Source organism: Sturnus vulgaris, chromosome 29 (assembly GCF_052056855.1).
Source record: "Sturnus vulgaris isolate bStuVul1 chromosome 29, bStuVul1.hap1, whole genome shotgun sequence".
Taxonomy (NCBI): domain Eukaryota; kingdom Metazoa; phylum Chordata; class Aves; order Passeriformes; family Sturnidae; genus Sturnus; species Sturnus vulgaris.
The window spans coordinates 1,839,177-1,942,149 of record NC_142271.1 but is presented as its reverse complement, the minus strand read 5'-3'; the positions used below and the strand labels follow the sequence as shown (position 1 = coordinate 1,942,149).

Sequence of the window (102,973 nt, the reverse complement as noted above, 5' to 3'; positions counted from 1 at the left end):
CCCTGGAAGTGTTCAAGGCCAAGGTTGGACAGGGCTTGGAGCAGCGTGGGACATTGGAAGGTGTCCCTGGCATGGCAGGGGTGGAATGAGATGGGTTTGAAGGTCTCTTCCAACCCAAACTATTCCATACTAAATACAAATATCCCAAATATCTGAAAGCTGGCTGACAGCCCAGCTCAGCCCCGCTCTGCTCAGGGCTGCTCCTGGGCTCCTGTGGCAGGGGGAACTGGTGTGGCCAGAGATGTGGTGTCCTCTGAGCCCAGGGCTGGCTCTGGGGTCCCCGTGTGTCACAGGGCTCAGGACCAGCCCTGAGCGTCCTCACACTGAAGGGGCAGGTATGGATTCACACCTGAGGGAGGGGGAGCTGAATGTGGGGCCTGGCCACTCCTCCTGCCTCCCTCCTGTGTGGTGCCAGCCAAGGAAAATCCTCTGAAATACCAGATAATAAAAGAGATATGAAATACTTCTTTTAAATGATGGAATGTAGTGGGTTTAGATTCGATTTTAGGGCCAAATCCTTCCTAAAAAGGAGGAAGGGGTGGTGAGGCCCTGGCCCAGGGTGCCCAGAGCAGCTGTGGCTGCCCCTGGATCCCTGGGAGTGTCCAAGGCCAGGCTGGACAGGGCTTGGAGCACCTGGGACAGTGGAAGGTGTCCCTGCCATGGCAGGGGTGGAACAGGATGAGCTTTAAGGTCCCTTCAACCCCAACCACTCTGTGATTCCCTGACTCTAATTTCTGAAGATGGGGATTTTTATTCCCTCCAGGCACTGTCTCCATGGGAAGATGCCCTGAGCTTGGAGAGCTGGGGAAGGGGAGCTGCAGATCCCAGGGGCTGCAGCAAACTCTGCACACCCAGATAACCCAAAAGAAGATGGGTGATCTGATTTGGGGGTCTTAAGCAAAGGAAATCAAGGGTCTTTATGATGGAGGGGCTGAATCAGCCATTCAGCTCCCTGCTCCTGCACATCTCATGGGCAGCAGAGGTAACCCAACTGGAGATAGGGAAGGCTGGCTCAATGGCACCTTGAGGTGTCATAAACCCTCCCCTGTGGATTTAAAATCTCCCTTTGGTTCACCACACATCACCCAGGCGTGTTGTTGGTTGGTAAACTGAGGCATGGACATATTCCCAGATTTTCGGAGCTAAAACCAGATGAGACAAAGCTGGATTTGGGCTCTGCCATGAACATTTTCAGGACCAAAAATTCAGGTTATGGCCCAGGCTGTCACCCTGCAGCGACCAGCACAGGAGATGCCACGGGCAGATGCAGGAAGGTTACAGCTGCATTTGGCTGGGGCTGATTCAGGGAGATTCAGGCTCAGAAAAAAATAAACCAGACCCTCTGCCCGGTACTTTTCCGACACCAGCCTGAGCAGCAGGAGCAGTGTGGATGAAAGCAGAGCATGAGTAATGTCTCTCCTGGAAGAGCAGTGCCCCGGAGAGCCGGCGAGGGGCTGATAGCACGGTCCAAGGCAGACGCATTTCCATAAACGCTGGAGCAGCAGCCTATAAATAACTGCGTGAATTTTCCGCTGCTCTCATGTGACCCCGATCCCCGCGATTTCCGCCGCCATCTGTCACCATGGAAATGGCATCAGCAGCCATTCATTCATAGGACTGGGCCAGGGGAGGGGTCCGGCCTGGGGGAGGCTTTCTAAAAGATGGGAGTTATGATTTCGGGAGGAAAAAAAAATGGGGAGGGGGTTTGGAGGGAGCAAGGATGGGGCGAGTGAGGATGAGGTGGGTGAGGATGGGCAGGGGGAGGATGAGGTGGGTGAGGATGGACAGGGGGAGGATGGGATGGGTGAGGATGGGGCGGTGCCTCCCAGGGGGATGCCGCAGAGCTGCAGCCAGGCAGAGCTGTGGGGAGGGAGGGACGGACAGACAGACAAACCAGGATAGACAGAAACCAGGGTTGAATGGACACCTTCGAGGAGCACAGCTATGAATGAATCTCTCCCCAGGCATTTCGGAGCATCAGGAGGGAGCTGCTCTTCCCATCTCATCTACTCCCAGCCCCCTCCTGTGCCTCTGGGAGGAGAGGCAGCCTTGATAATGCACCTTAGTGAAACAGCTCCCAAAGCAGCTTTCCCCCCCAAAACCGAGCAGGAACAGGGTGGGGATTAACAGGACAGTGAGTGCAGAGCACCGGAACGCTCTGAAGATGATTTTCCACCTAAGCTGTCAAGCCGACCTACATTCAAGTGATAATAATTGCAGGGGATAAAGCCCTCTGGTTTCTAAATACGTATTTGACTGCAAAGCCAGGGCCTGTCGTGCTTCATTCCGGGCCAGCACTGCAAACAAGGAAGGAAAGGAGCAGACCCGGGGAAAGGAGAGCCCAGCCTGACTCAGAGCACAGGAATTTCTGGCTCTTACAGAGCATTTTCCACCCAAGAATCCGAATCCCAGCTCCCTCTGCCAGGATGTTTCTCTCATCCCATGAGGCAAAGAGATGTCCCCAAGACTGGGAGAGGCTGCAGCATGGCCGGGATGCCAAGCAGGGCATTCCCCTTTGATTTGCCTTCCCCATCACAGAGGATCCCTTCCTCAGGGATAACTTGAGCCTGTGACCACCAGACCCGGTGGCACTTCTCAGTGCTCCCAAACCTCTTGAGCCACTCAAAAGTAGGATGGATGACAATAGCACAGGGCAGCGTGTCCCCAGAAAAGGGGTTGAAGTCAGACAGCCCCAGCTGGAAACATCAGGAATCACAGAGAAAATGGCCTTTAAAAGCAGCATCTCCCTTTATCAGGGATTCTGATTAACCCAGCCCAGTGCCCCTCCATGCACTCACCTGTTGGCTGTTTGTCTCCAGCGCTGGAAGGAGCAGGGCTCATCTATTTTTGGCCTAGAGATCACGTCTGAAAGACAAAAGGGCAGTAGGGAGGAGGCAGCAAGCCATGTCTGAGCACAAGAAAACCACACTGCTTCCCTCAGCCCCGGGGGACAGGCATGCAGGGAATAAAGGGGACTCTGCACAATAGAGGGAAAAATAATAAACCCCAGCCCAGGCAGAGGAATGAGAACCATGTCCCACAGCCCCTGGGAAGGGCTCCAAGCAGTGGGACATGCTTTAAAGAGCTGCTGCTCCACAGTTCTGGTCTTCATTTTCTTCACATGCCAAGCTGCTGGCAGGGCAGACGCGACACAGGCGACGTTGAGCAATGGGGCGAGTTCAGGAGCACAGGGCTGGCTGGCACCACTCCAGCTCAGCCTGTCACAGCATTTCCAGGTGGTTTTGGTGGCCTGGATGCATTTTTGGAAGGGATTTGGGTGATAACAGAGAATGTTTTTAAGGTTTTTCCCATAGCTTGGACGATATTGTTCCCCACACCCGACCCCTGCCCCTCACTGTCTGCAAGGCCCGTCTGAGCCAACCCCACCTCCCTGCAGGGTTTCCAGTGGGATAGATCCCCAAATCCCTTTCTCACAGCTGGATCCAGCCCTCTCCACTCCACACAGAGGCCTGAGCTGGGATCTGGGATGTCCTCAGTGCCTGGATCCACTCTGGGGAGCTGCGTGGTCCTTGGACATTTTGTCCTTGGAAATGAAAATAAAACCCTTTCAAAGGCTGCTCAGCCTCACATCTCCTTGCACAGGCACTGCCAGCTGTGCTGCTTATTCGTGGATAAGTAAAGAGACATCTCAGCCTGACCTGGGCCAGTCTCTCTGAGTGGGACTTGTGTCCCTCCCCAAGGTCTGGAGGGAGTTCACAGCCCTGCAGGGAGGGAGTTTGCTCTGGTTTTTTCTGCTGCTGCCCGAACCAGCACTTGGCTTGTTCCTACAGTGCTCACCCTGACTGTGCAAAGCTGCCTGGTGGGCTCAACAGGGCTCCAAGTGCCAAAACCAGAGGATTTTCACCCCAGCCTGCATCTTGTGTGTGGAAAAAGCCAATCCTGTGCTCCTGAGCCAAGCCTTCCAAGCTGCTCATCATCCCTGTCCCTCTGGGGAGGTGACCCTCAGCAACTTGGCACCCAGCACAATTTTCTACCCAGCTAACGAGAAGCAGCCAAACACCATCCAGCCAGTCTCCAGCAGTAGCTGCTTCCAACAGAAGTCACCCAAAAATCGCTGCAGGGCCGTGCAGCCACAGCCCTGCTGCTGGGAGCAGATGGGAACCAGGCTGGCCACCTGCTGTCCCCAGCCCTCCCTGCTGTCCCCAGCCGGGCAGAGCAGCTCCCTGGTCATGGCAAAGGGCTGGGAAGCAGCTTCAGCTGGAGGCTGGATCCCCAAGGCTCCCCTGGGACCCAGAGCCCAGCTCCTGTTTCAGAGCTGCCATGTGATTTTGCCCTGGGTATATTTTAAGCGCTGCATTTGACGTCACACCTTCTTCCCCAGGATGCTGCTTTCTATAAGTTTCCAGGCAAAACCGTTCCCAAATCTCCTTTTCAGCTTCCCCCCACCAGGCACGGAGCAAGCCTGGCCTGAATTTCCCCCATTCCCTGCAGCATTGCCTCCCCACAGCCGGGTCAGCCCTCAGCAGCTGAACAGAGCTGAGGAGCAGGGAGGTGAAATTAAAGATCCCCTTTGAGAGAACAAGGGAAAGGTGGGGAAAACCACAGGCTGGGAGATGCCCAGCTCACCCAGCAATCAGACTGGGGCAGGATTGGTCCATCCACACAGGGTGGGTGTGGGGAACAAGGCAACAGGGATGGATCCACTCAGGATGGGGGGGTTCCTCCTGTTCCCTTCTTCTTTTTGGAGCTTGGCACATCCTTTCTGTGTCCCAACAGACCACCTTGAAAGGCTCCATCAAACCAGACCCTGTCCTGTCTGTTCCACCCCAGCTGCACTCCTGGATCAAATGCAGTGCTGCATCCTGCCCCAAACCAGCATCAAGCCTCCAAACCCCTCACGTCCCGGGCTGGAGCCCCTGCAGCCACCTGAGGCAAAGGACCTGGCCAGGGACAGAGCAGCACGGCCTCTGTGCTGGTCCTGGCAGCTGAGCAGGGCTTGGCAGAGCTGCAGCACAGCTCACACTGAGCTTGGAGCTCACACAGCTCATCCCAGAAACACCCACCTGCTCCAGAGACCTTCACCTGGAGATGGAAAAATACCCAACATGGTCCAGAGACCTTCACCCGAGCTCCCAGCACCTCTGATCCAGCGGCTGGGGCTGAGCCACGGCTGATGGAGAGAGCAGAGGGCAATGATCCAACCCGTTTTTTCCTGCTCCTGGGAATTCTCACCTGCGGCTCTGTCTCAGCACATCCCTCTGGATCTCTGAGCCGACACCAGGCACACAAACGCTCTTTGTCCTTCCCCGGATGTCCCCAAAGCCAGGAGATGCTGTAGGAATGCCCACTGACTCCCACATGGCACAAACTCACTCTTCAGTGCCCTGAGAGCACCCCTAGTCCGAAATAAACCCAAAACATCTGGCCGAGGGACTGTTTCCTTACCTTGAGCCCTGGGCACAGCCCAGGTTTTCCTGTTTGGCCCCTGTGGCTGTCACCCAGCCTGTTTCCACAGGCTGTCCTGTAATAGAATGATAGAATGTCTCAGCCTGTGATCCAGCCACTCGAGCTGTACAGGCACAAGGAGAAAACCCAGGAGGGCTCAGGGCTGCGAGAGGTCACTGGGAGGACTAAAGCGGCTGATTTAAAAAAAAAAAAAAAAAAAAACATGGCAGCATTTCGGCTGGAAACGATCATCCACGTGAAGACAGGCGGGTTGGGATGAGCTGCCCTGCCCTCCCCTCCCTCCTTGGTGCCCCTCAACCCTCCAAGGCCCTCAACGAGTTTTAAGGACAGAAAAAGCTCCAAGGAATGTGAAACGCTGCTGGAGAGAAGAGCCTGGATGCCACCAGTGCTCACCCTCCCCGCTGTGCTCCCATCCAGCGGGAAGAGACAGCTCCCCACTAGGGCTGGCACCAGCCAAGGCATCTCCCCTCGTTAGCCCCGGGGCTGATTCTTGTCTCGCATCCAGCACACAGCCCCACTAGAGCAGGACCAGCAGAAGGAACCAGGCTCGGGAGAGCTTTGAGGAGCGTTCGTGCCTGAGCAGCATCGCCTGGGACGAGCTCTGTGTCCCCGTGTCCCTCACCCTCACTTGAGCATCCTGCACCGAGGCAGCTCGGCAAGATGTCACGACAGGGGGACTTTTCAGGCCAGGGAAGATTTCCTGCAGCTTTGCAAGGAGCTGAGAGAGGAGGGTTTTGATCCTTAAGGCTCCTTCCTCAGGCGGGGGCGGCAGCAGGAGGTGGCTCGGCGGAGGGGAGATGTGCCGGGAAGAGCAGGGCCGGCTGTGGTTTAGGGTCTGGTTTGTACCTGCTCCATCCTCCCTTGTTTCTGGTCTCTCCTCCTTTCTCCCACTTCCCAGAGCTTCCTGAGCTGGCTCCGAGTTTCCTCTGCCGTGCCCCATCCCTTCCCCTGGGGCTCCGGCACCGCCCGGAGCCAAGGGAGGCTGGAGCCAGCACTGACAGCAAGCGACACTTGACAGGATCAGGGAAGGATTTACTCAGGGCCTCAGCAAACAGGGCTTTACTCCCTATCCAAGAGCCTTTCGAGCTTCAGGATCCCCGCTGGGACCACCCTCCCACCCCTCCCGTCCCCCAAAGGCATCCCCCAGCACGATCACCTCAAACCCGGCCATTCAGGGACCTCCCGGGGCATCTTCCAGTGGAAACCCCCACCCAGATCAGCCTTTAGTGGGAAACCATCCAAGCAGCATCCGCCTGTGGGTCCCCATCCGTTCCCCGTCGGCGCAGGGAGCCGCTGCCAGGACAGCAGCACGCTCCATTGTCCGGGTCGGGATCAGCGCTGCCACCCGCCAGGAGCTCCGGGCATCCAACAAAACTGGCACCGCCAAAGAGAGCCCGGAGGAGGCGAAGAGACAAACAAGTGGAGAAATCAACCCCCCGAAAAAACAATGCAGCTTTCTGAGGCCGGGATCGTCCCCGCTGCAGGGTTCGACCTCGGCTCAGTGACGCGGCCACCGCGGCTGAGAAAGGGACCGCGGAGGAATGCGGCCACGGGGGACCCCCGGGCACAGGGGGGGCACCGGGGGGGCACCGGGGAGGTTCGTGTTTGGGACAGGGGATTGCAAAGCCCGGGGCCTTTTCAGGGACCTGGGGCTCCCTTTTGGCTGCGCCGGCTGGAAATCGAACCCCTGGGGCTGAGCCCAATCCAGGATCTGGGCAGGCAGGCTGTGAGGCAAGGGAAGAGTTTGGGGATGAAGGAACGGAGATAAATCGTTCAATCAGGCTGATTTTATGGATGTTTTAACCTTCCCTTCTCTTTGGTACCTAGAATTTACAGCTCCTTCAAAAGATGCTCAAAGCTGGAGCCAAGGACACAAAACACGTGGCAGAATCTCCGCCGCTGGGAGGGGAAGGTGGGGGGAAGCTGCGGGTCCCGGCCTCCTCCGTGCCTCAGTTTCCCCTCGTACGGAGCTGTGTCCTCATCTCAATTCCTCAGCAGCTGAAGCTTTGGCTTTGAACCGTGCGGAAATAGGGGCTGGGGGTGCAGGAGAATGTGGGGGTCCTGCTTGGCTGGGAAGTCCTGGCGGGGATAAATCAGCAAAATAGAAGAATAAGAGAAATCGGGAGAGAGAATGAGGAGAGAAAGAGCGAGGAGGCGGCGGGGAGACAGACGGCACCGACCATCTGCTGCGGGTGCTTTTAATTGCTCGGGCTCGCTTCGGCTTCGCTGCCTCGGCTCTTCTGCAGGAGCTGCCGCTGAGGGGAACTGATCCAGCACCAGCCTGGGCCTCGGGGAACACTCGGGAATGGGGCAGGACGAGCCCCGATGGCAGAGCCGCGTTTTGCGGGGCTGAGCCTGCCAGGGATGGCTCCCACACCAAACCACCCCCGGGGCAGGGGAACCTCCGGCAGAGCCAGCCTGGAGCAGGGGAAGGAAAAGCTGCTCGGAGCAGCTGCAGAGGCTTCACATAACCAGGCAGATTTTTAAGGATGCCTCAATTCGAGCACTTGACGTTCACCTGGGGCTGCTGAGCTATAAATACCCCTCTGCTCCCCCCAGCAGCTTCTCCTGCTCCATCGGCATCCCCAACACCTCCCTTGTGTTCCCCATTGCTGCCCTCACGTCTGTCACCCCCCAAAACCCTCACCCAGGGTCCCCATTCCTGCAGCTTTGCTTTCCCCACACCCCAAAATCACCTTTGCCAATGGGCAGGAGCAGGAATGAAAATCAAAATATAAAATAAAAATTGGGGCATCCCTCCTGAGTGTGAGATCTCCCACTGAACCAGCACCCCCCTCCCACCAGGCTGCGCCTCTCTGGGTGGGTCTGGGGGTCCCCACATCCCAAGGGCTGCAACCCACGAGGTTTATGTGTCAGTTCTACCATAACAAAAACAATAACAACAAGCCGCTGTTCTCTCCACAGCCCTTTTATCCCTTGTTAGGGCTGGGGAGAGCCTTAGCTGTTAATTATTCCTTCACCACGCATGCAAAAAGCCCTGGGCTCCTCAGCATGGAGCATCCACTCTCCCAGGGGCTGGTGCTGGTTTACAGCTGAGCACCGCCTGTCCTTCGGGGAGAACTGAGACTCCCCAAGCCTCTCCAACCCTTCCTGGGCTGGGCTGGAGCTGCCAGTCACCATCAGGCATCCCATTAACCAGAGCCTGTTAATTGTTGTTCACAGCAGAGACAGTCCCGGGAGGAAAATGCAGAGACAATGCTGCACCCACGTGTCTCCAAACACTCCAGGAAAACCCGCTCCTGGCACCCATGGGGGATTGCAGGGTGAATCCATGGGGATTCCAGTGCTCCACATTGGGAATACTGAGCTGTCTGTGTAGCCCCATCACAGGGGTCATATTATATCCTGGGATTCAGAGGGGAAAGGGAGCCGCTCGCCCCTCGTCAGAGGTGTGAGGTGGCAGGAGGGATCCGGCTGGGGTGCCCAGGGGCTCGGACAAGCAGCAGAGCCGCACATCCCTCACCGCGGTGTTTGCAAACAATCAGCGCTGCCAGCAGAGCAAATGTGCCGTGATTGGGGTTTAAATTGCCTCCCTGGGAAAGTCTGATGCTGAAATCCAGAGCTGCAGCGCTGGGTGTGAGGAGCTGGTTGGTCTCTGATAGTGCTCAGTCTCTTGTTAACCCCAGGGGGGAAAGTTGTCCCAGTAAAACCGAAAGATGGGGATGGACCTGTGGGCATCAGTGGAGGTGAGAGTGCAAAGGCAGTGAAGAGGATGTGGATGTGAATGCGTGTCCTGTGTTTGGGGTGAGCCAGCCCGTTGGACCAAAACAAAAACCAGCCTGAAGGATTCCCGGGCAAAACTGGGAAAATCCATCCAGACAGATCACTGACCCAGCAGCTCAAACCATCAGCTGAGAGCACAACAGGAAAAAGCTGCGGGTGAAAGGAGTCGGATCCTTAATCTTGGATCAAATACTGCTCCCAGCCCTCCCCTCCCTATCTCATCCTTCTCCTTTTCCCAGCACCCCTGGCAGGTTTATCCCTCGTGGATCATGGGGAGCAGGGTCAGGCTGGGGACATCGCTCCACAAACACACGAGCTCATGGGAGCTCTGACCCGGCTCGGCAAGGAGGGATCCGGACACGGTGGGGCTGGAAACAGGGCGGTATTCCCGAGGGAGAGAGCACTGCCGGGATAAAACCCCAGCGTCAGGAAATAAAGCGCTGAAAGGGGGGGGAAAGGGTGATGGGAAAAGCAGAGGGCACCTCCTGATGGACCTCAGGGCTGGGGAGGGATCTCGGGAAGAGCCAGCCTGGGACACCGATCCAGCCCCGCTTCCCAACTCATTTCCCCACGTAATTGCCTCTCCGAATTACACAATTAGCATATGCAAAGGTAATTACAGATCGGAGACGCATCAGTATCATCCTCACGCGACTGCGGTGATTTCCGTGGAAAACTGAGAAGTGAAACAGCGCAAAGAAAAAAAAAAAAGTCACCTCCAAAAACCAGGGAGCGGGGCAGCACTCCAGCCTCACACACACCTTCGCCCTAACAGCCGCTGTGGGCGCATTACCAGGATAAATCAGGGATTCAGGCAGCCTCCGAGCAATCTGGGATTGTGGTGGATGAGTTATGTTAATGCACACGAGTCCTCTGCCCTGCTCCTTCCTTTTCCTCCAGCGCAGGGCTGGGATTTGTGGCCTTTTCCTGCTTTATAATCGCCCGGAGGGAGGCATTAATGGGCAGCTGGAAGGAGAAATTGCAAGGCTGGGCAGCTGCTCGCAGTTTAGGATTGCAACGTGTTAATTATGTTAAAGGCATTAAATAATTTTACTGTGTGGATGAGGGAGGAAGGAGGGGGGGATGCTCTGGATGTCCGAGCTGCTGGAGGAAATCGGATACTTGCAGCCAAAGCTGCACAGACACCTCGTTCCCATCAGTTCCTTTGGAATAAAAAACCCACAGTTTTTAAGATTTAACAGCGCGGTTTGAAGATGTTTAGGTTGTGTTTGGACACTCAGAGCTGGGACCGCGCTCTGTCCCTGCACGGAAGGAATCAACAGCGGTGGAGAAATCCCTTTTCCTACAGACAGACCCTTCCACCCTGATCCTGATGGTTCCGATCAGCCCCGGGAGCTGCAGGGAGAACGCGGCGGGGCCGGCGCCCACCTGGGGCCGGTGCCCCCGCCCTGTCCCGGTCCCATTGTCACTAGATGGCACTGGAGCATCTCGGTGAGGCTCGGGGGGCGTCCGCAGCCCCGGGAGACCCTCGGAGCCTGTCCCACCCCCACCCCGCAGCCATCCCACCCAGGGCTGATCCGGAGCGATCCCAGATGCGATCCCAGCACAGCCGAGCTCCGAGCATCGCCGTTGCCCTGGAGACGTTTTCTGGCTGAGACTTTATTTGGGTGGAAAACCGAAGCTCTTGGCTGCTTAGCCAGGATTTCTCCTGCAGCGGGCTCGGCTCTGGACTCACGTGCCCTGCCCACGGCTGGGCTCTGCGGGCAAGATGCGGATCCCAAATCCCCCTCTCCATCCCGGGGCTGCAAACAACCCTCCAGAGCCTGTGCAGACCCCAGCCGTCCCCGCGGAATGGGGACAGACCCCAGGTTCTCCAAGCTAGGAAGGGAAGAGGCAAGACAAACCCTGCAGTTCCCCTGGGATAAAACCCAGCCCTTTAACCCAGGGCAGTTAAAGTGCCCCGTGCAGAGCAGTGGATTCCAGCACTCCCAAACAGGGAATTCCCCAAGAAAATCAGTTTAATTCAATCGCTGCAGTGGCTGGCACAGGGATGAACCAATCTAGAAACCAGTTCCATTAAATTACTGCAATTTCTGGGCGTGGATCAGCTCTGGATTTCCAGGGCACTGTCCAGAGCAGAGTGGATTTTCAGAGACGTCTGGTTTTCCTGCCTCAGGACCTTCCCCTTGCCCTCCAGGACCAGTAGTCCTGGAGCTGAATCAATTCCTGCTTGGGAAAGGGGCAGCAAAACCTGGAGATGGTTTCACCCCGATGTGGTCAGGTCTGGGATGTGCAGCTGCAGGCTGAAACTCTTGGTCAGAATCCTCCTTTTGGGAATACCAGAAAATGGAGAAATCCACTCCAAATTCAAGACTAGCTGGGACGACAAAGTCCCCAGGGCCAGCAGAGCAGGGAGATGACACAGCACAGGCAGAGCACACCCAGGCTGAGAAAACAGGGCCATAAATAAACCTGAATTACCACGGTCCTTCCTGGGCTGAGAGAATTGCTGCAGAGCTGCTGGGATAAGAAATATCCCCTCCAAGTCCAGTCAAACCAGTATCCCACCAGTCCCTCCATCAGGAAAAACCCACAGCACCCACCACCTGCCCAGTGGGTGCCCCCAGACCAGCTTGGGAGAGAGATTTTGGGATTTACTTCCTCCTTTTAGACACAGCCAGGACAGACCCCAGAGGAAGGGAGAAGAGAGATGGGAACAGTTCTGACTCACACCTCCCCTGACAGGCAGGGTCCACGGGTCCCTGGGATTCAGCAACCACAGCAAAGCCTAAAAAAAAGATGGCATTAATTCAAAATGAGCACCCGGTGATTTTGGGGGTGATGGTGCACCTGGAAGCTTTTAACTCATGGAATCCAGCACTGCCAGCACAAATCAGGGGGATGAAGCCCAGGACAATCCCAGTGAGTGGCACTAAGACCCCATTCATCCTCCAAAGGGATTTTTTTACAATGGGAAGGAGGGAAAGCAGCGAGATCTGCTCATTCTCAGCTGGATTTCCACAGTCCCTTGTGTTCCCTGACACCGGGGCATCGGATTTCCATGGCTGAGGATCAGCCTCTTATCACCGGGGTCTGCAGGAAATTGGGGCTGATGGGAGGCGCTGGGAGCCAGGCTGGGGTTGGGAGGTTGGATCAGCAGCTGCCAGGGCAGCCACAGAGCCCAGGTCCCTCTGAGGTCACCTGCCCGGGTAGAACATACTGGGGTGCACTCCAGGGGGGAATTTTGGGGGTTACCCCAGAGATTGCTTGTTTGGGGAGGGCACAGCACTCACCTCCTACCTTCTGCCATCACCACACAGGTCCTGGGATAGGAACATTGAATGGGGTAGTGGGGAGAACACGAGACTCTGCTGGGCTCTGGAACCAAGGCAGAGAGAAATCCTCATCCTCATCCTCTTCTACAGGCTGCTATGACAGGACACAGAAGGAAAGATGTTTGTGAGAGCATCCAAGAAAGGAGCCCCAAACGTCACAGCCCCATGTCCTGTTACCCCCACGCTCTGTTCTGAGCTCAGAACCAAGCAGGAGGAGCAGCAATTTTCCAGGAGCCAGGGAGTTTCCAGGACCCCTTCTACTGGGGTCTGCCCAGCTCCCCCAGACAGAGCCACTCCCCACCGGCTCTGTCTGCTCCATATTTATTCAAACAACAAACGGGGGCTCTTCCTCCAGGTGCCCTCCAGCCTTCCTTTGGTCCCTTTGGAAAAAAGCCCCATCCCAAAGGCAACAGTTTGGGGAGGAGCGAAGAGCCAGGCTTTGGGATGGGGCCCCCAGGGGAACAGGGGGAGCCCCATCAAGGTGGGGGTGTCCCAGCAGGAAGCAAAGGGAGTGGGATGATGGAGATGATGGATCTCACACGGCTCCTGCACCTGGAGCCAGGTGAATTTTTCTTCCTGTAGTGAATGCTCTCTCTCCCACCCGAGGAGGGCAAATCCCCCTTTTGGGGCTGGATAAAACCCTCACTCCTTCCTCGGAAAAACCTGAGCAGCTGCTGTGGCCTTGCCCAGAAATGGTTGTTTTGATGGGGAAAAGTGAATTGATGAATGCAGGGAATCGGCTGGGCTGGGAGGGAGCCCTGCTGGAATCAGAGGATGGAGCCCAGCCTGGAAGTGCTCACAGCCTCCACAGGGTCAGGGAATTCTGGTGTAGAGCCTCCTCTGAATGACAGGAGTTAACAAAATTACTGCGAGCTGGAGGGACACAGAGCCATCTTTGCACCTTCCTGCCCGGGAAATCATTCCCGGGGGATGCTCCAAAATCCCCTCCTGAGCATCCAGTCCCAGTGCCCTGCTCCTGCTGCTCAGACGGGCAGTGCTGGAGGGATGCAGAGCAAAACAAAGATCCTGCAGCAACTTCCTCGCTCCTGCTGCCAATTAACCTTCCCCGTGCAGCTTTCTCCCCTTCCCAGTCCCCAGGCGTGGCTGGGGCTGGGCTGCAGGATGGGAAAACCCTGCCCAGCCCCTCGGGGACGTTCTGCTGCCCTGACAGCCGTGACTCCGCGCCGGGAAACCTCTCTGAGCTCGTGCCCGGGGCGAGGTTATTGGATTTAGTCCCCCCCCATGAGCTGAAGGGAAGGGGCAGCGGGAGCGGCGCCTGGGACCCATTAAAGCCCATCCCAGCAGCCACACGTGGCCCCGGGAGCAGGGGGGGCTCTGTTTCCTCTTCCCCAAGCAATGTCCCCCCAAAAAGAGGGCCAGGAGAAAACCCCAGGAGCAGGGGAGGATGGGGGGCCAGGCAGAGATGCTGTTGGGAGGGAAGGAGGGTTGGTTGTTGATGTTGGTCAGATCCTGCTCATGGCGTAATTCCATGTGCTGGGATCTCTGTTTCCTCAATTAGCAGCATCAGACCCAAATATCGTGCTCCCTAAAGGCTAAAATTTAGTGTTTGTGCTCTGAGAACCTCTGCCCCGATGAAAACACCTCTTACAGAGCCTCCCCCACCCCGCAGGATCCCCCAAGACCCCAAACCCAGAGTTCTGTGTCCCTCCCAAGTGCCCAGCACCAGGGGTTCCATCCCCAGCTCCCTCCACCACGTGGGTCCTGGTTCCTCCAGCTTTTGGTTTCTGCACAGCCGAGCTGGGGTGGGGAACACCCAATGAAGACGCTCAGAAGGAGCAGCAACAAAAGAGAAAATCACAAATTACCACTTTTCACCCAGAATGGCCCATTCTGCCCTTTTGCCATGAGGAATGTGGTGCTCAGACCACAGTGTCATTTTTTCCCAGACCCACCTCTCTAAAACACTCATTTTCCCCCAAATTACCTGAGTTGAGTTTCCAATAGGCTTCACATCCTGGAATCTGGGTCCTCTGAGCCATCCCTCCAGGAGCATCCTCTGCCAGGCCAGGGGTGGCTGCTGAGCCCTCACCCCCGGATCCAGAAGCTTTTCACCCTGGTTCCATGCAGGAAGGGCTGGTCCTGCCTCTTTCTTCCCCAATAACTCTGGGCACCGAGGTTTAATGGGAAAATGCTGTGGGCTGTTTGGGCAGCAGGAGGAAGGCAAGTCTTGCTCCAATTTGGCAGAGGTCGCCTCCACTGATTGCTCTGAGCTTTCCCCCCTGCTGCTCCCGAGGCTTTGAACCAGCTCAGATCCCATTAATGGGGTTAAGCAACAGCAGGGGAAACAGAGGCAGTAACAGAGGCAATATAGGGAACCTGCTGGCGTTTAGGGCCTGATCCTGTGGGATTCAGGTTTTCCATCACCTGCCACAGCCCCGTGGAGTTGTTCTTGATAAACACCCTGGGAAAGATCAAATCATGGAAACCAAGTGAGATGAGTTTGGGGAAAGCTTCAGGGCACAGGGGCTCACACACAGCCCACGTCCACAGCAAGTGAGGGACGTGGTTTTAGGAGTTTCAATCCACTTAGCAGGAGCCAAACATCCACTGGGGTACAGGAACACTGCCCAGTCCCCTCAGAGCAGAGCACAACCCCTCTGCAGAGCCACCACATCTCCTGCTGTTGTGTTTCTACCAATTAGCTTGCTCAAAGCAATTAAAGAGCTCCAACACCTCCAGCCATCACCTTCCCATCCCAGCATGACCCTGAGGGTGTGAGCAGGGAATGTCCTGGAGCTGGATTGCACTGGTTTGGGATGGGAAAGAAAGTGAGGATGGAGCTTTGCTTCCATAGGCACATTATGCTGAAATTACAGAATCACAGAGTGGTTTGGGTTGGAAGGGACATTAAAAATCACATGGCTCCACCCCCATGCCTTGGACAGGGACACCAAGGATCTGTCTGTCCCCAGCCCGGGGCAGGCAGGGGTAAAGGCCTCAGCATCTCCGAGGTCTCTGGCTCTCTGAGAAGAGCAAAGGAGGTGCCAAGTGTCCCAAAAACCTTTGTACCCCATCCGTGGGTGTCCAGGGGTGAGCACAGCAGCCCAAAGGGAAGGAGAAATTTGAAAGAAAAGGGAAGGAAGCACAAGACCAACACTCCAGCACCTCTCACACATCACACGTGCTGGCCCCACTCCTCAGCAGGGTTAAACCCACCCCATGCTCCTCGGGGGGCCCTTTTTGGGTGCTTTAGAGTTTTTTGGGGGTGAAATTCCTTAAAAGTTCAGCAGCACAGGGGTTTTGTTTCCTATCAAGGAGCCTTTGAGAGCGGAACAGCTTGGGCTCCTCGCAGGGGGATTTGTGGTTGAAAGGTCAAAGCTGTTTCTGGTTCCCCTTATCAGCCTTGGCCGAGCACGAAGGAAGCAAAGGAAACCTTGGGGTCAGGTCAGGGAGGTCACGGCAGGGACAGAGCCCAGGGGCACCGGGGATGGGAGACGAGGCAGAAGGTGTGGAGAAAGCCAGGATCAGGAATTCTGACTCTGTCCCCACAGCCAGGCCAGGGAGGGGAAGGTGTCCCCACAGACCCGTCTGCTGTGGGGCTGGTGGGACACAGAGGTTTGGGGACACCATGGCCCAATGTGGATTTGGCCACTGCAGTCACAGGGTTGTCCCCAGGAGTGGCCACTCAGCTCCCTGGAGCTGTTCCCTGTCCCTCCCAGCACTGCTGGGTTGGGTTTGGCTCATCCATTGACACAGATGAGGGTCCCTGCTGGCTTTGGGGGCTCCTCCAGGATTCTGCAGGAGCACGGAGCTGGCTGGGCACAGCTCCCCCCTGAGAAGGCAGAAGCTGTGTCCAAGGCCTCCTGAGCTTGAGGGACAAGGTCTCCACACAGTGTCTGTCCCATGGGACCACCGTGGCCTTAAACCCAAACAACTCAGAGCAGAAGCATCCCCCAACTCAGCAAAGCTGAAATGCTTCTGGGCTCAGCTCTTGCCCAACCCTGTCTTGTTCAGAGCCTTCATTCCCCTCTTTCCATCCATCCATCCATCCATCCATCCATCCATCCATCCATCATCCATCCATCATCCATCATCCATCCATCCATCCATCCATCCATCCATCCATCATCCATCCATCATCCATCCATCATCCATCCATCCATCATCCATCCATCCATCATCCATCATCCATCATCCATCCATCCATCCATCCATCATCCATCCATCCATCCATCCATCCATCATCCATCATCCATCATCCATCATCCATCATCCATCCATCCATCCATCATCCATCCATCATCCATCCATCATCCATCATCCATCATCCATCCATCCATCCATCATCCATCCATCCATCCATCATCCATCATCCATCCATCCATCCATCCATCATCCATCATCCATCATCCATCATCCATCCATCATCCATCCATCCATCCATCCATCATCCATCCATCATCCATCCATCATCCATCCATCATCCATCATCCATCATCCATCATCCATCCATCCATCCATCCATCCATCCATCCATCCATCATCCATCATCCATCCATCCATCCATCCATCATCCATCCATCATCCATCCATCATCCATCATCCATCATCCATCATCCATCATCTATCCATCCATCATCCATCCATCATCCATCATCCATCCATCCATCATCCATTCATCATCCATCCATCATCCATCATCCATCCATCATCCATCATCCATCCATCATCCATCATCCATCCATCATCCATCCATCCCTCCACCCATCCAGTGCTCTGAGTTTTTGGACACTTCCATCTCCCCTTTCCCCTGACCCACCTTGGCAGAGCTGTCCCATCCCAGCTGGGATCTGGGGCAGGTGAGAGCAGGCAGTGGGAAGGGAGAACCCCGGGCAGCCCATCTGGTTTTTGCACGGCTGCCGTGGTGCTCTCGGCGCTGTCACCTCTCATTCATCCTGACAGGCACAGACATCACCACCAGCCTGATCCCTTGAAGTCCTGACGTGGACAATCCTGTTATGGGAAAACAAGAGCTCCTGCTGATGTGCCTGTGGGGAAAGCAGAGAGCTCTGCAAAGCTGGGAGGAGTGGGAAGCACATGGGAAGGGGCGAAACATTCCCTGGGATGTTTGAAGGGGTTCCTTGGGGTCACCCTCCCCTTCCCTGCTTTCTCCAGGTGTAAAGCCAGCCAAACATTCCCAATCCAAGGGAGAACTGAGGGGGTATTTGTAACCCATAACACCCGTGCCACAGCCACGTGCCTCAGTTTCCCGGTGAAAAAGGAGCGTTCTGTCCCGTGGTGCTGGCTCCATGATGGGGCCGTGAGGATAAGGACACATCCAGCACCCTCCACCCATTATCCTGGAATGATGGAAAATCCCCGTGTGCTCCATTCCACGTCTGCCTGGAAGCAAGAGCAGTGGGAAAACGCAGCTCTGCCCCTGCAGAGCCCCGGGACGGCTCCTTCCCCCGCCACCAGCCACCAAAAAAATCCCGATTACTTTCAGGTGTCGGCCGGTTAATAAAATCAATCTTCCCTCTAGGAAAAAGGAGGTGTGCAGGGGGGAATTTTTTTTCCAAAGGCTAAACACAAACCAGAAGGCAGCAGACTCCAGAGCGCTGGCTCCACTGTCCTTTCGGGACACACTTGGACACACTCGGCTTTATTTCTTCCCTCTTGTTTCACCCCAAGGAAAAAATCTTTTTCATTTTTAGGAGCTGCTCTGAATTTATCCCCGGAATCCCAAGGTGATGCCATCCCACCAGCTCGGCCCCGGGGAGTTCCTCACATTGCTGTTTGTTACAGACTTTCCGGAGAAAACTTTTTCTTTCCGTGCAATAAATTTTCCACTTACATTTTTAAGGGAAGAAAATGTTTTCCGGTGCTTTTGCTGCCTCTCTGTCAGGAATGATTACTCCCAGATTTATTGGGATTTGCAAAGGAGGCAGCGATACCTGGGATCTTCGAAACTCGCCGGGATAATGATGCAGGCAGAGCTTGCCAGCCTCAGATCTGATTTATGGAGCAAGATTTCATCCGTCCCGGTGCGTATAATTTACTGGGATCTGGAAGTGGCTCATTAGGGAATGGGATGAATAAATCCATCAATCCCCCGGGGAGGGGAAGGGCTTTGTCCAGCGCTGCCTGCAGATCTCAGGGGAAATTGGGGTTTTCCTTGGTGGCAGCTGGATTGGGAGCGGGGCCCTCGCCGGAGCGATTCGGGATTCCTGGAACAGCACAAGGGAAAAGGAACCCTCGGGGTGGGGGAACCCTCCTGGAATATCCCCAGGCAGGGTGAGGGTCCTGATCCCCTTGGGTGGGAATCAGGGGGTGCTGAAGCCCGGCTCCAAGGATCCCAACCCAGCAGGGAAGGCTGGAGCCAGGAATGTTTGCTCCTACAAAGCTGAATCCTGGAAGGGCTCGGGTTTATTCCCGATCCCCCCCGGGACCACAGGCTTGTTTCACTCCTTTTGCACTGCACAGCCAGGAGACAAATTTCCCCCAGCCCCCCCCAGATCATCACTTCTCCTTTGCTTTTTTTTCCCCCCAATTTCCACCATTTCCCATTTTCCAGCCATTTTCCAGATAAAACTCCAACTCTGCCCAGGGTGATCGCACGGAAACACAGAATAATGGAGCCCAGAGCAAGCCCAGCCCTGCACTAATGATGGGAATCAATTAATTTATTCCCCTCAGGGAATCAATTCCCCCCCACTCCCTGGGAATTAATTCCCCCAAGCCAGGCTGTTGTACATCCTTTAGGAAGGATAAATCCACATAACTCCCAGATTGCTCTGATTTACACCCATTTCTCCAGGAGCTGGATCCTGCTCCTGGTTCTGTAGATCTTAAACCCAAACTGATCCCACTTAATTTAATGCCAGTATTTGAGACTTACAACTCTTAACAGGTTAAAATAAAAAACTCAAAAGGATTCAAATGCTACCACTTCACAGCAAAGCAAATATTGCAATAAATTCCCTTCAATCATAGATGGAATAAATTCCCTTTAATCCCTAGCTCTTTCCCTGATTTTCCAAGCACTATCAGGTTTTTAGGAGTCAAAAGAACAATTTTGCTCCCAGTTCCAGAGATTTTACTGGGATTAATGGCATAAACACTCTTTCAGCCCAGCACCTCTCCTGAATCCCACCCACTGCCGGCTCGGCTCGCTGCCGCTTCCAGCCTTCACTTCCACCCTTTTTTTATATATAATAGATATTTTTGGAGCAGCTGGAAGGAAAACAAGCCTGAACTTGCCATCCTGAAACACTTCCCAAAGCAGCCTGGAAATTCCCCACAGGGCTGAAGCACAAATCTTTCCTTATTAAAGCAAAAATCCAGCACAGCACCGGGACGGCGATGGGAGAAGGGATCGCGGAGTCCCCTCTGCCTGCCGGGGAAAAATTGACTTTATGGGCCCAAATTACCCGGGGGTGGAATTCTCCGACTGCCAGGAGGGAGATGGATCCTCTTTTAAAGCAGCCCAAGGGATTTAAACTGATTTATTCCTCGAAAGGCAACTATATTAATTTATAAAAATTCGGAATTTTATCCAGCAGCGGTTAAAAAAAACCCCAAAATTAAAAAAAAAAAAAAAAAAAAAAAAGTTGTTTTGATACTGGTTTGAATCGGGCTAAAATAATGTTAATTTTTATTACCTTTTCTTTTATTTCCTCCTAATCTTTCTGCTTGAAATGCAAAGGAAAACTCCTTGAAATGCAGCAGAAAACGAAAGCGCCGAGCTCGGCGTTCCCGACGGGGTGAATCCCGTCCCCGCCGTTTGTTTTCACGGAATTCGATTCCTCGATTGTTGTTGCCATCATTAATTTACGGCAAAATGCTGCTCCAGAGCCAGCACCAGGACAACAACAGGAACATCGAGGTTTCAACAGCGCGAAAAACAACGAAGGAAAATTGCTAAAAATGGAATTTTTAAGAAATTCACTGTTTTGCTGGAAAAATTCCTTCCTTGCCCGTGCTGAGCGTGTCCATCTGTTATCCCTCCTTGCTGCAGCCTCATGCTTTGTACGTATAAAATACACAATCATCATGTATTTATACAAATTTAGGGATTTATGCAGTTATTTGCATGTGATTTCCACACTCTCATCCTCATCTTCCTGTCACCCAGACACAAAATTCCGTGATTTTAGTGTTTGTGTGCTGATAACATGAACTAACATGGAAATACATTGGTTTGGGGTAAAATTATAATTATATTTGCATAGGATTAACTTCTTTGGGAATATATCAGAATAGCTACATATATATATATCCAAGAATATAAGTATGTATATTTAAATAAATATTAATTCATATTTAAATATTATTCTGTATAAATATGTATGTATTAATATGGAATTACAGAATTACTGAATCATGGAATGGTTTAAAGCTCATCTCACTCCCCTGCCATGGCAGGGACACCTTCCACTATCCCAGGCTGCTCCAAGCCCTGTCCAGCCTGGCCTTAAATGTTTCCCGGGATGAAAAAATATTTTTAAAATATAAAATTAAAATTTGCATAATTAATATTTTATAATTAATGCAACATAAACTAGTATTTATACTAATATATTGTATGTATAATAATATGCAATCTACATCGATCTGTATCAAATATATACTATTTACAGCTAATAATATATTGGACTAGCATATTTTATAATATAATATTAATGTCTGATTTATATCTAATTTAGATCCAAATTACATCTCTAAATCTATTCACACGCCTGTAAAACACGTGTGTGACCCGGGGCCATGGTGATTCCACGTGGGTGGATATTTGTGTTTGTACTTTGGCTTTTGTGAGATCTGGAGTCAGGATCATTCCCTGCAACAACAAACCCAGCCCGGCTCAGGGATCCCGATGGGTTTCCGGTTCCAGCTCCCTCTCCCTCGCACAAAACGCGCTTGTGACCAGCAAGGGATTTTATTTCTCCCTATATAAAATATATATTAAAATCACTTTATTATTTCCTCGGGGGATTTAAGTGATTTTTCCTACCACCAATACGCACATTCCTGAACAAAATCCAAGCGTAGCCTGGGACGAGGATCTGCAGAGGAATCAGAGGGTTTGGGGACATTTTTGGTTTTGGGGATATTTGGGAGGTGCAGAGGGACAGAGACCGAGGATGAGGCTGCAGGTTCGGGGAAAACCAAACCTGAGGAAGGGCAGAGATTCCCTGAGTGCCCAGGGCTGGGATGGGCGGGGAGGGGCAGGGACGTGCCCAGACAAAGCCGAGGATCCCCCTGGGACCCCCGAGGGGTGGATCCCCCTGGGATGGATCCCCCTGGGATGGATCCCCCGGGAATGGATCCCCTGGGAATGGATCCCCCTGGGAATGGATCCCCTGGGAATGGATCCCCTGGGAATGGATCCCCCTGGGATGGATCTCCCGGGGAGCAGGGGAAGGTCCTGGAACAGTCCAGGCTTGGAACAAGAGCAGGAGCTCGCTGGATCCTGGCTGGGTCCCACATCTTGCTCGGGCAAGGGAAGGACCCCATGGGCATCCCCAAAATGTCCATCCCTTAAAGGACAGAGGGAATGGCCTTTGTTTTGCCGTTCCAGGTCCTTTTGCCCACACATGGCGCTCCCCCAGGCTGAGAAGAAACAGGAATGTTTTGCCTGGGATTGAGAGGAGCAGCAGAGCTGGAGATCATCCTCCAAACCCTGCTCTAAGCTCGCTCAGGAAACACCCAACAGAGCCGGGAATGCTGCGGGCGGGAGGGGCCGCCAGTGCCTGATCACCCTTCGGACAGTTGTCCCCAGACTGTCCCTTCTGCCATCACCCCGAACTCCTGGGAGCTCCTGTGTCCACGCTGAGCTGCCCCCCTGCTCTCCAGAGGAGCCCACAGCTTTTCCTCCACACGCTCCCAGGAATGGACTTTCCTCCCAAACTGCCAAAATAATAAAACCCAACTGCCCTCGAGGAAAAGCTGGACCTGGATGTCGGCTGCTGGTCCCTCGGGCTGGGAGGGAAAGTGTGACCTTGGGAAGGAGAAGCCTGTGCACCAGGCACTGCTCCATCCCCCGCCAGCATTCCCGAGGCTCTGGGTAACGCTGCGAAGTCCTGGCTGTGAAGGGAGGTTCCTACAAACCACAGAGCTCTGCAAACCCTCCCGGCCCCCTGCAGAGCCCTTCTGCGACATCCCGCGGTCCCAGGGGAGGAGAGACAGCTCTGGGATGGCTGCAGACAGACGGGAAAGCAAATGGGATGCGAAGAGGAAGGAAAAAAACCTCCCAGCAAGCAAGAGATGAAGCAAAATCAGCCTTTTCCCACAGAGGATCCCATCAGAGTCCTCCTGCCGCTCCTGGTGGCTCTCTGGTGAGGCTCACTTGGTGGAAGAGCCAATTAAAATTGGAATTGAAATGACCCAAAAGGTCATTTAAATCCAAGAGTTGGCCCAGCAGCTCTTCCCCTTACGGAGATGCAGTCAGACACTGTGACGTTGTGAAAAGTTTCTCCTGGAAGCTTTTCAAGTTGGTGGGATCATTCTTTGCCCAAAAATAAGCTGATCCATGGAAAACGAGCCATGGAAAATGAACTCCAGCGAGTGTCAGGAGCAGCTCAGGGACTTCCCTGCTCCAGTCAGTCCCACACTGGCACCCACCCATGCTGCCCCAGGAAGGAGCAGCCACTTTTCAGCCTTTTCCCTGACCCCAAAACAAACATTCCCAAATCCAGGAGAATGAGGCACCACACGGGAAAGAACAGGGCAGAGGTTTAGTGGCAGGTTCAGAAGGAGATCCTGGGAGTCCTGGTCCTCATCCCTGCCCTCTGGAAGAACCAAATTTCTCAGCAGCTTCAAGAACCAACAGAAACACCCCAAAATCTCACAAACCTCAGCTCCAAGCACCCCAAATCCCACCTGCCCAAGACCTCTCTGCTTGCCCAGAAGGGTCCCAGCAATCTCTCCAGCCTGGAAAACCAGAACATCCTAAACCAACCTGTCTGTCCCAGCACACGTGGATAGACTCATCCCTGTGCTATTAAATTCCTTTCAATGCCAGCAGTAAAACTGGGAGAGCAACCTTAAAACTAATAAGCCTTTCCAGGAGTTATGTTATGTTTAATAATATTTAATGACCTGTTGTGAGCCAGAGGCCTCCTAGTCCCAATTTAGCCATAATTTACAGCACCCTGCCAGCTGTGGACAGTCGAACAGGGAAAACCCCAGCAGTTCAAGCTGCTGCAAAGGGAAAGAATCAGGGAATGCTGGGGGATGCACAGGGGGCATCATGGGCATCAAAAGGGTGGGCAAGGAGGGGGCATCACAGGCTCAGATCCCTCTGTGCAGAGCCAGCCCCCCACAGGATTCTGAAAGAGGAGCTTTGAGCCCAGGATCACAGCCCAGCGTTTTCTCACAGTTTCCCTGAGCAGGGGCTGGAAAATCCAGCTGTGATTTACACCACAAATCCATCACTCCTGCAGTACCAACAGCTTTTCCAATGACCAAACAACACATCAATCCTCAACCCCTGCCAAGACATAGAGGTGACATATTTATATCACAGACTCTTTGAAATGAGATTTTCTTGTGATTCCAGATTTTCACTGTGCCTGGATAACAAAGTCCTGGCCCGGCATCACCCATAAAAGCGATAATGTTATTTATAGTCAGTGTTATCCCTTGCTCTGCTATCTAACATCACACATCTGGGATCTGCCGGGTTCCTCTCCTCCTCTTTTTGCTGCTCACATGCAGCTCATCCCCTCCCTACAACCCCCACACCTGCAGGTTATATTTTCGTAGACCTGGAGCAAGGAGTGGTGCCCAAGAATGAACTCAAAGTGTTGTGCACGGAGAAAAACAGCAAATGGAGGGGTGAAACTTCACCCCTCAGCCCGGATTTCCACTTACTTTTCCAGGCCTCTTATTTAGAGCCTTCTCCAAGCTTTTGAATTCCAGATCTTTCTCCTCATTTTGCACACAAACATCCCCAAAGCTGCCACCTCCCCCAGCCAAGCCAAACCTCCAGCCCTGGAGAGCAGAGGAGCAAAATGCAGGAGAAAAGGGGAATAAAGAAGTCCAGACAAGCACTGATCCACACTAGTGCCTGATGCCAAAGCCAGACTCAGGATGCTGGGGTGAGGGGATCCAAATCCTGGGGTGTGGAAGCATCAGCAGGGACACATGGGGAGCAGGATAGGATCCCCTTGATGCTGGGAGCAAACACCACCCACAGCAGGGCCTGATCCAGGGATCCTGGATCCCATGTCCTGGGGTCAGCATCATCCCTGCATCCTTGTCCCAGGGTCACCATCATCCCTGAATCAATTTGTCCCAGGCCTCAGCCCTGGCTTTGGGGAGAGAAAAGCCACAAATGGACTCTGTAGAGCTTGTGAAGGGGAAAATAAACCCAGAGAGCATCAGAAAATGGAAGTTCTCCCCTGCCTGGTATTTCTTGCTGCTATCAGCAGTGAGGGAAGAAGTTTGAAACCAAAGAAGTGCCCTGGGCATTTCCTGTAGCTGGGAGACACTGGGAGCTCGGGGAGGGGGGAGCACGGCCCCCCCTGCGGCCCCTGCCTTGAGGATGAAGGGATCCGACCCACTCGGGAAAGTGTCCCCGGCGGGGCAGGATTTGGGATTAGAGGGTTAAAGAAGAGGCTGTGAGGACGCACGTGACTGGCTGTGGAGTGGGGGTGTGCGGGCTGGGGGGGCTGCGGGCCGATCCCTCCCTCCCCATCGCCCCCCGTCCCCCTCCTCCCGGTCCCCCGCACAAAATCCGCTCCCGCGGACCATCCCCGTCCCCTCCAACCTGCGCCATGGAGACACCGGGCTGCCCGGCCTTCCCCCCGCCTCGCCGGCCCGGGGGTCCCCCGGGGCTCCCCCGGCCTCCCACCGCCTTCGCCCTCGGTGCACCGGGGCCCCACCGGCGGCCGCCGCCGCTCAGCCCCCGGCCCGGCCGCTGCCCGCCGCTCCGGGCACAGCCTCGGTACCTGGGGGTCGCCAGCCCGGGCCCCCCCGCCGTGGCCGTGCATGGGAAGCCCCTGTACCCGGCCGGGGCTGCAGGTACCAGGGGAGCGGAGGGTGGATGGGGGGGCGGGGGCCGCCGACCCCTCCCGGCCCCTTCTGCTTCTCTTTCCCCCTCTCTGTCCCCCGCCCGCGGCCTCGGGTTCTGCCGGGAGCCCCAGCCCTGACCCCCCCCCCCCCCCCCCCCCCCCACCCCCCAAGAGCGTCATTTCGCCGACACGCTCTCCCGGACTTCTCCGGGGCGGCCAATGTCGCGATATGGTTCCGTCGGGAACCACCGGGGCGTCCCCCGACGGGACCCAGAGCCGGCAAGGGCCGGTGCTGCCGGGTGTCGGCAGCTGGGACTGTGTCGCGACAGAGACCGGGGTCTCCGGGATGGTTCCCGTTCTCCAGAACAAGGGGAGAGAAGGCGGCGGGGGAGACCCGGCCCCGCTGCCGCGACGGCGGGGACGAACCCGGGGTGGGGAACGGCGGCTCCCCGTTACCGGGGATGGAGAACGGCCGCGCTCCCGGAGGAGGCTGGAAAGGCGCGACCGGCTCCGGTCCCCGGACCCCACCGGGGAGGACCGGCGGCAGCAACCGCGGTGAGGCCGCACGGACAGCCCGGGGCTCCGGGGGAGGCCGGACTGCGGGGCTGGCAGCGCTCCCCGGTGCCCGGTTCCCTGGGGCTCCCCGGTGCCCGGTCCGCAGCTCCAACGCTCCCGGTTCCCTGGGAATTCCCGGTGCCCGGTCCGGGACAGTAACGCTCTCTTTCCCCAGTACCGGCTCCGGCGCTCTCGGGTCTCCCCAGTACCCATGTCCGGAGCTCCAGAGCAGCCGGTTCCCCTTGGCCTGGATGTCCCGAGGCTCCGCACCCTTCCCCAGGCTCGGTCAGGACCGGGCTCATTCCCGGGGCTCTCCCGCCGCTTCTTTGCGCTTTCCCATCCGGGCCCGTCGGGGGCTCCCACTTTCGTTTTAGAATTATTCCCCCACTTCTGCTTTAATATAAGAAGCAAAAGGCAGAGCTGCAGGAGTAATGGGAACCAGGTAGGACCCGGCAAAGCCGCCTCGGGGACAGGTAGAAAAAGCCCCGGGAAGTGCCGGGAAAAGCCGTCAGGGAGCACCGGGAGGGCCCCCGCCGCGGCGCTTACCTGCTCCGCTGCCGTTCCACGGGTGTTTCCCCCGGTTCCTGGGAGTCCTTTCCGTGCCCCCATCCCTTCACTAATGATCCTTTCGAATTCCTTCCCCTCCCCATTATCCCAGGAATTGTACAGCTGTTTCCCAGCTGCCGCCTTCCCCAGCGCCGCCAAATCTTTCGGGGGGTGTCAGTTTAGGAAGGAGTGGGAGAAAAATATTTATATCTTCCCTTTGTCCCCCCGTGCCGCTGTGTTTATTTAGCTACGTGCCTGTATCCCCCTCCTTCCTGCCTTTTCCTTCTTTCTGGCTATTTATTTATTTGTCTCCAACACCAAAACCCGCGGGTCACTCGGAAATGCACCGCATTGCCTTTGAAAAAAGGAGGAAAAAAACCCCCAAACTCGATGCTTTATGCAGCCAGGTTTTATTTTGGTCATTTTTTTCCCCTTAATTTTGGCTATATTTGGGTCTTCTCTTTGGTGAGATTTGGTTTTGAATCATTCAAACCCTCCGGCCCAGCAGCTGAACCCTTTGGAGGCCAAAGCCGGGAGGAAACGGCAATTTGGTTTCGTTCCTTTGCCGTTATCCATGACCAGACAGGTCGTGGCTGAGAAGGACGAGGAGCAATCGTCCCCCAACCCTCCACCCCCCCCCCCAAATTACAATTTCTCATTAATTCAAAGCAGCTGGATCTGGGCTTGGCGGCTCCATAGCCCCCAAATTGCCTTAATTAGAAAACAACTAAAAATCAAAACCGAAAGGCTGGAAAAGGCCGTGGTGGGGGCTGGTTTGGGGGGGGCAGAATCCCGGGTGGGTCTCCAGGGATGGGGACCCCATTTTCCCTCTCTGTTGGGTGGTTAACGGGATGGGAAGGAGGATCCATCCCAAAGGAGGCATTTCCCTCTCCTGGCCGTGGGCCTGATCCTGCTCCTCTGAGGGAGCCAGGGTCCCCACCTGCAGAAATCCTGAATCTCTGGAGCTGGTGATTGGGGTGGGATCAGGGCAAACTCAGCGTTTTTAGGTTGTCCCTTTCCAGGTGACAGGGGACCCCAAGGCATCCCTCAGCAGACAGGGGCCCCCAAGGCACCCCTCTCCATCTGTTAATTCCCACTCACTCCTTTCCCTGGCTCAGCCTATCGGGGTCACAGCAGCACCCGGAATCATCTGGAGCTGAAAAGCTCTGTGTGTTCCCATGTGGGGACAAACAACCCCCCTGGGGGTACAGAGGTGGCCCCCAAAACGTGTAGCAGGGATTTTCCTCCTTGATCCCATTCCATCACCCACCCCAGTGGTGCAGCAGCAGCGACAGGAGGGGGGAACCCCCAGATTTCTTGCTCTGGTCCCAGAGGAGGGTGAGGAAGGGGAGCTCTTCTTTAGCAAAAAAAGCAGAGCAGGATTTTTCACTACCTTCCAAGTGTTTTCCGGGAGCTGCAGCTGCAGGGCAGTGCTGGCTCAGGGGCACAGAGCTCCCCCTGAACTCTCTGGGGTGTGGGGGTTGGATACAGCCCAGAGCCGGGGTGGGTTCGGGGTCACTGCTGGGCCCTGTGCTCTGCTCTGGGCTCTGAGCCGGGCAGAGGCACCAGCCTGTGAGGGAAGGGAGTGGGAGGAGAGGGATGAGGAGAGTGGAGCAAAAACTGTCTGCAAAAAATCCCTGTGCCCACCTCCTCTGCCCCCTTCCCACGCAGTCACAGCATCCCAGTGGGATCCTGAGCACTGGCTGCTCCAGCCAGGCTTTCCCCACCCTCCAGAAGCTTTTCCTGCCCAGAGCTCCTGCAGTGAGCGTGGATCCCACATGGATTTTGCCCTCCTCAGGGCCCTGCTGTGTGTCCATGCTGAGTCCTTTCTCCTGGGGCACTACCTCGACATTCCCCGAGATGTGGGATATGGGATGGGATGCACAAACAGTTCAGGGTTTCCTTGGCTCTGTTAACGCCTGCTGGTGCTGTGCCTCTCCCCCACCAGGTGAGAAGGGCTGCAAAGGTGAGTTCCAGGCAATTCCCACAGCCTGCAGGGTCCCCCCGAAAGCTCCAGAGGAATTGGGGTGCCCACTGGCAACACCCCTGGGCAGCCTCCGGGACCACGGGATCCTCGAGCTCCCCGAGCCCCTGGGCAAGAGCAAGAGCAAGAAGCGGAGGAACAGGACGACCTTCAGCACGTTCCAGCTGGAGGAGCTGGAGAAGGTTTTCCAGAAGACTCATTACCCCGATGTCTATGCCCGGGAGCAGCTGGCACTGCGCACAGACCTGACCGAAGCCAGGGTGCAGGTACGGGCACAGAGGGGTGGGCACGGACACCCTGGGGGCTGCCACGAGGGGGGACTTCCCCTGTCTGCAAGGTGATGCTGAAATAGAAGCTGGTTTTCCCATGAAGATGCTAAATCCCAGATGGAAAATCTCAGGCCATGCACCCTCTGTACCCTGAACTCTCTGCATTTCCCCCCTGGACAAGCACCCAAAGAGTGGAAAGAGCCAAAATTTGGGAGGCCAGTGCCAATCACCCCCCTCAGAATCGTGATGACCCCCCCATGCATCCATCATTTCTAGCCCCCCTTCCCAGCTCAGGAGAGGAATCCCCGGGAGCTCCGTGTGGAGGGAACTGGGATTGCACACCCTGGGACGTGGGGCAGGATGAGGCCGATCCTCAGTCCCCGGCTCTGCTGGGAGGGAGCTGCTTCCAGAGGTGTCTCCATGCGGTTTGAGGCTCCAAGTCGGAAGAGGCAGCTGGAGGGAGCTCCCAGCAGGAGGAAATGCAGGTGGAGGGAAAGGAAGTGAGCAGGGAGCACTCGCTGGGAGCTGCCATCCCCAGGGAGCACGAATGGGCACAAGGCACAGGCAGGGCAGTGTCCCCCGAGCCTGCACCCACCCAGTGCCCACCGGAGCCTCCGAGCCCGGATTTGGGGTGGACTGAGATGAAAGCACCTGTAGCACCAGAGCCTCAAGCCAAGCATCCCGGTAGTGCATCCTCCTCTCCGGGAGGTGCTGCTGGAGTTGTCCCCACCCCAGCACGAGGGAATGTGCAGATGGGACATCAGCACCCAAAAAAGCCTAATTCTGCAGCAACGTCTGGGATAAACAAGTCCCAGAAGCACCAGGGAGGGGAAAGGATCATGCACGGAGCAGGATGGATCATTTTTGGAGCGGGACAAGATATTCCTGCTGTTGGGGAAGGCCAGGGCTTCAACGCCGAGCACGGAGCAGCAGCTTCTGCTCGGCTCCGGCTCTCCGGAATGCTGGGGCATCGTGTCCGGCCCCTTTTCCTGCTGGGGAGGAGTGTGGGGCTCGGCAGGAGGCTGCAGTGGGCAGGGGAAGGGTCCCCCCACCTCAGCCCTCTCCTCCATCCCCCAGGTTTGGTTCCAGAACCGCCGGGCCAAGTGGCGGAAACGGGAACGCTACGGGAAAATCCAGGAGGTGAGAGATGCCAGGGGAGCTGCTCCAGCCCCGGGTCCCCCCACTCCCAGGGGAGGGGTCTCGTCCCCCCGCACCTGTGGCTGCCCCACATCACCCATTTCACCCATTCCTGCCCCTTGTCCCCCACATCCATCACCCATTCCTGCCCCTTGTCCCCCACATCCATCGCCCATTCCTGCCCCTTGTCCCCCACATCCATCGCCCATTCTCCCCCACGGTTGTATCCACCCTTGGGAAAAGTGCGGCCCGGGATGGAAGGAGGGAGGATTCCCCCGGAGGAAGGGGATTTTGCCACACGCAGCAAGATGCTGCTTTATGTCCCACTCCATTTCCCATGGGAACACGCCCTCTAGGGCAGGTTTTGGAGTGTTCCTCCTGAAGACCCCCTTTAGCTCTCTCCCATCACTGCCTCCTGCCCCCCGTTACAGCAAAACTGCCTTTCCCCTCCAGTATCGAAAAGCATAAACATAATTTTAAATTATTTTCACGCACATCCCTGAAGCCAAACTCTCCCGGGGGGAATATTTCAACCAGGATTCAACCCTGCCAAGGCTGAACAGAGCAAAGGCATCGCTCCCTCTGCACCCTGTGGGTGGAGGGGATCCGAGGGAGGATGAGGGGAATCCAACGGGTGTGAGAGGGATCATCGGTGGGATAAGAGGAATCCTGAAGCGAGGGAATGGGATCTAAGGCAGAGTGTGATGTCCCCACCCTCATTTTAGGCTTTTTTTTTTGTTATTTCAGCTGCAGAACAACCTGTGGCCGAGCCCTGGGAGCCCCCCAGGGCTGCTGCCCCCCGAGAGCATCCCGTCCCCCTGCATGTCCCCGTACCCCCCCGCTCCCAGCAATGGCTTCGTGGGCATCCCTGCTTCCCCGGGCCCCCATCCTGGCATCAACAGCCTCTACTCCCTGCACGGGCTGCCCCCCCCAGCCCTGGCCCCACACCCGTTCGAGCCCCCACAACACGACTACAAGGCGCCCACCCTGATGCCACTGAGGATGAAGGGCAAAGAGGGGGCTGGGAACCTCCTGAATTGGGCCACATGATCCCCCTGTGGGATGGACACGGAGCCCTCATCCCCCTGGAGTGTATCCCCCACCCCCCAGGCACCAGGGAGTGGGGTCAGGGGTGTGGGGTTACCTTCACCCCCTCTCTGCACACCCTGAGCTTTCCTGCACCCCCCACCCCGCTGAGAGGGGCCAAAGGGGGGTCGGGGGGAGGAAAAAGAGGAGCCCCCCCAAACCCAGGCTGCCCCAAAAGGGCTGGCACTGGCAGCTCGGGATCCCAAAAATGGTTCCCCAAGTTACCTGAGCCCTCCCAGCACCTCCAGGGACCGGGGTTTGATGGAGATTCCCGGTGGGTTCCCGACCCCCGACCCGGGCAGTGCCAGCCGTGGGTGTGGCTGGGGAGGGGACTGTGCCCGTGGGGGGCCAGGGCAGCACCAGGGCAGGGGAGTTTTGGGGAAAATTCTCCCCCCCCCGCCCCCCAGCTCAAATTTGGCCGTTCAACCCCTGCCCAGTGCAACCAACAATGACAGAAATTGGGCTCTCCCTCTCCCAGTCCCATACTGGGACCACTGACTGGACTGGGACAGCTGCTGGTGCTCGGGGGTTACTGGGGGCAGGGCCAAGGAGCCCCAAAGCTCCTCCCCAGAGCATCGCAGCTCGTTCTGCCCCCTCTCAGAGGGGAAATAAGGCCCTGGCACAACTCCTGGAGCCCCCTGGGATGGTCAATAAATCCATGAGGCAGCATAAACCAGGATAAACATCCCAAATTAAAGGCTGTTTCCCTAGGGGGGTCACCCTGTAACCCCTCAGGAAGGTTTTATTCCCAGCAGGTGGGAACCCTCCCAGGAGCTCCAGGGGTGTTGGGGGCACCACCAGTCGATTTGAGGGGGGGGGGTTCTGCACGTTACTGCTGGTACCTGCATGGCCAGTCTTGGGAAAGGGGGACACCTCATTGTGTCCAACGTGGTTCATCGGCTCTGGGGTCTCCAGGGGGACTCCCCGAATTCCCCCCAAGAGCCAGCACGTCCTGTCCCCCCCTTCAGCCACTGTGACCTCCTCCACTGCAGTGAAACACCAAAAAAATGAAGCCAGGCATGACCCTGCTCATCCCAGCACCAGGAGATGCTGGCACACCCCCAGAGACGCTTCTGGGCCAAACCCCCCCTGCAAAACCTGCCCCAGCTCCCACATCCTGACGGGGGGAACACCCCTGGGGATCCCCTCGGGGAGGCACCAAACACCAAACCTGCTATTCCAGCCCCATCTGGGCCAAACCCCGAGGTTTGCAGCCAAGCCCTGGCACCCTGGGCACAGCCTGGCCCAGGAGGCAGCCCAGGGCTGCCCACCCTCACCCAGGACATCTCACACCCCCTCCCACCAGCAGGGATCTTGTTATTCATTTCTGAACAATAAACCACATTTTTCAGAAGTTAATTATGGCTCCAGCAGCCCTCTAAAGCCAAGGGGGCTGGGGATGGAGATTCCCAACAGGCTCCTCAGGCCCCTTCTGGTGCTGGGAATAGGTCCGGGGGGCAGGAGGGTGCTGGAGGCACCCAGGTGAGTGCCAGGGGTGGGTGCAGCCCTGGCAGGACCCCGGGGGCACATCCAGAGCCTGGCTCTGTGCTGCCCAGAGGGGCACGAGGTCAGGCTGCAGCCCTGGGCACCCAGATGGATCCAGGGCTCCAGCTCAGTGTCACCCCTGGCTGAGGGGGAAGAGGCCAGGCTGGGGACAGCTCCAGGCACAGATTAAGGGCGTGCTACCGCCCCTGCTGAGCACACAGAACTCTGATGCCTCACAAGGCTGAGTTTGCTGCTTCCAGGGCTGGGGCTGAGCATCCCCACAGCCGGATTCACTCCTGGAGCTCCACAGGCTCAGAATCCCAACAGGTGATGGGGTGGGAATTGGGGTTGTCCCAGGCTCCCTCTGCTCACAACCATCTCTGCAAATCCCTGCCTCAAATCAGGGTGAATCCCCCAGGATTTCATCCCCCAGGGCTGCTGCTGCCCCTCTGTCAGGGAAACTGAGGCCAGGCAACGTGCAAGGCTGAGCTCAGGCAGGATTTGGTGACAGGATTCTCTGCTGGGAGCACGGACCAAAGAAAAGCCCAGTGGTAACACCACATTGGTGTCAGAAATCCCAGGACAGAGCTGGGGGAGGGTTCAGTGAATGGGACAGGCAAATGCCTGTGAGAACCTGCTCCTCCCAAACCAAAGGACCTGGGTGCAAAATAAGACTAAACCTTCTGGTGAGGGGCCATGTACCCCCCGGGATTTGAGGGATCAGTGGGGACAAGGACATAGGATCAGGAACTCTCATCCAGGCAGGACAGTCAGGGACACGGACAGAGCCCAGCCACACTTGGGGCAGAGGTATCACCAAATATATATAATATATGTACAGCTCCTGCACCCCTCGTGGGCTGAGGGGAGGCCACCTCAGCCCCTCAGGCCCCCCAGCCTCCCGAAGACCCAGAGGGGCTGGGCAGGGCCAGCCTGGTGTCCCACCCTGCCACCTGCTCCCCTTCTTGACTGGGGGGGCACGAGAAAGGTGGTGCCTCTGAAAGCATCATCAGGTGGGCAGAGATCCCCCCACCCAACAGGAAACCCCCAAGGCACCCCCAGCTTTGGGATGAGCCTGGAAGGAGGCAGAGGAGCAGGATGTGGTCTCAGGGAGGACCCTCCAGCTCCATCCTCTTCCCAAGCCCATCACAGCAGTGCAAGCACCCACAGACCCCCCCCAAACCTCGCTGCCCTGCCCTGTGACAGCCTCGAGCTTTCCAAGCAACCCATCCTGCCTCCCTGTGTCCAGTCCATCACTGCAGCAGCTCCTCCCAGGAGATGGGCCGGGAGAAGACCTCCCTCTCCAGCCACAGGTCGTAGTTGACCTGGAAATCCTCGGGCAGCTCCACACGCTGGCCCAGCACGCTCTGCAGGCAGTTATCCACGGGCAGGAAGTCGGGGTTGCCGTGGGCACGGTCGTAGCGCCGCGAGTTGAAGCGCTCGATGCTGGCACGCAGGGCACACTCCTCTGCCTGGAAATCCCAGGGACGGGCATCCAGGTCTGGGAACAGGGATGAGAGTGGTCAGAGCAGGGATGGGGACTCCTCAGCCAGCCCAAAGCCCTCTGTGTGCTGGTTTAACCCCAGCCAGACTGAGCCCCATGCAGCTGCTTGCTCGTTCCCTCATCAGCTGGAGCAGGAAGAATCAGGAGGGTAAAAGCTGGAAAATTGGTGGGTTGGGATCAAACTCTTAATAAAGAAAGTAAAAGCTGTGCAACACAAGGCAAGAGAAACAAGGAAATAATTCCCCACTTCCCATGAGCAGACAGGTGTCAGCACCTTCAAGAGAACAGGGCCCTATCCCAGGGAATGGTAACTTGGAAGACAAACACCATCACTCCCAACATCCCCCAATTCCTCCTTCTTCCCCCAGTTTATATTCTGAGCATGATGTCATAGGGTCTGGAATATCCTTGGTTCTCTCTACTCCTAAGAACCCATACAGCCCCAGCTCCCTCACACCTGGGAAAGGCCTTTGTAGGTTCTTCCAGGAGCCACCAACAGCTCCACCACCCCCACCACAGACACAGCACCAGCACTACCTCCCAGCGTTCCCACCCCATCAAGTGCATGGAAGTGGGCAAGATCCTGGGAGGAGACACAGGCCAGCTGACCCAAATTAGCCAAGGGAATATTCCAGACTCTATGATGTCAGACCAGATATAAAAGCTAAGGAAAAGAGGAGGAATGATGGGGCATTTGTTATTTAAAACATATGCCTTCCAGAGTAGCCACTCCATGTGCTGCAGCCCAGCTTCCCCGAAGTGGCTGAACATCATTTGCTGATGGGAGGTAGAGAACAAACTTTTTTTTTTCTGCTCTTGCTGTACTAAACTACTTATCTCAACCTACAAGTCATTTCCCATCTGATTTTCTCTGCCCTGTCCAGCTGGGAAAGGGAGCGACAGAGCAGCTTGGTGGGCACCTGGTCGAGTTCAACCAGCCAAGGGGCACCAAGGTAAGCCCAGCACACCTGCTCAGGCCCCAGAGGGTGAGCTCTGGGCACAGACTCGGCAGTGGGCATGCCAGGGATGCCAGGATGTACCGTTGCCATAGGCCCAGTCGTCGTTGAGGCGGTGCCGCACTTTCTGGTAGATGGCTGACATGGTTTTCATGTTGCTCTTCCTCCACTGCCGGCCCAGGTACTTGGTCTGCACCTTGAGCAGCTTGAGCACATAGAGCTGCATCATGGCCTGCTTCACCTTCAGAGCCCGCTTCAGGATCGGCGCCGACTTGAACACCACCAGCATCTGCCAGAACATTCCCAGATCCCACTGGGATGGATTCCTGTGCCAACCCCTCCTCCATCCCCCTGCTCGCTCCTCACTCCCCACCAAGCTCTGGGCTGTCCCAGGTTATCCCCAGTGCAGAGGCTTGTCCATGCTGAGCTCCAGAACATTCCCAGCCCTCACCATGGTGCGGGAATGTTTCCACTTGGTCAGCTTGTTGAGGATGCGCAGCAGGTTTATGCAGGAGAAGAGGTTCCGCCAGCAGAACTGGTTGTTGTCTCCAGCTTCCTGTGGGGAAGGACATGCAGGGTCAGGCAGGGGATTGGAGTGGGGACGGGGAGAGGCTGTGCTGATCTGAGGAGGGGACAGTACAGCATGTGGGCATGGAATTATCCAATCAAGATTGGAGAAGACCTCTGAGATCATCAAGTCCAACTGTTCCCCCAGCACTGCCAAGGCCACGAGTAATCCCTGTCCCCAAGTGCCACATCCACACCCACACACTTTTTGAACACTTCCAGGGATGGTGACTCCAACACTGCCCTGGCCAGCCCGTACCAGTGCCTGACCATTCTTTTCACAAAGAATTTTTCTCCAATATCCAACCTGACTTTCCCCTGGAACAGCTTGAGGCCATTTTCTCTTGCCCTGTCCCTTGTTCCTCGGGACCAGAACCTGAACCCCCAGATCCACTCTCCTGTAAGGGAGTTGTGCAGAGACAGAAGGTTCCCTCTGAGCCTCCTTTCCTTCAGGCTGAGTCCCCCCTACCAACTCCCTCAGCTGCTCCTGGTGCTCCAGCTCCTTCCCCAGCTCCATTCCCTTCTCTGGGCACTCCACCCCAGCAGACACCTGCCATCTCCATCCCCCTCCCCAAAATCCCAAAATCCCAGTGGCAGCAGGGGCCAAGCGCAGGAGAGCTGAGGGTGCAAGGGCTGGGTGCTGGAGCCCTGCTGCCTCCCTGCACCCCAAATTCCCCTGGGAAGCAGCCCAGGTGCCAGGGCTGTCCCAGCAGGACTCACCAGGCTCTCTGCCGTCAGCTCTGGCAGCTCGTGCACAACACAGTAGGGGTAGTCCAGCACGGAGATGCTGCAGGAAGGAGAGGGGTGGTCGTGCTGCTCCCCCAGATCCCCCCTGGCCTGGAGGCAATGCAGCCTCCACTTCCCACCCACTGCAGATGGGCTGTGCTGGGAACTTTCCACATCTGCCTGAGCCACTACCAGGGAGGGACTGTGGAGGGTCCAAAGGAACAGGGATCCCTCCCCATATCCCCCAGGAATGCAGGTGGGCAGCGTTCTCCCTCACCTGTTCTTGGCAGTGATGTAGGACATGATGTTCTGGTTGAAGAACTTGAGAATGAGTGGGATGCAGTTGGCAAAGACCAGGTGCTGGGCCATGTACTCAAACTGGGGAGGAGAAACATGGGTGAACAGGGACCCACTCGGGGTCCTGCCATGCCCAAAGACCCGTGGGTACAGCTGGACCCTGGCCCACCTCACCTGGTAGATGTGGTTGAGCTTGAAGTGCTTGAGCAGGAGCAGCAGCACGGCAGAGATGGCCTTGACAATGATCTCCTTGTGCCGATTGACATCCACGCCCAGCTTCATGCTCTGCAGCACAGTGGTCCTGAGGGACACACAAGGATTGGATCAGGAGGAATTCTTCCCTCTCAGGGTGGCACAGGTTGTCAAGCTGTAGCTGCCCCATTCCTGGAAGTGTCCAAGCTTAACCTATCCTAGTGAAAGGTGTCCCTGCCAATGGGAGGGGGTGGAACTGGATGAGCTTTAAGGTCCCTTCCCACACAAAACATTCCATGATTCTACAGTTCTTGGGCTGGGGCAAGGTCTGCCCTTCCCAGTTCCTGCAGGGCACAGTCCAGGGCAGAGCAGGGTCACATCCCCCAAGGAGCCCCAGCCCACACCTGGTCACTCCAGCTCCCTCCCATTCCTCTTTCCCAGCCCCAGCCAGCTCCTCTGCTCCACAGCCACTCACGGCATCTCCTCTGGCAGGACATCTGCCAGGATATTGATGGAGTCTGTCTTGGCTTTGGAGGTGGGGGCTGCAGCCAGCAGGATCTTCAGCAGAGCAATCTGGGAAGAAAGGAGAGATTGAGGGGGAATGGGAACAGCAGGGGACTGGCCACAGACCCTTTCCCCACTGCAGGAGGGAGGAACAGGGCAGGGGCAGGAGGTGAAAACCTGGCATGCATCACTGGAAAGGGACTGATCCAGGGGATCCCAGTGCTTCCCTGCTCACCATGTACTGGGGCAGGCTGGGCAGCAGGCCCTGGTACAGGATCTCTGCAGGGACTTGCTCCACTTCCTCTTCCCCCTGGTGCCAGGAGAGACCAGAAAACCTCATCTCAGGAGCTGCTGCCAGCACCACGGGTCATGAACCCACGGGCAGGATAACCCCAACTCCTGCCCCAGCCTCCTCTGCCCCAGAGAATCCTTTCCCCAGCAAAACAAACCTCTCAGCCCTGCCAAAAAACCTGGCAGGACCAAGTGGCCCCAGCTCCCGGCCCAGGATCTCCATCCCATCCCATTCCCACACTCACTCCAGAGAGCGGGGAGCGCAGGTACTCCTCTTCCATGTGCACCTGCACCTCAGCAATGGACGTGTACTTGTGCTGCAGGGGGACAGGACAGGGTCACCACAGCCCCAGTGCTCTCAGCCCTCCCAGATCCCTGTCCCAAGGGTGACCTGTGTAGATGTGCAGGGTGGGAGCTGCTGGACTCAGGTCTGGGACAAGGCCAGTAGGAAAGGGAAGAAGGCATGAAGAGGGATAAAACCCTTTAAGGAAGGGATAAAGCCCCATAAGGAAGGGGTGGAGTCCCTAAGGAAGGGATGGAACACCCTAAAGAAGGGATGGAGCCCCTGAGGAAGAGATGGAGCCCCTTAAGGAAGAGGCTCAGAGAACCTGTGAGTCCTGGATGAGAAGAAAGCTTAAGGCTGCTCTCATCACTGGGTGGAAGAAGGGGAAAATGATCAGGAAAATCCTGCCCTGAGCTGTGATGGGAGCAGGGAGATGGGCAAGGGGCACCCATACAGGAGCAGGGGCTGGAGGAATTCCTTAACTCACCAGCTTCAGGGTGCGGATGCTCTCATGGATGGGCCTGGGCAAGCCCACCACGGTGTTGGTGTCACTGGAGGAGGGAAAGAGTCAGGCTGGGAGCAGGGCCGAGCACCCAGGGGTGGGGCAGAGACCACCCAGGGATGAAGCCATGGACCAGCCAGCCAAAGCCTTCCCTGCTGCCATGTAGAGACAAAAGCAGCCCTCAAAGTGGCCTCTCCCACAGGCCACCCACAATGGCAGCACTGTGCTGGCTCTGAACCCACCTGCCCAGCGTGTAGCCGATGAATTTGCTGCGGCTGGATTCCAGAAACATCTCAATGTCCTTCTCCCTGCAGCAAAGGGAGAAGGGAACAGTTACATCTTCCTGTGTCTGGAAGATGCCCAGCCAGGCACAGGGAAAGGCACAGCCCAGGCACAGGGAAAAGCCTTGTGGTCAGGTAAAGGGTGCCCAGCCAACCCCGCAAGAAAACAGCCATCAAAGTGACCACCCCATCCCAAACACCCTCCCTACGTTCCTGCTGAGATTCAGGGATCTCAATCTCAACATCCAACAGCCTCTGTTTCCCTGACCCTGCTCCAGTTCTCCCAACAGGGAGCCCCTGACTCACCGGACCTTGGGGGCCCAGGGCAGCCCTTTGGGGCAGGTGATGCGGTCGCTGGGGGGGTGCTGGGTAGGGGGGGGCATCACTTCATCCCGTTCCAGGGGGAAGGTCTCTCCTTCCAGGCTGTTGTCATCATCATTCTCCTCCTCTTCCTCGCGGGAGTCATCGGCTTTGTACGGATCCCGCTCATTGAAGGCATCGAGGTTATCCTGCTTAATAAGGGCCTGGAGCAGGGAGAGCGGGAAGGGAATATCCTGAAAACAAGCCCAGACCCTGGCAGTGCCCTCCCTGATGTCCCTGTCCCCACCTTGTGCTCCCTCCGGCCGCGCTTCTGCTGCTGCTCGATGAGGTCGGAGGCGGAGGCGGGCGGGGAGGCCGCCCGCATGTTACGGATCACCTGGATGCTGTCCTCGGGCAGTGGTGGCAGGCCCAGCATCTCCCTCTTCTCTGCCTTCATGCTCTGCAGCTCCTCAAACCCTCCCAGGGTGCACTGGAAGGGAGACCACAGCATGCTGAGCATGGAGAGCTCCAGGGGCATCTACACCCGCCCTTCCCAAACCCACTTTGCAGGATCACAGGTTGGAAAAGCCCTCTGAGATCATCAAGTCCAACTGCTCCCACAGCACTGACAAGGCCACCACTAATCCATGTCCCCAGGTGCCACATCTACATTTAAATCCCCGTGGGGATGGTGACTCCAACACTGTCCTGGGCAGCCTGTGCCAATGCCTGACCACTTTCCATGAAAGAAATTTCCCAGTATCCATCCTAAACCTCCCCTGGCACAGCTTGATGTCGTTTTCTCTTGCCCATCCCTTGTTCCCTGGGATCAGAGCCTGACCCCCACTTGGCTGCTTCCTCCTGTCAGAGTTGTGCAGAACCAAAAGGTCCCCCTTGAGCCTCCTTTTATCCAGGCTGAGCCCCTTTCCCAGCTCCCTCAGCTGCTCCAGACCCTTCCCCAGCCATGCTCTCCTCCCTGGACACGCTCCAGCCCCTCGAAGTCTCTCTTGTCCTGAGGGGCCCAAATCCTTCCCCAGGGTTTCAAGTAGGAGCTGCCTGTGCTGTGCTCCTGTTGTCATTGAGAGAGGCAGGAGGGACAGGAGGATGTCCAGGCATCCACAACTGCAGTGTTCAGGGCTTTCCTTTCCCCAGCCAGGGACCTTGCTTTGGGTCTATCCTTAGTATCCAGCTCCAGACACCAATATCCAATGCTTCCCTATGGGAGAAAACCTGGGGTTGGGTTTAAAGGAGAACTGAACACCAGAACAAGAGGATGGAGCAATTACAGCCAACTCTGAGAGCAGAATTTCCTCCTCTGCCAAATATCAAACCACACATCCCACACCCTCTCCTTACCAGCACAGTCTTCCAGAGCAGAAGCAGCACCTTCTTCATGGGGAAGTGTGGAGCGTGGCCACTGCAGAATTTGGTCACCATTCCAAAGAGCATGACAGAGAAGGGTTCATTGTTGTACAGGGGGGCTCCTGGAAACACACAGCACCATCAGCCAGGAATTCCTCATCCCCGGCCTCACCCCAATCACCAGCATCACCAGTTCCTGCATCCTCCTCCCCATCAGCTCCAAGATCTTCACCCCAGACAGCTCCATCTCCCCTTCTAAAGCCTCGTGAACTCCATAATTTCTTACCTCTATGTTGAAACAACAGCTCCAATATTCCGTTTTTTTTTCCCCAGGGAGAGAGCAGCCAGCAGCAGAAAAGGGTGGATGGCTCCCTCTGCCCCACAAGTCGAGCAGAAACCAACCCAGTGCTGCCAGTTGCTATTACCTGACTCCTAGAGCCAAATCCCACATCACTGTCTCCAACCCTGGCAGTTCTATCCCAGCTCCTGCTCCTCACCCAGCTCTGCTCTGAAGGTTTGCCTCATGCTCTTCCACTCAGGCTTGTCCCCCTCGGCCTCCTGGCGCACAGTCTCCACAATCAGGTACATGATGTTCAGCAGCACCCTGCAAAAACCAGGGCAGCTGAATCCCAGACACTGGGTAAGTTATGGAAGCACTGTCAGCACCCAGTGCTCAGGGAGAAGCTGGAGCAACCCCAACCACATCCATAATTCATGTACCTGCTCCACACCAGCACACAGGCACTGGGGGGAAAAGTCTCTGCAAGTCCAAACAGGAAAAAAATCTGCTTTCCTAAATGTTACTGCTTTCATATCCCCAATGTGTCCCATTCCTACTGTGCAGCCTGAGCACGACAGACACCTGTGGAAACTCAGAGCTGGGACAGCTCTGGGACCCCTTGCAGTGCCTGTCCCAGCCTCCCAAAGCTCCCAGAAAACCGTGGCTCCCCTCCTGGTCCTCCCATTCGCACTCCTTACCGGAGGTCGGTGCTGTCAGCCAGGGAAATGGCCGGTTTCCTCACGGCACTGGAACAGGCTGCGCTGTTGCTGCGGAGGGACAAGAGCTCAGAGGGAATTTGGGGGAATTCAAACTCTGTCATGGGCACTCCACGTGCCAGCTCCAAGCCCTGAGACAGACACTGCTGCCATAACTCCCTGCTCCCAGTGCAGCCACGGGAAGAGGAGCAGAGCTGCCTGTTTGCTGCCAGGCAGTTTGATTCATGGGGAATTTCAGGAGAAATCAGGTATAATCCTGCATTACACATCCACCCAGGACAATGGGGTCACTCTGGTGACTCCAGAGCCACTCCTGAAGTGTTTTCCAGCAGTACTCACTCGATCTCCATGTTGAGCAGCTCCACCAAGGCGTTGAAGGTTCCCACTTCCAGCAGGAGGAAGATGTTGTACCTCATCCACGCCTGCACCTCGGCCTCGGAGCTGCACTCCCCGAAGGTGCCTGCGAGGAGACGCTGCTGATGGCAGCCCCAGGGATCCCCCCACAGCCCTCTGTGAGGCAAACACACCCTTCAAAGTGAGGGGAAAACCGGGATGCAGAGGATGGAACTGCCCTCCTTGGGTAACCCATGCCAGGTGTGCAGAACTGGGATATCAAAGGGAAATCTGCCACATTTTGGGCCAAACTGCTCTGAACTATCAGATCCCATGAGATTCAGCTCCATTCCAGACATCCCAGGTGGAATGAAATTCCCAAGGAATGAAAATTGTTCAAAATAAATTAAAATAATTAGTAATTATCGTATCATATTAATGCTATATATTCATTGTATTATATATTGATATATTACATACAATATATAACATATTGTGTATAATGTATAATATATATTATAATGTATAATGTGAATAATGTATAATATATAATACGAATAATAGAGACTATATATAATAGAATATAAAAAATACATATAGCATTTAAGATATAATATATAATGTATAAATATATACAAAATGTATTATATGTAAGATATAACATGCAATATATGCAATATATGTAATATATGTAATATACAATATACAGTATATTTTGTATATATTGTAGATTATATTGTATTATGTATTACATGCAGTATACATACTAAAATTAAATATTTTTATGTATATACTATACATACGAGATTATATTGCACTGTCTCATATATAGCATATACATAAAAATGTTACATATAGTCTACATAATTATATATATAATGTATATATACATATATGTGGTATGTATATATAGTATACATACTATATATGCATAGTACACATATTATAATTATATATTTTTATGTATATACTATGTATGAGATAGCACTATATCATATCATACATAATATATACAGAAAAATGTATAATTGTAATACATAGTACAATATTATCTGCAATACATATATATTATACTATATATAATACAAAACTATATATTACATATTGTATATTATATAGTATATATACTATGTGTTTCATAATTATATTTATTTATATTAATATTTATGTATTTTAATATAAATATGTGCTTATATTTATATATGTATATATGTATATATTATATATTTACAGATTTATATTTAAATATGTAAATATGTATATATATATATTTTATCTTTATTATTATCTTTATATATAAAGATGTATAAATATATCTTATTATCTTTATAGGCAAGACTTTATATATAATATATAAAACTATATAAATATAAAAACTTTATGAACATAAGGGAGTTCTGTATTATTTAAATATACGCTATATATAAAATTAATATTGTATATGTATATATAATGTATACAGTTGTATATCTAACTGTGTAACTACATTGCACAATATATATGAAATACATTGTACAATGCATATATAACATACAAATATTAACTATATCACTATATACTGTGCTAGAGTCCATTTTATGGCTCTATAATATCACTCGCTATCGTGCTATAACCCATTTCAGGGCCCTGCAGAGGGACAAACAGGGGGCAGAGGTGTCACCTTGTGCCACGTAGAGGATGGCCCGGGCCACGCGCAGCCGCTTCTCGCGCGCCGTCACCTCCAGCCCGTCCAGCAGGCGCATGGCGTGGGTGCGGTGCTGCGGCCGCTCCAGCTGCCGCCACTGCTTGTCCCGCACTGCAAAGGACAGCAGGGCTCTGGGCACACGGCCTGGGGACACTGCACAGCAACTGGGGACACTGCACAGCAACTGGGGACACTGCACAGCAGAGCCCAGGGACACTGCACAGCAGAGCCGGGGGACACTGCACAGCAACTGGGGACACTGCACAGCAAGTGGGGACACTGCACAGCAGAGCCCAGGGACACTGCACAGCAACTGGGGACACTGCACAGCAGAGCCGGGGGACACTGCACAGCAACTGGGGACACTGCACAGCAATGGACACTGCACAGCAATGGACACTGCACAGCAGAGCCCAGGGACACTGCACAGCAACTGGGGACACTGCACAGCAGAGCCGGGGGACACTGCACAGCAATTGGGGACACTGCACAGCAATGGACACTGCACAGCAATGGACACTGCACAGCAATTGGGGACACTGCACAGCTGAGCCTGGGGACACTGCACAGCAATGGACACTGCACAGCAGAGCCCGGGGACACTGCACAGCTGAGCCTGGGGACACTGCACATCAGAGCCCAGGGACACTGCACAGCAATGGACACTGCACAGCCAGAGCCCGGGGACACTGCACAGCTGAGCCTGGGGACACTCGAGTTTTGGACTCAGCACTGGGAACGCAGCGTGGCGCTGCTGGGGGAAGGTTTCCCAGGATGTGTGACGGCTGAGGGATGTCTCCTGCCATCCAGCAGGTCATTACATCACTCGTGCCATCATGGAATATCCTGAGCTGCACGGGACCCACCAGGATCATAGAGGACAACTCACGGCCCTGCACAGGACACCCCAAAATCTCACTGGGTCCCTGGCAGTGCTGTCCAAATGCCCCTGGAGCTCCGGCAGCCTCAGCACCATGTCCATTCCCTGGGAGTCTGGGCAATGCCCAGCACTCTCTGAGGGAAGAACCCTTCCCTGGTATCCAGCCTGAGCCTCCCCTGACACAGCTCCAGCCCTTTCCTTGATTCCTGTCCCTTCTCACAGGGAGCAGAGATCAGAGCTGTCCCTCAGGAGTAGCTGCAGACCCTGGTGAGCTCTGGCATTGGGCTCCTCTCCTCCAGGAAGAGAAATCCCTGTCCCTCCCCAGGGGGAGAGGAATCCAGAAAAAGGCTCTTACTGTGGATCCTGAAGTCCTCCTCAAAGCATTTTCGGTTGAGCAGGAACTCTGGCCCCTCTGTGTAGCTGTACAGCTCTGAAAAAGAGGAGAAAACCTGCACCAAGCTGCAATTCAGCCCTGGGAACTGCAGTTTTAGCCAAAATATCAAACTGTAATAAAACCCCACCCAGTGTAAGGCCAAAAAGATTAATTACACATATCCTGTCTCTATCAACATCCATACAGCACTTAAACATAATAATAAAGTGATACTGGAATTGACAGAGTTAATTTAATTCTACTAGGAGAGGAAATCACGATTGATTAATTGATTCATCACAGAAGAATTCCTTACCCGACAGCTCTGCTGTCCATTTATCCGTGTCTGCATATTCAAACTCCAGGTCTGGTGACTCCGAATAGCCCTGGAAACAAGGGGAAAAAAACCAGTTCAATCACAGAACGTTTCAGGAAAAACAAAATCCCTGAAAACACTCCCAATTCACCTCATCCTCCTGCAAATCCAGGGCTGGTTTTCCTGGTTTAGGGACCAAAAACATTCCTGCAGCAGCACCAACGTTACCGAGGCAACTCCAGCCCACCTCCTGCGTCTCCACGGGCTGTGCCGCATGGAGCCACTGCAGCACCCCCAGAGCACGGGGGGAGCCCCCAAAGCACAACAAACACAGCAGAACACAGGGAGAGGCTTCTGTGAGATCACCCATTTTGCACAAAATTGGGAAAATTTGGGCTATCCCCCTGTGCCATCCCAGCAGATGGGATTAGTGAGGATGAAATTACTCCAAACAGCTCTGGTGAGGCTGCAAAACCGTCCAGGAGAATCTTTAGAGCACAAAATATCAGCTCCTTTTAGGGAAGTCAAGAACATCAACCCAGGGGCAGACGCACAAGCCAGACCCTCACAAATTTCAGGATTCTGAGCATGGGGCAAATCTACACCAGAACTCTCCTGAATTATGAGGTTCCCACTCCTGAGCATGGGGAGGATCCAGAACAGAATCCTCACCCCTCCTGAGTAAGGGGTAGACCCATACAAGAACCATCTCAAATTTTGGGGCACCCATTCCTGAATGAGGGGCAGACCCAGAGCAGAATTCTCCTTAATTAGGGGATCCCACTCCTGAGTGAGGGGCAGATCCACACCAGAACTCTCCTGAAATTTGGAGCTCCCACACCTGATCAAGGGGCAGATCCACACCAGAACTCTCCCAAATTTTAGGGCACCCACTTCTGAGTGAGGAGTAGACCCTGAGCAGAATTTTGGGACACACACTCCTGAGCACAGGGCAGAACCACACCAGAACCCTCTCGGGACACCCAGCCCTGAGCAAGTAGCAGAGCCATAGCAGAACCACCCTAAATTTTGGGGCACATATCCAGAACCAAACCCATACAAATTTTGGAGCACCCACCCCTGAACGAGGTGCAAATCCACAGCAGAACTCTCCTAAATTTGGGGGCTCCTCCTCCTGACAGAGGGGCAGACCTACATGAGAACAATTCCAAATTCCAGGAGTCTGAGAGAGGGGTAGCTCCAATCCCTGGTGCTGGCTCTGCTGTGCTGGGAGTCCCCCCAGCAGCTCTGGCTCTCCAAGACTCCCCCTCACATCCCTCCCCTGGAATTTCAGGGACCTTTCTGAAGAACCCGTGGGTTCGAAGGACTCTGGGGCCATCCCAAGAATGAAACGCTTTGGAAAAGCCCCGGGATACCTCAGCTCCACAAAACCCTCCTGACACCCAAGGCTCAGGGTGACTCCAGGACCGCGGGGTGTCCTTGGGGGGATTGGTCACCGTTTGCTGGACCCATTCCTGGTCCGAGCACCCGGCAGCGGGAGCCGACACCCCACTCCGGGCTGGTACCGACCGGTAACACCGAGAAATCCCCGGATGGGCTGTGAGACCCCCGGGCCAGCCCTGTCACTCCCGTGACAGGGACCGGGACCGGCGGACCGAGCCACCCTCGCGCCCCGGCCCAGCCCAGCCACAGCGGCCCGGACATGGGGAAGGGATGGATGAAGGGGAAACCGGCACCGACCGAGACCAGGCAGGATCCCGGCAGCCCAAGTTCCGAGCAGGCCGGACAGGGAGAGGCCTCTCGGCTCCACAGCCCGGGGCCGCTGCGCCAGGGAAGCGGTACCGAGGGAGCGGCCGGTCCAGGACCAGAACATCGGAGCCAGCGGACGGGCTGGTCCCGGGCTGATCCTGGGCTGGTCCCGGGGAAGGCGGTGCCCAAGCCAGGCTGGAAAAGCCGGACACTGGCACCCCCGGGCACCGGCACCACCGGGCACTGGCACCGACCGGAACCGGTACCGACCGGACACCGGCACCGCCCCTGGGCACCGGCACCCATGGGCAGGCCGTGGACGAGGCCCGGCGCGGCCCGCCCCGCCCGGGAAGGCCACCCCGCTCCCGGCGGCGGCGGCGGCGCTGACCTCGGAGTCCTTGCGCGGCGGCCGGGCCAAGTCGCGGCCCCTCCCGGGCGCGGCCGCCCCACCGCGGCCCTTGTTGTTCCCCGGGACCGGGACCGGCCCCGGCCCGGGGCCGCCACTCGGCTCCATGTCGGCCGCTCCGCCGCGCCGAGCTCTCGCGAGGACTCACCCCCTCCTCTCGCGGGAGCGGCAGGGAGAGCCGGGGCAGCGCCGCCGCCATGTTGGGAGTGGCACCTGGGGGAGCGCCGGTATCTCCGGTGGGTGCGATGCAGCTCCGCCCGCCAGTCCCGCTGCTCCGCCGTGGCGGCCGCGTCACGGCCGGCGCTGCCCGCCCCCGGCGGCCACGGACGGCGCGACACACGGCCGGGCGGCGGGCTCCGCCCCCGCGCGGCCATCTTGGGTGCGGCGTGGCCATGGGCGCGGCCATGCTGGGTGTGGCACTTCCGCCCTGGCCCCAGGGCCCGGGTGCTGGAGGCCGCCATGTTGGGAGTGGCAAGAACAGGCAGATCCCAAACTGAAGGGCCTGAACAAAGGAATCCTCCAGTGAAGGGGCTGGGGGAGCTCAGACCCCAAAGAGGGGGGACCTGGTGGGGCTCAGAGGGGAGTCGGACCACGACAGAGGAGCCTGACAGGGTTTAAACCCCAAGCTAGGGTGCTCCATTGGACTTAAAAGAGGGTGAGACTGCAAAATCCAGAGTTGTGGCAACGCTCAGAACCCAATCCCCACCTCGAGGTGGCCAAAGGGAGATTCCAGCCCTGCCCTTGGGCTCAGAAACAACTCAAGGTCCCCCAAAGCACCAAATAAACCACCCACAACCAAAAGCACTTCATATTTCCTAATAGTTTAATTAGACTTTAATGATTTATTGCTCATCTGCAAGGATTAATATTGCATTCATTAAAAATCATTCCTATACAAAATAAACCTCTCAGTCCCGGCCCGACGCTGCCGCCGCCATCACTCCCAGGCTCCCCCAACATGGCTTATCCAGACACAGAGCCCTTGAGCTGAGATTCCCCCCGGGAGGGGTGGGAATGGGGGGCTGGGACCCCCGGGCGTGGGGGGCTCACAGGGAAGGGGGGATGCTCCCGATCCTTCCCACAAACGCCCATCCCAGCTCGCTAAGCTGTCCCCAGGGAGGTCTGGGGGATGGTGATTCCCAGGATCTGTCGGGGAACGAGGAAGGTGATCCCCAAAATCTATGGAGCAACCGTCCAGGAGACCAGGCAGGGTGGGAGAGAGGAACAGTCAGAGGACATGGAGGAGGGGATGAGAGAGGGATGATCTCAGCACCTCTCCCATCTCCCGGCCCCCCCAGACCTGCAAATCCCTGGGAAGGACATGTCCAGGTGGATCCCTGCAAAGGGGGGAAGGAGCAGCTCCACGATCTGGGAGGTGCCAGCAGCTCCTTCCCTCCCTTGGGCGGGGAAAGGAACAGGAGATTTGGGGAGGATAAAAAAAGCCAAGAGAAACCTCAGTGGGTTGGAAGGAGCTTCCCACACCCCAGGACAAGCTGGGAAAGGGAAATGTCGGCAGGGACAGCATGGAGGAGGTGACGGGAGCAGCCAGGACACACGGGGAGAGGGTGAGGAAAACAGCAACAGGGAGCAGAGGGGCCAGGCTGGGGTATGGGGAAGGCTCATCTCTGCATCCAGCTCAAAAAAAAAAATAGTGAAACACCCCCAAAACCCACCCTAGACACCCTCAACACCACCAGCACTTCCCAGTGGGAGATGGGAAGGCAGCCACGTCCCCAGTGCTTCCTCTTTAAAACATCTAAAAACATCTCCACCCTCTAAAACATCACTGTAAGGATCAAAAAGGAAAAGAGGAAGAAAAAAACAAATAAACAAACGGAAAAAAATGTTTTCAACTCAATTAAGGTGCAGTTTGGCTAAAAAAAAAAAAAAAAAAAAAAAAAAGAAAACCTAAGAGAGATGAGGATAATGCTGGGAAAGCGACCCCCATCCGGATTCAGATTAGCACCCTGAAACACTGAACTCCCCTGGACCCAGGTGGCCAGCAAACCCAGGCCAGTGGCCACCAAACCTGGGCCACCTCAGCGCAGGGACCCGGGCTGAGCTTGGGGACAGTCACCCCCTTTGCCAGGTGTCCTGCAGGCCACTCTGCTCCCAGGAAGCACCCGGAGCAGGGATCTAGCAGCTAAAACTGGGCTCTTTAAGGCAATTTAGAAGTTGCAGATAATCCACACAAAGAAATAGAAGATAAGGTAGAAGAGCATCTCCGGATCCACAGGGAGCCCGGCTGAGACCAACGTGGGCTGAAAAGGTGGGAAAAGATTAAAAAAAAAAAAAAGCCAAAATAAACCATTGCTGCAGGAATGAAGTGCCCTTGGCACAGCAGGAAAGGGAAGGCCCCTCCTGGAGCCAGGGCTGGGAATCAGTGGCTTCAGCCACATGAAAGCAGGAAGCAAATCCCAGGTTGTCTGGCAAGATCAGACACAGATGCAATCATGGAAAAGGGGGAGAAAAGAAAACCTGACCTTAAAATCACAGATAAAATGTAAAAACAGGTTCTGGTGGTGGTTAAGAGAAAACAAAAACAAAACAAAAGAAACCCAAAAATAATAAAAAAAAACCAAAAACAAAACAAAAAAAAAAAGGTAAACCGAAATAAAAATGATCTTTAAAAATAATCTCTCAAATGTTGCCTTGTGTGGTCTGGTCCTTCATGGAAATGGTCCCGTCAGTATCTAGGAGAGAAGGAAGGGACAGTGAGGGACATGGGAGATGCTGCTGTGCCAGGGCAAGAGAATGCCCCAGGTATGGGGTTCCAGACTGGTTTGTGCTGGCAGGCACTTTAAAGCTTATCTCATTCCACAGGCAGGGACACCTTCCACTGTCCCAGGTTGCTTCAAGCCTTGTCCAACCTGGCCTTGGACACTGCCAGGGATGGGGCAGCCACAGCTGCTCTGGACACCCTGTGCCAGGGCCTGCCCACCCTCACAGCCAAGAATTCCTTCCCAATATCCCATCTAACCCTGCCATTCCCTCTGGGCCTGTCACTCCAGACCCTTGTCCAAAGTTCCTCTCCAGCTCTCCTGGAGCCCCTTTAGGCTCTGGAAGAGGTTCTAAGCTCTCTTAGAACCTCTCTCTTTCCAGCTCTCCCAGAGGGGCTCCAGCCCTCAAAGCATCTCCGTGGCCTCCTTTGGACACACTCCAGCAGCTCCACATCCTTCTGCTCTTGGACACTCCGGAGCTGGAGGCAGAACTCCAAACCAACTGGAGCTGAGCTCCTGCTCCAGTTCTCACCTGTAGTAGTTGGGTTTGAAAGGCCCATTTTTGTTGAGTCCCAGGTATTTGGCCTGATCGTCTGTCAGCTCCGTCAGGTGGGCGTCGAACGAGGGCAGGTGCAAACTGGCCACGTACTCATCTGGGAATGGGAACAGGGAACATGGGATCAGGGGCTCCACATCCCCCACCACAACACGGGGAGGTGATGAGTGGAAGGGCTGGCTGGGCAGCACCCCAGATTCACCATCACCCAAAGCAGAGCTGAGCCCAAGCCTGGGCTGGATGTGCCCCTAAAGGCACAAGGAGGGCATGGAAGATCCCAGAGAAGGGAGGCTGCAGGATGAGGGATGCCTCCCACGCTGCAGAATAACCCCCATTATTCTAAGGTCACTGCCTCTGGTGGCTTCCTTGAGCTCACTGTCCCTCTGGAAATGTTTCCCAGGCCAGGTGTGAGTTCTCCTGACACTGCTGGCACATGAATTTCCCAGGGAAAAGTCAGTTCCTTCACTCACCCATCTTCTTGGGCAGCAGGTAAACATCCTGCTTGTACCGGCCCTCAGGAGCGTTGTAGAGCTCAATCAGAGCCAGAGCCTGTGGAGAGCACAGGGATAAGGTGGGAACAGTCAGGAATGGCCACCAGCTTGGGCAGCACAAAGCTCACAAAGCAGGGAAGGATCTGGGAGCTGGAGAGACAGTGCAACCATTTTCAACATGCCTTGAGGGAAAGGCTCCCACCCTGGGCACATCCCTGTCTAGGTCTCCATAATCCCACTAGAGGATCAGAGAGCAGGGATGAGATTCCACCCAGCTTGCTTGCAGCATCTTGGGCTCAACACTCCAAGGAAAAACATGAGGATGGTTTAGGCTTAGCAGCTCTTCTCCTCTTAAACCATCCAGCTGCTGTGGCACATGGAAATGGAGGGACTGCTCCTCAGAAACTGGCAGCACCCAAAAACCAGGGTCATTCCTTCAGGACAGGTGAACCTGCATTCCCTGAGTGCTGGCTTCCACTGTTGGGAACCAAGTCCAAACTACAGTCCTGTTCCCCATCCACTTGGGCCGACAGGAGTGAGGAGAAGGGAATTCCCCACTGTCAGCCTGGCTGTCCTCCTCCCACGAACACAGTGCCACCAGTCCCTTCTGTGCTCCCAGTGCCATCAATTCCCTCCATGCTCCCAGTGCCACCAGTCCCCTCGGTGTTCCCAGCCCAAACAAAGCTTTGCTTTGAGGTAAGCTCAAACCTGTGCTAGGTAGGCTTAAACCCATGCTGGGGGAGCTTAAATCACTGCTTAAACCTGTGCTGGGGAAGATTAAAGCCACGCTAGGGGTCTCAAATCTGTCCTAGGAGGGCTCAAATCTGTCTGGGGGAAGCTTAAACCTGTTTGCCAGCCCAGCAAGATCTGTGCCATGAAACCACTCATTTAAAAGCTCTCCCAAAACTTGCTGTACCCTAAACACTGGGTCCACGCCAGCAATAACTCCAGCCCAGACAAAATGGTATTTCTGGCAGTGGTGCCATCTCAAGGATCAATCCCAGCGTGTTCCCAGCTCCTTTCAAACCAGCCCCACCCTGAGGCTCGTGCAGGGCCCCACCCATGTACGGACCTGTGTGGTGGCCGTGATGGAGAGAACGAAGGTGGGGACCGTGGAGCAGCTTAGGTTGAGCAGACGGCCCTAGGAGAAAGCAGGAGGAGTCAGCACAGAGCTGGACTTGCTTCCAAATCCAAACCAAACTGAGTTCTTAGATGGGATTCACCTCCACCCCCTCCCTGCACAGGGGACCGGGAAACAGGAGAACAGAGAACCAGAGCACAGTGACCAAAGCATTTCAAGTCTGCTCCAGTTTCCACCTTAACCCTTCATTTCAAGGCAGGGGAATGTTGTGGTCCCTAGAAAAGCCAGTCCCTCCTCCTGCCAGAAGAGCTCCTGTGGGAAGAGAAGCCACCCAGCACCTGGGAAACCCTGCACAGACGGGGTTTGCCTGAGTGGGATGAATCCCAGCTCGGAAGAATGGAGCCAGATGGCACCTCTGTGGCTGCATGTGGGGTATGACACACCCACCCTCAAGAAAAGGAAATAAAAAATAAATAAAGTAAATTAAAAAACTCTTTCTTGAGCCCTGAAGCTCCTCCAAGCACTTTTCCACCTGGCTAAATCTGCGATTTTCTGATGAAGGCCCAAAACATCATGGCTCAGCTCTCAACACACCTCAGCCAGCAGCACCACCCGTTTCCCATCCGGCCAGATGACGTGGTCCACTTGGGAACGGACCCGCTCCCAGGTCAGCTCCGGCATCCGCAGGCTGGTCTGGAAAAAGAGGAGGAGGAAGAGGCTGGATGGAGCCAGGGCAGGAGGAAGAGGCTGGATGGAGTCGGGGCAGGAGGAAGAGGATGGATGGAGCCAGGGCAGGAGGAAGAGGCTGGATGGAGTCGGGGCAGGAGGAAGAGGCTGCAGTCAGGACAGGAGCTGCTGGCACTCACCACGTCAATCTCAGTGTTGGAGTGGCCCATGTTGCACACGATGCAGCTGTTCTTCATCCGGTCCAGGTGCTCCCTGGTCACCACATTCTTGTTCCCTGCAGGCACAGAGGGCACAGCTGATCCCACAGCAGTGGGAACTCAAACCCTCTGGTTTCTCTTTCCCTCAACTAGAGTCAGAGAAGCTCAGCTTGGGGCAACATCAGATGAGCTTCCCTGGGATAAACCCTTCTGGCTGTGACAGCAGAGAACATACAGGGTAAGTGCTGTTGTGAGCTGGAAGGGATCCACAAGGATCAGCAAGTCCAACGCCTGGATCTGCATAGGACACTCCCAACAATCCCACCCCGTTCCTGGGAGCATTGTCCAAACACCCTTTAAGCTCTGGCAGGACTGGGACCATGACCATTCCTTGGGGAGCCTGTCCAGTGTCCAAATCTCTCATCTTTGCTCCCATAAATTAACCAGGCTCTAGGAGATCCCAAAATACTCTGAGAACATGTGGCCAAGATGCCCTTCTACTCTGGGCCAGGACTGTGGTCAAATAGCAAATCAGGGGGAAAAGCTTCTGGCAGAGCTCAACTGTTGGGGAAAATGAGGAGCACACAGCAGTCCAGGAATGTCCTCCATTCCCAGCTCACTCAAGACCCCACTAGGGAATGATGTTCCTCAGCCTTGTCTATCCCTACCTGTGCAGGTGATGACGACATCCACCTGACGGATTACTTCACTCAGCTTCACCACCCGAAATCCATCCATGCTGGCAAAGAAAGGGGAATAGGGACCATGATGAGGAGGAGAAGCTTGTTCCTTCTCTGTCCCAGGCCACGAGGGATCTCAGCAGTTCCAAACTGCTCTGGCAGCAGACCAGGCTCTCCTCTACCCCTCCAGGGACACCCGTGCCACAAGAGAAGGCTATGTAACAGTTGGGATGTCCAACCCAGTCTTGGAAATGTTGCATGAGCCAGGAACGTGTGGCAGAGGCCTGAGCAGCCTCCCCAAACCAGCCAGTGAACACATTCTGCCCAGTACCCCATCCCTGAAATCTGCCTGAGCCCTTTCCCATCACACCCCAACAAGGTGCATGTTCTCCAAATTGAGCCACAGATCCCCTGGCTGCACTCCAGCCTCTGGCAGGGTTTGGAAGAGCAGACAGAGAGACACTCCCACGCAGATGAACACCTTACCAGGCCTGGAGAGCACAGATGGGGTCGATCTCTGTGACGTACACAATGGCTCCCAGGGCCTTCAGGGCAGCACAGCATCCCTTCCCCACCTGCCAAGGCAAAAGGATCCCAAGTGAGGCAGGACACAGACACACCACTGCTACAGTCCCTGCCCTGAACAGCCCAAACCTATCTCAGGCTGGAAAATCCTCATCCCAGCCACCTGCCCAATGCCAGGAGTGGCTCAGGATGTACCTGGTGAGTGGCACAACTGCCACAAGCCCAGCTCCCCCTCAAAGGCCACCAGCTTCCCAGTGCCAGAGGGCAGGATTAGACAGGATATTGGGAAGGAATTCCCCCCTGTGGGAGTGGTGAGGCCCTGGCACAGCTTGTCCAGAGAAGCTGTGGCTGCCCCATCTGGAAATGTCCACAGCAGGAGCTTTCCCAACCCAATGCTCTCACAGTTTGTGCAGCCTGAGCATTGCAGGAGCCTTTCTCCAAGCAGGAATCAAAGGCAGCCTAGAGGAGCACACACTGCCCTTCCTTTCCTTTAAGCTACAGGATTTCAGAGCTGTCCTGCACTCCTCAGGGAGCAGATCCTCCATCCCATACTGCCCACATCAGCATAGGGAGCACAGGGTTCCTGCAACAGCACCTCAGACTTGCTCCCTCTCCTCAGTGGAAAATTAAAACCAAGTCCAACTCTCCACATCACCAACCCACACCAACACCTGGCTCTGCTGCATCAACTCTACTCAGCCCCATTTTGTGACCAGCAAGGTGCTGGACCAAAAACATTTCCAGAGAGACCCTCACTTATCATCCAGCTCCAGCCTCGGGTCTACTGAACACACCCAGGCAGGGCCAACTGGGACTCCAATTCACATCCAAAAGGGAAACCATTCAGGGTGACCAGGCTGGGAGAGCTAAGGGTGTTCAGCATGGAGGAGAGCGGGCTACAGCAAGACCTTAGAGCCCCTTCCAGTGCATAAAGGGGCTCCTGGAGAGCTGAAGAGGGACTTTGGACAAGGGATGGAGTGACAGGACAAGGGGAATGGCTTCCCACTGCCAGAGGGCAGGGTTAGATGGGACAGTGGGAAGGAATCGTTCCCTGTAAGGGTGGCAAGGCACTGGAATGGACTTCTCAGAAAAGCTGTGGCTGCCCCACCCCTGGAAGTGTTCAAGGTTGGATGGGGCTTGGAGCAACCTGGTCTAGTGGAAGGTGTCCCTGTCCATGGCAGGGGGTGGAACTGGATGTCCTTGGAGTTCCCTTCCAACCCAAATGTGGGTCGGAAGTCTGGGATTCTCTGACTCTCCTGTTGTGAAGAAGTCCAGTAAAGCTTGGAACAGACCCTGGAGACAACACCTAACACAGCTCCTGTCTGGAGAATCAGGCACCAGCCCAGAGCATTCAGTGAGAGCCAGCACAGTCTCCTGGTCGAGCAAAGCTGGGCTCCACTGGTGCCTAAGTGAATTAGGGAGCAAATTCCTGCTGGGAAGAGCCTTTGCAGCTCCTGCCAGTCCCTGCACAGTGCTGGAAGATAAACACCCACATGGATGTGCACAGATGGAAGGGAAGTGGCAGCTCCCAGCTCCAGTTCTTCCAGAGTAGCATCAGTTACAAATTCATTTTACAATTTCCCTCTGCCAGAGTATTATTCCCAGGGAGAAGCTGCCTGCCCTGCTCAGTGACAGCCAGACTGGATGCTGAACATGGGCCAGGGACAGCAGATGGAAGTACCCGTGGGTAGTTATAATTCAGGCCAGTGATCCCAGCAACTGTCAGCTGTGCAGCCCAGTTCATCTGCAGAAAACTGGGAAATCTAATCCTCGATCTCCATCCTCTAGCAGATTCCAGCAAGATTTCCCTGGTTATGGCTCACCAGGTTGGATCTACTCCTAATAGCAAGGGCGAGGGGCCTTGGCACAGGGAATTGCAGGATGCTGAGCTTGGGAGAGGCCAGCACAGCTCACGGAACTCACCTCCCCATAACCACAAACCACCACTTGCTTCCCTCCAAACATCACATCCGTGGTCCTCTTCAGGCTGGGGGACAGAGAGAGACCTGTGTTGGGATCAGTCAAGCCCAACACCAGGTCAAAGCAGCAGAGCCTGATCTCTGCTTAAAAGCAGCCAGAGCCAAACCCACCCGTGTGGAAGTACCAGTGGGGAACAGAGCTGAACTCACCCATCCAGGATGGATTCCCGGCAGCAATACAGGTTATCGAACTTCTGCTTGGTGACAGAGTCATTCACATTCATGGCTGGGACACAGAGCTTCCCAGCCTTGGAGAGCTGGTACAGCCTGGGAGAGGGCAGAGGCAGGTCAGAGCACACAGCAGCAACTCCCTGAGCTCTCTGGATCTGCCTTCCCAAAGCTCCCACCTGTGCACACCGGTCACGCTCTCCTCCACGATCCCTCGGATCTTCTTGAACACGCTGGGGTATTTCTTATAAACCCAATGGGTCAGGTCCCCACCATCATCCAGGATCTACAGAACGGGCAAGAAAGAACAGGGAGCAGTCAGGCCTCCCACTGGGAAATGCACTGGCTGAGGACAGGATGGGGAAAATGATTTGGAGGGGCTGTTTGGGCAGGGGCCAGGAGTCCCAGGTTCCCCTAGGTGCCTGCAACTCAGGGTCTCCTCCAAAACACCGGGATTCCTTACCCCTGTGTGGAGCTGCTGGATCCTAACAGGATTTCCTGCCTCTGCTATTGCTCTGCAGCCTGGAAAGGTGACCACAGGCAGCACTAACTAACTAGGCTGAACTCAGGATGCCACAACATCCATGCCCTGAAAGCCAACAGGAGTGGAGAGGCTGTGGGAGGTGTCATGGCCCACAGACACATCACTGGTGAGCACAGACCATGCACCAAGGGGGACATGGGCTTTGACAAGGGAAAGGTCCCCACTGTGATCCCAGCTTTGGGAGGGAGAGGGCAGATGGCATCTGTGCTGAGAAAGGCATGGCTGGGGCAGCTCCTGCAGGGGGGGATCAGGCTCCATTTCTTGGCTCATTGCAACTCCACCAGGAGCTGTTCCCTTGCCATTGGGCTGTGCCAGCTCAGGACATCATCTCTGCAGCTCCTGACATCCCCAAGGCTGCTCCCAGCTCATCCCCAGCTGCTGTTCTCCAAGAGCCCCCCTTGAATGGAGGTCAGAGGTGCTTTCGAGGCCAGCAGGCTCCCAGGAACAGCTCCAGGGTGGAAGGGAGGAAGAGGAAGGGCTGGAGAAGGCTCCTCACCATGTTGGCCTGCCAGCCATCTACGTTGACACAGCGGTCAATGCACCACCAGAAATCATCTTCTGACTCCCCTTTCCAGGCAAACACAGCAACACCTGGAAGAACAGGAGCACCCCTGGAGTTTGGCAGAGCTCTCCCCTGCTTGGCCAACTCCAGAAACACAAAGAGCCAAGGGGCCATGCAGAGATCACATCACAGCCCACATCAGGATCACAGCTCTCCATCCCTCCCTAGGAGATATTCCCCAAAAATATTAATTCCCTAAAACAGAAATAGAAAAAAAAACCCCAAAAAACCAAACAAAAAAAAACCCAACAAAGAAATAATAATAAAACAATACTACTAACAATAAACAGTATAAAAATAAATAAAATTTAATTAAAATATGGTTAAAATATCAAATTAAAATATATTTTATATGTATTCCTATTTATTTTATTCATTTATATTTTATATTTTTATATTCCATATAAAATAGCTATAAGCATTTTATAAACAACTATACATGTATTCACATGTTTATATTGTATATTTTATGTCAATGTATATATATTTATACATACCTAGTATAAAATGTTTGGAAATATAAACAATAATTTTATAATTTTACAATATAAAAAATTCGTTTTCTATTCTGTGCTATGGCTTATTTTGAGATGCTGTGTGATGTTACCAAAAAATCTATAAATATAGAATAAAACATATATAAATATAAAATGAAATAGACACAAATGAATAGGAAGTTGCCTAGAGGATTTCCCCGGGATGAGGCCGGGCAGGCAGGAGGGGCTGCGAGGGCCCGGCACTCACCAGCCTCTGCCAGGGCGGCGGCCACTTCGTTCTGGGTGGAGTAGATGTTGCAGGCGGACCAGCGGCACTGCGCCCCCAGGGCACACAGAGTCTCGATCAGCACCTGGGGACACAGGGACAGCCCGGGGCTCAGGGGTGTCCTGGGGCTCAGGGGTAACCCTGGGGGTTCACGGATAACCCTGGGGGTCACTGATAACCCTGGGGGTCAGGGGTGCCCCAGGGGTCAGAGATGCCCCAGGGGGTCAGGGGTAACCAGAGGGTTAGGGATGTCCAGGGGGTCAGAGATGCCCCAGAGATCAAAGATGCCCTGAAGGTCAGAGATAACCCAGGGGGTCAGGGATGCCCTGGATGTCAGAGATGCCCCAGAGATCAGAGATGCCCTGGGGACCAGGGATAGCCCAGTGCTCAGGGATGCCTCAGGGGTCAGGGGTGTCTCAGGGGTCAGCAATTCCCCAGGGGGTCAGGGGTGCCCCCAGCACGAGGCCAGGCCTCGGGCAGCAGTGATGGGCACAGGAACCAAATGCTGCCCTGGGGAAATGCCAACAGCACAATCTTTCCAAAACACTCTACTGAATGTGCCTTCTCCCACTCCAAAGAGATGAACTTTCTCCCCCAGGGAAAAGCTGATGTGCCCCTCCAGGCCCCCAAAAAGCAGCCACTCACTGCAGTCTGTGCTGTGATGTGGGTACAGCCCACGATCTTAGCTCCAGCCAAAGGCTTCTCCCCCTGGGCTCGTTTCCTGAGCGAAATCAGAGCAGACATGTCTGCAAAAGGAAGAGAGGTTTTAATGCTGGTTCAGTCTGCAGGGTCCCCTCTCCACCACAGCTCCTCTCTGTGTATTCCCAGGATACCTCCAGCCCCAAAATTTCTGCTGTAGCTATTACATAGGCAGGGAGAAAACTCCTCAGCCCTGGCCTGGCAGGTCTGTGCAAAACACGACCTAGACATCAATGTCGTTTGTCACTTGATCAAGGGACAAGGAGAGAGGCAAGGAGGGCTCTGGGACTGGCACTGCCTGGGGAAGGCACCTACAGACAGTCACCAGCCCTGTAGCAGCAGGTGAAGCACCTGAACTTGAAAACAAAGCTGCCACATCTCAGAAGAGCTGCTCTAAATGTCCTGGATTATCTTCCTCTTCTAAAAGGAAAGGAGTTACCCAATCACCCCACTGGAAATGGTAATTCAGCTTCCTACCACCCCCCAGAGGAAGGGGTTGGGATTTTCAGCTTTCATGTCTCTGACGGTATTACAAAATCCTTGTCCATCCAAAGCCAGCAAAACATTAAACCCTGCAAGAGCTCTGCTAGAAAATGGATGGGACACAGCATCAACACGTGCTGGCACATCTCACTCTTCCCTAACTGATTTGTGGGGGGAAACAGGATATCCAAGGCTGCAGCAGGAGTGGGAATTGCCACTCCTCAGCTCCTGGTCTCCAGAACCTGCCCCAAGCCCCAGATGTCTCACATTCCACTTTGTACCTTGCTCAGCGATCTCGATCTCCCGGCGCCCAAACTCTGCCTGTTTGATGTTCTTCACACAGAAATTGCTGCTGCCCTTGGAGTTGGTTTGTTGTTTCTCTCGAGGGGACACCTCATCATCAGAGCTGTCTGTGTACGAGGCAGCTAAACCAAGAGAGGAATGAGAGTTATGCCAGGCCTTATGAATCAGGAACCTCCTACCCTTCAGGTTTCTGCTCTGTTTCCCTTCTCAGCTTTCACTCATGGCTCAAATTACCAATCTCCTAAGGAAAGCCAACGCCCTGAAGGAATTTTGCACTCTTTTTCTCTAAATCAACCCAGAGGTAACAGGATTATCAACTGGCAATCAATGCCTGAGCTTCGGGAGTGCCTGGAATCATTCCCTCAGCATCCAAGTACAAACAGCACAAATCCTGCCACAGGGAGTGAGCAGCACATTCACTGCAGCAGCCACGCTGGGTTTGAGGGAGGAGCACGTGAGGACAAGGAGCTGGCACCTACCGGAGCTGTAGCTGTCAGTGGAAGACTGGGAGATGGAGCGGGACAGGGACCGACGGCCCGTCTTGGTCGGGAATTTGGTGAACTCCTGCATGTCATCTGCAAACTGGATTTGCTGGGAGCAAAGGAAAGAAGTGCTAAATCAGGAGGTGATCCTTAGGGCATGACACCTCCCCAAGCTAAAGGGAGGGTCCTTTCAGTCCACAAAAATTAACATCAATAAATACAAGATGCCAAAGATTAAATCCCTTTCTCTGCCTGAACAACTGTCACCAGGCTTTTGTCACCCTGCAGATTTGACACAACTGAAGACAAAAAGAGCACCCTGAAACATCCTCTTTAACCCATTCCCAGCTGCCTAAGGCTCCTTCAGGAATTACACTCCCTGTACAACCCACATCCCATGTGAAGGCAGAGCCCCTGCCCCAACTGATCCCGGCAGATTTCTGCCCAAAAATGCAGCAGCAAGAAAGCTTGGATGGTCCCAACAGATCCCTGGTGCTTCCAGGCTCCTCCCCAGGAGCAGAGCATCCCACAGGTTAAAAACACTGCACATCCTTCCAAAACTGACACGAAAAGCACAGGAAAAAGCCTCAGCAAGAGAGAACATTTCAACAAAAAGAAGTTGACATTGCATTGGCTTTCAGCCTCCTCTGCAGGACAAGATGTTTCCATTGGAAGAGAACCCCCAAAACAGCCACTTCTCTCAGCCAGAGGCAGCTCATAGCTCCAGCACTTTCCACCAGATCATCAAATTTAACTGTGTTGGGCCAAAAAGAGAGGAAAAGTAACCCACAACTGCTCAGCTGCTGTGCCCTGAGTGAGCAGCCAGCAAAGGCCTTATTGCTGCTCCTGCCAGGGAAAGGGAATTAGGGAAAGCACCAGCAAATCCAGCCTGCAGCCCCCTCCCTGCTGCCACGCAGGAAATCCTGACAAAGAAGCCCAGCACGGCCCCTTTGCTCACATCACATCTCTGCAGGATTTCATTTTGCCATTTAACAGGGATGAGACGTCATGGCGGGGAGTGGGATTAACAAAGCACCCCCGAGACACGGAGACCTCGAGAGGAGTCCTGGACAAATCAAGATGATGGAAAGAGACAGCCCAGAGCGGCCTCAAGGAGGGGTTTTCTGTGCCACAGCCATCCCAAAAGCTCCCTGAAAGCTTTGATGCAGGAAACAGCCTTCAGAGGGGAGAAGAATGGAACTGTTTCGTTGAAATGATCCATTCCAGAAAGGAGGAATCTGCACAGGCTGGAGCTGGGGCGGCTGCAGCACCAGTACAGCTTTTTGGGCAGGAAAAAGTAGCCACAATTCTACAGAATCCCACTGGATGGGCCAAAAGCAGCATGGTATTCCACTCAGGAAGGGAAAGGGGCATGAAACCCATGGCTCACTCCAAGGCAGGGCAGGAGGGATGATGTGGGACTCCAGCATCCCTTCCAGGAACTGACTGGCACAGATCAGATCCATCACCACACCCAGCCAAGCATCCCAGGCATTCCTGGGGGTGCTGCTGCTGCAAGGTTTCCAGCCAGCTCCTCCATCCTGGACACATCACAGCCCAGTATCTGCTTCACCAACCAAACCTCCCAGTAAGTAGACTCCAGTTGGATTCTGATGCAAACTACTTTAGTTTGTATAAGTGGAAGGAAAGGGAATAATAAATGGAGATAGAAGGTTTGATTCTGCAATTGTTTGAGGTCATTTGGTGCAGAAGGAGGATTCAGAGAGCACCACAACCTCCATCCCCACAGGAAATGAGAGGGAGAACCGAGAGGGCATTGAAACCTCCATCCCTATGGCAGAGCAGAGGGAGGATCTGGAGGCCACCACAACCCCCATCCCCACAGGAAAGCTGGTTCCAGGGATAAGAGGGGCAGAAGCATTTCCAGGCAGGTACCAACATTGTGCTCAGGGTGTGTGGCAGGAGCTGGCAGGTTTCCCAACAAGGAATGATGTTGTTGGAATTTGTTCAAGGTCTACTGCTGGGACCAATCTTCATCACACAGCCTGGGATAGGCTTGTGCTAATTCCATGCTGGTGTATTGCTCATGGGCACTTCCAAGGAGAAAAATGTATCAGCAATTTCAGGACACAAGGTTTCCATGCCTCCACATCAAGCTCTTCCTCTGGCAGCTCATCAAAACAGAGGGTATAAAAAACATTCCCCATAAAACAGCTGCTGGCATTAAAACAGCTTAAAGTGTTAGCCGAGGAATTTTCTGTATCTCAGGGAAAGGTTTCCAGGGAAGAGGTGACCCAGGAGGGAAAAAACATAAGGCACAGTGCTCCAGCCCAGGGTGCAGGTCTGTCCTGGCACACAGCATCCAGGATGTGTGAGCTCCAGGACAGGGCAATTCCCTTCAGGGAAATGTGCTGCCTGCATGGTCCCATGGAGCAAAGCTCCTTTGGGATGCCCTGGAAAAGAGTGGATGGGACGAGGGATGCTGCACTCCCCAGCCCCACAACATCTCACACCACAATCCACCTCCCCTTCAGGGCTCCAGCTGTGAGTGCTGAGCCAGCTCTGAGCCACAACCCCACCCTGCAAGAGAAACAGCAGGTTTAGAAACATGAGAATGAAGGGACTGAATCCAAGGGGAGAGAAAAAGCAAGTGCTGAACAAACCAAGTGCTGAATTACCCCCTGTAATCCCTGCCGTGGCTTTACCAGGGCTCAGCTGAACTCCCCAGCTTAGCAAAATCTGCCCTGGCTAAAATTATCACCAAACACCACGAACAGCACCCGAATGCAAGGCACCACGAGCACACCCACCCCAGGGATCCCGGGACGTTACCGCTGTGTCCGGCAGCGCGGGGAGCTCGGCACGGCTCTGGAGCAGAGGTGCGTGACCAGAGCCCTCCACGTGCCCAGAGCTGCATTAAGGAGACAGAGAAAATCTCCTAATCCCTCTGCCTGTCATGGCAATTGGAATGAACAGCATTCCCAGCCGGGGGCTGCGGGTCAGAGCTCTGGGGCCGTGCAGCTCCCAAGGGCACGGTCATGAATCCCATCCCAAACTTGGTCCTGCTGGAAGCGGCTTTTCCAACCGGGTGGAGCACAATGGTTTAAGAGCAAGGAAAATATTTTTTCATCCCAGAAATTCGTGGTTAAGGAGGGAAAACAAGACAGCACCCATTTCCCTGCACAGGAATGAAGCCAGGGGTTTTCAGCATCACTGCCCTGGAAAAGGAGGAGATAGAGCTGGAGACATAAGGGGCCAAATGAGCAGCTCCTCACTTGGAACAGCAGGGATTTTGGGATATGTCCTGCAGGAAAACAGCAGGATCCACCATCTCCTGCCAAGTTCTTCCAGAGCATCACTGGGCACTGCCTGCACTAGTCACACCGGCCAAGTCAGGAGGACATTTTCTCCCTTTGGGAAATCCACTGCCACTGTGCCCATTCCAAGGCAGATCTGACATTTCCCAACAACAGCTGCTCGTGTTCAGCTCCAACCACCCCTTCGGGGCTGGAGCTGGAGCTGAGGGAACATTGCCCACCCTATTTGCCCACACTGCCCAGAGCATCCCAAACCACCAGGAAGCTGAAATACCAGCCTGAACAAGCTCCTCTGCAGGTTATAAGGATAAATCCAGTGAGAACACTGGTAGGGCAGTGCCAAACCCAGCAGCTCAAGTGTCCCCAGCACACACAGCTCATTTGTTTAATTATTACGACACAGGGAGAGCAAACAGATTACAGGTCTGTCTGGATTGGTACCATCTCACCAAAGTGGCAGCTCGTGACTGCAGGGTGTGCCATCCTCCATGGCTGACCCAAACACTTTCCCAGTGGTCAGCCAGGAGAGCAGTTTTTGGAGCTGACAGAGTAAGAAAATTCCATGCCTGACTCCAGGGAGTTGTAGATGCAGCTGGATTTATCCCAGGCACAGATGAGCCCAGCATTTCCCTCTCACACAGGACAACCTCACTTTTATTTTAACACTTCTTCCATTCCCAGAACAGCTTCAGAGAGGTCGCTTAAGCTCCTTTGTTGTGCTGTACATCCCTGACTGCATCAATGCACAGGCTCCACAGGGGAAAGGACATGGGCTGGGAAGCAGCTCCAGGCTCTATTCCTAGAACCCCCAGGTTTGCTTCAGAATTCCTTTTATTATTATTATTAGGGACAATGTGAGCATTGGCACATACACAGCCATGGGAAAAGTGTCCTCCCAGCCACTTCTGTCCCGGGTAAGTGGAGGGGGGACAGGAGCAGGCTCCACACATCACCCATGATAAGCAGGAAGCAATGAACCATCTAAAACCTTCCAGACTTCCAAGTCTGACATCCCTGGATGTGAGGACACAGCACAGTTGCCTAGGAGAAACAGAAAAACGGGAGGAGAGCACGTTCCTACAGCCACACAACCACCTGTAAAGAAGAGTCTCTGCAACCCACTTCTGTCCTCCCAGGAAAAAGCCTGGAAGGATCCAAAGTCCTGGGACCTTGACTTTGGCTGAAGAAAACCAGCAGCAGGGATCAGGATTATTCAGTGCAGACAGTTCCCCTTATTTAATATGTTCTCCCAAACAAAAACTCCCTGGCAGAGGCTGGGAGGGCACTGCTGGATGCCTGTGCTGCCAAGGCAGCCCTGACGTGGCCTGTCTTTTAAGTTCATCATTTCTTTGTCATTCCTGGAAATTCAGCCAGACAAGCCCTGCTCCCACATGAGACAGGAGCAGCAGCTCAGAGCAGGGCTGGGTTTTGCCCACCTGGAGATGGGCACCTTCAGGTTTCAGTCTCCAAGGATTCCTTATCTGCAGAAGGACAGAGAGCCGCTGGTTGTTCTCAAGGAAGAGCTGGGTTAGGCATTTCTAAAGGACAAGTTGTTTTAATCCACTGATTTGCAGAAGCAACTCATCACAGCATCCAGGGAGGGCAGAGGCATCCCAGGGAATGAGGCCCTTCAGCCTCATCAGCAGAGGGGCAAAAAGTCAGATAATCAGTGTTCTCCTTCAATCCAGGTCAAAAAAGAGAGGAGCAGCTTTGTTTGAGCCACCTCCTCAGGAAAGGGACAGAACCCTTCCATGCCGTTTTCACCCAGATCCTGGAGGGGACCCCGAGTTTCCTGACACAGGAGAAAGAGCAGTTGCCACATTTGCTGCCCTGAGGCCATCCCAAACCCGCTAGCTGCAGGTTCCCAGTGCTCCCAGTGTGTGTCCCTGTGCTGGCCCCTGCAGCTGGCCCCATTCCCACTGTGGCCATGCCAGGGTGCTGGGTTTGTTTAGAGGACTTGGCTGCCCTGTCCTCAGGCCCCCTCTGCTCTGCTTCCAGGCTGGGAGAGCCAGCCCCTGTTCCCACAGGACAGTGTCTAGACATGAGGGGACACACAGAGGGGGACAGCTCCTGCTCCACAGTCCTACAGGACATGGATTTTTGGGGTGGGAATCAGCAAGGCAGACAGGATGGTTTCAAGGCTCTTTTCCTGTGAGATTATCCAGCCTGGAAGGGTATTTCTGGATCACAGCACTCCTTAAGGATAGAAGGAAAGGAAAAACGAGGTACTCAGAGAAGAGGGATGGGGGATCAGGAGCAGCAAGACTCCCACCCTGACGATTCATCATCCTCATCCCCAGCCACAGGGCAGAGGAGGGTTTGGAGGCAGATTCGGCTCCATCCCATTTTCCCACCTCCAAGCTCTGGTCACACGTGCCAGTGCAAACCTGGATGGCAAAGGGCTGCACAAATTCACATGAGGTTATGGCCAAGCCCATGGAAAAATCACCAGATTCCCAGTTCAAATCCTGCCAGCAGCAAATGAATCCTCAGCCAGAGCCCATGGTTAGGTGAAGCTGGGGGATTTTCCCCAGCAGTGCCCACTGCTGCACCCCACCATTCCACAGGGATGCTGGAAGATCAGGAGAGCTGTTCAGAAAGCATCTCCTGCTCCTCCACAGCCTGAGCACCACGGCTCTGTGAGAGCTGGAAGTGGAACAACCCTCAGGAAAAAGGACCTGCTTCTGCTCCAGGAGTAGCCTTTGCAAGAGGAGAACTTTCTCCTGGCGGTTCCCCCAACTTTTAGAAGAAATTCCAAATGCTCCATTCAGACATTGCAGCTGGAAGAGCCTCCCAAGGGTGTTGCTCTGTGAATGGAAGCAGAGCCATGTGGAATTTGGTGCTCCTGGCTCTGTACCTCACTTCCAGAGGGTTCACAGGGCAGGCTGCTCTCCCTAGAGGCACAGGCCTGCCTGGCACTCTCCCCACCAACTACCCAAACAGGAATCCCAGCCAAATCTCCACCTGAAAACCTTTACACTGCTCCCAGTGAAGAAATAAAAGGGCACTGAGGTTCTGGCAAAACAAACCAGCCAAGCCCTGATCCCAACCTCTTTCCACTGCCAGGGAAAGGCTGATTAGGTAAAGCACTGACAAAAAAAAAAAAAAAAAAAAAAAAAAAACCCTAAGCCAAGTTTCTGGGAGTCCAAGAGGAGAATTAAGTACTTCCACAGGAATCCCAAAACTAAGCAGAGAAAAAAAAAACACCAGGAAATAAAGAGAGCATTGCAAAGGTTAATAGGCTGGAAATCACCACAAGATTTCAGTCGTGATGTGAATTACTGTAAATGCCAGTTAAAGGAAAAATAAACAGGAGAGATTCAATAAAAGAAATGTGGTTTTGAGTGTTAAATAGTAACTGAGGATAAATCCTGCCTCATAAACACCTGGAGGTCAAAGGTGTGCTCCAGCAGGAGCAGAGGGAAAGCTCCCACGAGCAGATAAGGAGGCATCCAGTCCTTGGACTGCAGGAATGGAGGCAAAGGCTTGGGTCCGACTTTGATGGAGCAGGATCTCCTGGAACACAGAGGGATATCTCCTTCCTGGCAGGAACAGCAAAAGTCCAATGTCTGGGATCCCTAAGGGCAGTGAACTCCAGGCATGTCTCACAGGTTAACCCCATAATCCCCATGAATGGGCAAACAGCAGCTGGTCTAAAGCCATCCCAGATTTCTCACCTCTGGGTTCATCCCCAGTGCCCACCCAGCCTCTGGCACAGCACGTGCTGGGGCAGTAGGAAAATCAGTATTAATTGGAGTTACCACACTGCAAGAACTGCACAGGCAACACAAGGTCATGTCCCTGCAAGGACAAGGGGATGGCTTCCCACTGCCAGAGGGCAGGGATGGATGGGATATTGGGATGGAATCCTTCCCTGGGAGGGTGGGCAGGCCCTGGCACAGGGTGCCCAGAGCAGCTGTGGCTGCCCCATCTCTGGGAGTGTGCAAGGCCAGGCTGGACAGGGCTTGAGAGCCATGGCAGAGGGAGGAACTGGGTGAGCTTTAAGGATCCTTCCAACCTAAACCATTCCCCTATACCAAGACTGTGGGTTAAATCACTTCCAGCTGCTTATGGGGCAATCTGAGGACTGCTGGCCTCCAACAGGCCAGCTGGCAGAGCTGGAAGCCCATGGAAATGTGTTTGTGTGTCAGAGCTGAGAGGGAATCAGCTTTAATTAGCATCAATTTTTAAACTAATTAGAAAATGCCTCTCCAAGCACAGTTGTATGAGACCAAGGGAACACTTGGAAGCACTGTCAAACAGCTCGTTCAACAACACCTCCTGGTCTGAAAGGAAGGTTCACCATAAAAAAAACCAAATTGAGATGCCCAAACTTCTGCTCTGTAATCCTAAAGCAGCCCCAGTGTTTTGGGGGAAGAATCACTCCCCTTGGGACTCTGGGTGCCCCACCTTCCTCCTCCCCACAAACTGCCTTGGAGAATCTCAGCATTCCAAGACTTCTACTGGTCTTTCAAAAAACCAAAAGAGCAAATCCCACCCAGGAGAGGCTCCAGCTACTCTCAGGTACCTTCAGCTGATCCTCCATCCCTATGTCACACCTTTAAGGGAAAACACCCTGCAGGATCAGCATGGAAACAGGAGCAGCCTGTTCTGGAAATAAACCTCTCACAGTGGTATTTCCACTAGAGCTGCTCATTCCTCATTTACCAATAGACTATTTTCAGCCCTGGAAACTACTTAGATTTTGATGCATCTGGTGAGAGGCAAAGCAGGAGAAGCCTCAGGCTTCAGCATAGGATTTTAGGTCTGAGGAATCACCACCAGGATGGACAAACATCACCCTCCTGGATACTGACTTGTGTCAGAGCAAAGCCAACCTTTCCCTCAAACAGGGCTGATTCCATGAAGCCCCTTTCTTTTAAAGGAGGCAGGAGGGATGAAAGTGATTTCCTCGTGGAGATGGCAAGCTCACAGAATATTTGGAGAAGGGCTTAGTTAGTGTAGGAGACACTGTGCTGCCTGCAAGATGCTGACAGCTCCAAGGTCAACAGGGATCAGCCAGATGTTCTCACTCCAAAATATGCCCAGGTTGGATGCAAAACTCTCCCCACAGTGCAGGAATGTTGAAATCCGGGGCTCCCTGACAGGAGGCAAAAGGAGGAGAGGCAGAAAACAGCAGACACAGGGTGAACCTCACCCTCATGAGGAAGGAGGACACTAAAACATGACTTTCAGGCAGGCAAAGCCCCAAGGAGCCTCCTTTTCCAGGCTGCCTACTTCTCACTGCAAAAGGCCAGAAGGAGAGATCCCCTCCACCCACAGCACACAGATAAACCAGGCTCCAGCAGCTCCCACCCAGATCCTGGCTCCTGAATGCAGGCAGCTCCTCAGCCAGGCAGGAATGGGTGCTGCCAGCCAGCTCCAGGTCTGTGGGGGCAGCCAAGGGGAAGCTGCACCCAACTCTCAGGGCTGCAGGAGCCTCACCCGAATTACAAAGGAGCCTGTTCAAGGAGCTGGAACATCATGTCCTCAGCCACCTCAGTCCTTTGGCTGTCACCAACCTGAAGTAAACAGATTCTGCAGCAGCAATAAGCTCGTTACCAAGGCCACCGTATTGATCCTGAAGTGTAATTAAAATTCACAGTTCAAGCAGCCCAACTCAACAGGGCAATGGGGGCAGCTCTGAAAGGCAGGACTGGCCTCAGCTTCTGCATCCTGCTTTCTCAGAGGCACTGAACCCATGGGGGGAGATCAGCTGCCAAAAAAACAGCCCAAATTCTTCCCTGTGAGAGTGGGGAGGCCCTGGCACAGGGTGCCCAGAGCAGCTGTGGCTGCCCCATCCCTGGAAGTGTCCAAGGCCGGGTTGGACAGGGCTTGGAGCACCTGGGATAGTGGAAGGTGTCCCTGCCCCCACAGCACTGGAGGGGCTTTAAGGCCCCTTCCAACCAAACCATTTCCAAACTACAGCAGCTTCCTCTTTGAATCTTTGGGCCAAAGATCAACCAAGATGTCCCAGAGCATCCATTCCCAAGGGTTAACCACGCTAGGGAAGCCTGCAGGGATGATGTGGGCAGAGAGGGATGGTGCAGAGCAGATTCCAGCACTGCTCAGGGTGCACAAGCTCCTGGAATTATCCATTTCCCTGGGAAGGGGCTCCACACAATCTGCTGAGGTGGCACCATGATGCTTCTCCTTGGTGGGGCTCCCTGACCCTTCTCCCAGCCCCTTACAGATCCAACCCCTGGTGTCACCGAGTGTCACTCTGGGAGAAGTTCTGGCACAAAGTCCTTTGCACTGCGGGCCCTCGGGGCCACCAGCAGGTCCCAGGACAGTCACCTGGAATGTCACCACCTCGTGCTGAGTGAAGGTGAGCCAGAGGTCCCAGATAAGCAGCTCTGATCAAAGGGCTCAGCAGGAAACATAACGAGCCCTCTGCAAATGCGACCGTCACCCACAGGAAACTCCCAATGATAAAAACACAGCCAGGCACAAGCAAACCCCCAGGCTGAGTGCTGAAGTCTCACACATTTCCTGCTCCAAAATCTGGGACGAGGCACTCACCAACTCCTCAGAGGAGCAACACAGACAGGATCCTCACTTGCAAAGGATTAACTCCAACCTGACCTTGAAAACCTGATTTCCAGAGCAAAATACCCCAGCCTCAACATCTAGCAGGGAGCATACTCCAACATTTGCAGGCTGGAAAGACAGAGAAAACTGTTCCCAAAGAAAGTATTGTGGTAGGCTGGCCCCCAGCAGAAGATAACCTGGCATCTCAGGGAAGGTCAAAAAACACTGTGCTCCTGCCTCCAGCACTCTTCCCACACTCCAGACCTGGCTGCTCATGTGGGAAGGGTCTCTCAGGATGGGTGGTCTCCACCCCTATACCATCAAAAGATGACAAGAGATGTTTCTGAAGACTGGGAAGAATGAATACCCAACCCTTCTCCCATCTCCAAAGGACTGACACAAGAGTGGAAACCCAGCCTCCTTCCAGGATGCAGGAGGAAAAGGGGGAAGCAAAAGCCACAGGCTCGGCACATCATTTTGAAGATGGTTTGTGCCCATCAAACTCCCAAAACCTCCTTTTTTTCCCCCCTCTGGTTCAACGACTCAATTAAGTGTCTTCTGGCCTTGCCCAGTGCTGAGGCACTGGGACAAGCCTCCCCTCAGGACATCAGGGAGACTCTCCAAAACACCGAAACAACAGGAAGGTCCCAAGAGCAACTTAGAAAAAATTAGGATTCTGTCATTTAATGCAGCACCAGGAGTGAGCTGGCTGCCCCAAGCCCTGATAATTCATCTCCACTCCAAACACCCCTGTACTTTTTTCCCCCCACTTATTAGGGTTTTCCTGCACCCCAGGGAAGGCCAGATTCATCTCAGGACATCCATACAGAGGACAAGGAGTTCAACTCATCCCAGCCCAGGCATCTCATTATGAGAAGGAAAAACTGCTGTGACAGAGCAAGGAACCAAAGAAGTGAAGATCTGGGCAAAGGAATGAGAGCCAGGTGTGCAGTGCCTGCAGAACAGCAGGACAGGAGTGGTAGCCATGGCCCCAGACAGGCTCACAAAGGCACAGAGGATTTATGAGCAGCCACTCTAAGGAATTAAATTAAAGGGACAGGAAAAACGAATGGCTACAGGAGCTCTGTCAGGACAAACAAGGGCAGTCTCATCCCCCTGACAGCCTGAAGGGGAAGGTAGTTTATTATCACCCAGCCTGGCAGAGCTGCAGGGACCTGGGATAAGTCACGACAGAGCAAAGTGGGGCAGGAACAGGTCTTTGGGAATGGTCTGTACAGGGCAGGGATGCAGCCGGCTGCAGCAAGGTCAGCGCTCCACAGGCCACTGCAGACAGCAATAGCGGGAACGATGCTCTGGAGACAACACCCATCCCTCCCCAGGGGCCAGCAGCTCTCCACAGGCTCCATCTCCCTCTCCCCAGCTTCTCCCTGTTCCATCTCTGCCACCCCCACACCAGGCAGCACCCGGCTCGCTGCCACCGCAAAGCTGCAGCGCGGTGCATTAGCATTCGCTGCCACAGCCGAGCCGGCAGCCGCAGGGGCACAGCACCACCAAACACACCCACACGGGCTCCGTGGGCACGGAGAGCCACCCAACTCACCTCCCCAGAGCCACAGCACAGCCTTCAGCCCATCTCAGAGCCCAGGAATGCTGCAGGAGGCAGATCTGTCTGCAGTGGCCATCTGTTTGCCAGCACCCGGGTGTGGAGGAGCCCAGCAGACAGCGATGCCAGCGGGACAAGGACACAGCGGGATGAGGTGACAGACAGGGACAGCACGTGCCAAGCCCCCTGCCCTGCTGCAAGCACGGTGCCACTCGCTCTGTCCTCACTCCAGGGCACCCCCAGCTTGGCTTGCTGGGAGTTTAAGGCTCCGCCAACCGGCTGACGTGGATTGGGAAAGCAAGTGCTGCCAAGGGCACCTGCAGTCTCCAGGGAGGCAGGAGAGCAGATGCCCAGACACAGCAGCGATGGCACACAAGGATCTGGAGGAGCACAACCTGCCCTTGAGCTCTGCCATCATCATCTCCACACCCATGTTCACCAAAATGAGGTGAGCCACCAACCTCAGCATTCCCAATCTTCCCCAGCAACACCACAGCAGTGGCTGGAGAAGGTGCAAAACTCAGCTTTGCTCACCTCTGCCTGCAAACCACTCCTGGCCAAAGAACCACCTCGCTCAGATCAAAATGGAGTCATTATGCTGACAGACAAATCCCCACGAACTGCAGTGAAAAGGGAGCTCTGGCAAACCCAGGTAATGGGAAAACACCCCCATTCCTCCTTTTACCTCCACTGAGTCAGCTCCTACTTCAGCCTGGAGTTGATCATATTTAATCTCTTACCTGCTGCTTATTTCACTTTTTCACCTTATCAAGTCCCTGACAAGAGGAAACAGCAATGCTGGGGCTGACTTCCAGCTCCAGGTGACCCCAACAAGGAGACATCAACTTCTCCTCAGCACCCACAGGGCCAACATGCTTCCAGTGACATCCAAGATGCTCCTCCAGGTCCTGGGCTGGATGCTGGTGGCACTTTCCCCAAGCTCCAGCACAAGTTAAGGCTCCTCTGAAAAGCCATTCACAAAGAGAGATGTGGCCTGCACTGAGCATAGCCCATTCCCACCCCCCATCTCCAAACTCCTCACACTAACTGCATCAACAAAGTTCAAGGAGCCCAAAAACCCAGGAGGGGATGTGCTTCAGCAGCACAGCGCAATCCTGCCCAGCTCCATGCTGGTAAATCATCTCTCTCCACCATCTCTGCTGGCCTCTGGCCATGCCAGGAGCTCCAGAGCAGCTGGCACAAAAGTCACTTCGACTTGCAGGGAATCAGAAGGGCGTTTTAATGGTTTAATTGCAATCCTGTTCTGAGGCATCAGAGCTGGGGGCACTCAACAGCTTATCTCAGGAGAGCAATTCTCCCTCCTTTGGTCTTTCATCCTCCTGCCAAGGCCTCTGCCATTCCCCAGCACTATTTGCAGGAACTAGCCAGGCAAAGAAAACAGGAGCCCAGAGCAATTTGTTCCCTGAGCTCAGCTCAGCTCGCTCCCCATCTCTGATGTTATCAGCCTCAAATGTCGTGTGTCGCTCTGGGCACCTTCAATATCCTCACCCAGCCAGGAAAAGCTGCAGCAGCCACCGAGTCCAACCAAGGCTCCTCATGCTGCACAAGCCATGTCTGCAGCAGAAAATTCTGGGGATACATCTCAACCCCCTGAGAGGCTAGCAAACTTGCCTCTGAGGATGCTCGATGGATTTCTTTTTAGCTCAGGTATTTTGGTTCCATGGGATGCTCCAGGGGTAGCAGTTTGATCCCCTTGGAGCAGTCAGCTGCAGCCTCATGTTGCTTGCTCTGACAGAGATGATGGTTATGAAAAGGTAAAAACAATCCCTGAGTTGGAGCTGTGCTGAGCCACTGCTGGAAGAGGCAGATCCCAGCCCCACATTCCTCTGCTCCTTCCTCCAGGCTATGTCCACAGCCCAGATAAACAGGGCCTGGTCTCCAAGCCCTGCTCCCTGGGAGAGAAGACACCTCAAATCCAGCTGACCTGCCCCTAGGGTTAGATGCTCCCCAGTCCCACCCGTGGCCAGAGCAGACAGGAGAGATTCCCCTGGAGAATGAGGATGTTCCCATTCTCTGTGACTGCTCTGCTTTTGCACCCACGGCTTCCAGGCAGCTGCAGCCCCGAGGGGAACACAATGTTCAGCTGCACAGATCTGTGCAGTGCTTGGAACATGGACCTGCCTCCCTGACAGGACTGAAACTTCAGCACTGAGCACAGAGCACAGGGCCAGTTCCCCAGGTCACTGGGGTCCCACAGTCCCCCACCCTGCTACAGTGGCAAGACCAGTGCTCGTCCACCGTCGGTGCCATCTGAGCACCCCACGGGGTTGTGGGAGCAGCACTGGGAGATCTCAGAGCTCCTGTGAGGCCTTCAGGGATGGAGGGGTACTGAGGTGACTCGGCAGCCTCTTCCTGAGCCCAAATGTTCTCCCACCCATACCTCCAACAGAACCCCTGTCCCCAAAATCTCAACACTCTGAAATCTCTCAGCCACCATTCTGAGTGACCCGGGTTGCTGCTTCTGGCTCTTCCCATATAACACGTCTCCCCACCACAAAGCCCTGTCACCCCACAGTCCCACACAAGGGCCCCACCCTACCTGTCCCCTTCCCGGGGTCACCCTGTCCCCTGCACTCCTGTGCCACAACCAAGGCCCCTGCTCCGGCCCCTGCCCCCCAGAACCTGCCCTGCAGCTCGCAGTCCTGCCCTCACCCCCATGCAGGCCAGGGTTGTACCCCAGTACAAACCTCTCTCTCCCCAGTACCCGAGCCCTTCTCTCCCACCCCAAACTGGGCCCGCAGCCCCCTGGCTCATATCTGCCACCCCCAGACCGGACTAGCCCCCTCGCCGATACCAACCAATCTCCTTCTCCGCCACTGAACACGGGACAAGCCCCGCTTCCCAGTTACCCCAAACTGGATCTGTTCCAGCTTTCCCAGCACAAACGCCACCTGTGGGGCTGCTCTTCCCAGAGCCCCGTCATGTTCCCCCCCCATTCCATATTTCGAGGGCTTCTCCCTCCAGCCGAGGGCTGCTCCCCGCCCCAAACCGGGCTGCATCCCCCTCCTCACCGGGGCTGGTCCGCCCGACCAGGGGCTACTCCCGCCCCCAGACCGGAGACTCATCCCCACAACTGGGAGCTGTTCCCCTACAACCACGGGCTGCTCGCCCCACAGCCGGGAGGCTTCTCCTCCGCCCCAACAGAGGCTGTGCCCCCGCAGCAGCACAGGGCTCCTGCCCCGCAACCGGGAGCTGCCACCCCCCTAGAACTGGGATGCCACCCCCCATAACCGGGCTGCCAACCCCCCCATAACGGAGCTGCCAACCCCATAACCGGGCTGCCTCCCCCCATAACCGGGCCGCATTCTCCCCATAACCGGGCTACCACCCCTCATAACCAGGCTGCTTCCACCTAACTGAGCTGCCACCCCCCCACAACCGGGCTGCCTCCCCCGCCACAACCGCAGGCTGCTTCCCAGAACCAGGATCTGATCCCCCGCCGGTCCCGCTACCTTCTTGGGGGCCTTAGTGACGGTGGCCATGAAGGAATATTTCTCAGCGTCCTCCACCTCCTTGGCCTGCTTCTCCTCGCCGCCGGCGGGCTCCGGCACCGACATCCTGATGCAGCGAGGAACGCGGGGCGAGCCGCGGCCGCCGGTGGGACGAACCGGGACAGGGTACGGCGAAGCGGGCAGGGGGAAGCAGTCCGGACAGGTTTAATTAGGCCCGGCCCAGTTCGGCCCCGCCGGTCCCTCACGCTCGCTGCTGTGCCGCCGGCGCGGTGGCTGCGGCGGGTCTGCGGCCGCCGCGCCAGGGGCGGGGCCTAGTGACGTCACCGCGCCGTGACGTCACCGCGCACCCGCTGGGCAGCTGAGGCCGCTCGGCGCCGCCGGGGGGGAGCGGCGAGGGGCGGGGCGCCCCCTGGCGGACAAGGAGGGAAGGGCGCTGAGGGGGCGGTGATGGGGGCGTGGGCATTTGGGGGCGTGGTCAATGTGGGGGCGTGGTGTTTGTGGGGGCGTGGTCAGGAACCTCAGCGCGCGCCAAATCCTAATTAACTACCGTAATTATATAACTTAAATAAATTTCTATATAATTTTTATATATGCATGATATGTAAATTTTAAAACTAATTAAATTAATTACTTAGACTAAATATAATAATTATGACGATTAATTTTATACATAAAATAGCGACTATATACATTCACTATTAATTTTATATAAACGTGTAAAATAGCGGGTTTTTAATTATATATAAACGTGTAAAATAAGCAAATTAGTTATATACATTTATGTTTATAAGTAAATTATATAATTTATATATAATTATATATATATATATATATATATAATTATATTTATATTATAATTTATATAATATATAATTTACATTTAAAAGTAGATTATAAAACTATAAAATTTATAGAAATTAATTTTACGCGTATATATAATGTGCATAAATTTATGTTAAATACATTATATAGATTTAATATGTAAATTGCATGTATTTTTATATAATTTTTCTTTAAAAATACAGAAACTACATAAGTTACATAAATTAAATAAATTAACTGATTGATTAATTGGGAAATAAAAGCTGAAACTAAAGAACGAGGATTTTCAGGGTGAAAAAAAATTTGTTTCTGTTCAGAGGGAAGAAGTAAAGCAGGAGAACAAACACGATTAATCAGGAAAATAGTTTAAATAAAACACGGGTACAAGTAAATCAGTGAAAAAATAAAACATTAAGAAAGTGGAGAAATCACGGAGAAAATCAAAGGAGGCGGGACGGCAGCAGGGCCGGGGCGGGGGCAACCCCACGGAGGGCAGGGCAGGGGGGCGAGTGCCCTCCGTACCCACCGGAGACGGGTGCCCAAACCCGGCTGTGCCCGGCTCTGTATGGGAGTCCAGCCGCAGACGGGGGTGTGTGTGCCCGGCCCTGGGGGTGTGCCCGGCCCTGGGGGTGTGCCCGGTCCCAGGTGTATTGGTGTCCAGCTCTGGGTGTGTGCCTGACCCACTTGGGTGTGTGTCTGCTCCCAGGTGTGTGTGTGTCCAGTCGTAGGTGTGTGTCCGGTCCCAGGTGTGTGAGTGTCTGGTCCCGGGAGTGTGGGTTTCCCGTCCCGGGAGTGTGTCTGGTCCCAGGTGTGCGTCCGATCCCAGGTATGTGTGTGTCCGGTCCCAGGAGTGTGGGTGTCCAGCTCTGAGTGTGTGTCTGACCCACTTGGGTGTGTGTCCGGTCCCAGGAGTGTGTCCGGTCCCAGGAGTGTGAGTGTCTGGTCCCAGGAGTGTGGGTGTCCGGTCCCAGGAGTGTGGGTGTCTGGTCCCAGGTATTTGACCCCGCTGGGTGCCAGCTCCGGGGCGCCGGGCAGGCTCAGCCGTGCTGGAGCCGCAGTCCCGGCTCAGCGCCAGCCCGGGGTCAGGGCAGTGCCCTCCCGGCCCTCGTTACCCATTAACGAGCCGAGCGGAGCCACCGGCTCCCCGGAGCCACCCGCCCGCATCCCCAGCCCAGCGTGGGGGTGCTGAGCACTTTTTTGGGGTGAGCCTGGCTAGGGCTTCCTCCCCCACTCTTCCTCCCCACCCTCCTGCAGTGGGGTGTGCAGGCTCCTGCATTGCAGGGAGGGTCACAACCAACCTGTCCCCAGGGCCACGGACCGTGGTCCCCGGCTCCACAGAGTCCCTACATGGGCTCTAGGGATCATTCCAGGACAGGCAGAGAGGCGGGGCTCTGATCCCGGGCTACCCCGACCCCATCCCCAAACGCCCCACAGGCAACTGGGAGGGGTCTGAGTCCTGTTCCGCCTTCCCTTTGCCGGGGGCGTTCCCTTAAAAACAAACTGGGACAACATCGGCATGTGGGTTAAAACCCCAGGGAAAAATGCAGATAACGGTTTGTAACCAAAATCACTTTGTCTGCCCACAAAACGGCCTCTGGCCACCTAAATCCTGCAGCAGTTCCTTGGCCAAAACCCTGTCCTGGCCCCGCCGTGCCCCAGGAACCGCGGCCCCGGGGCCTTTCCGCTGCTTCTGCCCTGTCAGCAGCTCTGCGGTGCCCGCGGCTGCACTGGGGAGGCTTCCCAGGATGGGTAGAGCTCTCTGGGGGCTCTTGGGAGGGGTCTCAAGACATCTGGGGGGGTCTCCGAGTGCTTGGGAGGTTTTGGGACAACAGGATGAGCCTGAGATGTCCCAGACCTGTCAATGCCACAAGCACCAGGGATGTGGGGACCCCCAGGACCCCGGGGTGGGCACTGATGACCATAGTGTGTCACTCCATGCCAGCCCGTGCTTCAGGTGGCGGGAGCCTCTTGCTGATGCTTTCCCCTTCCACCATCCATCCTTTTCCCCAAATCCCCTGTTCTCATCCCATCAAAGCAGCTTTTTGCAGTACAAACTCCCATTTGGGACCCCAGGAGGGACACCCGGGCACCACCACCCTCCGTGCCCCCCTCAGTCTCGAGGTAGGGGGTTCTTTTCTACCCTCCCCTACACGTGCTGAGGGTCAGGGATGTAGCTCCGTGTCCTTCCCACCTGTGGGATTCCTGAGTGGGGGGCTGAGAGCAGGTTTTGCCCCGCCTCAAATTGCAGAGGCTGGGGGCTGCCCGGGGCAGGGAATCACATCCCTGCTCCCACACGGAGCCACTAACAGGGGAAAAGGCCACCAGCTGAGAACATGAGGAGCAGAGGGACCTTCCTGGCCCGGACCCTAGGGCAGGGAGACAGAGTTCAGCTTTTTTCCTGCATTTTCCAGGGGCTTTTACAGTGCACAGAGCAGCCAGAAAAAGTCAGGGATGAGGGACAGTGGGGTGTGAATACAGAGGGGGTGGGTACTGGTGCTCCTCACAACTCCCCAGCAGCCCGGGATGCTCTCACCTCTGCCCCCCAGCTCTGCCACAATTTCAAGCTGCCATCATTCAGCTCCAGCCACCCCCTCCTGTGGAGCTGCCTGGAGCATCCTGGAGCAGGGCAGGGACTCTCTGCCCTCAGCACCCCCAAACCTGGGCATGGTGCCCGCCCCTAAGAGCAGCCTCCGGCCTCAAATACCCCCAAAATCTGACCATAATGATGGTGGCATGGATCCAGCAGGATATATATAGGTCCCACTTCCCTGGGAAGGGGATGTGGACCTGGGAAACCCCCGGCTGCTGCTGGGGAGAGGAAGGGCTGGGCTGAGTCAGCTCCCCTCGAGGAATCCTGTTTGTCAGCAAACAAGGCAGCAGCTCAGCCCTGGCACTCGCAAAAAGCTCCCAGATCCCCTCCTGCCCTTGTCACCCCCTTGGATGAGCAATGGGGGGTGTTCACCCTGCACACCCCAGCGACTGGTGGGGACCCAGGATGGTGTGGGACCCCCCTGGTACCCCCCTGGAGATGCTGATCTGTGCAGGGGGGGCGGGTGTGGGGCTCCCCTGCTCCTGGAAAGCAGGAAGAAGAGCAAGGGGAGCAGCGGGGGGGAAGGAAATGCCTCTTCCAGTGCTGTCACTCTAATCAAAGTGCTCCAGGAAACTTTGCCTCAAGTGTGTTTGCTTTAAACAGCTGCTTCCCAACCGTTCACACGGATTTTGGGGGCTCTCAGCATCAGAGCCAGTGCCTGGAGTTCTCAGCGATGCCAGCAGGAACTGGGGGCAGGAAGGGCAGATGCATCCCTCTGCCCTCATTCCAGTACCCTGAAACCACGTGCATCCACAGGGAAGCAGGTCAGGGTAACACTGCCAGGAGCCAGCCCCCAGTCACCTCCTCAGGGACCCCAGGGCTGGGACAGGGGAGTCACACGCTCCAGTCCCCCCTTGCATCCCAGATTTACACCAAGCTACACCTCTCTGTTTATTAATAATATTAAATATACAAGTTGATTTCCATTATTTTCTTTAAATAGATTTTTAAATGCCTTTGTATAAAATATTTCAGGATTTCATTGTATAAAAAAAAAACCCACCCCAAAACCAACAAAAAACTCCAACTCAACAACAATAAACAAAGAAGGCAAAATAAATCCAACATGGGTAAAGGCAAGTTTTCTCCCCCAGGAGCAGCTCCTCCACAGTGTAAACTAGTGACTTACACCACCAGGAGTTTGGCCCCAGACTTCCTGCTGCATCAGGGCTTTCATCCTGATTTACACCAGTCCCTGGCACAGGAACCCCCTCCTTCTGCCAGTCATAAATACACACACACACATATATATATATATATATATATATATATATATATATATAAACCTCAAATTAATAGTAATGCTTTCTTTAAAAACAGTTGAGTTTGTCCATATTTTCATCCTTCATATAAAAATAATACTTGAAACTCCCAGAGCAGCGTGGGCCACGCTTCATCCGGGGCTGGAGGGAGCCACTGGAGTTTGGGGGCATCTCCAGGGCTGGTGCGTCCCAAACCAGGCTCTTCTCAAAGCCCACGAGTGGGGCTGTGCCAAGAAGACCTGGGGTGCCCAGCTGGGGCAGTTCCAGCTCTTACACCCACGTGGATCCCGTCCTTCCCAGCCCCATTCCCTTCTCCAAAGCGCAGTCACCAAAGAAATGGAATCCCAGCGAGGCCAGCTCGCAGCGAGGACCCTGCGAGGGGCACACGGCCCCCCCGGAACACTTGTGCAGGATAAAGACTTTCATCCACTCTATTAAAAAAAAAAAATAAGCCCTAACAACAGGAGGATGGGGAGGGACTGGGACGGTGCCAAGGGTCACCCCAAACCCAGCCCCATGCAGGGACATGGGCACAGGTGGGCTTTAAATATTCACAGTGTGAGGGTTTGAGTTGCAAGTCAGGGCTGGGTGTCTCAGGACTGGCCCCCCGGAATTCAGGATGCTCCAGTTGAAGTCTCAGGAAAGGCAGGGTGAAGGGGGCGATGGGTGCTGCTCCAAACCCAGTCTGCTGGGGTGGGAGAAGAGCCAGAGAATCTGGGGAGCCGATCCCCTCCATCTTCATCCAGCGCCAGCTGTATCCAAGTGAGATCCATCATCCCACATCCAGCATCTCCATCGTCCTGCTCAGCACTGCAGCATCACATCAGCCACTGCTGCTGTCCCAGCAAAGCCTGCAGTCATGGTCCCTTCACTTCCCGGTGCCTGGGGGTCCCACTCAGGGCACATCCCCCCATCCTTTTGTCCCTGCCAGGGAGTTTTTTGCCGTCTCTGGCCACCGGCACGGGGCAAGGGAAGAGGGAGTGTCAGCATCACGGTGGGATCACGGCAAGGCTGGCACGTGCCAACCCTCCTTCCATGCGGATCCATCCCCCGAGCAGCTTCACATCCTGCCTGGGGCCCTGGGAAAAGGAGGAGAGAGATGAGCAGGAGCTGAGGCTCTGCCAGGGAGGGCAGCGTGGGGAGAAACACATGAAAACCACAGGAAAAAATACTATGTATATTAAGAAAGTGCCAGTAATGGATTAACGAGCTGCGAAACCACATGCTGGCAGCGCCGGGGCGCAGACCTGCTTCTGTCCATGTCTTTCCTCCTAGAATTTCCCTGCCCATGGCCAAGGTCAGCACCAATGGGGACAGTTCAAGGACACAATATTGTCCTCACAGCTTGGACCGGAGCCCTTCAAGGTCCCACCCAGCCCCTGATCACCTCAGAGATCCTGAGTCTCCAGCTCTGAACATTCCCTTGCTCCCTGCAGCGCCCTGTGGCAGAAAGATGGGGGCTTTAGAGCAGGGTCACCCAGAGTGGGGGTCCCCAAAGTCTCCCCATGCAGGATGCTGTCACACCCACCTCCTCTCTGGCTCCTCGGGGTCACAGCCTCCATCTTCCAGCGGCCGCTCCAGGACCTGTGTGGAGGGAGGGAAATGGGGAGATGAGCCTTGGGGAAGGGGAGGAGGCTGCAGCAGCAGGGTGCCAGATCTCCCAAATAACATCCTCTCATCACACTCAGCACCACCAATTGTCCCCCAGCCTCAAAATTATGGGGAAAATGGGGCGCAACCCACACTGGCCAAGAGACAGGTGAGGAAACTGAGGCAGGAGAGAATCTTGATGCTCAGGGAGATGTGGCGAAGCTCTTACCCTAGATTTATACTTGTAGAAGAGCAGCCCTCCCGTGGCCAGCAGGACGGCCACCACACTGGCCACCGTAATGTAGATGAGGGGCTCCTGGCGGCCCTCCCTGGCAGGCGGCTCCTTCCTGCGCTGCTCTGCGCCCAGAACAAAGCCAGAGTCAAAGCTCGGCCCGGCCCCGCCGCCGTCCTCGGGGCCCCGCAGCCTGCTCAGACCCCAGCCCCACGCCCTGGCCCCGTCCCTGGGGCTGCCCGGGGCTCGCAGCTCCGGGGCCATCCTGGAGAAGCGCAGCTGTGTCACGGGCTCGGACGCTGCCGCGGGACGGATCCTGGCTCTGCCACCCGTGGAGCCAGCGCCGGGCGATGCTGTCGGAGGGGTGGTCCTGAGCCCGCCGAGCTGATCCGGGAGGACGGAGCCTCCCCACTGCTGGCCTGCATCCTGTGGCAGGTGACCGGTGCCCCACTCCACCAGCTCTCCATCCCCACGGAGGACGGGGATGTCACCCAGTGCCAGGCTCATCGTCCCGGCCGGATCTTGGAGGGCTTCGGCACTGCTGGCTGGAGCTGTCTGCTTCATCCCCGGGGCCAACACCAGCGCTGTGTCATCTACCATGGCACCCAGGACCTCCTCGGTCCCTGAGCCCCCGTCCGTGCTACTGGGGGGCTGAGATGGGGCCTCTAAGTCAGCGAGGGTGGTATGGAGGAGGCTGGAAGGGACCTGGGTGCTAGCGGGTGCCGTGTCCCTGCCAGTGGCAGCAGAGAGGGAGGGCTGGGTGGCAGAAGGGAGGGCAGGGGATAGGCAATTGCAGTCAGGATCTGTCCCCACACCTGAAAGAAGGAGAGAGAAGAGACAGCCGTGGGGTCACCAGCCTCCAAGAGGGGCACAGCCAGCAGATCTGAGGTCAGGGGCACTGTCCCCATCCCTCCCCGCAGCCCCAGGCAAGCGGGTCAAACAGTGCCTCAAAAAATGGGAGAGCAAGGGAGAGGCAGGGAACAGGCAGGAGCAGGCAGGGCAGCAGGAGAGTGACAAGCAGGAGGTGGGATGAAGCAAACCCGAGTCACCGGGTCCCCTGAGCTGACGGCAGTGGGTTATTCACAACTTGCAGGAGCCAGAGAGCCACGTTTAAAGTCCCCCACGGCACAAGGACATGGCACAGCTGTGACATGAGGACGAGAGCGAGACATCTCCTCCATGCGAACACAGCACGGGCGCTCGCGGAAGCGCAGACGACAACACAGGGCTCTTCCGCCCCGGCAGCAACGCTCTCCCTGAAGGCTTGGCCAGGGGAAACTGAGGCACGAGGCAGCTGAAGTGACACAGCCAAGGTCATGCAGCGTGTTGGTGGCACAGCAGTCCCTCCATCTCTCCGTGTTATGCTCCACCCGGCATTGAGACAGAGCCGAGCCTGATGCTTGGTTCCCCTCAGCATCTCTCCCTTGCCTTGCTTCCAGCAGGATTTAACCCAAATCCCACCTTCAAAATGGCAGCCAGTCCCTTCTCCCTTGACACTGATGCAGAGCTCGCTGACACAGGGGAAGGGACCAAGGTGGACACATGCCACACCCACAGACACATGACTCTTAAGGTGCTCCATGCAGGCGACCCCAAGCCCCCCAGACTGGCACAGATTTACTGGGTGGAGGCCAAGCCTTGGCATCTCACCTGGTGAGGATCCAGCCTTCCTGGGTCCCGGGCAGGCCCTGCGGTAGACGTGGCTGCAATCCTTCTCAAAAGTCTCCTGGTTCTGCAGCAGACGCTTGATGTCCTGGAAGAAATCCTTCACCAACACCAGCATCTCGTAGGGGGAGGTGGTGAACTCCTTGAAGCACATCTGTGAGAGCTGGAGGAAGCACCAGACTCAGCATCAGCTTCATGACTGACCCAGTGTCACCACCTCAAACAGCACAGTGCTCCCAAGGCAGGATTTGCTGGCTCCTCGTGGCTCCAAGTCCATGTACCCCCTCACCTCTGCTCTACTCCACAACCCTGCCCACACACCCACCCCAGGATGCTCTGGACCTCCCATTTCACCCCAGGATGAGGACCCAGGCCCAAACCCCCACGAGGCTGGGGACACTGTACCATTCTCTCCTCATCATCCTCCTCCCTGATGCAGGGGTCCACGCTCTCATCGATGTGGTTGTACATCCTGCGCACCGTCTGCATCTTCCGCGCGTTGGACGAGTTCTCCTTGAACTCCGTTCGCTCCAGGATCTTGCCCATCAGGGGAAAGGCAGCTTTCACATAGCAGATGGAGTCATTCTGCAAGGATACAGACCCACCCGAAAGTGACAGCGGTTACTGGATGGGCATCCCACTCTGCCTGGGGTAAACTGAAGCACAGAGGCACAAAATTCCTTTCTACAATCCCACAGGATGCCCAAACTGGGACTTGGAAGCCACCTGGCCAAGCAGGATGGGTCCCTCCTGGGCAGTCTCCTGCAAAGGGAGACAAGAGGGGAGATTGGGGAGTGGGGGACCTCCCACCATGCACCAGCCAGCCCTGCTTCCTGTGTCCCACTGTCCCCTGCAAGACACCACTCACCAACTGCTTCTTGTCAATGAACTTGAAGGAGACCCTGCCCGGGTGCTGCATCTGGGTGTCAGCCTGGAAGGACAAAGCAGGATGTCACCCCACATCCCCAGGGACAGCGCTGGGGCTGAGCAGCCCCAGATATGCCATGCTCTGGGCACAAAGGGGTGCCTGAGACCCCCAAATCCACAGGAGGATTTTGTTCCCATTCCTGCTTCATCCCATCCCATCCTCCTCCTCCTCACACAGGCACGTCCTTAAGGTCGATGCAGTGGCAGGGGTGAACTCAGGATTCCTGCTCCCATCAGGATGTTGTACTCCCCGAATCACAGACCTGCTCCTGTCTTTTCCTGCCTGCTCCCACCCCGCCTCTCTTCCTCCCCCTCCTCCTCCTCCTCTTCCTGCCAGCGCCACAGCAGAGCCCGGCCCTGCTTAATTCTCCTCGAGTCTCCCCCACACCACTCTCTACTCTAAATCCAGGCTGCAAAAGAGCATCCTGCCGTGCAGGAGGTGGCTGTGACACCAGGGTCACACATTCTCCGCGATCACACAGAGCCGGGGTCCCACACAGTGCTACCGGCCGCCCACGCCACGACCCTTTCCAATGGGACTAAAAACCCACCCTAACCAAACGCTCTCCCTCCGGGCTGGCATCCCAGGCTGGGAGGGCGAGGACTGGCAGAATTGCCGGCCGGCAATTCTCCTGCTAGCCTGGGACGCCGTCCCGGAAACAATTGCTCCATTATCCTGCAGGCGCTGGAGCGAAGGCCAGCTCCTCCATCGGCGAGGAGAGGGCTACAGTCCCCAGCAGGAAAACCACATCTTCCATTCAAACCTGCTCCATCCCCTTTCTCCCACAAACGCGGACCCAATTTTAATCCCTGGGCGGAGAGCAAAGTCTCCGGGGATGTGGTGTGCAGAGAGGGCTCGGGCAGAGGAAGCCGAGCTCGCCCAGCGCGGCTCCTGGCCCCGCAGCTCGGTGGTTAAAGAGGAAGAGGTGAAGCGAGCCCGGACACGGCGGTTACAGAGCTCGGAGCGAGGCTCGGGACTCGGAGGCGCCGTTCCCGTCCCTCGCCCGCACACCCCTCTTGCTGCAGGCAGAATTTAATCTGCGACAACCCTGCAAATCCCTGCGTGCCCCCGATTCTCGCTTCTCCCCTGAACATCCGCGTGATTCCCCGCTCGGAGGTGAGCCAAGGGCCACGGAGAGAGAGATACTGCCCCGGCAGCTGTATCCGCTGGGGCCAGGGGTGGCCGTGCTGCGGGGCCACTGCCAGCACCCAGAGCTGCCCACGGGCCACATGGGATGACGGCCCCATCGCCCAGCCCCGTCTCTATCGCCCAGCCGGGCCCCCCTCGCTGCCTGCCACCCACCCACAGCCCCGTTGCCAGCCCAGCTTCCAGGCAAGCAGCTGGACTCAGGAATGCAGCCGGATTCCTCCGCTTAACCCCTGCGCAGCCGCCCAGAAATCACCGCAGCCCGCAGCGCCGGCCCCTCCACTGCTTCCCCAGCGCCCCTGCACCCATCCAGCCTCACTCCTGTCCCCTCCCCGGCCTCGCTCCTGCTTCTGTTTGCTCTCGTCCCTCCTGTCGCCACTTTTCCATGGCCATCCTTGATAAAGGCACAACATCTGTCACCGCCAGTGCTCACTTGTCCCTTGTGCCCGTGGATGCTCAGCTCCTGGATACCATCACTTCACTAGGGGTGCTGAAAGTGACCCCATTTCCTTACTTCAGCACTAAACAAAAGCTGATTTGTGCCTGTCTGGCCCCAAATGAGCCCCCATCCCACCGCATAGCCCCACTCACCAGCTCCTCCAGTTCGGCCAGGTGCCTCTCTGTGATGATCTGCTGGCAGTAGCTGTTCTGCTCTGTCTCATGGATGCGGAGCAGGAGGAAGAGGAGGGAGGACAGCAGGGAGCAGCGGAGCAGGCACACCTGAGCACGACACGGGAAACATTTGAAGCGGGGATAAACCCACACACTCACACCAAGCCCCCTGCCCCTCTCCACCACCCGCCAGCGTGACCACCTCTGTGGTAGCCGGGGCTTGGCTACGGTCCAGCAGGATAATCCCACTGTGGTCCTCCAACCCCGTGCCTATCCCCATCCTGCTATTTTTAGGAACACCAGGTCAGCAGGGAATTTCCCAAGGCCGGTGACACAAGGCTGGATGTGGCTCTTGGCCACCTTCACATTCCCGATCCAGCCCCTCTCCCCTCTCCCACACCATTTCTCTGTCTCTCCTGCAAATCTCCTGCTCCGCCCTGGCTCTCCAGAGCCCATCTGACACACTGACCCACCCATCCCCAAAAATCCTCTTCCCACCCTCCAGACCCCCCCAGCTGCACCCGCCGGGTTCTTTCCATGCAGCAGCTCTGGCCTCATCCCAAATTTCCCTCCCAATCCCCCTGCAAAGAAGCGGGGAGGCCCCGATCCGTGGCGGGACCCCGGTGAGAAACGGGGCTTGTCCCAGAGCCAAGACTTCCGAGGTGGGGGCGGAGAGGACCCTCGGGTCCTCGGGTGTATCCCCATCTCCGGGGGCACCGGCAGGGAGAGGGTGCCAGGGTGATGGGTGGGGGGGAATTTCCCTTGGATGATGTCCAGGAATCCTCCCCTCTTGTGAAACTCCAAGATGCCGCCCGGGCCACCGCCGAGATGTGGCCACGGCTGAACGGAGCCTCGCCCCGCCGGGAACGGGCTGGGGACGGGGCTGGGGCCGGGGATCGGAACGGGGCTGGAGCCTCATCGCGCAGGTCCGGGAATGGAGCCGGGGCTGCAGCATCCCCCCGCCAGGGACGGGGCCGGGGCCGGGGCCGGGGCTGGGGACCGGCCGGGGCTGAAGCCGGGGCCTCCCCACGCAGTGTCCGGGAATCGGGACGGGGCTGGAGCCGCGGCTTCACCCCCCGGGTCGGGGGCTGGTACCGCCAACCGAGGCGGGGCTGGAGCATCCCCAGCCGGGAGCCCCCGAGGAGGGGACCCACCACGAGGGCACGGGGACAAACCGGGGCTGCCGCTCCCGCGGGGAGCCCTCACAGGTGGCAGCGGGCGGCGGGTTGGGGGGGTCTCCGCGGCCGTGGGTAGCGGGAGGGGCCGCCGTACCTTGGCTCCGAGGCGGGGCATGGGGGCTGCCGTGGGACCAGGGCCGGGCGGAGCGGGCGAGACGGCAGCAGCGGCGGGGCCGAGCGGGGCCGGGCTGAGCCGCCGCCGCTGCCGCGCTCCCCTTTATAGCGCCGCGACAGCATGTGGTTTATGAGAAAGCGCTGGCGGGCGGCCAGGCCCCGCGGGGCCCGGGCCGGGCCGGCACCGGGAGGGCACCGGGCGGCACCGGCGGGTCCCATGTGCACCTCTCGGCTCCGATCGGAACCGCTCGGGTCAGGCTGGAACCGCTCGGGTCCGATCGGAACCGCTCGGGTCGGGCTGGAATCGCTCAGGTCGGGCTGGAACCGCTCGGGTCCGATCGGAACCGCTCGGGTCCGGCTGGAACCGCTCGGGTCCGATCGGAACCGCTCGGGTCCGATCGGATTGGCTCGGCTTTACTGGCCTCGGATCAGCTGAGCACCACTCGGCCCGGGGCACTGTGTGTGTGAGCCCCCATCATCACACACACACAAGCGTGTGTGCTCACATCTGGGCACACAAACACACACACACAAACACACACACACATCTGCACAGATGTGCACACGCCAAGGACAGACACCACCTGCATGTCCATGGTCGCCCTGGCACTGGTAGCCATGGGCACACACACAGCCCAGAGCATGGCACACGTGTGTGCGTGCATGCTCTCTTCTGGGCACACATACACACAGAGCTGTGCACACCAGGGACCCCTCGGAACGTGCACGTGTGCACACACCCCCTGTATGTGTATGGTCACTCCTGGGCACTTGTATCCATGTGAACACACACACAGCCTCCCTGGATGTGCATGGACACCCCCCAGAACACGTCCATGTGTGTGCACACACGCACACAGAGCTCCGGGCCTTGCACATGTGTGTGTTTGCTCATCCCTGGGCACACACACACGTACACACACATGGATGCACATATGATGGACACCCATCAGAACGTGCAGGGATGGATGCATCAGCAAGGGTGTGCATGGACAGATCCATGAGCATTGATCAGTTCACGTGTGCAGGAACAGATCCATCTGCACGGATGGATCCACGTGTTCAAAAGCAGATGCATTTGTGGGAATGTGCATGGGCAGATGTCTGCATACATGTGAATGACAGATCTGCACAGACATGGACAAATCCCTGTGCATGGATAGATCCACATGAACATAGACAGATCCGAGTGCATGGATGGGTCTACATATGCATGGACAGATCCGAGTGCATGGATGGGTCCACATATGCGTGGACAGATCCATGTTTGCATGGGCAGATGCATGTGTACATGGATGGGTCCATTTGTGCACAGATGGATCCACATGGGCACAAGCAGATCCATTTGCACAGGTGTGCAGAAGGGATCTGTGAGTGCACAGATAGATCCATGCACAGGGATCTGTGAGGGGCTGGATCCAGGGCCAGCAGAGCGATGCAACAAGCCCTGCAACAATTCCCAGCTTTGGGATTTTCCTCTTCACTGTCCGTTTGTTTTCCAGGCGACTGGAAGTGATTAGAGGCCACGAGGTGATCCATGGCAGTGCCAAGCACTCGGCACTCTGAAGGAAAACAGAAAGCAAACTGCTCCACAAAGACATTGGGATGTGGCTGCAACACGGGATAGTGACAATGGGGCCACGTGTGGGTGACAGCCACCACATCCGAGCTTCGAGTGACCAGCAGAATCTTCTCCCCAGGGCCGGAAATGCTGCTGGGGTTGCAGAAGATGCTGAGGGGTTATCTTGGAGGTGAGAGCTGATCCCAGTAGTGGAGGTCTGGGATCAGTGACCTGGCGGAGGAGCTGGGGAAGAGCTGGGAACCAGCTGAAGTTTGGGACAGCAGTGACAGCCCCAAGATATATCAGATTTGCACCGGTGCATGGGTGTCACACGTTTTGTCACCCTCAGTGTCCCTTAGCAACAGCAGCAGATAAACATCTGAGGGTGCTGAGGGTGACGAACTCGGGAGGCAGGGCTCTGGGTTAGAAATCAGCCATCCTCCCAAAATAACCCCTTTCTCCCCAAAGAGATGAGACATTATCCACATTTTTCATCACAAGCTATTCTGGGAGCCTCACAGCCCCCAGGGTGGGAGAACACCAGGGTGGACACCAAGGGACACGGCGGGTGACGCCACCACCGGGGGTGACTCACGGGGACCCCGTGGCAGCGCGTGAGGCCCTTTCACACCGGCTGAGACCATGGGCTGCTCGTCTCCCGCACACTCATTCGCCTCTGCTTTAAAGGGACCGGAAAAGTGTCATATGCTGGGTCATGGGACAAGCTGTGAGGCAGCGGGACAGGGGGACAGAAGGAGAGCAGGACAGAGGGACAGCAGGATGGAGGGACGGGTTAATATTAATCCGCCTCATGCGTGACAGAGGGCGAGCGCAGCATCCGCCTCTTCTTTTTTGGCAGGGAAGTGGCTTTTGCCCCTCCTCCCTTCCCAAACCTGCCGAAATCCCTGAGTCACGGGGCAGAAACGGGGCTGGTGACAGAGGTGGCAGAGGTGGCAGCAGCTCCGTGCCTATACTGTAGCCTGAAAAATTGAGGGAAGCAAAACTTAGGGTGGTTGTTCCTCTCCCAGTTGCAAACTGGGGCCAATGGCACTGTCACCACGCTGATGCTGTGCAGGACTTGCCCTTCTCCCCCCACAGCCACTGTCAGCCAGGGATGAGGCTGTGGGGCTTCCTGGGCACCTCGGGGGTCCCCATGACTGCTCGCCCCAGCGCAGAGGATGCAGGGCTGGGGGCAAAGCAGTGCAGGATGGGACCTCAGCACCACCCCCGTGCAGCCACAACTCCACCATGGCCGAGGTTAGAGCATCCGTGCACTTCAGTGATTCCTTCTCTTTCCATCCCCCACGGGAGTGGGATCACATCACAACCAGTCCCTCATTTTCGGAGGCTTTTTCCAGCCAGCAAGTCCCAAAGCAGGGATAAAACCTGTAGCATATCCAATCCCCTCAGCTGCATCCTAAGACCAGCCTCGGGCTGCTTGTCCGGAGAAAGTGATTTCCAGCAGGAAAATGTTGCAAGGTCTTAATCAGTTCCTTCCCAGTGATTCACCGTAGGGCCAGGATGCTCTCCCACAGTCTCCTGGGTACTGCAGCTGAGCCAGGACCCCGCCAGCACTGGAGCGATGTGTGCCCAGGCTGGAAATCCCCGTGGGAAGGTCCCGAGCCAGTTCCTTCAGGAGTGGAGGAATGTGGGTTGGAAGGCACTTCCCCCCAGCCCACTGCCAGTGGGGGGGAGGACGACTCAGGATGTCATGATGAGGCTGAATCCTTCATCCCACAGCAAATCCTGCCCTTCCTCCCCTCCATCCCTCTCCTGCTGCCTGCTCCACGCTGGGACACTCTGGAACATCCTAGCCAGCTCCAATCACCGAGGGGATCTCAGGGCTCCCCCGGCTGCAGCCCCCTCACCACAGGGTCAGCACCCACGGGAGCAGAGCACTGGCAGGATCCAGGCACAGGGAATTCAGCCAGGCTGGGAGCGAGGGAACCGCAGGGTCAGGCTGTGTCCGGCGCCTGCGGAGAAAATCCCTTCTCGGAGTTATCATAACCCGGGGTCCGGCCGTCCTCAAGCACAGCGGCTCTCGGGGGACCTCCCACCACCCCCAGCACGTGCTCGGGGGTCCTTGAGCACAAATAAATCGCAGCCCTGGGATCAGGGAGGGGTGCCCATGCTGGGGGGATTGGTGTGCCATGCGGTGAGGAGGGACCAAGGACGGGTGACAGCCCCACGTGGGATCACCGGCATGTCCCCAGCCCTCGTGGCTGCGGCTGAGTCATGTCAGGCTCCAGCTCCACTCCTCCCTCCACCGAGGAATGCGGCCACAGCCAAAGCCAAAATCCTACCCAGGCAGCTGCCCACTGGCACCCACGGAATCTGGGGGAGACACAGGGGACAGGGGCAGGAGGTGCCACCAGCAGTGGTTTCAGGGTAGCAACAGGACGATGCCCACGCTGTGGCAATGTCCATGTGCTCATGCTCCAGGGAACTCCCCAGCATCCCCAGTATACCCTGAACAAGGGTGCTGGGGGGCCACAGTGCCCAGTGTGCCCCATTCCCTGCTTGGCATCACCCAGATCCAGGGCACAGTGGGGAGTGGGTGCAGCCCTGGCACCCTCTGGCTCAGCCTGGCTGGAGCCAAGAGGGTCCTGACCCGTGGTGGGGGGGTCCAGGGGCTGTCCCTTGAGCAGGAGCAGCTTGGGAAACAGCTTGGGAATGTCCCAGGCAGGCCTCAGCGCCAGCTGGGGGACTCCAGTCTGTCACCATGCCCAGGAATAAGGTGACATCCAAACGTGCCAAACCCTTGCTGGGATGCCACAGCCCTCGGACCGTGTGATGGACGGAGTCAGCACTATCCCTGACCTCAGCACGTGTCCAAGGGACTAAATCCCACTTTTGTCCCCCAAACCGGGAATGCGATCCCCACACATGTCCAGCAGCAGGCTGACAGGGTGACAGCCCTGTGCCAACCCCTGCCATGGGGCTGGAGCGGGTGTTTGGAGCCATCATGCCCGGGCCATGGAGTGCCTGCCGGGGCGTCGCGGGGGGATCCAGAGCCAGAACAGAGGAGCTGTTTGTGCTCCCGCCGGGGCCGGTTGTTTATCGGCAGCCGCAGATGTTTACATCAGCCACTGGCCCCGATCTCCGCCGCGGACACCCAGACGTGGAGCCCAGCCCCGGCTGCACCCGCGCTCCCCAGGTGCTGGCGGAGCTTTGCTGGGAAGGAGGGGCTTTGCTGGGAAGGAAGAAAAGCAGAGATGGGAGTTTAGGCTGAGTCACGGCCTTATCTCACTCCACACCCGACGGCAGGATCCATCCCGGGGAGCTGCTGAGCTCCTTTCCCTGCTTGCACCCATCCTTGAAATCTGGAGGGTCCCCAGCCCTAAGGGACATCCTTGCAGCCAAAGGGACAGCCGGGGGGACGAGGACTGTTCTCACATGGAGGGGAACAAAGATGGATAGACAGACAGAGGGTTGGACAGACCCCAGCAGGCTGTAATCTCCATCACGCCCTTCTCTGATCCCTGAAGGGCAGCTGGAGGCTATGGGGACGGGGTACAGCAGTGCCTTGCTTGCCGGGGAAGGAGCCCTCGCCTCCCAAAAGGAAGCAGCTCCTGCCAGGAATTCGAGGCATTACTCAGCTCGAGGCCATAGATCAGCTGTTTGGCTGCTTGGAGCCTGTTTTTCATTAGCAGCAGTGATTTTAGCACCGTAGAGCTGCCTTCTCTCTTCTGCCAACAGCTCCAGCCTTGGAGAGCTGGAGCCCTACCTGGCAGGTGGAAGTGATGGCAGGTCAGGAATGCCAGGAGTGCCTTATCCCTGATAATCTGTGGCCGTGGGAGCTGTCAGTAGCTCACCTGAATCCAGCCCTTCCCCGTGGCTTCATGTCTGATGAAGTTCAGGCAGGTTTTGGGCGTGATGGTGGTTCTGAGGAAGCTGGTATGGCTCCATGCCTGCATTCAGCCCTTTCCCACGAGACAGGTGAAACAGGTTGGTTTTTGGAGGAATGGAACTGGTAGGGGAGCCACCAGTGGCTCCACACCTGGATCCATCCCTTTCCCAACAGGGATGAAGTTGGCTTTTGGAGAGATGGAGCTCCTGGGGGAGCTGCCAGTTCCCCAGGACACACACGCTGCCCCCCTCAGCTATGCTGGCAGCCCTGGCTGGGGGCCAAATGGTTCATTTTGGGCTGAAAACAGGAGATTTTGAATTTGCAAAGTCTAGTAGGGGGAGGGTGGGGATAAGTGGGGTGAAGAGGTGTTTGGGGGCTCACAAAGCCCTTTCCAGCCTCACACTTCTCCAGCTAAACGCTGCTCTTGGGAAGGGTCTGGAAACCACTCAGGTTTATTATTCAGCTCTGGAAAGCCAAATAAATGTGATGCAAATATCAACTCCAACACCCTGCTTCCAGGCAGCCCAGGTATCATGGGAAGGGACACATCAGGGTGGAGCCTGGACAGAGTTGTGCCAGCATCTCCCAGTGCAAATCCAGCAGGCTCATCCCGCTCCCACGCTCCCAGCCAGCGCCGATGCTAAATCTGGCCTTTCCCATCTCCCTCACAGCTGGATGAGGAGCTCCCATCTCCATCTCAGTGGCCTCATCTTCACTCCCAGGGGACATTCCCCATCCTCTTCCCCCCACTAGTCACAATTCCATCCCATGCCAGAATGGAGCTGAGCAGCTCTCAGGAATGGGGTGAAATGGCTCCAGCTGCTTGTATGTGATTGGAGACTCAAATTTTGGTGTACTTGCTGCTTCCTCCAAGAAAACAAATGGTTCTTCCAGCAGGTGAGCTGCTTCCCTGCTCGTCCAGGGATCAAAAGCCCCATCCAGCTCTGGAGCTGTGGATGTAAAGGGGTGGTTTGAGGATTGCTGAAAAGTTCTGCTCATGCAAAACTGATAAGAAGTAGGGTCCCACAGCAGTCGGGGGGGGGCTGCAGTCATGGTTAGGGCAGAGGATGGCTCAGGATATCCAGGATCACCCTGCTCCTGGTGATAGCAGCGCGTGTGCCCAGAGGCCGCTCCTGCACTTACGCCAAGAGCATTGGATCATCCCCGGGACAGCACAAACAACCTTCAGCCACCACCAGAAAAACACAGGCTGATGCATCTTGGCATGTGCTGCTGCACCTCCGCCCATCATCCCTGCGGCCCCCGGGATCACGGCAGGACGGCTCCTCTGGCCCCTCGGAACCCTCGGAGCAATGTGCGGTCCCAACGGGGGGGAAACGGTGCCCAGAGAGGCTGAAGAGCACAAAAAAACCTGCCTGGGCTCTTGTGGCCCCAGAGAGTGGGCAATGCTCAGGGGACCCCTGACCTGGACCCTGCGTGTGGGGCATCTTCCATGTGCTGGCAGGGGGAGGATGCAGGATTGGGGCTGGGGCACTGAGGGCATCCAAGCCATGGAGAATCAGCAGCTCCCAGAACTATTCCTCACACCTAGAGGAATGTAATGAATCAAGGTCCCCAGGGATCTCGGAGAGGTTCAACTTTAGAGTCTGAGATGAGCCAGACAAGTCTGAGCTCAAGAAGGAGAGTGTGAGGCAGAGCCATGCCACCCCAAACCCATTTCCAGCCATGGGGAGGGGAGTCCACAGAGCTCCCCTGCCCAGCACTGCTGCAGAGTCGATCTGCTGCTGCCACCCACACCTCAGCACTCGTAATTAAGGAAAATCCATCAGAATTTCATCCCATGGCTGCTGCTGCCACATCTGGAAGCTGGTGTGGGCTGCTCGTAGCTGTGTGGTTTTTCCAAGGAACCACAAGAGTTTTCCATCCTCTTTTGATTAGCGTGTGGTTCCCGCCCCAGAGCCCTAAGCAGGGCCAGCAGCCCCACACTCAGCCAGGGACCTCGGGCCTGAGACGTCCCCAGGCAATCGTGGGCTGTCAGAGTTCATGATGTCCCCGTGGTTGAGCTGTGCCACCCCTTGGGGACAGCTCAGCTCCTGCTGAGGGTGGTGGCACAGCAATGGGGACCTGGCTCCTGTCAGCAAGCAATCCTGCTTCCCAAAAAACAGCCCGAGGATGGCACTCAGCAGTGGAATTGCCCCATGTCCTCTGGGGCACTCCAGGGCTGGTGGCTGCTCCATGGCCTCTCCCCAAGGACTGGGGAGCCCCTGGGTGTCCCTGTCACCCTTTCCTTGGGTGCACCCCTCTGCAGAGAGGACACTGTCACCCGACAGGTGGGTCAAACCCCCCAGGAGCTCCTGACTCTCAGGCCCCAGCCACCTAACAGGTCCCTTCTGCTGTCCCCATGTCCCCAAGCCCTGCCCATCCCCGCTCATGGCCCTCCAGCAGCAGCTGTTCCGCCACATCTGGGGCTGATTTTCAGCGCCGAGCCGCGCTCGCCTCTGGGAGGCTGAAACCGCGCTGGGAAAGCCGGCGGGAGCGAAGGCAGCAGCCCCAGGGCTGCCTCAGGATGTGGTGGCTTGGCCAGGAGGAAAGTGGGGCTGGAGGGGCAGTGGGGGCCCGAAACTCCCCCCCTGCACTGGTCAGAACCGGCTGTGGCCCTGGGGACAGCATTACGCCGAGCTGGAGGCATGTCCTGCAGCCAGCCCAGTGCTCCATGACCTCACCACCACGTGCCTGCGACGAGGAAGGAAAAGAGGAAACTCGAATTTTTTCAAGAATAACTTTTGCCTGAGCTTTTCCTGGGGGTGAGAGAGTGACCTGTGGCCAGCACCACTCACCCTTTCCACGAGAGCATCACTCTGGGGTGACAGCTGAGCCTCCCAGCCCACACACATCCCAGGATGCGGGGATGGACACAAAGAGCTGCAATCCACCTCCCCAAATGTCCCTCTGCCTTGTCCCAGCGGCACAGACACCCCTGTCATGGTAGGGGTTGTCACCCACGGGTGCTGCACTCCCTGCCCATTGCACATCCTGGGTGCCTGTGGAGAACTTGAGCCCTTCGCTGGGAAATTGGGCAGAGGAAGTTGTGCCCAGGCTCATAAACACATCGAAACCATCTGTGGTTTCCACATGGGTCACATCCTCCTTCTCCCACCCCTGCCTGATGCTCCCAGAGGTCAGAGCCGTTGGCTGGATCCTCATCCCTCCACAGGGCTAGAGCAACCAGGATGCAGGGAGGGAAATGGGAATTAAAACTAATGAAAATATTTAGAAGGGCACGGGCCAGGAATGGAGCCCACCCCAGGGATGCAGCCCTGCTCCAGCTCTAGGGCTGGATCCCACCTCCAACCCCAGGATCCAAAGTTCCACCTGGCTGCAGCAGGGACCAGGGTGGGATTTAGAGCAGAGACCCCTTGGTTATCCCAGCAGCTGGAACAGCAGGACATGAGCTGGGATCCACTCCCTGAGAAAAGCCCAAATCACTCAGAGCTGCTCATTCCTGCTGCCCAGTGCCAGGACATCCCAGGGTGGTTTGGCTCCAGGTCAGCCCTTCCCTGGCAGCCCCTCTGTGTCACTGAGGTACCTGCTCCCAAAGCAGCCCCTTCACTTTGACATGAGGAAAAGCCAAATCCCAGAAAGCAGGAGACACTGGCAGCAGGATCACCCCCAGGATACAGATTCCAAGAAGAACAAATTTAATCCATACCCAGGAGCATGAAAATGAGCTGATGGGCCCTCTGTGTGCAGAAAATGGGCAGAACCTGAGCTCACTGCAATAGAGAGAGATGGATTAAAATTGGGGGTAGGATTGGGATAAGAACCCAACAGCCTCCCTTCACGTCTCCAAAACCTTTCTGCTAAGCCAGGGGGGCAATTTTGTCCTCCCTGGTATCAGGTCTAACACTTGGCAGCCGTATCCTCTCAGCTCCCAGGGATCCAGGGAGCCCAGGATGCAGCTTTGGATCACCAAAGCACCTCCCCCTTGGAAAGGGAAAGGCAGATCCAGGGGGATAAATTTGGCCTTTCCCAGGGAGGGGAATTTGGATGAATTTGGAGGTGTCCAAGCGGGTGCTTCACGTGCCAGAGTCACAGCCCACCCTCACAGCCCCAGGATGCTGCTTTTGGGTCTTTTTCTCCAGATCTGCACACATTCCAGCTGGGCTGGGAGTGTTCAACTAAAGGTGGGACGTGGGACCTGCCAGGGGTCTCAGGACCTCCTGCCCCCCACCACGAGGGGAGACCCATGGAACCACCCCAGGCAGCACTGGGGACCCCAATCCCAAAGCACCTTCGTTAATGGGGCACCCTCATTAATGGGACACCCCAATCTCAGGGCATCCTCATTAATGGGATATCCTCATTAATAAGGCACCTCCTCCTTGGGGTGCCCTAATCTTCAAGGCACCCTCATTAAAGGGGTCAAATAAAAACAAACAAAAACAAAACACACCCCCTTGTTTTTAAGGGCATCCCATCTCCATGACACCCTCATTAACAGGACACCCTCATTAATGGGATAACACCATTAACTGGGGACCTTTGCTTCTGGGGTACCCTGGTTTTCAAGGTGTCCTTATTAATGGGGTACCCTAATCTCTGGGGCACCCTCATTAATGGGGCAGCCACGTTCATTGTGGACCCTCTCTTCTGGGGTGCCCCCTTGTCTCCAAGACACTCTCATTAATGGGGCACCCCCATCTCTGGGCACCCCTATTAACCAGGCACCCTTATTAATAGGGCAGCCCCATTGTGTGGCACCTTCCAGGACCTCCACCCCTCCCTTGGCATCCCCCCCCTGTTCTGGCAGCCCCACGACTGCTGCACCCCCACAGAGTATCCCATAGGAATGGGGCTGGATACCCCAAAGGCAGACAGGGGGGTGAGGGGCACCCATCACCTCTCTGCCCCCCCCCATTCTGTGAGCTCCAGGCCTGGTTCTGTGCTCCCAGAGCCAGAAACCAGCTGGGGTTTGGAAAAAAAGAAGAAAAACTGAGTTTTCCTTCTCTGTAGGAACGATACTGGGGGAAGGAGAAGCAGCTCTAGGTCCTGGAGCTGTTGGTGGACTTTCCTCCCTGGGGGAGGATTTTATTCAGCTGATATAAACGATATCTAGGCCTTTTTTGGTCCTGGTTACCTCCCGGCAACGGGTGGAGATGAGTCAGAAATCCAAAATAAAGATAAATAAGTTTAAAAATAAAGGGAAGCAAAGCCCAGATCCCACCCCACTTGAAAATAAATGCTGGAGCTGCTGGATGGAGCTGCAGAGGCTGGAGCCAGAGCAGGAACCCTGAGAGCTGAGTGGTGTCCCGGGACAGGTTCTGGGGGATTTTGGGGCGCTGGCACTGCCAGCCCAAGGCTCGGTGATGCTGGGATGAATTCCCTGCTCCAGGTCCCTGCGGATCGGGCTCGGAGTGTCACTCCTCAAGCGGAATACCCTGCCCGGATTACGGTGAATAATCCAGCATTTTGGATGCTGGAGCAGGATTTTGGCAGGGTGCTGGTTTTACTCAGGCTGGAAAGGAACAGGCTCTTCCCGGGAGTCGGCGAGATTTAACCCCTCCGTGCCCATGGCGGGGTGCCTGCTCACCATTCCCGCTCAGTACAATGCGCCCGGACACTTCCATGGCCCAGAAACGCCCTGGGCGGGTGGCCCCGGCAGGGATTTGGGAACAGTCAGCGTGGCTTGGCCAGACACACCGCCCGGAGCTGCTCCTCATCCTCACCACAAACCCCACGGCCCCCGGGGGCTCTGCCGAGTGACCCCGGGGCCGCCTCCACCGCTGGATCCAACATCTGGGCAGCGCCTCTGGCAGCTTCCTAATTAATGAATTCATTAAAACACCTCCAGGCCGGCGGGGAGACGGCGCGGGGGCCGTGCGGCACCTCCAGTGACGCTTTTGCAGCCCCAAAACTCCCACCACGGCCGTCGGCGCTGGATTTTGGCAGGAGCAGCCGCTTACTCAGTCCGGAAGTGAACCGGCTCTTCCCGGGGTAGAGCCCTCACCCCTCCGGCCAGCTGAGCTCAGGCTCAAATCCATCGCTCCAGCTTAAATCCACCAGCCCGGCTCAAATCCACTGCTCCTGCTCAAACCCGGCTCAAATCACCACTCCAGCTCAAATCCACCGCTCTGGCTCAAATCCACCACTCCAGCTCAAATCCCTCAGTCCAGCTCAAATCCATCAGTCCAGCTCAAATCCATCAACCCAGCTCAAATCCATCAGTCCAGCTCAAATCCACTGCTCCTGCTCAAACCCGGCTCAAATCCATCAGCCCAGCTCAAATCCACAACTCTGGCTCAAGTCTATCAGTCCAGCTCAAATCCACTGCTCCAGCTCAAATCCATCAGTCCAGCCCAAATTCATCAGCCCAGCTCAAATCCTTTGCTCCAGCTCAAATCCACCTTCCTGGAGCCTTTTCCCCCCGGGTCTCCCGTGGGTGCTGCTGGCTCCTGGGCACCCCGGGACCTGCCATTCCCGATCCCTGTGCTGGAGCCGGGTGGATCCCACTCCTCCCTGGGGCAGTGGGAGGCTGCTGGAGAATTAAATAAAATAAAATAAAAATTTAAAAAATTTAAAATAAATAAATAAAAAAACCCGCAGAAAACAAAGAACAAAATAAGAGAATGAAAGAAAATAACTCTAAAGGTGATGGCAGGGATGGTGTCTCATGGAGTATTCATACGGGATGGAGCCCAGGATGCCATTTTATTTTATTTTATTTTGTTTTATTTTATTTTGTTTTGTTTCACTCTAAGTTTTTATCTTTATTTCATTTGCTTGTTTATTTTATTTATTAAATTTAATTTCATTATGTTCATTTATTTTATTTTATTTCTTTCATATTATCTTATTTATCTAATTTCTTTTTAATTTATTGTACCTAATTTTATCTTTCTTCATTTCATTTCCTTTATTTTCTCTTCTTTTATTTTATTTAAATGGCAGCAATTGCTCAATTTCAGCATCTAGATCCAGAAACTCCCTTTTTAAGGGCTGAGGTCTCTCTGAGCCCAGACCATCCTGGCTGCTGCCTTCACTGAAGGGCCCCACGAGAATCCTGCACCTGCAGGGGCTGGATCCTGGTTCTCATCCCACCTGCAGTGCCCGACCCTGGCATGGCTCAGGGACCCTCAGCCCTCCCCTGGCCCAGGCCAAGGTGTCTCCACCCAGAGCAGCTGCAGGGCTGAGGAAGAGGAGGCACCAGCCTGGGTCTGGCTTTCCCCCAGGACCCAGATTTCACCCAGATCCAGCAGCAGGAACAACGAGGATCCCCCTGGGAGCATCTCGGGGGACATCAGCACATCCCAGCTCCATGGCCTGGGCTTTCCATCTTCCCTGGTCCTTAAAAGTCACTTTGAGACTGAGCCAGGACTGGGGGATGCCCCGGTGACAAATTCACCCCCCAGGGATGCCGATTCCTCTGGCTCCTCCTGACCAGGGAATGGGCATTTCCAGGGATCAGTTGTTTCTCAAACCATGTGGGAATCTCCTGGGTTTGCTCTTCCTTCGCCTTTGCCACATCTGTCGCTGGCACAGACGTTCAGCATCTTCCAAAGCAGGATGAAAGGTCGCAGGATTTGGGTCGGGTTCAGGCTGGAGATGCTGCCAGGGGCTGGCAAGCCATGAGCAAAGCCAGAGTGAGTGTCTGTGACTCAGAGGCTGGATACTCTTGTTCTAGAATTCACATTCTGGACCAGTTTTAGGACCTGATCAAGCCATTCCTGGACAGAAAATGGCCCTGGATATTCACGTCATCCAAGGGCACAACCGTCCTATGTCCAGCATGAGCTGCACTGGCTGGAATAGGATGAGCTCCTCCTCCTGCTCAGCTTCCCACAGGAGCCAAACCACAGGGAAGGTCAAGCACTTTCCATTCCTAACATTTATCAATGGAATTATGTTTCCTGGCAGGAAACAGTTGCTTTTTTGGTGGAAAAACCAGCTGTTTGTGTCCCAGTGAGCCTGGATCATGTTGGAAGCAATGCTGGGGGGGCTGGGACACCTGGACTCCCCTCCTGTGACTTCCACGGGGTGTCCACGGGCAAGTGTGAGAGATGGCACCTGATGGCAGGAGCAGCAGTTGGAGTTTTGGTAAAACACATCACAGCTCCTCACCCTGCTCCAAACAGCTCCCAACCCCCCGGAGCTCTGTGCCTTTCTGTAACCCCTTCCTGCCCAGCTCCCACCCGAGGGAGGAAGGGCCCACAGACGATTCCATGACGTGGGAGGAGGAACCTCCCACCCCATTCCGTGGGGAGCTCCTGCCGTGGGTTCTCCCCACCCCACTGACGGCATCTGCTCCCCCTTTCACAACTTCCTCCAGAGCTTCTCCCTCGAGTGCAACACCCCTGACCCGTGCTGGGCCTCACGTTCTGCACCCATCCCCCTCCCTGGGCACCTCCAGAGGGATCCAAACCCAATCCCATCGCCCACGAGGTCCCCCGGGATGTGACTCAGCAGCACATTCCCATGGGAAGGGAACCCACTCATCCCACCCCACCACTGTCCTGGCTGCAGCCTGCACAGCCCCACCACCTCTGTGCCATGTGGGCACCACCACCTTCATCCTCCTCCCTGCACAGATGCCATGGAAATGTTTTGTTTTTTTTCCCTGGAAAAGCTGTCACTTGCACCCTTGATCCCATTCTGCTCCCCACCATGCCCACAAGCTTGGTGTCCATGGGGAGGATGGGTTTGGGTCTCTGAGGAGCTCCAGGTGCTCCATCCAGCCAAGAAATTCACCTGGTTCTCTTCCAGGGAACAGCTGGGATCCCTGAGCTTTGCTGAGCACCTCTTGCTGCCATTCCAAACCCCCAGGATAGGGGATTTGGGGCTCATCCTAAATTTTTGGGGATTTAGGGGTGGAGAAACATTCCAAGGCTCAGATGCCACTCTGCTCTGGCAGAGCACATGAGGAATCTTTTGGATTAGGTTTGCCCCTGCATGTGAAAGTGATGATGAGGAGGGAAGTGCTGAGGAGCAGGATGGAGGGGTAAAGAAGACACCAGCTCTTCCATGAGGGAATTCATCCCAAATGCCAAAACTGGAGGAGAAAAAGGCAATTTCCAGCTTTCTTTGGGCTCACTTGGATCCCAGCACAGCAGGAACCCATTCCCCATGCTGGAGAGGAACATGGAATAGCTGTGGAGGTGTGACCTCCCTGACCTCCCTCCTTGCTCTCTCCCACCCAGACCACACTTACCCCAACATCCAGCCTTCCCCTGGCACCCTGGGAAATGTGGGAAACACCTCCAAACCCTCTGAGGATCCTCAGGGGCTTGGCCACCCCCGAGCAAGATTTAACCTGCTCATTTGCATGCCCTCATCACCTCTAATTAAATCTGTGTGGTGTCACTGTCCTTTCAGCCCTCGTTATCCCTGGAAATCCCCAGGCTGTGCTGCTGGGATGATGGATGGTGGGAAGAAAACAGGATGGGTCCCACACACAGGAGTGGCCGTGGGCACGTTGGTTTTTCCCTCTTCACGCTAAAAATAAGAAGGTTGTTACAGGTTTGTGGCCAGAGCCATGGGGCTGTGGAGGAAAACCAGCTGTTTTTGTGGCCACAGGGCTCCTGGCCTGTCCCTGGCCTGGGACCATAGCTCTAGATCACCCAAGTGATGGGTCCCCAGTGCTCTGCAGCACTTGCAGCTCCCTCACTGAGATCCAAAACATTTCTATATCAACCCCCTCAAAACAAAAAAACTGATGGTGTGAAGCTCACAGGGTTCCAGCCAGGAGCCACCAGCTGTGGGCACCCCTGGCTGAGCCAGACATGGGCACATCACTCCCAGAGTCCCCCAAATGTCACCCACACATCACCTCCATCACCCTTTTGGAAATGGGAGAGTGGAAACAAATCAGCCTCCGAAGATGTCACTGGGAGGTTGGGGAAGCCAGCAGGCTGAAAAAGCCCCACAGATCTTGTCCTGTTCTCTGAGGAGATGGGACAGCAGCACTCTGGGAAAGCCAGGATAAGCCATGTGGGCCAGGATGTCCCACAGCTACAGAGCCCACAGACAGCACCAGGCCCAGGGCAGAGACTTTGGGGGATTCTCTTGGGGTGGCTCCAAGGATATTCCAGGGAAGTGAGGGGTCGGGTGGCAGCATTGAAACAGGACCTTCAGGAATGGGAGAGGAGATGCAACACCCAGTGACACCCACCACAAAGGGACCAGCAGGGTGACAGAGGCTGGCAGGGTGATGGGGACCAGTAGAAAGACATGGGACCAGCAGGGTGACAGTGACCATCAGGGGATTGTGCCAGGGTCACCATGCCAGAGTGACCATGGACCAGGGGTGACCATGCCAGAGTGACCATGGGCCAGGGATGGACCAAGCAAGGTGTGAAGGCAGGATGACAGTGAGGTGTCACCAAGCATCCCTCTTTCCCTGTGGCACCCCAAAACAGCGTGTGAGCCCAGCAGCTGTGACAGTGGGACATCATCTTCTCACTGTCACCTCCAAGGAGACCCCGTGGAGGGCAGGACTTGTGCATTTGTGCATCTCTGAGAGTTACAACCCTGGGGCTATGCTTTGTGCCATGCCATGCCATGCCATGCCACTGCTCTGACCCACGGAGAACGATCCCACACAATTTCCCAGCCCCTGAGGGGTTAAACGTCCCCAGCCATCCCCAAAATGACGAAGAGACGCTGGTCCCCAGCAATTAGGTGACAGATCCGGGTACACCGCAGCCCGGGCTGTGACGTGAGGACGGATCCAGG

The 102,973-nt window shown here is 55.7% G+C and overlaps 4 protein-coding genes and 2 long non-coding RNA genes across 12 annotated transcripts; 2 read left to right on the top strand and 4 right to left on the bottom strand.

The window, feature by feature from the left end:
• Nucleotides 1-14,424: 14,424 nt before the first annotated feature.
• LOC148220924 (uncharacterized) lies at nt 14,425-18,868 on the bottom strand. Its single transcript, XR_015808752.1, has 3 exons — nt 18,283-18,868; nt 17,248-17,441; nt 14,425-14,889 (listed from the first exon to the last, which is right to left on the bottom strand). It is a non-coding gene; the product is annotated as an uncharacterized LOC148220924 (long non-coding RNA).
• Nucleotides 18,869-25,207: 6,339 nt separating this feature from the next.
• On the top strand, nt 25,208-31,346 carry ALX3 (ALX homeobox 3). The gene is made up of 5 exons (XM_088180396.1): nt 25,208-25,454; nt 28,128-28,130; nt 28,494-28,795; nt 29,876-29,938; nt 30,683-31,346. The coding sequence occupies exons 1-5, from the start codon at nt 25,208-25,210 to the stop codon at nt 30,983-30,985; spliced, it is 918 nt and encodes a 305-aa protein (XP_088036522.1). The 3' UTR covers nt 30,986-31,346.
• A 1,971-nt stretch (nt 31,347-33,317) lies between these two features.
• On the bottom strand, nt 33,318-47,259 carry STRIP1 (striatin interacting protein 1). 3 transcript variants are annotated; one of them, XM_088180393.1, is made up of 21 exons: nt 47,118-47,259; nt 44,854-44,923; nt 44,520-44,594; nt 43,261-43,395; nt 41,607-41,727; nt 41,250-41,318; nt 40,769-40,875; nt 40,266-40,393; nt 39,217-39,399; nt 38,916-39,133; nt 38,571-38,636; nt 38,314-38,377; nt 37,789-37,860; nt 37,488-37,562; nt 37,224-37,321; nt 36,731-36,857; nt 36,537-36,637; nt 36,254-36,320; nt 35,418-35,522; nt 35,051-35,255; nt 33,318-34,007 (listed from the first exon to the last, which is right to left on the bottom strand). In XM_088180393.1, the coding sequence occupies exons 1-21, from the start codon at nt 47,166-47,168 to the stop codon at nt 33,760-33,762; spliced, it is 2,385 nt and encodes a 794-aa protein (XP_088036519.1). In that variant the 5' UTR covers nt 47,169-47,259; the 3' UTR covers nt 33,318-33,759. The 3 variants fall into 3 exon arrangements, with proteins under 3 accessions (XP_088036519.1, XP_088036518.1, XP_014728310.1); XM_088180392.1 differs by lacking the exon at nt 47,118-47,259 and adding an exon at nt 46,952-47,111; XM_014872824.2 differs by lacking the exon at nt 47,118-47,259 and adding an exon at nt 45,005-45,531.
• A 515-nt stretch (nt 47,260-47,774) lies between these two features.
• On the bottom strand, nt 47,775-74,978 carry AHCYL1 (adenosylhomocysteinase like 1). Of its 2 annotated transcripts, none has more exons than XM_014872825.2 (17): nt 74,735-74,978; nt 59,886-59,997; nt 59,385-59,528; nt 58,567-58,667; nt 57,904-58,006; nt 57,094-57,188; nt 56,233-56,339; nt 56,036-56,152; nt 55,830-55,893; nt 53,868-53,956; nt 53,370-53,440; nt 52,684-52,778; nt 52,412-52,510; nt 51,809-51,877; nt 50,716-50,794; nt 50,222-50,342; nt 47,775-49,662 (listed from the first exon to the last, which is right to left on the bottom strand). In XM_014872825.2, exons 1-17 carry the CDS (start codon nt 74,837-74,839, stop codon nt 49,656-49,658), a joined length of 1,578 nt encoding a protein of 525 aa, XP_014728311.1. In that variant the 5' UTR covers nt 74,840-74,978; the 3' UTR covers nt 47,775-49,655. The 2 variants fall into 2 exon arrangements, with proteins under 2 accessions (XP_014728311.1, XP_088036520.1); XM_088180394.1 differs by lacking the exon at nt 74,735-74,978 and adding an exon at nt 71,259-71,474.
• A 4,046-nt stretch (nt 74,979-79,024) lies between these two features.
• CSF1 (colony stimulating factor 1) lies at nt 79,025-86,944 on the bottom strand. Of its 4 annotated transcripts, none has more exons than XM_014872827.2 (9): nt 86,854-86,944; nt 85,561-85,689; nt 83,764-83,826; nt 83,301-83,480; nt 82,881-83,058; nt 81,228-82,045; nt 80,937-80,992; nt 80,796-80,848; nt 79,025-80,487 (listed from the first exon to the last, which is right to left on the bottom strand). In XM_014872827.2, the coding sequence occupies exons 1-8, from the start codon at nt 86,872-86,874 to the stop codon at nt 80,797-80,799; spliced, it is 1,497 nt and encodes a 498-aa protein (XP_014728313.2). In that variant the 5' UTR covers nt 86,875-86,944; the 3' UTR covers nt 79,025-80,487; nt 80,796. The 4 variants fall into 4 exon arrangements, with proteins under 4 accessions (XP_014728313.2, XP_088036427.1, XP_088036425.1 ...); XM_088180301.1 differs by having other exon boundaries at nt 81,228-81,355; XM_088180300.1 differs by lacking the exons at nt 79,025-80,487; nt 80,796-80,848; nt 80,937-80,992; nt 86,854-86,944 and adding an exon at nt 85,784-86,078 and having other exon boundaries at nt 81,931-82,045; nt 82,271-83,058.
• On the top strand, nt 86,391-88,753 carry LOC148220922 (uncharacterized). The gene is made up of 2 exons (XR_015808743.1): nt 86,391-86,507; nt 88,376-88,753. It is a non-coding gene; the product is annotated as an uncharacterized LOC148220922 (long non-coding RNA).
• The last annotated feature ends 14,220 nt before the right edge of the window (nt 88,754-102,973 follow it).

Excerpts from the sequence above, each read along its gene's own strand:
- CSF1 (XM_014872827.2), bottom strand. The coding sequence starts at position 86,874 with ATGCCCCGCCTCGGAGCCAAG. Across the intron at positions 85,690-86,853 it reads TGCCCCGCCTCGGAGCCAAG|GTGTGCCTGCTCCGCTGCTC; the intron begins GTACGGCGGCCC and ends TGTCGTGCTCAG. Across the intron at positions 80,849-80,936 it reads CCCGAGGAGCCAGAGAGGAG|GGCGCTGCAGGGAGCAAGGG; the intron begins GTGGGTGTGACA and ends TTTCTGCCACAG.
- ALX3 (XM_088180396.1), top strand. The coding sequence starts at position 25,208 with ATGGAGACACCGGGCTGCCCGGCCTTCCCCCCGCCTCGCCGGCCCGGG. Across the intron at positions 28,796-29,875 it reads TGACCGAAGCCAGGGTGCAG|GTTTGGTTCCAGAACCGCCG; the intron begins GTACGGGCACAG and ends TCCATCCCCCAG. Across the intron at positions 29,939-30,682 it reads GCTACGGGAAAATCCAGGAG|CTGCAGAACAACCTGTGGCC; the intron begins GTGAGAGATGCC and ends TTGTTATTTCAG.
- AHCYL1 (XM_014872825.2), bottom strand. The coding sequence starts at position 74,839 with ATGTCGGTGCCGGAGCCCGCCGGCGGCGAGGAGAAGCAGGCCAAGGAG. Across the intron at positions 59,529-59,885 it reads CACTGACAGCTACAGCTCCG|CTGCCTCGTACACAGACAGC; the intron begins GTAGGTGCCAGC and ends CTCTTGGTTTAG. Across the intron at positions 52,779-53,369 it reads TGTCGTCATCACCTGCACAG|GGAACAAGAATGTGGTGACC; the intron begins GTAGGGATAGAC and ends CTGTGCCTGCAG.
- STRIP1 (XM_014872824.2), bottom strand. The coding sequence starts at position 45,223 with ATGGGTGATCTCACAGAAGCCTCTCCCTGTGTTCTGCTGTGTTTGTTG. Across the intron at positions 36,638-36,730 it reads AGCTCAACCACATCTACCAG|TTTGAGTACATGGCCCAGCA; the intron begins GTGAGGTGGGCC and ends TCTCCTCCCCAG. Across the intron at positions 34,008-35,050 it reads CGACTGGGCCTATGGCAACG|ACCTGGATGCCCGTCCCTGG; the intron begins GTACATCCTGGC and ends CCCTGTTCCCAG.